This window comes from Heteronotia binoei, chromosome 4 (assembly GCF_032191835.1).
Source record: "Heteronotia binoei isolate CCM8104 ecotype False Entrance Well chromosome 4, APGP_CSIRO_Hbin_v1, whole genome shotgun sequence".
Lineage (NCBI taxonomy): Eukaryota > Metazoa > Chordata > Lepidosauria > Squamata > Gekkonidae > Heteronotia > Heteronotia binoei.
In genome coordinates, this window is record NC_083226.1 from 7,870,355 (window position 1) to 8,012,126 (window position 141,772).

Sequence of the window (141,772 nt, forward strand, 5' to 3'; positions counted from 1 at the left end):
CGTCTATTGACTGAGGCTCTCCCCTCCACCATTCCCTGGGGAAGGAAGGAAAGAGCCGGAGCTTCCTTTGCCCAGTTCCCTGGATCCCATGGGAGAAATACAAAGAAAGCACCTTTAAGACCAATGAGTGCTAACGTTTTAAGCATGTTTAAAAAAATTTAAAAATATGTATTTGTGTTCTTCATAAAATTTTATCTCTGCACCTAATCCTAAATAGGTAACACATGTGACCTGCCCCAACAAGGCCGGCCCCTCGAGGTCTCATTTATGTCAGATCTCTGGCCCTCATAACAAATGAGTTTGACCCCCCATGCACTAGAAAAAGTAATTATGCTTGGATTGGTAAGCAGCAAAAGGAAACCAGGCCGCCAAACAACACGATGGCTAGACACCATAACAGTCAACACCGGCCTGAGCATAGAACAACTCAAAGAAACAGGACAAGTTCTGAAAACGTGAAGAGCGTTGGCCCATAGAATCACCAAGAGTCGGAGATCTTGCTTTTACAGCTGACAGAGATCAGCTCCCCCAGAGAAAATGTGAAACCAGGGAGCTCACGGGTATGAGTAAGGTATATAACTTAGAGCACTCCGTGAGAGCTTTCATTGATGCATATATTGAAAACAAAATTTTAAACCACAGTATTTTTCATATATTAATTTGGAATTATTTTACAGTCCATTTTACAATATACAATGTTTTTCTTCATTTGTAGGACTTCCTGAAGTCCAATGCAGGTGTGATTGCAGTTCCCAAAACTGGTGTGGCTGCAACTGGACTTCGGCTTCCATCCACTTTCAGAGAATCCTTCTTCAGGCAGCTCACCAAGGAGTACAATTTCTGTTTGGCACTGCTCTGCTTATCTTCAAGGATCAAGCACAGCTCCACACTAATATTTGTCCTCAGCTTTTCTTAAAGCAGCGGCCCCATGGCGCGGAGCGGTAAAGTAGCACTACTGCAATATTGTGGTCTGAACTCTCTGCTCACGACCTGAGTTCGATTCCGGCGGAAGCTGGATTCAAGTAGCCGGCCCAAGGTTGACTCAGCCTTCCATCCTTCTGAGGTCGGTAAAATGAGTACCCAGCTTGCTGGGGGGAAAATGTAGATGACTGGGGAAGGCAATGGCAAACCACCCCGTCAAAAGTCTGCCGTGAAAACGTTGTGAAAGCAACGTCACCCCAGAGTCAGAAACAACCGGTGCTTGCACAGGGGACCTTTCCTTTGCAAGAGTCCCGTGGTGCAGAGTTGTAAAGCTGCAGTACTGCAGTCAGAGCCCTCTGCTCACGACCTGAGTTCGATCCCAGCAGAAGCTGGGTTCAGGTCGCTGGCTCAAGGTTGACTCAGCCTTCCATCCTTCTGAGGTCAGTAAAATGAGTCCCCAGCTTGCTGGGGGGAAAGCGTAGATGACTGGGGAAGGCAATGGCAAACCACCCCGTAAAAAGCCTGCCGTGAAAACATTGTGAAAGCAACGTCACCCCAGAGTCGGAAACGACTGGTGCTTGCACAGGGGACCTTTCCTTTCTTAAAGCTCTCACGGGGTGTTCTAAGTTATATACCTTACCCCCAGATAAAATGGCCGCTTTGAAGAGTGACTTTGGACCGTGCTGAGGCCCCTCCCCAAACCCCGCCTTCTCTGATTGACCCCCAAGTCTCCAGGTATTTTCCAACACAGACCTGGCAACGCTAAGTGTCACTTTTCATTCGACTGTGAGGCAGGTTTAAAATGTTTAGTATGATGAGGGGGTGGACACTGAAGGGGGGCCACACTGAGATTCTTCATAACTTCTGAACCTCGACTCTGCTCATGAGGTCAGCTCTGGTAATTTCACCCATGCCTGCCTGGCTAGTTCTCTCTTTCCTAGGGCTACCAGCTCAGGGCTGAGAGATTCCTGGAGATTTGGGGGGTGGATCTTGGGGAAGAGGGGACGATAGCTGGGTATAGCACCATAAAATCCAGTCTCCAAAGCAGCCATTTTCTCCAGGAGAAAATGTTGCCTAGAAATCCGTTGTAATAAATGTTCCCTCTAAGCTGCAGAGTCTTGTGAGCAAAAGTTCTGCTTCGTGAGCTCCTGGCATTAAAGTTGTGAGCTGCTGCATAAATTAGTGTGCTCTGGGGGGGGGGGTCATCCTTCTTGAGCTGAGACAAAAAGGTGTGTGAGCTGGAGGTGAAAAATCTGGGAGCTGGCTCACGCTAACTCACCTTAGAGGGAACACTGGTTGTAATCCCAAGAGATTTCCAGGCCCCACCTGGAGCTTGGCAACCACACTGATGCAGCATTCTGGGTCAAACAGAGTTCATAGCTTCAGAGGCGGGTCCTGGTGTGAAAGTAGGAGGAGCTTTGTGGTGTTGCTTTCCCTGCTGTAGCCAATCCTCCGAGAGCTTACAGTAGGCCCTGCAAGAAGAGTCCTGTAAGCTCTTGAAAGGAGCCCCGTGGCGCAGAGTGGGAAAGCTGCAGTACTGCAGTCTGAGCCCTCTGCTCACAACCTGAGGTCTGGGTTCAGGTAGCTGGCTCAAGGTTGACTCAGCCTTCCATCCTTCTGAGGTCAGTAAAAGGAGTACCCAGCTTGCTGGGGGGGGGAAAGGGCAGATGACTGGGGAAGGCAATGGCAAACCACCTCATTCAAAAGTCTGCCGTGAAAACACTGTGATGCGACATCACCCCAGAGTCAAAAACGACTGGTGCTTGCACAGGGGACTACCTTTACCTTTTAAGGAGAGCCATTTTGGTGCAGTGGTTAAGTGTACGGACTCTTATCTGGGAGAGCCAGGTTTAATTCCCCACTCCTCACTTGCACCTGCTAGCATGGCCTTGGGTCAGCCATAGCCCTGGCAGAGGTTGTCCTTGAAAGGGCAGCTGCTGCGAGAGCCCTCTCAGCCCCACCCACCTCACAGGGTGTCTGTTGTGGGGGGAGAAGATATAGGCGATTGTAAGCCGCTCTGAGTCTCTGATTCAGAGAGAAGGGCGGGGTATAAATCTGCAGTCTTCTTCTTCTCCACTCCTCCACTTGCAACTGCTGGAATGGCCTTGGGTCAGCCATCGCTCTGGCAGAGGTTGTCCTTGAAAGGGCAGCTGCTGTGAGAGCCCTCACAGCCCCACCCACCTCACAGGGTGTCTGTTGTGGGGGAGGAAGGGAAAGGAGATTGTAGGCCGCTCTGACTGTCCTTGAAAGGGCAGCTGCTGTGAGAGCCCTCTCCAGCCCCACCCACCTCACAGGGTGTCTGTTGTGGGGGAGGAAGGGAAAGGAGATTGTGAGCCACTCTGAGACTCTTCGGAGTGGAGGGCGAGATATAAATCCAATATCTTCTTTTTTAAATCTCTTGGAGGATTGGCTACATCGGGGGGGGGGGGAGGCGGTTTGGCTCAATATGCAAAGGAGTTCCTGCTACAAAAAAGCCCTGATTGGGTATAAGCTTTTGTGTGCATGGATGCTTCTTCAGATACCTGAACAAAGGCTGAGTCCAGCAGCACCCGAGTCCAGCAGCACACAGTTTAATTTGGGGTATAAGCTTTTGTGTGTGTGCGCACTTCTTCAGTTCCCCTAGTTCCTGCTCCTTCCTCATCAGAAAGAATTCAGTGATTTTCGCTCCCCTCCTCCTGGTAGGGCAGTGTTGTAGGAAGCCCCTTTAGGTGCAGAGCATTGAGAAAACCTGGCATCTATTTGCCCTGGATCGATGCAGTAAGGCTGCTGTGGTTCTTGTGGGCTGTAGAGCCAGTTTCTTGGATGCGGGGGAGAGAAGCTTCACTCTTTCCAGCCGTGCCATTGCCAGCTACTACTTAATTCAGCAGCTGGAGGGCTAAGATACGAGAAACTGCATCAGAGAGGTCTGGTGCCAGGCGTGTACCATAGAGGAACGTGCTGGTTTCTCCGTAGTAGAGAGGCTGTGCAAAAGGAGAAGGGAGGAGGGACAAACCCAGGCTTCTTCGTCAGTCAAGTAGCACTTATCTCCTGAAATGTTGAACCAGCTTCCAGGCGTGGCACCCGCTGACACAGGCGAAGAAAGCAGGCAGACCTCTGCAAAGTCAGTTGTCTTGCCTCTGGCCAGGCATCCCAGTGGCTGCAGTTGCAGGCAAGAGAGAGCTAGCAGGATTTTTAAACAGGAGAACAGCTGGGCTTGTTTTGCTTTTCCAGAATGGGAGACTTTGCCGAGCATGGCAGCATCTGCCAGGAAACCACCAACAGCTGAATGCGGGGGCTAATGTCGTAGAACAGCTGCTGTCTATGGTGGAGGGGCAGGTGGCACTTAAAGCCCAACCCGAAATCCCCGGGAAAGGAAAGCCCCCACCACACTCCTGTACGGCAGACTTTGCCCGTCAAGCATCGATATTTCGCAATAATCAAGCGTTTGTTCTTTAATCAAAGATTTGCTTTATTGTAAAACTCCATAGCTTGCTCCAAGGACGGGTTCCTTGGAAGTCATGGCATACATAGTATTGGATAGTATCTTATAGGCAAACTTCAAAAGGCAGGGTTACAGATAACTTCAAAAGAATAACATACAGATGTAAATTGAATCGAGAGTTCAAAGGCTACTCACTAGTATCTCTTTTATGGCTAAGGAATGTCAGCTAATGACAACATCTCCATTTCTCGCACATTCTCGGCGAGCTGATAAGGCATGGCCGTGTGAATCGAGGGAGAGGCATTCTACACCGTTAGCATAAGGTTACTCTAAAACATCCTGAATCCAGATGGATTTATTATACACTCCCTATATGGCCTGGGACCTGCCTACCTGAAGGACCGTCTCTCCCCACATGTTCCCCAGAGAGTACTGAGGTCGGGAACTCAAAGCCTTCTCACCATCCCCGGGCCTGAAGAAGTCCGTCTTAAGACAACCAGAGACAGGGCCTTTTCCATAATGGCCCCTACATGGTAGAACCAGCTGCCGGAGGAGGTGAGGGCCCTGCGGGACCTTACTCAGTTCCGCAGGGCCTACAAGTCAACCCTCTTCCGGCTAGCCTACACCTGACTGGGAAATAAATGTAGCTTATTAAACTCCTGTTAATTATATTGCATTTGATGTTAAGGTTTTAAGGTTTTTAGGTTTTAAATGTTCTGACTTTTTAAATGTCAATTTAAATTTTGTTTTATCGTCTGTTGTGAGCCGCCCTGAGCCATTTTTATGGGAAGGGCGGGATACAAATCATAGAATAAAATAAATGAAGGGGGGGAGAGAAAAGGGGAGGAGGGAAGAGGAAAGGAGAAAGGACAGAGGGAAAGGTGATGCTGTTTTGACTATGGCCTGTTCCCTAGGTACATATAAATCAGTACTTAGAAACAGCATGCTTGACTTTGCCTCACACTGAGCCATGGGAGTATCAGAAATAGGTTAGAACTCTTGTTCAAGTAAGGTATATTAAATGTTCATTAGTCACTTTTCTTCCTTAGAGCACAAGGCGGCATACAATACAGGAAAAAAACCCAATAACTTCCTTATAGAGCAGTAGACAAGTGCACCTTTAAGACCAACGAAGTTTTATTCAGAATGCAAGCTTTCGTATGCTCTTAAGCAGACTTCATCAGACAAAACGGGGATGGCAAGCAGCAGTTCTTAATATAAGTGGGCAGGGAGTTGGTACGTTGAATCATGGGAATGTTTTAGCAGATTAAAAGTATCACAAATAGGGATCTGTGTTTGTTAGCGTTAGAACAAGGCAGGGCTGAGACAACACTGGAGGGTGATAAAAAGCAGACTGCTGTTGTAGGTGCGAAGGGCCAACTCCCTGCCCACTTATATTAAGAACTGCTGCTCGCCATTCCCATTTTGTCTGATGAAGTCTGCTCAAGAGCATACGGAAGCTTGCATTCGGAATAAAAACTTTGTTGGTCTTAAAGGTGCAAACTTGTCTCCTGCGTTGCTCTATTGCTTCAGGCCAACACGGCTGCCTACCGGGATCTTCCCTATAGAGCAGAAGGCGGCTACAATACAGGGGGAAAAAACAATAAAATGCATGAAAACATAAAAACCATATTTTAAAAGTTACAGTTTAGGAATGCTAGTAATCTTAAACAAAGCGAGACTGTTTCCAGTTGCCTCTGAAAGATCAAAAGGAAGAGCCGCCCTGAGCTTGCTCCGGTGGGGAGGGCGGGATATAAATCAAATTAAAAAAAAAAGTGGGCCAGGCACATCACCCCGGGGAGATTGTTTAAGGAGTGCAGAGCTGCCACTGAAAAGGCCCCGTCTTATGTACCCACAAATGAGCTTTTTTTTCATTGATGTCAGGAGGGCCTCTCCCTGTAACCTCAGTTAATGGGCAAGAATATAAAGGAGATGACTGTTGCTCAGGTACCCTGGTCCCAAGCTGAGTAGAACTTTTAGTAAATCAAGGCCCTTGCTGTGTTGGCTTGTAACTCTACACAGTAATATCTTGCCAGACATTTTTAAGGCATTATTTCTGATTTTGTTATCTAGTCTCATTGCTTTGTTGATTGGATGTCTCATGCTATTTGTACTGTTTCACATTAGTGTAATGCACAACAAGGGGCTGGGGCTCAGTGGCTGAGCAAATAAATGAAATAAATAAATAAATAAATAAAATAAAATAAAATATACTTGGCCTGCAGAAGGTTCCAGTTTCAATCTCCAGTGACTGGAGACCAAGTCCTATGAGGAAAGGTTGAAGGAGCTGGGCATGTTTAGCCTGGAGAGGAGGCGGCTGAGAGGTGATATAATAACCATCTTCAAGTACTTGAAGGGCTGTCATATAGAGGATGGTGTGGAATTGTTTTCTGTGGCCCCAGAAGGTAGGACCAGAACCAAAGGGTTGAAATTAAATCAAGTTTCCGGCTCAACATTAGGAAGAACTTCCTGACAGTTAAGAGCAATTCTTCAGTGGAACAGGCTTCCTCAGGAGGTGGTGGGCTTTCCTTCTTTGGAGGTTTTTAAAAAGAGGCTAGATGGCCATCTGGCAGCAATGAGGATCCTATGAAATTGGGGCAGGGGGGGAGAGGTATTTGTGAATTTTCTGCCTTGTGCAGGGGGTTGGACTAGATGACCCTGGAGGGTCCCTCCCAACTCTATGATTCTATGAGCTACAGCTGAAAGGTGATGTGAAAGACATTTGTCTGAGACCCTGGAGAGCCGCTGCCAGTCTGAGTAGACAATTCTGACCTTGATGGAACAAGGGTCTGATTCAGTGTAAAAAAACATAGGGGTCAAGGTGCACCTTTAAGACCAACAAAGTTTTATTCAGATCGTAAGCTTCTGTGTACTCCAAGCACACTTTTATCAGACATTGGAGCACAAGAAAGCTTACGTTCTGAATAAACCTGTTGGTCTTAAAGGAACACTTGACTCCTACCTTGTTCTACTGCTTCAGACCAACACAGCTGACCACTTGATTCAGTGTCAGGCAGCTTCAGGTGAGAAAAGCTATTTAAAAAAATCATACTCAAATGGGCCATTTGGTTCTCACTTCACCCTATGAAGTCAATGGGGCTTCCTTCTGCCAGTGAGTCACATTTTTATTTTGTTATTTCTTTATCTCTCTCAGTGCGCATCCGGCCATCAACTTCCACCCTACAAAGGAGCCACTTTCTCCAGGAAAACTAACTTCTGTTATCTGCCATTCTGGGGGATCCCCGCCTGCGGTCCCCTTTTGGGAAGGCCCCGCTCCCCGCCCCCCGGTTTCCGTGCTTTGCGGCCTCCCCTCCTGCGCCCACGTGCTGCAGACCCCATAAGCCCTCCTCCCTCGCTTGGCTTTTCCCGCGGAAAGCAGAGAAGACATGGAACCCCCAAACACGCATGCGCGCATCCCGCGGGTCGCGAGTTCAGTCGCAGCTCTCCGGAAGTTGTGGGCGGTGTCTGGCGTAGATTGACAGCGCTCGTACCCTTCCCACTAGCCTTGTGATTGGCTAGTGGGAAGGAAGTAAGGCCTGGGGGTCGTTTTCCTCTTCCGGTTTAGCAGGAAGCGGCGGCGGCTGAGGCGACGTGCCTGGTGATGGCTGCCCCGGTGGAGCTGCGGGTCAACGCCGCTTTCGCGGAGCGCTACGGCCGGTATCGGCGGCGGGAGGAGCTACAGCGGCGTGAGTGGCGGCGGCTGGGCGGGTCGCGCTTCCTTCTCGGCGGCCGCCTCCTTCTCAGTTCTAGGGTTGCCAAGTCCAGTCAAGAAATGTCTGGGGACTTTGGGGGTGGAGCCGGGAGACATTGGGGTGGAGCCAGGAGCAAGGGTGTGATAAGCACAACTGAACTCCAAAGGGAGCTCTGGCCATCACATTTAAAGGGGCAGCACCTTTTCAATGCCTTCCTTCCATAGGAAATAATGAAGGATAGGGGCACCTTCTTTGGGGGCTCATAGAATTGGACCCCCTGGTCCAATCCTTTTGAAACTTGGAGGGTCTTTTGAGGAGAGGTGTCGTATGCTATGCTGCAAATTTGGTGCCTCTACCTAAAAAAACAGCCCCCCCCCCCAGAGCCCCAGATACTCGCAGATCAATTCTCCATTATTCCTATGGGAATCAGTCTCCATAGGAAATCATGGCGTTCCCAGCAGACATTTCCCTCCCCTTCTTCTGATGACCCTGAAGTGGTGGGGAGGGCCTCCAAACTGGGGGATCCCCTGCACCCACCTGGGGATTGGCAACCCTACTCAGTGCTGTCTCTGCCTTTTCCCCCCCTGCAGTGCAGGATCGCTACGGGGATGCAGGTGACAGCACAGAATCAAGCTCTGAATCGGAGGATGAAGAGGAGGCGAGGGTGAGTGGGGAACCCTGGGGGTGGTCGTGAAGCGGCTGCTCTGCAGGATCGGCTGCAGCTCCAGCGTTCTCCTCTTGTCCCAGCAGGATCCGGAGGTCGACGGCTACTTCTACCGCATGTTGGCCTTGCTGAAGACCAAGGACCCCCGCATCTACCAGCAGGAGGATGGTGCTTTGGACCCCCAAGAAGGTACGTGGTGGGGTGGGAAGCAGTGCTCCCTCTAAGCTGTGGAGGCTTGTGAGCAAAAATTCTGCTTCATGATCTCCTGGCATTAAAGTTGTGAGCTGCTGCATAAATTAGTTTGCTCTGGGGCCATTTTTCCTGAGCTAAGACAAAAATGTGTGATCCGGAGGCTAAAAAACTGAGCTAGCTCACTCTAATTCCGCTTAGAGGGAACTCTGGTGGGAGGCCTCCTGGTCGCCACTGCTCTACCTGCACCCTGAGCGTGCCCTGTTTGGGGTACGCTTCAGGTTGACACTTTTGCTATTTTTTGATTTGCCTATTTATTCTGTTTATGCATGAAAAAAGAGCTAGAGCGTAGTAGCACCTTAAAGATTAAGAACATTTGTGGCCGGGTAGGACCTTTTGGGAGTCACTGCTTATTTCTTTAGATATTGAAAGCTCATGAAAGCTGCTGCCTTGCCACAAATGGTGTTATTCTTTAAGGTGTTACTGGACTCTGGGTCTTTTCTACTGCTAGAGACAAGCGCAGCTATCCATGGTGATCTAACTGTGTTTACACACAAATGTTTTGAGCTGCGTTAGACTGAATCAGGCACTCACTTCATCAAAACCCATATTGCCTACTAGCTAGTAGATGCTCTCCAGGGTCTCGGGGTGGTTTTTCACATCACCTCCCACCCGGTCCTTTTAAACTGGAGATGCCAGGGGTTGAATCTGGGACCTTCTGTACGGAAAGCAGGTGCTGTATTGCTGAACGATAGCTCTTCTCCTGAAGCAGTGCTTTGTGAATGCACATGGAGCTCACTTATACTGAATCAGACCATCAGTCCATCAAAGTCAGTGTTGTCTTCTCAGGCAGCACCTCTGCAGGGTCTCTCAGGCTGAGTCCTTTCATGTTATCTAGTACTTGATCCTTCCTGGCAATGCCAGGGAAACTCAGACCTTCTGCATGCCAAGCAGGTGTCAAGCATCGATATTTCTCAATAATCAAGCTTTTATTCTTTAATCAAAAGTTGTTTTATTGTAGAACTCTATAGCTTGCTCCAAGGGCGGACTCCTTGGAAGTAATGACGTACATAGTATTGAATAGTAACTTATGGGCAAACTTCAAAAGGCTGGGTTACAGATAACTTCAAAAGAATAACATAAAGATGTAAATTGGGTTGCAGGTTCAAAGGCTACTCACTAGTATCTCTTTTATGGCTAAGGAATGTTAGCTAATAAAAACATTTTCCTTTCTCACACATTCTCTGAGAACCGATAAGACCTGGCTGTGTGAATCTGGTGGAGAGGCATTCTACACCATTAATACATGGTTACTCTAAACATCCTGGATCTAGATGGATTTATTATGCACCCATTGAAGAGGAGAGAGGGGGGAGGAAGAAAAGGGGGGGGGGAGACAAGGGTGATGCTCTGCTTTATTTCTGGCCTGTCTGTTAAACACATATAGAAGTAACATATAGAAATAGCATGCTTGACAGCAGGTGCTTACCTCTGAGCCATGGCCCCAAAATTTGTATCCTGGCTTTCTTTTTTGCCCTTTCAGTGGCCCCTAAGGCAGCTAACAATTTAAAATATACATGATAAAAATCACATTTTAAAAACTGTTAGAAATCAACACACAGAGATTTTAGTTTACTCGGGTCTGGTGGAGACTGTTGATAGTTAGAGAAGTGCCTCACCCATTGCTCCCCCCATGTGAAAAACTCCCTTCAGACAGAAAACTAGCCAAGGCAGGAGTGGAAGCTTTTCTCTCCTTGCCTCACTAGTTTTGCTCACTCGTGCTTTTCACACAAAGAAGCAATTGAGTCTTGAGTTCCTCCATGCTTCATCTGAAATGGCGCAGCTCATTCTTCTTTATGTGTGTCAAGGGGTCTCCTTGCCATAAACACTTCCATGTTGGTTCAGATTCAGTAATACTGGGCTGTTGTGCTTGTAGTAGCAGACGGCTGGCTAATCATACATATCTTGTCTATGAAACTTCCTTTCTCACCCTGAATTATATGGTACATTTGGGTATTCAAGGTCATACTCAGAAACTATCACTTCAGTATAACTGGACTGGAAAAGGGGAGAAGGCATGCTGCTTCATTGGTAGGAAAAAGGCACTTCTTACTGAAATGGAATAACGGTCTGAACCAACCTATATATCTGACTGCCTGTAATCTAACTCCTTAGTTCTATCAAAACGAAGTCTTGCCTGAAAACAGCATTGTTATAAGAATAAAGTTTCTGTGATTAAACAAACATTTTCATCATTAATGAAGAATATGCAGTGCTTGACAATGTGCCTTATATAAAGGCCTTACTTTCCTGGGAGTTGCTGTTTGGTCCACCATGCTTGGCTTTGTCCTCAGGGCCCTCATCAGGAAGTGAGGATGAGAAACCCTGCTCGAAGAAGAAAGCAAAGCCCATGTACCTGAAGGACTATGAGAGGAAGGTCATACTGGAGAAAGGAGGGTAAGGCATGCCCATGCTGGTCGGCTGCTGCTTGAAGTCCAGTGCGCTGTCCTTTTGTGGTCTTCCTGAACTTTGAAATGTTAGGATGAGGTCGTGTCTGTCACCTTTTGATAATTGTCTCTTTGAATATGTGAAACTGCAGCCTGGAATTGTTCCTTCTTGCAGTCACAACTACAGCCTTGAGGCTAATGTTGTCCTCTCTGCCATCATTAATGCATTTATGCTTTCCTTCTCCCCTGCTTTTCTATAATGTTCTAATAACTTTCTTGCTAGCAGTCCTGGTCCATGTGCTTCAGTTATGGATGTAGAGAAGGGCAAAGTAGTGTTTTGCCTGTGATTCTGATGTGTACTGTCTGTTCACTGTTTGTTAATGGCGGAAGAACAGACACGTAAAGAAATAGTATTGTCGCATTGCTTTTAACCTTGCATCAGTTTGCATGGTTCTGAGGATAGTTTTCAGAGCTTGAACGTGGGGATGTTTCATTCTGAAATGCACACGCAGGAGCAGGGATGATCATTGGCATGATTTACAAGACAGTGGATGAAGCATACGACAATTAAACCAACTTTAGGCTGATTCAGACCTATGGTCCAGCAAAGTCAGTATTGTCTACTCAGACTGGCAGCAGCTCTCCAGGGTCTCAGGTGGAGGTCTTTCATATCATCTGCTAACTCTTCCTTTCGTCTGGAGATGCCAGGGATTGAACCTTTGAACCTGGGATCTTCTGCATGCCAAGCAGATGCTCTACCATTGAGCCACACCCCCAGTGAATTCCTTTCTGTACAGGGATGTGGTTTCTGTTGCTTGTAAGTTTGAACTTAATCTTCACACTGTGTTTTGTCGCAAGGGCTTCTTGTGGGGTATTTGGAATTCTCGGGGATAGGAAAGATATTCAATATCATGGTAAAAGGAATCAGGTATTTTACTGAGGGCAGGCGAGCACTTTTTTGTAAGGATTTACAAAAAGATTTATAGAGGACTGTTAAGGGGTTCAGAGCACATCTCGCTAGATTTCGTATGCTCAGCAGGATGGTACAAAAACGGACTTTTACAGGGGAAAATGACATTTTCACAATTGTGGGAGGAAATATAATGGTATAGGGATAAAATGTCAAAGAGCAGCATACGTAGGAGACATTGAAAATGGCAACTCTCAGAAATTTGTGTATTCATTTCAGCCTTCCCAGATAGTTAGAGAGTTGACATAATTCACATACACACCTCACAGCAATCAAAGAGAAATTTCAACTTGAAGTTGCTAAGCTGGAGCTCATGCAGCTTTAAATGTTGTCTCAGTCGAAAGTGGGGATGGATTAAGAAAACAAACCTTGTGGCATCTGACAGATTAAAATATGGTGTTGTCAGTTACTGTGGGCTACTTGTGTCTTCTTTGAAATGAAGCGCTAAAGTCTCTTGTCTTTCTGAGGAGATTGACTAATACTGTGTCTCTTTGCAGCAAGTATGTGGATGAAGATGAAGACGGAGTAGCAGTCAAGAATCAGTTGGTGAGAAGAGGAGGGGTCTGTTGGGATTTAGGGCAAGTGGGGTGGGGAGGGTCTGCTAGTAGGGTACAGCTGTTGAACTGTATTGTTGCTGTTCCCTTCTAGAAGGGGGGGGGAGTTAATGGCTTTGATGGTGCACAGCGTTCATCTTCTTTTTTTCCTTCCCCTCTCATTTCTCAGAGTTACAATGAAGAGCAGAAACAACTTAAGCAAAGGTAAGCTTGAGGGAGGGAGATGCCTTGAAATTTCGGTCTGTCCGTGTGCTCCCGGTGCCTCCTCCACTCTCTGCAGGGAGCGCACATGAAGCTGCCTAATATTGAATCAGACCCTTGGTGCAGTATTGTCTACTCAGGCCAGCAGCCACTCTCCAGGGTCTCCGTCTGAGGTCTTTCACATCGCCTCTTACCTGATCCTTTAGACTGCAGATGCTATGGGTTGAATCTGGGACCTTCTGCTTGTCAATCACCACTCCCCCAAACACACATTAAAACAAACGAAAAGCAGAGTTAAAAAAATACATATAAAGACACAAAAATAGCAATTAAAACGTTCCTGAGGAAGGAGGGCATGCCAGACAGAACAAAAAGGTCTTCACCAACGGTTCCTCTAAGCTGAAGAGACTTGTGAGCAAAAATTCTACTTTGTGAGCTACTGTCATTAAAGTCGTGAGCTACTGCATAAATTAGTGTGCTCTGGGATTATCCGTCCTGGGCTAAGACAAAAATGTGTGAGCTGGAGGCTAAAAATCTGTGAGCTAGCGCACCCTAACTCACCTTAAAGGGAACACTGGTCTTCACCCACTGAGAACACCTCTCAGTTTGCCACCCATCTATTCTCAGAAGGCAGGAGCACCCAACACCAGCCTCCAAAGATGGCTGTAGCAGTTGGTGAAGGTCAGAAAAGGGTAGGCAGTCCTTCAGGTATGTTGGTCCCAAACCAGATACCATTGAATGATGCCCAAAGCAAATTGTCACCTCTCCCCTCCCCCTCTTGAAGCTGTGGCCAAGGAATTGTGGGTGACCATGAAATTTGATGGGACCAGCCTTTTCTTCCTGCCCTCACAGGCACTCCCCCCCTCACCTGTCTCATGATTTTAAGTATTGGAATGCTGCCTTTCCACTCCGCTTAGGGTCCCTAAGGTGATGAACCATCGTAGCATAAGTTTTAAAATACGATTGAAAATACACAATGCATTTGGAATGGTGAATGAAATGTGTAAGCACATAGACATGAAAAGGAAGGATGGCCATTGAAAGGTAGTAAAGGAATGCCGAACAAAGTGGCAAAGCCTTTATCTGCTGATGGAAGACAGTGGCAGAGCAGGGCAGATGAATTTCCATGGGGAAGGATTTCCACAACTGTCACAAGTGAGAAGGCTCTGCTTTGGGTGGCCACCTGTCCAGCCTCAGATGGCAGAGGTGCCGAGAGCAGGGCCTCTGACAATGACCGGCTTGAGTGGGTAGGATTCTATCTCCTTTAAGGAGTCCTGTCCCCAAGCCATAGTGATTTAAAGGTCACCAGCACCTTGAATTGGTCCCAGAAGCAAATAGGGAGCCAGTGCACTTGGGGCAAGACAAGGGATGTGTCTCCTGTAATCCACTGCAGTCAGCATTCCTCTCTGGGGTTCCTTCTCGGGTCCTTTTTTTTTTTAATTATTATTTTGACTTATTGAAACCAATCTCCTGTTAAATAGCTTGACGAGCCACATGTCTTTGGCTCTGCCTACAGTGGGATTGGCAAGCTTATGCAATCGCTTTGTATATGTTCTATCTGCAGAGCAAGTGGTATTATAACCGGGGGTGGAATTCTAGCAGGAGCTCCTTTGCATATTAGGCCGCACCCCCCTGATGTAGCCAGTCCTCCTGGCTCTTACAGCAGGCCCTGTACGAAGAGCCCTGTAAGGAATTCTAGCAGGACCTCCTTTGCCTGTTAGGCCACACACCCCTGATGCAGCCAATCCTCCTGGAGCTTAAAGCAGGCCTTGGAAGAAGAGCCCTGTAAAGAATTCTAGCAGGACCTCCTTTGCCTATTAGGCCACACACACACCCCTGATGTAGCCAATCCTCCTGGAGCTTACAAAAAAGAGCTTTGTAAGCTCTTGGATGATTGGCTACATCAGGAGTGTCTGGCCTAATAGACAAAGGAGCTCCTGCTAGAATTCCACCCCTGATTGTAACCCATGTTAGATACCGTTAAACCCAATGACGGGAAGAAACACTGATGGTAAGACTGGTGATTTGTTTCCCCCCAACCCTTCAGTTTCCAGAAGTTTCTGGCTGACAGCGATGCAGAAGAAGGTGAAGGGGGCAGTTCCCCAGGTCTCCTGCGCAAACGAGTCAAGAGCAAAGAGGAGAAGGTGGGTGAAGAATCGTTGGGAGTTTCCCCTGCCCTTCTGGCCTTTTCGCCGTCCAACGGGGTGGGCAAGATTTTGGGAGCTGCTTCGTTGGGTGGGGACTCCGACTTCTCTGGACGACTGAACTTTTAAATTGGGCATCCCCAGTGTGGTGCTTGTGGCACCTTGGTGCCCACCAAATGTTTTTAGAAAGTGGGCGGGGCTCTTGACCAGCAAGGTTTCCGATTGACCATTGGAGATTAGACCACCTGTGCAGGTCGTTAAAGAGGTTGCTTTGGCAGCAGCTGTCACCACAGCACGGAGAGCTTCAGTGTGTGACCGGAAGTCAACTGTGGAAGCCGTCTTGTAGGTGGCTCGGCCTCTTGAGGTCACGATCGTTTGGCTGCACCGTCCGCACTGTGTCAGAACTCTAAAAGCGCCACCAAACTCAAAAAAGTTGGGGACTCCTGGTTTAAATAAAAGTGACTATTGTCAGGTGGGGGTGGGGATGCAGGACAGATCCTGGCATGCTCTTTTCTTCCCATTCAGGAGCGTGAAAAGGCGGATTATATCAGCTGGCTGAAAGGTCAAGAGAAAGCACAAACAGAGGAGGCCCTTCAGGACCTGGTGAGTGATGAGCCAGCAGCTCTGCCAGTAAGGAGGGAGTGAATAAAGTGAAATAACACATAGAGGAAGCCGTGGAGTAGATACCCAACAGACAAAAAAGAGGAACATAAATTACTGGAAAATTGGTGCAGTAAAAATGCCTTTTGGAAAGTACAAAAAATACAAAAATTGAAACATTCACCAAGGGTAACAATACATGTGCATAATAATCTGGTATTTCAACAAGGCTCGTGCATAAACCGCAGACATGCGGTCTCAGGAATCTCTAATGTATATCTCAAACCCCACTGCAATTCCCACAAAGTTCATATCAGGATCCAGTCCATATAGGACGTCCAAGAGGAACCAGCATTCCAGGAGTCATGGCAAGAAACATCTATGAATTGATTGAAGCAGAGCTACCCCTATCTGAATATCCGACAAAACAGACCAGTGAAATGGCTGGCTCCAGCGTGCGGCCCCGTCATTGGAACGCATGGGGGTCTTTTGCTACTTCTTTACCCACTTACTATTTCTGAAATATGGACTGGATCCTGATATGAACTTTGTGGGAATTGCAGTGGGGTTTGAGATATATATTGGCGATTCCTGAGTCTTCTTGTTTGCGGTTTGTGACTGAGCCTTGTTGAAATACGAGATTATTATACACGTGTATTGTTATACTTTGTGAATGTTTCAATTTTTGTACACTTTCCAAAAGCATTTTTACTGCACCCATTTTCCAATAATTTATAGCCATGCACCTCTTTGTTGTCTGCTGAGTAAGAAGAAGAAGACTGCAGATTTATATCCCGCCCTTCTCTCTGAATCAGAGTCTCAGAGTGACTCACAATCTCCTTTCCCTTCCTCCCCCACAACAGACACCCTGTGAGGTGGATGGGGCTGAGAGAGTTCCCCTAGAAGCTGTCATTTTAAGGACAACTCGGGTGATAACTATGGCTGACCTCAGGCCATGCCAGCAGGTGCAAGTGGAGGAGTAGGGAATCAAACCCGGTTCTCCCAGATAAGAGAGCTCTGGCTAACCCAAGGCCATTCCAGCAGGTGCAAGTGGAGGAGTGGGGAATCAAACCCCGTTCTCCCAGATAAGAGAGCTATGGCTGACCCAAGGCCATTCCAGCAGCTGTAAGTGGAGTGGGGAATCAAACCCGGTTCTCCCAGATAAGAGTCCGCACACTTAACCGCTGCACCAGACTGGCTCTCCCACCAAACTGGCGGGGGTGGCAAGGAGCCATTAGCCTGCAAGCTCGCTCTGGCCAACTGCTGTTGACCTCCAGGCACATGCTAAGCTCAAGGCCACTCTGGCTTCAAGAAGGATGAGCAACAACCCAAACAGCCTGTGCCTTCATCTCATGCAGCGGTCCAGGGCCGTCAGGGACTTGACTTTCTAAATTTATTGTATTAGGTTTATTTACTAGATTGTTTTAGTCGCTTCTCACCCGAAGGGTCTCATGGCAACTTAAAATATTAAGATTAATAAGGTAAAAATAACATAGAAACAAGTAACGAATATAAGATATTAACATGAAAATGTTAAAATATGTGGCTATCGCAGTACCACTATTGAAACAGTACAAGCATGTGGTTTCCCGGATAAAACGGTTAAAACGGATAAAAGGAAGTACTTCTTCACCCAAAGGGTGATTAACATGTGGAATTCACTGCCACAGGAGGTGGTGGCGGCCACAAGTATAGCCACCTTCAAGAGGGGTTTAGATAAAAATATGGAGCACAGGTCCATCAGTGGCTATTAGCCACAGTGTGTGTGTATATATAAAATTTTTTGCCACTGTGTGACACAGAGTGTTGGACTGGATGGGCCATTGGCCTGATCCAACAGGGGTTCTCTTATATTCTTATGTGACACAGAGTGTTGGACTGGGTGGGCCACTGGCCTGATCCAACAGGGCTTCTCTAATATTCTTATGTGATTCAGAGTGTTGGACTGGATGGGCCATTGGCCTGATCCAACATGGCTTCTCTTATGTTCTTATGTGACACAGAGTGTTGGACTGGATGGGCCACTGGCCTGATCCAACATGGCTTCTCTTATGTTCTTATGTGACTCAGAGTGTTGGACTGGATGGGCCATTGACCTGATCCAACATGGCTTCTCTTATGTTCTTCTGTGACACAGAGTGGTGGACTGGATGGGCCGTTGGCCTGATCCAACATGGCGTCTCTTATGTTCCCTCCAAAGGCCAGCCAGCTCTGCAGAAACAACACAAGTCAGGCAGCACACGGGTATCATCTGAGGGTGCATTCCACAGGGTAGGGGCCACAGTTGAGTAGGCCCTTTCCCTGGTGACAGCTAACTGAGCCATCCTGGGGCCAGGCAGCTGCAAAAGGCCCCTCGATGATGGGGGTTGCAATGGGAGACGCGGTCCCGTAGGCATGAGGATCCCAGACGGTTAAGGGCTTTAAAGGTTAACATCAACGCTTTGAATTGGATCCAGAGGCTAGTTTTGGGACCACAGATAAGTAAAGGGAAGTCATTTGCCTTACTTCACCCCTGCCGTTCCTAAGTTTGCTGTCTGGCAATTCTTAGATCCCTGTGTCCCCAAAGTAATGGAATGAAAACATGAAGCAGGAAGTGTGGAGTACCCCTGACCTTCCAGGACTGCTGGATCCATGGGGACGGAGGGAGGGCTGGCCTGTATTCCTCACAAGCATTTAGGAGAACACGGCCGCTTGTTCCCTGCAGCCCACCAAAACGTCTAGCCTTGTGTGGGGATAAAAGCATCACTGGTCTGTTGGACTGTTCTGGTGTCGTCCCACATCCCAGTTAGATATTTGGTTGCTTGATGGAAGATGGTGGGGCATGGCCCCACAGAATCATTGGGGGCCTTTGGATGGGAGGCCTCCCTTCATGCTTCAGTCGGTGTCTGTCTCCTTTCAGGCACCCCTTAGAGAATACTGGAACGACCCCAAACTGGATGAGAAGGAGTGCTTCTTGCGAGATTACATCCTGAACGAACGCTACAAGGAAGCAGGAGAGGAGGAAAGGTGAGGGGGTGGTCTTGGGAGTCCGATAGTGAGGGGGGTGGGGGATGCTGGAAAGCAAAAAATGAGCTTTGTCTGCTGAAGTAAGCAAGCTGCTTTCAAGTATATATGCTCTCTCTCTCGGCTTGACTTCGCGAACGAAGATTTAAGAAGGGTGCAGTAGTCCACGTCTGCTGCAGGCTCGCTGGTGGCTGACAAGACCAATGCGGGACAGGCAGGTCCGGCCACAGTGGCTGCAGGGAAAAGTCTGATTTGGGGTTGGTGCTATAGCAGTGCGATTCTTCCTCAATCTCCTTTTGTCCTCAAGACCAGCTATGCGTGCGTTCTCAAAGGAAGAGACAGCCTGGTGGATGGTGTGCCTCCATGCTTTGCGATCTGAGGCTAGGTCAGATCACTGGTGATGGTTGATGCGACAGGTGCCAAGGGATTTCTTCGAGGAGTATATATGCACAAGATCAAGTAATGGCATTTAATAATCTCCGAACAGGCCTTTACACTTTTTGTGTATACAGATGAGGTCATAGCTGATGGGATGGCAGTTTGGAATCACTCTTGTCAAAGGTGTGAGGTTCACGGGGCAGTTCTGTGTGATGGATTCCATGCATGGCATTTTCCAGTTCTTGACGCACTCAAGAGCCTTGGGGGGAAAAGTTGTATTGTCATGGCTGAAGTCACTGAAACCATAAGACGACTGTAGATTTATTGCATTGGATATTGGATTTATATCCCACTCAGAGCGGTCACAATCTCCTTTACCTCCCCCTCAACAACAGACACCCTGTGAGGTAGGTGGGGCTGAGAAAGCTGTCACTGCAGCTGCCCTTTTAAGGACAACTCCTGCGAGAGCTACGGCTGACCCAAGGCCATTCCAGCAGCTGCAAGTGGAGGGGTGGGGAATCAAACCCGGTTCTCCCAGATAAGAGTCCACGCACTTAACCACTACATCAGAATGGGAAACTGCGAGCCTTGGTGCAACTATGTCAGTGTTTGTTTGTCTGTGTGAGAAAGAGCTGGGCCTTAGTACAAAATCCAGAGGTTGTGAACTCCAAATAGGCCAGCGGAGAATTTAAAAAGCGGTGGACGCATATTACCTGGTTGGCTTTAATATTCCAATTTGGAATTGCCATTGAATAGCAGATTTCAACCAGTCTGTCTTTCTTTTATGCAGGGGGTTGGGGCTTTTGCGAAGTCAGACCACTGGTCCCTCTTTTCAATTGTTGTACATCTAAGAGGCAGATACTGCCCTTCCACATGGATCCACATTTCCACAAAGGGGGTCAGATATTCAAAAAACCTTGCAATTAAAAGTGTGTGTGTGTGTGTGGGGGGGGTGTTAAACGAAACACAAGCAGTTAATAAGTGCCAGTGCCTAGGAGGCTACCTCATGAGAACATGGCTGCTTAGGCCACCCAAAATGGCGGATGATATGGTACAAGCCTCACGAGATCACAGTACGTTTCAGTAACATTGAAATTCCTTTGTAGAGGTGAGGTGCAGGAAGGCTGCGGTGCCCTGGGAGAGGGCTGGAAGGAGGAAAGCCAGGCAACTTGTGATGAAGGGGGAAGCGGAGGAGAGGGGGAATGGGAACAGACAGGAAGGGAGATGCAGGAGAAAGGTTGGGGAAAGAGCCAGTGTAGTGTGGCCACTAGAGCAGGGGCATCGAACTCATGAGTGCCGGATTTGACATAAATGAGACCTTGTTGGGCCAGGCCATATGTGTCAAAATGTAATGCCAAATAGCGGAGATATAAACGTTATAAAGGACACAGACAAACACAATTAAAGATTTTGTATATCTCCTGTGTGATTGAGAGAACTGAGCAAAGGAAGTTCTGGCTCTTTCCCTCCCTCCCCAGGGAATGAGGCGGGAATGGAGCCTCAGCCAATAAAAGGAAGAGAGGCTTGTCTCAGTAGCTCTGCTGTGTAATTGAGAGAGCCTGGCAAAGCAAGCTATCCCTCCCTCCCCTTTCCGCCCCAAGTGAGGAGCCTCAGCCAATGGAGAAAATAGAGGCTTTGTTCTGCAGCGCCTGTACAGTTGAGCAAGCCTGGCAAAGCAAGCTGTGACACAGAAGGAAACAGAGGGGGAGAAGGAAGCAAACTTGCTTGCAGGCCTGATAGGGACCCTCCGGGTGCCTGATCTGGCCCCCAGGCCGCACATTTGACACCTCTGAACTAGAGTGTTGGACTAGGGTCTGGGAGACACAGGTTCCGTTCCCTGCCCTGGAAATTCGCTCTGTGATCTTTGGCCAGTCACGCTCACCTTAGCCTACCTCACAGGGTTGTTGTAAAAGGGGGAAATGGAGGAGATGAGAGAGTGCTGTGTGCCACTTCAGTTCCCAGTGGGGAGAAAGGCGGGGTGGGGTGGGGTATAAGGGATGGAAATTTTTAAAAGCAGGAGTTGAGGAAGTGATGAAACGAGGACTGAGTGATCAGGTGTTGGTATAGCAGGATGGGGTTGCTCTGGGTTGACTGGCATTGGCCCTCGTGGGTCTCAGGCAGAACCAGGTCTTTCCCCATGCCTGCTGCCGGACACCAGTTATCTGGGAATGCCAGAAGCTCCCCTCCTTTTGCTGCCTTCCCCCCCCCCCCCAGGTCCTTAGAGCAACAACTAGATGCAACAACAGAGTAACTATAGTCCCATCATTTGTATCGATGTGCAGGCCTCCCAGAGATCTGCCTCTCACTCCCATTGGCTGCCTTGGAGGAGGTTTTGTTGTCCTGCCCAATTATAGCAGCGGCCTTGAGGGATGACCTGGCTTATTACCAGGAGACACAGAGAAGAGCAGAGCTGAGCCAGGTGGAATCCTACAGGCCGTGACCTCTGGGGACCCGCATTCTCTGCTCCAGCTGGCAGAGGAATAAAACTGGGTTTGGAAAGACATCTCCCCATCACTACTGACCCACCAATCAGCTGAGAGCCAGTGTGGAGAAGCAGTTAGAACAGAGGTGTCAAACTCATGAGGGCTGAGACCTTGTTGGGCCGTGTCGGGCCGGGCCACGTGCGTACCTATTTGAGATTGGGTAGCGGAGATATACACTTTATGATGGACACAGGCAAACAGAATTAAAGATTTAAATAAAAATAAAATAAAAGCATGCTTAAAACATTAGCACTCGTTGGTCTTCAAGGTGCTTTCGTTGTATTTCTCCCATGGGATCCAGGGAACTGGGCAAAGGAAGCTCTGGCTCTTTCCCTCCCTCCCCAGGGGACCAGGAGGGGGAGGAGCCTCGACCAACGGAGAAAATAGAGGCTTTGCTCTCTAGTTCCTGCACGATGGAGCGAGCCTTCCAAAGCAAGCAGCGATGCAGGACAAAGCAAGAGAGAGGGAGAAGGAAGTAGACGAGCCGTTTGCTCAGGGGCCTGATAGCAGCTGTCCAGGGGCCTGATTCGGCCCTCTGGGCCGCATGTTTGACATCTCTGAGCTATAGTATTGGACTCAGAACATCAGAAGAGCCCTGCTGGATCAAACCAGTGGTCCACCTAGTCCAGCCTCCTGTCTCACACTGTGGCCAACGAGTTCCTCTGAACAGCCAACAGCAGGGCGTTGAGGCTGAGGCCTTTCCCTGATGTGGCCTCCTGGCTCTGGCACTCAGATGATCAGTGCCTCTGAATGGGGAGGTTCCCCTCAGTCACCAGGGCTCCAGGAATCTGTCCGGTCCCCTTTGAAAGCTGTTTATTCCCGTGGCTACATTCTCTGGCAGTGAATCCCCTGCTTTAATCTCTCCCTGTAAAGTAGTGTTTCCTTTTGTGTCTCCTGAACTTACTGCCCGTCAGCGTCACTGGATGCCCTCAAACTCTCGTATTTGGAGAGGGAGAAAAAGTTCTGTCCGCTGTCTCCACCCCACGCGTGATTCTATAAACTTCTATCATGTCCCCCATCGGTCATCTCTTTTCTAAACTGGAAGACTGAGGGCTGGATGAGAGGTTCCTTTGCCAGCAGCCGATTTCTCCCAGGGATTAGTTGCTGGATTCTAGTAAAGAGTCCCGTAGCACCTTTACGATTAACCTTTTATTGTAGCATAAGCTTTGGATTAACACAGATGCATCTGATGAAGAGAGCTGTGCTTCTCGAAAGCGTATGCTACAATAAAATTTGTTAGTTTTAAAGGTGCCACTGGACTCCTTACTATTTTGCAGCAACAGACTGACCCGGCTGACTTCTCTGGAACTGGGATCTTGCTTATTCTGTAAGCCTCCCCACCATCTGGTTGTCTGTTTCACGAACGTCATGGATTCTGTGGCTCATCGGTGAGAGCATCTGCGAGGCCTGCAGAAGGTCTCAGGTTCAATCCTCAGCATCTCCACTTTAAAAGGCCAGACAGTAGGTGATATGAAAGACCTTGGAGAGCAGCTGCAGTAGAAAATACCGACTGAGAAGGATTGAGGGTCTGATTCACTGTAAGGTAGCTTTACGTTCATCTTTATTGCATAAGAACATAAGAGAAGCCATGTTAGATCAGGCCAATGGCCCATCCAGTCCAACACTCTGTCACACAGTGGCAAAATTTTTTTGTGGCTAATAGCCACTGATGGACCTCTGCTCCATATTTTTATCTAAACCCCTCTTGAAGGTGGCCATGCTTGTGGCCGCCACCACCTCCTGTGGCAGTGAATTCCACATGTTAATCACCCTTTGGGTGAAGAAGTACTTCCTTTTATCCGTTTTAACCTGTCTGCTCAGCAATTTCATCGAATGCCTACGAGTTCTTGTGTTGTGAGAAAGGGAGAAAAGGACTTCTTTCTCTACTTTCTCCATCCCATGCATTATCTTGTAAACCTCTATCATGTCACCCCGCAGTCGACGTTTCTCCAAGCTAAAGAGTCCCAAGCGTTTCATCCTTTCTTCATAGGGAAAGTGCTCCAGCCCTTTAATCATTCTAGTTGCCCTTTTCTGGACTTTCTCCAATGCTATAATATCCTTTTTGAGGTGCGGTGACCAGAACTGCACACAGTACTCCAAATGAGTCCGCACCATCGATTTATACAGGGGCATTATGATACTGGCTGATTTGTTTTCCATTCCCTTCCTAATAATTCCCAGCATGGCGTTGGCCTTTTTTATTGCAATCGCACACTGACTTGCATTATGACTTACATGAGGTGGATCGAGTTGGGCAGCCATATTGGTCTGAAGCAGTAGAGCAGAGTTTGAGGCCAGGGGCGCTTTGAAGACTCACGCAGTTTAATTCTGGGTATGAGCTTCCATGGGCATGCCCACCTCTTCGGATACGCTGAAGCAGGTTTCCTCAAGCCTTACATATAGCTGGGAGAGCGGTTGGTTGCCAGGAGGGGCTAGTCATCTTGACTTAACTAGCCCTTCCTGGCAGCTAACATGTCAGGCTTGAGGGAAGTCTGTTTCAGTGCCGTGCCTGCACACAAAACCTTCCCAGAAGAACTTTGTCGGTCTTCAGGGTGCCCCCAGACACTCAGGCTTCCCCTTCTGCCGGAGATTGAGATGCTGGGGAGTTTGGCCCTCTGCTCTTGGCCTGATGTTTCCCTTCCTTCTCCTGCCACAGGCAGCCAGCCATGTCCGACTCCTCCGATGAGGGCGAGCTCTTTCTCAGGAAGCAAGAGGACTTCGAACACAAGTACAACTTCCGCTTTGAGGAGCCTCAGGCCCAGCTGGTGAGAACAGCTTCCTTAGCTCACATGGGGCTCTTTGAGGGCCTTCTGATTGGGCAGAGGGGAAGTCGGTCAGAGTGGCCTTGGTCCGGAGACTGGGACTTTGGGCTTCTCATTGGAAGGGATGCAAGAACGAACGCCCTGCTAACTCCTCTTCCTCTGTCCACCCTCCCTCCCCTCCAGGTGCAGTCACATCCTCGCACTATCGCAACTTCTGTGCGACAGAAAGACGAGCGCCGGAAAGAAAAGCGCTTGGAGATCTGTGAGCGCAAGAGAAAAGTGAGTTCTATCTCTGGGGGTCTGCATAATGAGTTCTATCTCTGGGGGTCTGCATAATGAGTTCTATCTCTGGGGGTCCGGCTCTGTTGGGCTTTAGCCTCATGTGGGCCTAGGTGCTAGGATGACCCAGTCTGCGACCTGTCCACTTAATGCTGTGTGTTGTTCCTCTCGAAGGCCAGGGAACGCAAGCAGGAGGAGCTGAAGCAGCTGAAGAATCTGAAGCGTCAGGAGATCCTGCAGCGACTGGAGAAGCTACGTGAGATCACGGGCAGCGAAAGCAATCCCTTCGAGGAGGGGCACCTGGAAACAGACTTTGACCCTGCCCAGCATGACCAGCTCATGGAGGTGAGGGCACAGTCCCTGCTGCTTGAGGTGGAAACGGAGTATGTTCACACAGTATAAGAACATAAGAGAAGCCATGTTGGATCAGGCCAGTGGCCACCCAGGCCAACACTCTGTCACACAGTGCAAAAAACCCCCAGGACACTAGATGCCAAGAATACAGAACATCACTGCCCCGGACAGAGAGTTCCAACAATACGCTGTGGCTAATGGCCACTGATGGACCTCTGCTCCATATGTTGATTCAATCCCCTCTTGAAGCTGGCTAAGCTTGTAGCTGCCACCACCTCCTGTGGTAGTGAATTCCAGGTATTAATCGGCTCTAAAGACCTATACCGCTGTGTATAAACTGGCAGAACTAGCGTCAAACACCATCAGCACTGTCAGACCAAGTTATTTAACTGTATTGACTGGTTTTTAATGTTGTTAAATTTAATGGTGTTATATTGTTAAATTTAAAGGTTTTATCTATTATTGTATGTTTTTATGAAATGTTGTTAGCCGCCCTGAGCCTGCCGAGGTGGAGAGGGCGGGATACAAATAAAATTTATTATTATTATTATTAATCACCCTTTGGGTGAAGAAGCGACTTCCTTTTATCCGTTCTAGCCTGACTGCTCAGCGATTTCATCGAATGCCCACGAGTTCTTGCATTGTGAGAAAGGGAGAAAAGGACTTCTTTCTCTACCTTCTCCATCCCATGCATAATCTTGTCAACCTCTATCATGTCACCCCGCAGTCGACGTTTCTCCAAGCCAAAGAGCCCCAAGCGCTTTAACCTTCCTTCATGCTCCAGAACACTCAGGGCTTCACAAAGGCAAGGCAGCCTGGTCTCTGCATAAAGTCAAGGAGCTGATTGGCTGCCTAGGCCAGGGGTCATGGTGCCCCCCAGCACTTCCTCTGACACTCACCGAGTGTTTTTAGGAAGTGTGTGGGGTTAGGTGGGGCTTTTGCCCACCAAGACTTCTAATTGGTCACTGGTGATTTAATTGGCTGTGCTTTGGTAGCAGCAGCAGCCGTTTTTTGGTTGGCTTTGCCTCCTGTGGCTGCACCCACCACCCTGGGTCACAATTCCACAGATGCCCACAGATGCCCTGTGGCAGTGAATTCCATGGTTTAATTACCCTATGTTTGTCCAACAAGCATATGGAGCAGAGGTCCATCAGTGGCTATTAGCCAGAGCATATTGTTGGAATTCTCTGTCTGGGGCAAGTGATGCTCTGTAGTCTTGGTGTTTTGGGCGGGGCACAGTGGGAGGTCTTCTAGTGTCCTGACCCCACTGATGGCATCTGGGTTTTTTTTTACCACTGTGTGACACAGAGTGTTGGACTGGATGGGCCACTGGCCTGATCCAACATGGCTTCTCTTATGTTCTTATGTGACACAGAGTGTTGGACTGGATGGGCCACTGGCCTGATCCAACATGGCTTATGTTCTTCTGTGACACAGAGTGTTGGACTGGATGGGCCATTGGCCTGATCCAACATGGCTTCTCTTATGTTCTTAAAGCAGCGTTTTAACACAAGCAGCTTCTGGGAAAAGACCTCAGACATGTTTCCTCCCCCGCGAAGGGTCGTGTGAATCAGGGCCTCCTTCCTGGAGGAGAGCCAGTTCTTGAAGGCTTCTGTTTTTCTTCTGTAGGAGCTCTTTGGCGACGACTATTACGGCATCAACGAGGAAGAGAAGCCCCAGTTTGAGACGGAGGATGGAAGTGATGGTGTGTAGGAAGTTTTGGGCTGAGGGGATGAGTGGGCAGTGACTGGATGAAACCTTGATGGCAGCCTTACAGTCCTCATGTTGGAGCCATTGGCTTTTTCAAAAGGAGGAACTGGACAAATTCGCAAAGGGAAGTTCAACAGGCACGTCCTGTGATGGGTAAATGGGACTGCCACATTTGGTTGACGGGGAAACCAAACAGCCATGGCTGCTGGACTCCTAAATTCCTCTGCCTGCTGCTATGGAATGTGGGAGGATGCTGGGCTGCCCTTGGCCATCTTGGTCTGCGCATAGACTTTCTAACTGGTTTGTATCAGTTTGTGAGAGGGGGAGTGCTTTCACACACCTACTGCAGGTACTGGAGGTGTCTCTGGTCAGTTGAAGCAATATTGCTCCGTTGAAGCAATATGACTATGGACTATTGTAGAGTATTAGGAAGCTCTGTGTTGCTCAGATTAAGCTTGAAAACCTCTTAGAGAAGCTGCCTGTACAGAGAATCATAGAGTTGAAAGGAATATCCAGGGTCATCTAGTACAACCCCTTGCACACGGCAGGAAATTTACAACTGCCTCCCCCCACACACACCCCTAGGGACCACTGCTCCATGCTGAAAAGATGGCAAAAAAACCCTCCAGGATCCCTAGCCAAACTGGCCTGAATTGCTTCTTGACCCCAAAGTGGCAAATGGCATTTCTCTGAGTGTGTCAGAAAGGGCAACTATAACTAAGCACTGATGCAGCCCTTGCTGCCTTCTGGTCTCTGTTTAAAAACCTCCAAAGAGGGGGAGCCCACCACCTCATGAGGAAACTTCCACTGAGGAACCGCTCTGTCGGAAAGTTCTTCCTAAAGTTTAGCCAAAAGCTCTTTTGATTTGATTTCAACTGACTGGTTCTTGTTTGCCCTTCTGGGGCCACAGAAAACAAGTCCACACCACCCTCTAGAATGATGTGACAGCCCTTTGAGTACTCTCAATACCACCATATCACCTCTCAGTCATCTCCTCTCCAGGCCTTCGCCCTTTCCTCTTAGAACTTGGTCTCCAGACCCCTCACCATCTTCATTGCTCTCCTCTGGACATGTTCCAACTTCTCTGTATCCTTCTTAAACTGTGCTGCCCAAAACTGAACGCAACTAGAGCCATTGCTTTGCAAACAAAAACACACAGATCTTTTAATCTCTCCCCATCAAGATGAGTGGAATTGGGATAAGTGGACCGGAGAGGGTGGCCCTGAGTCCAAAGCGGAGGCTTCCCTGCTGCTGATGGAGGAACACCAGCCGCACTGCGAGGATCCGGACTTTGTGGTATGTCTGTTTGTATTTTTACTTGGGGGGGGGGGAGAGACTAGTGGGAGGTGCTGCTCCTTGATCCTGTCACTCCAGTGCTGTAGAGGCTGGCAGAAGTGCCCATGGGAGACCAGGCAGGCAAATGCTGGGGGAAAGAATCTTTGGCCAGAACGAGGTGCGTTGGGCTGTCTGCAGTTGAAGATCGGGGCCAGCAGTTATGGCATCTGACAGCAAATGGAAGCAGCCATGGAAGTGGCTGGAACAGTGACCCCCCCCCCTTACTCCTCGCAAGCTCCCCTGCCAAGCCTCTATGCTGTGTAGATCTGCTCTACCACCTGCTCAGCGTTCCAGAGATCAACGAGAGCTGTGTTTTGCAGGAGTCTTTCTCAAGCGAAGTGAGCCTCCCTGCGATGTGATTGCTGAGTTCTTTCCACTGGCAGTGGCTTGCTTGAAGGCCAGAGAGAGACCAGCCGTGGAGTTGCAGAGAACTGGGTTTCTGGCTCCTGGGTGTAGGCCCAGAACTGTATAGTCGTCCATCTCTCTTGCCTGCCTGGAGGGCCAAAAGAGACGACCCAGGGGTGCTTGCTATGCTCCCCCCACTCAGCATCTGTGGTCATTCCTCTGCCTCTTCTGCTTGTTCCCCCCCCCCCCCCCCCCCAGATGGATGCTGACTATGACCCCACTCAGCAGCCTGTTTCTTCTAAAAAGAAGCGGAGGCTGGAGGCCCCCCTGCTAGGCAAGAAGAAGTGCCGGTCGCAGTTTGCAGAAGCCCTCCAGAAAGAGAAAAAACCCTTTGACCCGGGTAAGACCCTTTGTTGTACTGAGTTGATGGCAAATGGCGATGAAAAAGGCCAGTGCTACGCCGGGGATGATTAAGAACGGGACTGAAAACAAATCAGCCAGTATCATAACGCCCCTGGATCACTCTGTGGTGCAGCCTCATTGGGAATACTGTGCACAGTTCTGGTCAATGAATCCAAAAAAGTTATTGCAACATCAGAAAAGGGCAACTAGCATGATGAAGGGGGTGGGACACCTTCCCTGTGAGGAAAGAGCAAAGTGCTTACGGCTCTTTAGCTTGGAGAAGCTAATTGAAGGGTGACAGGGTAGAGGTTTGCAAAATTATGCATGAGATGAAGGTAGAAAGAGAAGTACTTTTCTCCCTTTCTCACAAGACAAGAACTCCTGGGCACTCCATAAAATGGCTGAGCAGTCGGCTGAGAGCAGAGAGAAGGAAGTCCTTCTTCACCCAAAGGGTGATTAACGTGTGGAATTCACTGCCGCAGGAGGAGGTGGTGGCTACAAGCATAGCCAGCTTTGGATAAAAATATGGAGCAGAGGTCTATCAGTGGCTATTAGCCACAGTGTGTGTGTATTTTGGCCACTGTGTGACACAGAGTGTTGGACTGGATGGGCCATTGGCCTGATGCAGCATGGCTTCTCTTATGTTCTTGTGTGACACAGAGTGTTGGACTGGATGGGCCATTGGCCTGATCCAACATGGCTTCTCTTATGTTCTTATGTGACACAGAGTGTTGGACTGGATGGGCCATTGGCCTGATCCAACATGGCTTCTCTTATGTTCTTATGTGACACAGAGTGTTGGACTTGATGGGCCACTGGCCTGATCCAACATGGCTTCCCTTATGTTCTTGTGTGACACAGAGTGTTGGACTGGATGGGCCATTGGCCTGATGCAGCATGGCTTCTCTTATGTTCTTGTGTGACACAGAGTGTTGGACTGGATGGGCCATTGGCCTGATCCAACATGGCTTCTCTTATGTTCTTATGTGACACAGAGTGTTGGACTGGATGGGCCATTGGCCTGATCCAACATGGCTTCTCTTATGTTCTTATGTGACTCAGAGTGTTGGACTGGAGGGGCTACTGGCCTGATCCAACATGGCTTCTCTTATGTTCTTATGGAGGCTAAAAATCAGTAAGCTAGCTCCCGCTAACTCAGCTGAGAGGGAACACTGCATGGGAGTCATTGTAAGACTGCTGTGGCTGGACACTGGACACACATTCCTTCTTCTGAGATGCAAAATCCAGCCTTCACAGCTGCCTGCTCTCTGGTGTCATGAAGGCTGGCCCTTTCACATTTGGGTGAAATGGCCGTGGCCTCTCGACCCTCTTCTAGCTCTCCAGCTTCAAGAAACAGGAGGTGAGCAGACTGTGCGGTGCCTCCAGCCGTGTAGACCCGCTAGAGGAGCCATGATCATCTTCTGAGTTGAAAGGACTAAGCTCAGCCATGGGTGTGTGGCTGGCAGGGCAGAGCTTCAGCGTTTGGGTCGCTTGAAGGGGCTGAGGGGCCGCTGGAGGGAACAGCACAGCCTCCGCGCTCTGATGAAAGCCACTCCTTGGACTGTTTTTGTTCCTGCAGCCAGCGAGACGTTTGAGCAATACCTGGACGAGTTCTACCGCCTCGACTACGAGGATCTGATCGGGGACCTGCCGTGTCGCTTCAAGTACCGCAGCGTGGTTCCCTGCGGCTACGGCCTCTCCACAGAAGAGGTAGCCGTTTCGGAGGGGGCGGGGGGAGTGTCCGACGCCCTCCGTACTTGAGCAGTGTCTGGAGCACAAAGTCTCACACAACTTTCTCCCCCCCCCCCCCCAAGATCTTGGCCGCTGACGACAAGGAGCTGAACCGCTGGTGTTCTCTGCGGAAGACTTGCATGTTCAGGTGAGGGAAGGAGGGGGAAGCGGTGCTGCGGACAGTGGCTGCAATGGCCACTGGTGGCTGGAGCTCCTAGAAGACTGGGGGCACTCCTGGGCATGAGTGGAGGGTGGCGTGAGGGTGAGGACTCCAGGGCACCACAAGCATCAGAGCTCCCACCTGGTTTTGCAAAGCATTCAAGGTGTCTCTTGGGCTAGAATTAGTGACCATGAGTGGGTTATGAAGGAAAGCGTAAGAAGCAGTGTGTGTCCGGATCAGGCTCGTAGCTGCAGGGGGGCCTGGGAGGGGCCAGGCCCACCCTTTCCACTCCCCCTCCCAACAATATGGCCCCTGCATTGGAGGGCCCCCAATCCGTCCCCTTTGCTCACTGCCGCTCTGAACAAGGAGTAGCGTTGCTGCTGGTCTTCTCGCTTTTTTCTCTCCCCTTCCCTAACACACCTTGCAGAGCAAAGTTTGGGTGGGGGGGGGTGGAGAGTCAAGAGGTCTCTGTCTCTGAGAGAGGGGCACAGAAGAAAGGGGTGGGGGGAGCAGAGCTGCTGTGCCTGCCCAGGCGTGAGGGTGGTGGGTTAGCTTGTGGGACTCAAGGCAGCTTGCCGTGCTGAGAGCCCAGGGCTGCCAAAACGGGTGGGCCCCCAGCCCCCTCCCCCCCAAACAACAACTCCTGCTGTGGGCCCCACCAAACCTGAAGTCCTGGCTACGGCCCTAGTCCGGATGGGCAGAGGACTGGCCCTATGGTCACCTAATAGGCAGGCCGACTTTTGGTTTAGGTGTGATCTTAAGTCGTGTGCTAAGGACTGGTGGAGACCATCTGGAGACCTGTCTGTAGCAGCAGAAAAGAGCAGGAGTCTGGCAACACCTTCAAGTCTGACGAAATGTGGGGCAGGGGAGGAGCTTTTGTGCCCTCTGACTTTGGGAGCGGTGACGCATGGAAGCTTGTACCACAGTCGCCACAAATGTTGTTCTTGGGTGCTACTAGATTCTTGCTCTTCAACTAGTTTAGGTTGGCGTTTTGGTGTCTGTGCATGTTTCAGTTTAAAAACCCAATCAAACTGGGTGATGGGTCTTCCTCGTGGGGGGTGGAATTAATAAACCCAGCCATTTGTGGTAGGTGATCAATAGCGTATGAAATTCTCACAAGGTGGGTGGGGGGTGGCTCCAGGAGGTAGGGGGTCAGCCAAAGAGCCCCTTTTTTGGGTAGGTGGCAGGCTGCCTGACTCCCCTCATGCCATTTCGCCCTGTGCCGGTTAGCCCTTGGACAGCAGAAACCACTGCAGAGGCCTGCACCCCAGGGAGGCACACAGCGCTGCACCGCACCCCAGGGAGGCTGACATCTTACCTGTTTTCCAAATCCTCCAGTGGTTGTTTCAAGGTTGTTTCAGTGGCCTAGGACCTGCCTGCCTTAGGGACCGTCTCTCCCCACACGTTCCCCAGTTGGGTATTTAGATCTGGATTTCAAAATCTATTCGCAATCCCTGGGCCGAGGGAGGCCAAACTAAAGCCCACTAGAGAGAGAGCCTTCTCAGTTGCACTGCCGGAGGAAGGGAGGGCCTTGCGGGACCTTGCGCAGTTCCGCAGGGCCTGCGAGACCGCTCTCTTCCAGTTGGCGTTTAACTGACGCTGAGCCTGTACTGTAGGGAAATGGAAGAAATCCTGTCGCCATTGAAATGATACAACATCAAAAAGGCTGGCACCAAATCATTTTTGACTGTTTTAATGATTGAGTGTGAAATTGTATAATACTGTATGGATTTGAATTGTTTGTTGTGGTTTTATGCTGTGAGCCGCCCTGAGCCTGCCTCGGCGGGGAGGCTGGGGTAGAAATCCGATGAAGTGTCAAGGTAGGAACCCTCGCTGGGCCGTGGCCTTCTCCATTTCCTGACATGAGAGGCAGATGCTCAGGAGAGACAGGGCGGCCCCCGAGCCTCTTGAGAGGAGCCGTGACTCAGTGGGAGGGTTCTGCTTGGCACGCCGGAAGGGGCCAGGTTCCGTCTCCAGCGGCATGGGTCAGGCCATAGGTGAGGCGATCTGGAGAGCTGTTGCTATCTGAGGAGATGATGCCGGCCCAGGTGGGCCAAGGCTCTGATGGACTAGAAAGCCGTGTCACGTGCTCATGCAGGTGTGCTAAGCACTAACAACGGATTGGAAGAATATGACATTTTAAAAACTCGGGAGTAAAACTTACAAAATGTGCTTTGAGCGCTCTCACCCCGCCCCACCCCACCCGGACTACTTTAGGTAAATAATTGAAAATTTTAAAGGATAACTTGATCGAGGGAATTATTCAGTGTCCGTTGGTAGTGCCTTTTTTTGATTCAGGCAAAATAGATTACTGAGAAGACCAACATGAACCACTAATCTTTTTAATCCAGTGTAAGCGTAATGAATTTGAAGCAGGTGCACGCTGAAAGACAAATGGCGTGTCTCGCAGTAAGTAGAAAAGAGCCCAGTTGCCTCTTAAAGGCTGACAAATTTTGTGGCCAGGCATGAGCTTTTGTGAGTCACTGCTGCCTTTTTCTGATACCTCGCTTTTTCTGAGTAGCCATTTTTTTTTAGACCGTGTTAGACTAGCGCAGGGGTGGGGAACCTTTTTTCTGCCACGGGCCGTATGGATATTTATAACATCATTTGTAGGCCATAAAAAATGATCAACTTAAAAAAACAGTGCTCCGCCGAGGGAGAATGATTCAGGCCAGCAAAATTAATGCAAATAATTGTTTTTCTATTTGAAGTCATGCGGGGAGAGCCTAATCTGGCGTGCGCGCACACACACGGCCCGCCACCCTATGCAAATGCATAGGTCCAGGGCTTTTTTGTTGAAAAAGCCCAGCAAGAACTCAGTAGCATATTAGATCACATCCCCTAATATTAGCATATTAGGCCACACCCTCTGGGATAATCAAGTGCAAACTGAAATGTGACAGTAACTTTTCCAGGCCCTGCAGCAATTCTGACCGGCCAGCCAGGCCCCAGGGAGGCTGCCGCACAGTACATCTGGGCCCTGTGATCCCTGCCTGGCCGTGGGGAGGCTGCTGCACAGCGCGGCTGGGCCCCCCGATCCTTGCTGGCCAGCCAGGCCCCAGGGAGGTTGCCGCTCAGTACATCTGGGCCCCGTGATCCCTGCCTGGCCCTGGGGAGGCTGCTGCACAGCGTGGCTGGGCCCCATGATCCTCGCTGGCCAGCCAGGCCCCAGGGAGGCTACCACATGGCTCAGTTCGGCCCAGCAATCCCGAAGAGCCACGCCAAGTGACCTCGGCCCTCGGGATGGAGGTTCCCCACCCCTGGACTAACATGAGTAGCCATGTTAGTCTAACACGGCTGGTTAGTCTAACATGGCTAGTGAGTAACACTATCTTGATCCATCTTCATGGTGTGTCTCACAATTACTACATGATGTAGCTTGATGTAGTATATCGACAACATAGTCCAAGAGAGAATCTGGATTATTTAATTGTAGCTCAACAAAGACGACATTGTGATTTTGCTCACTTGCTGTCAAATTGGGAGAAGACTTTCTCGGGGTCTCTGAGCTTGGCCTCCTCGAGCCCCTTGCGTCAGTCCTCTCCCTATCCCTCCCCAAAAGCTGTGGGGTCTGTGTTGGGGTCTTCAGCCACGCTCAGGAGTTCCTGACCAGGGTGTCTGGTTTCCACGCAGGTCTGAGAAGGAGGAGCTGCATGACCAGAGGGCCTACGAGCAGAAAGGCCAGAACACCTGGAAGAAGCAGCAGATTCTGAAATCCCTTTGGGCCGAGTATGTATCCTGGAGGACTGCGCAGTGTGAGCGCTCAGGGCCCCAGAAAAGGAAGGGGGGGGGGTTCCAAAGGAATCTAGTTATTTACCCTTTGCCCCAAGTCCTGCTCCTACCCTGTCAGCATAACGCATCCCAGATGGATTGCAAAGGCAGACCGCAAAGCCAGCGGTGTCTTTTGTAGTGTGGCTGTTTAATGCGGTCCATAATGGGTGAGTGAGTCAAGCCACAGAGGGAGAGGGGAGGGGAAACAAGGGTTGGAAACTCATCAGACAGCCCCCTGCCCTCCAGAGGAGGTGCTGAAGCCTCCTTCCTTGGCACCAGTTTCAGAAAAGACCCTTCCCCTCGCTAGCTGCTTCCCCTCCAGTGCCGTTTGCACTGCCCCATGTTGCTAGCTCCTTAATGCTTGCCTGCCCAAGGGGAGGTCCTTGGTGCAGAAGGCGGCAGACAAATTCAACTGCTGCCTTCCCTTGCGGTTGTATCCCATTCCGTTTGTGGCTCTTAAAAGATCTGTCTGCTTCGTCTCTGCAGCACGGGAGAAGCGGAGAGCATCGAGGCACCTCCAGGCAAGAAAGGGAGGAAGAAGCAGAAGACGGAGCATCGGGAGCCGCCTTCTGAAGACTTGTCCCCCATCAAGAAGGAGGCTCTCCAGCAAGCGAGTGGAGCTGCCGGGACGGCTCTGGCTGCAGGTGCGGGCAAGGCAGCCCCAGCGGCTTCCTCGACGGCCCCCCGTCCCAGGCGAAGAGGAGGCAGGAAGAAGAAGGGGCTGCTGCTGGGCGCAAAGGTGTGGGTTGGGGGCTCCCAGTTCAGCGGCCACCGGCTCCAGGCCTATGGTCTCAATCCCAAGCGCCTGCGCTACCGCCAGCTGCTCCGGGAGAGGCAGAGGAAAAAGCAGAAGCAGCCCGGAAAGGCCAGTGGGGCTAAGTAACCCCCGGAGAACTGTTCTGCCAGCCCTGGAACCCAAGCGGGAGGCAGCTGGTGCTCCCCAGAGATGCTCTCTCCTGCTTCCTGTGCTCCGCGGTCAGTGGAGGCCTTGCTGCTCAGAGAACTCCCTCTGGTCTCCTGCCACGTCTGCATTGGGGTTTGGCCATTTGCATCTGGTTTCAAGAGAAAGGGAGCATCTGCCCTGCTGTGGCCCAGAGAGCACTTAGGGCACAAGAATGGCTTTGAGAGAGGGGGGGGAGCCAATCCACACCAAGAGCCTCCCTACTGTCTCCTGTTTTTTCCGGCCCTTATCGATGGAAGTGCGGCTGTTGCAGAATTGGGTTTCTTGAACTGGCCACCAACCATTCTGGCACCCTCCAGTGGACTGCTTGCCCACACACTCACACCTGCCAAAAGTGCACCTTCTGCCCAAGAAAACCATGTCCCATTCCAGACTTGGCTTCAGTGTGCGGCTCAAAAAACCTGCACCGTGGGGCCAGTTGTGAACATGTGCAAACGTTTCTGCAAATGCAGGGGGGGTCCCGAAAAGGGGGCGGAAGCTGAAAATCTGTTTCTGCACACAGAGGACATTTGAGCAGCATTGGAGGCTGTTAGTGCATCTTGTTCTGTTTTAAATCTGTTTTTTAGATTGTATGTTTTAATGTCTGTGCTATTTTCCTATATGGTTGTAACTGCCCCGAGCCCATTTGTGGGAGAGGGCAGGCGATAAGTCTAATGAAGTCAATAAAAAATAAATGAAACGGTGCCTCCCCAGCAGCCTCTTGCAGGGTGGGTTGCAGGACAAAGCCCCGGGGATGCCTTGCTGGAGGACAGAAGCCTTGAGCCCCCCCACCTCCCTCCTGCTTCTGGCCAGGCCTGCTGCTGAGCTGAGCAACCCCAGCCCCTGATTCCTGACTGCCCTTTCCACTCCAGCCTCCCCCCAGATCAGCTGGTCCATGAGGGTAGGAAAGTAGGGGAGGGACGGTGGCTCAGTGGTAGAGCATCTGCCTGGTAGCAGAAGGTCCCCGGTTCAATCCCCGGCATCTCCAACTAAAAAGGGTCCAGGCAAATAGGTGTGGAAAACCTCAACTTGAGACCCTGGAGAGCCGCTGCCAGTCTGAGAAGACAAGACTGACTTTGATGGACCGAGGGTCTGATTCAGTATAAGGCAGCTTCATATGTTCATATGTTCGGGGAGGGACAGTGGCTCAGTGGTAGAGCATCTGCTTGGGAAGCAGAAGGTCCCAGGTTCAGTCCCTGGCATCTCCAAAAAAGGGTCCAGGCAAATAGGTGTGAGAAACCTCAGCTTGAGACCCTGGAGAGCCGCTGCCAGTCTGAGGAGACAATGCTGGCTTGGATGGACTGAGGGGGGTCTGATTCAGTAGAAGGCAGTTTCATGTGTTCATATTCTTTAGGGGAGGGATGGTGGCAAGACTGACTTCGATGGGCCGAGGGTCTGATTCAGTAGAAGGCATGTTCATATATACTATTCATAATTCTAAAGGAAGGGACGGTGGCTCAGTGCTGGAGCATCTGCTTGGGAAGCAGAAGGTCCCAGGTTCAATCCCCGGCATCTCCAAAAAAGGGTCCAGGCAAATAGGTGTGAAAAACCTCCGCTTGAGACCCTGGAGAGCCGCTGCCAGTCGGAGTAGACAAGACTGCCTTTGCTGGACATAAGTATAAGGCAGCAGCTTCATATGTCTGTGGGGGGGGGGGAGGGTTGGGAAGCAGCTGCTGGGGGGGGATCAAGAAGGTCCATGGGGAGGTTGGAGGAGGGGGGCCAGCAAGGGGGCAGTCGGAAAGGGACCAGCTGGATGGACCAAAATCTCTGGCTTCTCCCCCCGCCCCCCACCTTGTACAAACGGTTCCGTTTTAGTAACCCATTTCTAGTGACAGCCAGACAGGAAGCAGCGTTCCTCGCCTACGTGTGACACGAGTGGAGAGACTGGTGCCCCCCCCACACCAGTGTTCCCTCTAGGCTGAAGTTAGCATGAGGCAGCTCACAGGTTTTTAGCCTCCAGCTCACACCTTTTTGTCTCAGGAAGGATGACTCCCCCCCCCCAGAGCGCACTAGCATATGCAGCAGCTCACAACTTTTAATGGCAGCAGCTCACAAAGTAGAATTTTTGCTCCCAAGACTCTGCAGCTTCGAGGGAGCATTACCCTCCCCCCCTCTGGCCTCCTGGAGGATGTGGGGCAGCGGCTCCCACCCTTCCATCTGCCCCCTGGCTGGCCGGCAGAGGTCCTGAGCGGCTTTAGAGAGGTGAAATAAGGCTGAGAGGCTTAAGGCACCGAAGCAGCAGCCGCCTTTGGCTTCGGCCGTCAGACCGGAGGACACCTTTGGCTCTCCGGGAGCCTGTGCCCCAGAAGTCCCCCCATTTCCCACAGGGAACCGCTTGGAGACATGAAATCTTTCGGGCTGCCCTTTGCCGCCTGGAGGCACCGCTCCTGGCTCGTGGCCGCCCTCTTGCTCCTGCTGCTGCTGCTGCTCAGGCACCTGACCAGACAGTGAGTACTTGGGAGTCTGGGAGTGCTTGGTGGGCTCCGCGCAGGCCGCCATTGCGAGGAAGGCCTCGTCTCCACAGGCCTCCAGCTCCATTCGGAGGCAGTTCCCGAACGCCGCCTCTGGAAGTCGAGGCTGGGCAGAACTGCCACTCGTGAGGCTGCAGCCGCTCCAGAACGGGACGAGGAGGTGGGGAAGAGGGCTTGCTGGGTTCAAGCCTGCTGGTGGGAAGTACCGTCAAGTGGCAGTCGGCCTGCGGTTTTCAGGGCAAGAGGTGTTCCGAGGGGGCTGCCTCTGCACAGCAGCCGGGGGCTTCCTTGGCAGGCCTGACCATGGCTGAGCCTGCTCGCCTTCTAGATCCAGCGAAATCAGGGCACCCTGGGCCATCCAGGGCTGGGCTCTGCTCCTTGCAGGGGTTGGGCAAGGTCTGCTGCAAAGGGCTTGATACCTATACGGGGGAAAGTGGGCAAGCACCAACCGTTTCCAACTCGGCGGTGACGTCGCATCATGACGTTCCCTTGGCACACTTTTGAAGGGTGGTCTGCCATTGCCTTCCCCACTCATCTACACTTTCCCCCCAGCAAGCTGGGGACTCATTTTACCGACCTCGGAAGAAGATGATATTGGATTTATATCCCACCCTCCACTCCAAAGAGTCTCAGTGCGGCTCACAATCTCCTTTCCCTTCCTCCCCCACACCCTGTGAGGTAGATGAAGATATTGGATTTATATCCCGCCCTCCACTCCAAAGAGTCTCAGAGCGGCTCACAATCTCCTTTCCCTTCCTCCCCCACAACAGACACCCTGTGAGGTGGGTGGGGCTGAGAGGGCTCTCACAGCAGCTGCCCTTTCAAGGACAGAGTCTCAGAGCGGCTCACAATCTCCTTTCCCTTCCTCCCCCACAACAGACACCCTGTGAGGTGGGTGGGGCTGAGAGGGCTCTCACAGCAGCTGCCCTTTCAAGGACAGAGTCTCAGAGCAGCTCACAGTCTCCTTTCCCTTCTTCCCCCACAAGAGACACCCTGTGAGGTGGGTGGGGCTGAGAGGGCTCTCACAGCAGCTGCGCTTTCAAGGACAGAGTCTCAGATCGGCTCACAATCTCCTTTCCCTTCCTCCCTCCACAACAGACACCCTGTGAGGTGGGTGGGGCTGAGAGGGCTCTCACAGCAGCTGCCCTTTCAAGGACAACTCCTGCCAGAGCTATGGCTGACCCAAGGCCATGCTAGCAGGTGCAAGTGGAGGAGTGGGGAATCAACCCAGTTCTCCCAGATAAGAGTCCGCACACTTCACCACTACACCAAACTGGCTGAGTCAACCTTGAGCTGCCTACCTGAACCCAGCTTCCACGGGGATCGAATTCAGGTCGTGTCGTGAGCAGAGAGTTTGCTTGCAGCACTGCAGCTTACCACTCTGTGCCATGGGGCTCTTGCCACACCTATAGGAACGCCCCACGATTGCTAGCACAAAAGTCCCCTTTCTGCAAGTGAGGTGTCCTTGCAACCCATGCAGGTGTGGGTGGGCGTGGCAGCACTGATGTCCCCACTGGCTTGTCTTTGGGGCTCATAATAGTGGTGTCTGCCATCTGCTGGCCACACTGCAGCATATCTGTGCCGTCTCTTCCTTGCCTCTTTCCGTCCTTGCAATGCTGCTGCTGGGAAACCGCAACAGAACTGCTGGACCTCCAGCGCTTCCATTCCTGCATTGCTACCTCTGTGTTCCTCAGAGAATCACAACCCTTTTCTGTCTCAAATACTTGGCACGGGGCTCTTTGCAGCGCTAGATGCTACGAAGGCCACAAATATGTGGAGCTCTTCTTGACACCTGCAAATTAAGTCATATGTAAGATGAAGGATTTTGCCTATTTGGAGAGCCAGTTTGGTGTAGTGGCTAAGTGTGTGGACTCTTAGCTGGGAGAACCGGGTTTGATTCCCCACTCCTCCACTTGCACCTGCTGGAATGGCCTTGGGTAAGCCAGAGCTCTAATAGAGAGCCAGTTTGGTGTAGTGATTAAGTGTGTGGACTCTTATCTGGGAGAACCGGGTTTGTTTCCGCACTCCTCCACTTGCACCTGCTAGCATGGCCTTGGGTCAGCCATAGCTCTGGCAGAGGTTGTCCTTGAAAGGGCAGCTGCTGTGAGAGTCCTCTCCAGCCCCACCCACCTCACAGGGTGTCTGTTGTGGGGGAGGAAGGTAAAGGAGATTGTGAGCCGCTCTGAGACTCTGTCCTTGAAAGGGCAGCTCCTGTGAGAGCTCTCTCAGCCCCACCCACCTCACAGGGTGTCTGTTGTGGGGGAGGAAGGGAAAGGAGATTGTGAGCCACTCTGAGCCTCTGTCCTTGAAAGGGCAGCTGCTGTGAGAACCCTCTCAGCCCCACCCACCTCACAAGGTGTCTGTTGTGGGGGAGGAAGGGAAAGGAGATTGTGAGCCGCTCTTTCGGAGTAGAGGGCGGGATATAAATCCAATATCTTCTTCTTCTTTCTTCTTCTTCTTTCTTCTTCTTCTTTCTTCTTCTTCTTCCCTGTTTTGTTCAGGGGAATCTTCTGGGAAAGCAGAAATCCAGATATCTCTTGATGCAAGCGGACTTTAGACCTGCACACAAGCTGGGAACGTAAGAGAGAAGGGGCTTGGCTGGAAAGCCACGTTGGGTGTCCAGCTAGAAGGTCTCTAAGAAATCCCAGAGAAGTGGTATTTGGTGCCCAGCCAGGGGTGGAATTCTAGCAGGAGCTCCTTTGCATATTAAGCCACACACCCCTGATGTAGCCAATCCTCCAAGAGCTGACAAGGCTCTTTTTTGTAAGCTCCAGGAGGATTGGCTACATCAAGGGTATGTGGCCTAACATGCAAAGGAGCTCCTGCTAGAATTCCACCCCTGGGAACAGATGCGCGTCGGGGGAGGGGCTGAGTGCACCTGCTTTGCACGCAGAAGGTGTCAGGCTCTGTTTCTGGCATCTCCAGTTAAAAACTATGAGCAGGAGACATGGAAGCATCTTGGGGGGCCTTGAAGCGCTGCTGTCGGTGGAGTAGACAAGACTGAACTGTAAAGGTGTTCAATAACAAGCTCTGAATGGTTTCACTCAAGACTCCTGGCTATGTCTGTCGCTAGCTACCAAATTTGTCTGCCATCTGAACTGTTTTTTAACTAAAAATTTACTGTATTTTAATATTATTTAATGTAACTTGTTTTTAGGCTGTTTTCTCGTGATGTAAGCCACCCTGGGCCCTGCGCGCAGGGAAGGGCCGCCTAGAAATCGAAATAATAGTGAAACAAACAGTCCCGGTTATCCATGTGGCACAATCCATTTCATGCCCCAATGCCCCTCTTCCTAAGTCTTCCCCATCTCCCACCCTGGGTCCCACTTGGCTGAAGTCCTGTCTTCCCAGTGCCCACTTCGAGATCTGATTACTTGATGGGGACTCTTGCAGGCTCTGAGGTTTGGGAGTCCAAGAGCTCCCTTCGCCAGATATGAGTTGGAACGGAGCTCCCGGAGTTCTCATGTCCCAGCCGGAAGGTGGGAGGGGTGTCGCAAAGAGAGGGGTCAGGCATCATGCAGAGGTGCAACACCAAAGGCAACTGGCTTGGCTGGGGCAGCGGGACAATGCTGAGGGGGCAAAAACAAATCACCATCCGTAGTGAGACAAGAATCCTATTCGGCCAGGGGCAGCAGGGAGGCTCTCAAAAGCTTAGACTCCAAAAGGTCTTGTTGGTCTCTGAGGTGCTCTTGGATTAGAATCGACCTCTTCTACTGCCAGGGCTGGCCCAGCCACTAGGCAAACGAGGCCACAGCCTAGGGCACTGGCCTTCCGGGGGCGCCGAATTGGGCACCTCCATGTGACATCAGTGCAGGCGGGAGGCACCAGAAGTTAGCTTTGCCTAGGGTGCAAGACAGTCTAGGGCTGACCCTGTCTACTGCAGGCCAACACGGCTGCCCTCTGAAACTAACCTAATACCAGTTTCTGCAGTCTTGAATACGTAGGACTCAAAGCTGTACCGTCCCAGAGCGACCGAAGCCGTCGGTGCCTGCAGCCCCCGGCCGCAGCTGCCTTAAGCCGTTGCAAGCAGCCTTCCAGGGCATTAACCTACTTCTCTGAATTACCTTCCATTCCGAGCTGTGCCCATTAATTCACCTTTCTGTGGCCCTCTCTTCCAGCGAAAGCCTGCAAACCCACAAGAGGAAAAAACTGCTCGCTCTCCACCAGAAGACAGCTTTAAGCCACTCTTTAGCCAAGCCGTGGGGGTCGGGAAATGCCGGCTCGGGGAAGCAGGGGAGCCCCAACGTTGTCTTCCTGAAGACCCACAAGACAGGAAGCAGCACGGTGCAGAACATACTCTTCCGCGCTGGCGAGCGGCGCAACTTGACTGTGGCCTTTCCCCGCTACTCCTATCAGTTTGCGTACCCTGAACGCTTCTCAAGGGACTTTGTGGAAGACCTCCCGCCGAGGACTTCCCATTTCAACTTGCTTTGCAGCCACATGAGGCTGGACGCCAGGGAAGCGCAGGCTGTCGTGCCCCCTCCGACCGTCTTCCTTACCATCCTCCGCGACCCAGTGCAGACTTTTGAATCTGTCTTCCACTACTACCGAAACATCGTGCCTGCCTTCCAGCCGCTGTCCAATCGCTCCAGGCCGCTGCTCGCGTTTCTCGAGGCATCCGACCGGTACTATGACGCTCAAGATGTCAGCAACGGGCTAGCCAGGAACCCCATGACTTTTGACTTGGGCTTGAATGCGAGTCAGGAAGCAGCGCCGGGAAGCTGGTGGGCAAGCGAGCTAGAAAGGCTCAACCAGACCTTTCAGCTGGTGATGATCGCCGAACATTTCGACGAGTCCTTGCTCCTCGCACGAGAACTGTTAGGGCTGGACATGGAGGAACTGGTGTACGCCAGGCTGAACGTTCGCCATAAGGAGGAGGAGCCGTTGGCCAAGGAGCTGGTACCGAAGATCCAGGCCTGGAACTGGTTTGACGTGCAGCTCTACAGGTTTTTCCAGAGAATCTTCTGGCGCAAGGTGGAGCGCTATGGCTACGTGCGCATGAAACGGGAGCTAGCCGCCTTCCGGGCCCTGCTACAAGAGACTGCGGGGAAGTGTCTGTCGGGAGAGCCTGTTGGCCCAGAGGTCATGGCAGACGAGCTTCGGCCTTGGCAGCCCGGAAGCGTCACCATTCTGGGCTACAATCTGAGGAAGAACCTCACCTCTGACCACTATAGAGCCTGTTTCAGGATGGTCTTACCCGAGCTCCAGTATCACGCTTACCTCTATTACAGGCAATATGGAAGGGAGATGCGCCCCCTTCCCAAGGCATAAAAGAAACAGCTGCTTGAGGGATCTGAAGTCGGATCTCGGTGCTGCTTTCCCAGGGGTTCCCAGCCTGGTGCCCATGCCCTCCAGGGCTCCTGCCAACCTTTCCTGGTGAGTGGGCCCGGCAAGGCTTCTGAGAACACTGCTTGGGCAGCAGCTTGGCTTGCCGCCTTGGCTTGCCAGGCCTCCCTTTGGCACTGGCAGGGGATGAGAGGGGTAGGGTTGACAGAGCCAGGCTGGGAAAATCCTGGAGATTTGGGTATGAAGCCTGGGGCAGACAGGCACCTCCAGACAGCGGCCTCAGCGAGGTATAATGCTGCAGAGTCTACCTTCCAAAACATCCATGTAATCCAGTGGAAAGTCTGGAGATAAGCTGTAATTGGCTGGCATTCCTAGGCAGCTGAGAGATCTTGTCTGCCCCTCCAACAATATCATGACAGTGGATGGGAATCTGGGGCTGTTTGCCCACCTCGCTTCTTTCTCTGCTTGTCACTGCACACCAGAGGGCAGGGTGGGTTGGAAGAAGGATCAGGCCAGGAAAAGCCAAGCTGCAGAGGCATAAGAGATCTCTGGCCCTTGACGACAACCCCGTCTGCCTTACAAAATCAGATCCTTTTACACAGGTGTAAAAGAACCCTGGACATTCTGGTTCCTTCAAGAAGCCCTGAACTGTTCCCCCACAGAGCTACAGCTCTCCAAAGTTCCCCAGGCAGAGAGAAGAAAATGACGACATTGGATTTATATTCCGCCCTCCACTCAGAGTCTTAGTGCAGCTTACCATCTCCTTTATCTTCCTCCCCCACAACAAACACTCTGTGAGGTGGGTGGGGCTTAGAGAACTCTGACAGCATCTGCCCTTTCAAGGACAATTCCTATGAGAGTTATGGCTGACCCAAGGCCATTCCAGCAGGTGCAAGTGGAGGAGTGGGGAATCAAACCCGGTTCTCCCAGATAAGAGAGCTATGGCTGACCCAAGGCCATTCCAGCAGCTGCAAGGGGAGGAGTGGGGAATCAAACCCGGTTCTCCCAGATAAGAGAGCTCTGGCTGACCCAAGGCCATTCCAGCAGCTGCAAGTGGAGGAGTGGGGAATCAAACCCGGTTCTCCCAGATCAGAGAGCTATGGCTGACCCAAGGCCATTCCAGCAGCTGCAAGTGGAGGAGGGGGAATCAAACCCGGTTCTCCCAGATAAGAGAGCTATGGCTGACCCAAGACCATGCCAGCAGGTGCAAATGGAGGAATGGGGAATCAAACCCGGTTCTCCCAGATAAGAGAGCTCTGGCTGACCCAAGGCCATTCCAGCAGCTGCAAGTGGAGGAGTGGGGAATCAAACCCGGTTCTCCCAGATCAGAGAGCTATGGCTAACCCAAGGCCATTCCAGCAGCTGCAAGTGGAGGAGTGGGAAATCAAACCCGGTTCTCCCGGATAAGAGTCCGTGCACTTCACCACTACACCAAACTGGCTGATGTCTGTGTTTTGTCCATGTTTCCCTGCGTTTCTTTAGGGTTCTTGTCAATTCTACCAGGTCAATTGCTGCAGAGTTCTTCCAGTCAACAATTGCAAAGGCAGAGGGAAGTCCTCCTAAAAGAGAGACCACTGGCCAGTGTCTGACTCCTGCCTTTACATCTGGATATCCTAAACCTCAGTCCGTAGACGGAGATGAATGTGATATAAAAATGTGGTGATGGAATGCTCTTTCAGATTGACTTGCCGTGACCCTGTAGAGGGTTTTCAAGACACTCAGAGGTGGGTGGCCATTGCCTGCCTTTGCATAGCGACCCTGGATTTCCTTAGCGGTCTCCCATCCATGTGCTAAATGGCACTGACCCTGCTTAACTTTTGAGATCTGGCAAGATCAGACTAGCTTGGGCCCTCCATGTCACAGCATCAGGAAAGCACATGTTTAAGAACTCCATATCTGATTATAGCCAATTTCAGGCAGACAGAAGCAGTTAGCCAAAACTTCTCAGCCAGAAACAGTGTGCAACTGCAATTAAAAAAAAGGCCAATGCTATGCTGGGGATTATTAGGAAGGGAACTGAAAACAAATCAGTATCATAATGTCCCTGTATAAATCGATGGTGCGGTCTCATTTGGAGTACTGTGTGCAGTTCTGGTCACTGCACCTCAAAAGAGATATTATAGCATTGGAAAAAGTGCAGAAAAGGGCAACTAGAATGAAGAAAGGTTAAAAAGCTTGGGGCTCTTTAGCTTGGAGAAACATTGACTGAGGGGTGACATGATAGAGGTCTCAAGATTAGGCATGGGGGAGAGAAGGTAGAGAAAGAAGTACTTTTCTCCCAATGCCAGAACTCATGGACATTCAACGAAATTGTTGAGCAGTCAGGTTAGAACGGAGAAAAGTCCTTCTTCACCCAAAGGGTAATTAACACATGGAACTCACAGCCACAGGAGGTGGTGGCAGCTACATGCATAGAAGGCTTCAAGAGGGGATTGGATAAACATCTGGAGCAGAGGTCCATCAGTGGCTATTAACCACAGGATATTGATGGAACTCTCTGTCTGGGGAAGTGATGCTCTGTATTCTTGGTGCTGGTGGGGCAACAGTAGGAGGGCTTATAGTATCCTGGCCCCACTAGTGGACCTCCTGATGGCACCTGATATTTTTTGGCCACAGAATGTTGGACTGGATGGGCCACTAGCCTGATCCAAAATGGCTTCACTTATGTTCTTATGTGACACAGAGTGTTGGACTGAAAGGGCCACTGGCCTGATCCAACAGGGCTTCTCTTCTGTTCTTATGTGATACAGAATGTTGGACTGGATGGGCCACTGGCCTGATCCAAAATGGCTTCACTTACGTTCTTATGTGACACAGAGTGTTGCACTGGAGGGGCCACTGGCCTGATCCAACAGGGCTTCTCTTATGTTCTTCTGTGACTCAGAGTGTTGCACTGGATGGGCCATTGGCCTGATCCAACAGGGCTTCTCTTATGTTCTTAGGTGACACAGAGTGTTGGGCTGGATGGGCCACTGGCCTGATCCAACATGGCTTCGCTTATGTTCTTCTGTGACACAGAGTGTTGGACTGGATGGGCCACTGGCCTGATCCAACATGGCTTCGCTTATGTTCTTATGACACTATTATTGGTTTGCTGGTATGATTAGCTTTGTTCATTAACTCATTATTTTGCAGATGTGCTAACCCCATATTATATATAGGTATTTACAACTACTAACATCCAATGTGTTTCTTAAACATTCAGTGCTTTGTGTGTAGTGGGATGTTCCCAGTTTGCAGATGAAAAGGGAGTGTGGGGAGAAAGCTCTAATTTGGTCTCTCTGGGCAACACTGATAAGGACCAACTGAACTGATTCTATGGAATGTGACCTTGAAGAAAGTAACACTGAGGCCTGAGAAAAGACTTCACAATATCTAATTCACACAGTCTTGCAAATAGCATGCTGATCACGGTTGCTATCTGGTCTATCAATTAAGCTTCTTTTGCAAATACTCAAGGAATCGGATGATAGTTCCTGAGCAAAACCTTGCAAGAAGGGTTTTTAAAAAGTGGATAATAAATTGTGTCTAAAAACAGGAACCAGATGTCCCATACAGTAGAAATAAGCAAATGTTTTGTAGCATACTACCAGCATCTTTATTCATCAACAGCCCTTAAACAAGAATCTACAAAGAATGATCTAGTTAACAAACTTTCTACTGAACACCAGTTTTATGGACAAACAAACAACATTGACAGCGTCAGGTGAAATCTGATACGGCACCAGGCAGTGATGGGTTCCCCTCGGAATTTTTAGAAGTGTTTAAATTAGGTTTAGTTGCCCCTTTAACAAAGGTTTGTAATTTTGTATTAGATTCCCAGGCGATGCCTTCAACATGGAACGATGCATATATTGTCATCATTCCAAAAGAGAATAAAGATTTAGATCGTTCATCTTCTTCTAAGCCAAACTGAATTGTGTTGCAAATTTCCTCCCCGCCAAAGTTTTAGCCAATCATTTGCAAAAAATCATAACAAATTATATTAAGCCTGACTAGGCTGGCATCTTGCCTAAATGCTCATTAAGGGATAATATCTGGAGGATTTTAAATGTCATCTCCTGCTGCAAGAAAAAAAAAAGGTGGAATCTTTATTGTTGTCAATAGACTTGAAAAAAGGCTTTGACAGCACAGAAATCTCATATTTGACTTACCACTTGAAGAAATGAATTTTGGAATAAAATTCCAAGATGCTATTAAAAACATATATTCTAATCCTACTGCCAGGATTCAAATTAACACAGTGGCCAACCAGTTCCTCTGGACAGCCAACAACAGGGCACAGAGGCCAAGGCCTTCCCTCTTGTTGCCTCCTGGCTCTGGGGTTGAGGATTAGTGCCTTTGAATGCAGAGGTTCTCCTCAGTTGCCATAGCTCAGGGTTGGGGGAACGTCCATCCCGAGGACCATTTACGGCCCTCAAGACCACTTGGTGTGGCCCTTGGAGATTGCTGGGCCAAGCCTTTATTACCCTTTTTCCCCATTTATTTCCATTTCTTCCCCATCTTTATTTCCCTTTGTTCCCATTTTATTTCCATTTCTTTATTTCCTTTTATTTCCTTTTCTTCCTCACATTTCTTTATTTCCCTTTCTTTTCCCCTTTCTTTCACTTTCTTTCCCTTTATTCTCCTTTCTTACCCAGCTACCACCAGTTCGATTTGCACTTGATTATCCCAGATGGTGTGGCCTAGTATGCTAATATTATGGGATGTGGTCTAATATGCTAATAAATTCCTGCTGGGATTTTTCTACCAAAAAATGCCCTGGACCTAGGCATTTGCCCAGGGCGGTGGGTCATGTGTGTGTGTGTGCCAAATTAGGCTCTCCCCACATGACTTCAAATAGAAAAGCAATTATTTGCATTAATTTTGCCAGCCTTAATCATTCACCCTCAAAGGAGCACTGTTTTTTAAGCTGATAATTTTGTATGGCCCACGAATGATGTTATAAATATCCAAATGATCCTTGGCAGAAAAAAGGTTCCCCAACCCTGCCATAGCTAGTAGCCATTGATAGATTTATCCTCCAGGAATCTATTTAATCCCCATTGAAAGCTGTTGATTCTTGTGGCCATCCCTACATCTTCTGGCACTGAATCCCACAATTGAATCACTCTTAAAGTAGTAGTTAAGGAAATGGTTATAAGAACATCGGATGAGCCCTGCTGAAATCAGGCTAGTGTTCCATCTAGTACGGCACTGACTCATGCAGTGGTCAGCCAGCTATTCTGGAGGTCCAACAAGACACAGAGGCTGAGGCCTCCCTGATATCGCCTCAGTCCTTGGACAGCAGATCTGGACTACCCATCCCGGGGCAAAATTTTTTACTCTGAAATGCCAAGAGGAATTTGCAAGAAATATAAAGAGGGCAGGAGGTTTGCATACTCCTCTCTAGCTGTGGCCTACAAATGTCCCCTTATTTGTCATAACTACTTGGCAGACTGCCAAGCATGTGGAGTGGATGAGATGAGCTGCAGACCCCTCTCGGACAAACAACTATTTATTTATGTAAATAAACTGTATGACTAGCTCAGGTAAACACACAACTGCACAATGATGCACCCAAATGATCATTTATTGACCAAAACACATCCAGAAAGAGGTGCTGTCTCCGAAGGAAATGGTAGAGAAGTTTCTGAATTGTCAACAGAGTAAATCCACACATCGAGCCCACGGGCGATTGGAACGAATGAGTTATGCAAAGTATGAGCTGACATGGCAGATGACGGCACTCAAGTTACGTCTGCTTCTTCAAGTTCCAAGATGTCACTAGCCCTTTGGACATGAATCCTCCCTCCACACATTGACTGAACATACGAAAAGGACAAATGGGGCATGAGCATATGCCCCGACCACCAGCTTGTGAATCCGCCGTTTCCACTTGGAGGGAGTGACCTCATGTACAGTTCCTCCCCATACTCGGCAGGATTCAGAAAGCGACATATCCAACATGGGGACAGAGCAGACGCAGGTGTCCACATTGCCCGGGTGGAGACAGGGGGCGGAGACAATGTGCTCATGCCCTCTCTTTCTCTCTCTGTGTCAGCACGTTGAGGGGTTGTGTATACAGGGATTACCATAGTGTGCCCAAGATTGTGAGAGGATTTGAATAAAAGGAAGGTGGGGCAAGGGGAGAGGTCTACCTTAATCCCGGGGAGGCCACCCAAAGCATTCCCCACAGCGATCTCTTCTTCCTTCAGTGACGTGGCTACGGATTCACCCCTGCTGTGTGAAGAGGACAAATGCTTCCTCTCCCCTCGTGAGGCAGCCTAGGAAAGCAAATCCAGGACTGATGAGGAGAAGTGACAGAATGAGAAGGAGGGCGAAGAAATTTTAACGTGGAGAGAAGAGCCGCAAACCAAAGGGTTGGCTTGATCCCAAGTTCAGGACCAGAATGTCAGCAAAGTTGACAAACTTCTTTTTTTTTTAAATAAACCCAACTTATAACCATCTCACCTTCACTTTACTCCTCAGTAGTCTTCAGCTTCCCAGTTCTAACGTGTCTGCGCTCTTGATGCAGACAGCCAATTTCAGTGCTATGGACGGACTCCAGTGTGACTGACCTTTTCTTCCCTAGCAGTGGCCCATCTTTGGTCACGAAGACCCTCTCGCTTGCAGCATGAGGAGGTTAAAGCAGCAGAGTCCCCTATGGGGATGACTCGGGAGTCCCCTTCTCAGCTGCAAAGGGACGGAGCCGGCCCAAACGCGCTATATAAATAATAATAAATAAGTCCGCGATGTAAGGACTGCCTGTCTGGCAATCATAAGATGACAAATTCCTCCACGGTGGGCTTTTTCACCCTGTCCCGCTTGGCGCATCGTTGGGTTTGCAACGTCTGCTGGGAGGAATGTTCATCCAGGCCGTACGCCTGGGAACAGCCCTCCACCACTGAGAACATGGGGTACTTCTCTTTAATGGCCGCAGAGTTCAGGACCTGTAGCGGGCAAATGAAAGGATCGATTGGCACAAGAAGATATTGGGTTTAGATACTGGATTTATATCCCACCCTATATTCTGAACCTCAGAGTCTCAGAGCAGCTCACAAACTCCTTTACCTTCCTCTCCCCCCAATAACAGAAACCCTGTGAGGTGGGTGCGGCTGAGAGAGCTCTCCCAGAAGCTGTTCCTTTCAAGGACAACTCCTGCGAGAGCTATGGCTGACCCAAGGCCATTCCAGCAGCTGCAAGTGGAGGAGTGGGGAATCAAACCCGGTTCTCCCAGATAAGAGTCCGCACACTTAACCACTACACCAAACTGGCCCGTTATTTGCATTGGGAAACAGAGGCAGGGAGGGTCTCTTTGAGAGGGTCAACCAGCGTGCAGGCAGGAGTATCTGGTAAATGTGTACTTGAAACTTCTAAAAGGTATTGACAAAATGCCTCACTAAAGACTTTGGAGTAATGGTAACAGCTATGGGATACGATGACATGTCCTTTAATGCAGTGGCCCCCAACCTTTTTGGCCCCAGGGACCAGTCCCAGGGCTTGCTGGCCCACCCTGGCCCCAGGGCCAGCAGGGTGGGGGCACCGAATTTGGCCTCACCGCCCTGCCCCCCCCCACACCTCCTCCTCCTCCCTCCGTTTTAGAATATTAACACTGGGAAAGAGGCTGTGAAGCGCCTTCCGGGCTCTGTAAAGGCCAGCTCCCCTGCCGATCAGCTGATCGACAGGGAAACCGTGCAAAACCGCCACACTGCCCTTGCCTCCTTCCCACTTCCTTCCTGAGCAGGCTTTGTGGCTTTTTCAGCGGCCGCTGGTCACTGCTGCTGCGGTTTCCCGCTGATCAGGTGCTCACTAGGGGAGGGGTCGGCCTTTACAGAGCCCGGAAGGCGCTTCACAGCCCCTTCCCCAGCCTTCATATTGTAAAAACAGAGGGAGGAGGAGGAGTCGGCACTGCGGGGGGGGGGGGGAGCCTATGCAGGGGGGCGGTTAAGGACAGACTGGTACCGGTCTGTGGCCTGGGGTTGAGGACCCGGTCTTATCTTACTGTAACAAAGTAAGCTCAGTACAAACTTTACACTGATCTATGATTTACATCAGTGGTCCCCAACCTTTTTTGGCCCTGGGGACCAGCCCCAGGGCCGGCCTGCCAACCGCGGCCCCAGGGCCAGCAGGGTGAGGGCACCCAATTCGGCCTCCCCCTGCGGCGTTTCCTCCTCCCTCCTTCGCCCCCCGTGCAGCCTCACCTCCTCCTCCTCCCATTTTCCTCCTCCCACCTTCGCCCCCCCGTGCAGCCTCACCTCCTCCTCCTCCCATTTTCCTCCTCCCTCCTTCGCCCCCCGTGCAGCCTCACCTCCTCCTCCTCCCATTTTCCTCCTCCCTCCTTCGCCCCCCGTGCAGCCTCACCTCCTCCTCCCATTTTCCTCCTCCCACCTTCGCCCCCCCGTGCAGCCTCACCTCCTCCTCCTCCCATTTTCCTCCTCCCTCCTTCGCCCCCCCGTGCAGCCTCACCTCCTCCTCCTCCCATTTTCCTCCTCCCTCCTTCGCCCCCCCGTGCAGCCTCACCTCCTCCTCCTCCCATTTTCCTCCTCCCACCTTCGCCCCCCCGTGCAGCCTCACCTCCTCCTCCTCCCATTTTCCTCCTCCCTCCTTCGCCCCCCGTGCAGCCTCACCTCCTCCCATTTTCCTCCTCCCACCTTCGCCCCCCCGTGCAGCCTCACCTCCTCCTCCTCCCATTTTCCTCCTCCCTCCTTCGCCCCCCGTGCAGCCTCACCTCCTCCTCCCATTTTCCTCCTCCCACCTTCGCCCCCCCGTGCAGCCTCACCTCCTCCTCCTCCCATTTTCCTCCTCCCTCCTTCGCCCCCCGTGCAGCCTCACCTCCTCCTCCTCCCATTTTCCTCCTCCCACCTTCGCCCCCCCATGCAGCCTCACCTCCTCCTCCTCCCATTTTCCTCCTCCCTCCTTCGCCCCCCGTGCAGCCTCACCTCCTCCTCCTCCCATTTTCCTCCTCCCACCTTCGCCCCCCGTGCAGCCTCACCTCCTCCTCCTCCCATTTTCCTCCTCCCTCCTTCGCCCCCCGTGCAGCCTCACCTCCTCCTCCTCCCATTTTCCTCCTCCCACCTTCGCCCCCCCGTGCAGCCTCACCTCCTCCTCCTCCCATTTTCCTCCTCCCTCCTTCGCCCCCCGTGCAGCCTCACCTCCTCCTCCTCCCATTTTCCTCCTCCCACCTTCGCCCCCCCGTGCAGCCTCACCTCCTCCTCCTCCCATTTTCCTCCTCCCTCCTTCGCCCCCCGTGCAGCCTCACCTCCTCCTCCTCCCATTTTCCTCCTCCCTCCTTCGCCCCCCGTGCAGCCTCACCTCCTCCTCCTCCCATTTTCCTCCTCCCACCTTCGCCCCCCCGTGCAGCCTCACCTCCTCCTCCTCCCATTTTCCTCCTCCCTCCTTCGCCCCCCGTGCAGCCTCACCTCCTCCTCCTCCCATTTTCCTCCTCCCACCTTCGCCCCCCCATGCAGCCTCGCCACCGCCTCCTCCCATTTTCCTCCTCCCACCTTCGCCCCCCGCGCAGCCTCGCCACCGCCTCCTCTCCCGTTTTCCTCCCCCATTTCCTACTCCCTCCTTCATCGCCCCCCCCTCGTCCAGCCTCGCAGCCACCTCCTCCCCCGTTTTCTCCATTTTAAGGCCGGGGAAAAGGCCATGAAGCACCTCCCTGACTGACCCCCAACCCTGCTGACAGGCGGGGAAACTGCAGCAACAGCAGCAAGCAATGCTGCCCTTGCCTCCTTCCCTTCCCAGGCCTTAAAATGGTAAAAACGGGGGGAAGAGGAGCCGCCACGGGGGGGGGGGGGAGCAGTGAGGCTCTGCCGTCCATTTCAAACAGGCCGCGGCCCGGCACTGGTCCCCGGCCCAGGGGTTGGGGACCCCTGCTTTAACGGACTGATTTAAAAAATGAAGCAGAGCAGGGATCCCTGGCACAGTGCCTGTAGGCACCACGGTGCCCACCAACACCTTTCCTGGTAGCCACCAAGTGTTTTTAGAAAGTGAGCAGAACCAGGTGAGTTTTTTGACCAGCAAGATTTCTGATTGGCCGTACAGATTTTTAAACACACTGCTTTGGCAGCATCCGGATTATCAGTGTGCGCTTGAAGGGAAGCCATGGCAGCTATTTTGTGCCTGTCTCTGCCATGTCATGTCAGAATGCCAAAGGTGCTCAAAGGCTGAAAGAGGACAGGCACCCCTGAAGCAGAGGGCAGGAAGAAAAAGACAGTTTTTGCAATGGGGAGAGGCTAGCAGCTGAGTCCCCAACGGTCTTTGTTGTGAACCGGGAGTGAACAGCACGGAATCAGAGACGTAAAATTTCCAGAAATTTTGAAGCAGTTGAAAAACGGAAGTATCTGTAGTGCTTACTTTCCTACCAAACCTAAAACTTATTTTACTGATCTAACAGCACAAAATCAATAATTTCTAATTTAGCATATAAAACTGTAGTACTGGGCATATTAACAGAATTTCAAAGGAAAAATGTCTCCTGTAGGAGAAATTTCCAAGAATCCAGTTCTTTGGGAAGAAACTGTTGCACCCTACACTACTGTAGCACAGGTATCCTAATTTTCTGCCATCTGAGAGGCGGGAGGGGGGAATTTGAAGGGAGAAAACAAATCCTAATTTTAACAAAAGAAAGCATATTATTAGGACAACAATCATACAGTCCCAACCGGTAGGACTATCATCACATTGGCAGCTAAGTTAGTAATAAAAATGAAAACACTGATCTCTTTAATAATGTACTTGAAGCATATTAATGGCTGCCATCATTATTTAAACAAAAAAAATCTTCAAAATGTTGCATATGTCTACAGCATTTGTAAGATTTACTCTGATCTAATGCTGCAGATCACCTTATATAACATTTTTCATAGTAAACGTTCTGAATGTCATTTGTATTTAATTTCACTCTTTCTAAAAGGGGGGAAAATCATGCAAGTTTTCCTCTAAATTCTCCCAAATTTCTGTTTTCTCACGCTAAAAATTAATAAAGTCCTCTAACTTCTTTACACTATATATTTAGAATGAATAAATAATTAGAAGGAATAATTAGAAGGAAAAACAATAATAATGAATTTAGAATAACAATAATTCAGATGAGGGTCCCCCTCCCTCCCCAGAGCTCTTCAAAAATTTTCCTGAATTTTCGCAGCCCCCCCCCCCCAAGATCTTCACATCCATAACAATTGACTCCTATTTTGTTCTATCAGACCAACACGGCTTCCTATTTGCACCCAAGGATTCTGAAGGAACTCAACTGCTGATCAGGCAGTCAATACATGCAAGTTGTCCTTAATTTGCCACATCCCTCTCCTTCCCCATCTTTTAAAATTTCCTGAATTGTTTGAACAAGGAGTCCCCACCCTGGTGCTCATGCATGTCAGGGCACCCTCCAACCTTCTCCTGGGTGCCCTATGAAGGGTTCTGAGCAGGGCTTTTTTTGTAACATGAACTCCTTTGCAACATTAGGCCCCACCCCCCTGATGTAGCCAATCCTCCTGGAGCTTACAGGGCTCTTCTTGCAGGGTCTACTGTAAGCTCTTGGACGATTGGGGGTGGGGGGGGGGGAATGTGGCCTAATATGCAAAGGAGTTCCTTCTACAAAAAAAGCCCTGGTTCTGAGGAAGGTGGGGCTTTTGCCCAGCAAGGCTTCTGACTGGCTGTGCAGATTTTTTTTAAAAAAAACACTGCTTCCAGAGCAGCTGCTGCCACAGCCCAAGGAGCTCCACTTTGTAAGTGAAGGTAAGCTTAGGCTGTTATCTTGAGGCAGTCATTTTACGGCTTGGCCCACCATGCTATGTCCAACGCCGGCCCGAGGGCGCGTGGCGCTCCATCACCACCCACTGCTGCTGCCGCCCTCCCTCCCTTCACCCACCCCCCTCCCCGAGGCTGGTCCTTACCGGCTTCTATGCGGCTGGTGCGGCATCTTACCCTTTGAAGAGCCCGCGGGAGGAGACTTCACTCCCCCACCTTCCCGGAACCGGAAGTGAGGAGGAGTGAAGTCTCCTCTTGCGGGCTCTTCAAAGGATTAGAAGCCGCGCCAGCTGCATAGAAGCCGGTAAGGACCAGCCTTGGCGCACTCCTCCAATTGCACTGGCGGGGGGGAGCAAAGCACAAGTGAGGGCGTGGGTGGCGGCACAGGTGGGGGGGGGGGAGAGGCAGGCAAACTAGGCGTTTGCCATGGGCACCAGGAGAGGGAGGAGCCCAATTCGTTGCCCCGCCTCCTGGCACCCTAGGGAACTGCTTAGTTTGCCAAATGAGCGAGCCGGCGGCTATCTCAGAATTCCAAAGGTACCTGCAGGCTCAAAAAGTCTGGGGACCCTTGGTTTACACAAAGCCTAATCCTCTTTTCCCAAACCCTCAACTCCAATTTTCAAAAATGAAAACTGGAATTCTGCTAACACAGCCTTTCACCTAAGCCCCTCAAGGGTGCAGCTGAGTCAAACCCGCGCATTCACTTGAAGGAGAACGCAGACGGTTGGTGCAAGTCCGCCCGCCCGCCCCCCCCCTACAGAATGCCTCTGGGAAAACACAGGATGCCTCACCTGAGTCAGCTTCAAGCAGAGTTGCTCAAACTCTCCACTGTGGCGGACATAGAAGCCAATCGTGCAGCTGGGATCCATCTTGCTGAATGCTGTTTTCCGAGGGAAGCTGCAGTGGAAGGACTAGGGGAGAGGTGAAGTAAGAAAGGGTGATGCCCCCGCCACAAAAGCTACTCAAGATTTGAGAAGGGCATTAAGAACACCAGAAGAGCCCTGTTGGATGAGACCAGTGGTCCATTCAGCCCGGCATCCTGTGTCACACAGGGGCCAGCCAGTCCCTCTGGAGGTTCAACAACAGGGCAGAGGGGATGAGGCCTTTGTAAGAACAATCCAAAAGCTTAAAGAAATGTTGAGAGATCCTCACCTCCACAGGGAAGTTCTCCTGGGTGGTGTCCACAAAGGGCTGGCAATAGTGAGGGTCCAAGTACAGGAGAAAGTCATCTGGAAGACAAGGGATGGGGAAGTAAAGGACACAGCTGTGCACGTGCTGGAAGGCACCAAAGCCACACCCAACTCAATCCTCAGTAGGATTTTTTTTTCGCTTTATGATTTCGCTGATACAAAATGGCCTTTTGCGCCAAGTTTTAGAATAACTTTTTAATGTGGATTTCAGAAAACCGATTAAGGCTATAACCCTAAATAGCTACTACCAGGTGGCCACCGTTCTGTTCTCAGGCAAGGTGCTCAAACCAGTGTTCATAGAATCAAAGAGCTGGAAGGGATCCCCCAGGGTCATCTAGTCCAACCCCCTGCACAATGCAGGAAACTCACAAACACCTCCCCCTAAATTCACAGGATCAGCACTGCTGTCATGGACATCTAGCCTCTGTTTCAAAACCGCCAAGGAAGGAGAGCCCACCACCTCCCGAGGAAGCCTGTTCCACTGAGGAACCGCTCTAACGGTCAGAAAGTTCTTCCTAATGTTGAGCCGGAAACTCTTTTGATTTAATTTCAACCCACTGGTTCTGGTCCTACCTTCCGGGGCCACAGAAAACAATTCCACACCATCTTCTATATGACAGTCCTTCAAGTACTTGAAGATGGTGATCCTATCACCTCTTAGTCACCTCCTCTCCAGGCTAAACATGCCCATCTCCTTCAATCTTTCTTCACAGGACTCGGTCTCCAGACCCCTCACCATCTTTGTCGCCCTCTTCTGGACCCGTTCCAGCTTGTGTATATCCTCCTTAAAATGTGGTGCCCAAAGCTGAACACAATACTCCAGGTGAGATCTTACCCGAGCAGAGTAAAGCGATACCATCACTTCACGTGATCTGGAAACTATACTTCTGTTGGTGTAGCCCAAAACTGCATTTGCCTTTTTAGCCACCGCATCACACTGTTGACTCATGTTCAGCGTATGATCCACTAAGACCCCTGGGCCATGTGGTCTTAGAAGAGACGGATTATCAGGTCCCTGGTCACAGTGAGGCTGTCTACTCTGACTGGCAGCAGTGCTCCACGATCCCAGGTAGAGGTTATCCACATCACCCACCACTTGGCCTTTTCAGCTGGAGAGCTGAGGGTTGAACCTGGGACCATCGGCATTCCAAACAGATGTTCTACCACTGAGCCATGGCCCTCCCTGAGCCAGTTTGGTGAAGTGGTGAAGTGTGCGGACTCTTATCTGGGAGAACCGGGTTTGATTCCCCACTCCTCCGCTTGCACCTGCTGGAATGGCCTTGGGTCAGCCAGAGCTCTCGCAGAGTTGTCCTTGAAAGGGCAGCTTCTGGGAGAGCTCTCTCAGCCCCACCCACCTCACAGGGTGTCCGTTGTGGGGGTGGGGAGGTAAAGGAGATTGTGACCACTCTGAGATTCAAAGAGAAGGGCAGGGTATAAATCTGCAGTCTTCAGTCTTCTTTTTGGGGAGGGACGGTGGCTCAGTGGTACGGCATCTGCTTGGTAAGCAGAAGGTCCCAGGTTCAATCCCCGGCATCTCCAACTAAAAAGGGTCCAGGCAAATAGGTGTGAAAAACCTCAGCTTGATACCCTGGAGAGCCGCCGCCAGTCTAAGTAGACAATACTGACTTTGCTGGACCTAGGGTCTGATTCAGTATAAGTCAGCTTCATATGTTCATATGTCCCCTAGCAGCTCCCAGGGACTCAGGCTGAATTCTCTCACACCACCTACCACCTGATCCTTTTAGCGGAAGATGCCAGGGACTGAACCTGGGATCTTCTGCACACCACGCAGGCTTTGCCACTGCGCCCTGTTTAGCAATGTGCACGATGTACGCCTGTATAAAACATATGCACACCAAAGTGTATGTGCACAGAGTATGGCATATTTAGGACGACAGATTAAACACGTTTTTGGTTGTGCAACTAAGACCAGCATCGCTTTACAGGATTTTTTGTGTGTGTGCACATCAGCTGGGTGCCTGCCATGACTCAGATCCACCCACCTCTTGAAAGAGGCAAGGATGCAAGCAGCTACCCAACACTACAGGGAGGGGTGAAGTTGGGGAGATCAGAGATTGCTGGGTCAGCAGTGAGGCCTGCTGCTCTGGGGATCAGTACCTTGATATCCTACGAAATAGAGAGAATGCCTCGGCTTTCCACCGATGATCCCAATGCAGAAAGTCAGCCTCAGAAGCTCCTGTGTGGCAAGGAGATACAGGTGGGCCTTTCAGGAATTAAACACAGACCCGACACATTTCTTCTGCTTTGCTTGGACCCCCAAATGGTGTCTTGGAGGCTGCCATTGGGTGCCCAGCCTCCGAACATATTGTGCGGGACAAGAACCATGTTATGGGAAAGGAAACTCCGGTGCGGTGGGAAAAGCTGGCAACTCACAGCTACAGGGTTTTCAAGACAAGATGGTCAGCGGTGGTTCCCGATTGCCGCCCTCTGGTGTGGCGACCTTGGACTTCCTCGGCGGTCACCCATCCAACCGGGGCTGACTCTGCTTAGCTTGAGCTCTGAGGAGATCAAGCTAGTGTGCATTCTCCAGGGGGCCGCAAAACTGGTGGCTAACCACGTTTCATTCACTGCTGTTCCCAAACCGCTGTGTTTCAGGTTGCTGTGTTTCAACTGGGCACTTGTTACAGAGCAAAGAGGATCCCGAGAAACTCTCTCTCCCACACAGAGAACACTCCTGATTCTCCACCCTCTCTTCCGTCATGCAAAGGTAAAAAGGCACCACCCACTCTCTCTAAAAAGGCACCACCTACTCTCTATGCCAGTTTGGTGTAGTGGTTAAGTCTGCGAACTCTTATCTGGGAGAACCGGGTTTGATTCCCCATTCCTCCACTTGCAGCTGCTGGAATGGCCTTGGGTCAGCCATAGCTCTCTTATCTGGGAGAACCGGGTTTGATTCCCCATTCCTCCACTTGCAGCTGCTGGAATGGCCTTGGGTCAGCCATAGCTCTCTTATCTGGGAGAACCGGGTTTGATTCCCCACTCCTCCACTTGCAGCTGCTGGAATGGCTTTGGGTCAGCCAGAGCTCTTGCAGAGCTGTCCTTGAAAGGGCAGCTGCTGTAAAAAAGCTCTCTCTGCTCACAGGGTATCTGTTGTGGGGTGGGGAGGTAAAGGAGATTGAGATTCAGGGTATAGAGCGGGATATAAATCCAATGTCATCTTCTTCTCTCCTATTCTCTGGGCCAGGGATCCCCAAACTTTTTGAACCTGTGGGCACCTTTAGAATTCTGAGACAAGGTGGTGGGCTCAATTACAATACGGCTGCCACAGAAGGACTGAAAAATGTCAGGGAGTGAAATTATACATAGCTCTAATAGTAACAGTTGATATTTCAGGTGGAGGCCCTTTTTAAAAGGATGCCTTTTAATCTGCAGACGCCCCACCCGGCCGTTCCTCCTTTCAGAAAACACACGGCAAGCACCAGGAAGGGTGTCAGAGGGCACCATGGTGCCCACAAGCACTGCACTGGGGACCCCTGACGAGGGCCTATCTCAAGACCAGGAGAAAGCACTGGTCTCAGTCCCCAGGGAGAGGTGCCCACGTGTGCCACAGAGCCCCACAACATGCCCCGTCCATTACCTTAACACAGTCCACATAGGCAGGGTTGAGGCTTTCTCCGCCCAGCCGCATGGGCACCAGGATGATGACCGCCTTCCACTCTGCGCAGGGGTCCCACGTGGCCCTCCCTTCGCTCCTGCTGGCCAGCTTGGCCACATCCCCCTTGTACACTGCAGGATGGGCGCCAGAAAAGAGGACACGATTGTGGGCCTCCGGGAATGCGGTCCGTTGCCACCCACATGACCTCCCCGGCTGATCCGTGAGCCACAGGACCTGGCCAGCCCACCTGTCCCTGTTACCTGTGCAGTCCTGAGACACGTACACAACCACGTTTCCTGCTTCTGAACAGCAATCCACTGCTTTCCTGCAGGGGGGGAGAGAAGACGGATTTCACTGGGACACACTCTCACCTGCTTTGCTGCTTCCCCCACCCCCCAGCCAGGCCCACTCTCCAGGCAAGGAACGCAAATCCATGTGAAAGAGAAGAGACCAGTTCATAGAATCATAGAGTTGGAAGGGACCTCTAGCCTAGCTGTCCCCCAACTTTATGGCACCAGGGACCGGTTTTGTGGAAGACCATTTTTCCAAGGACTGGGGGGAGGGGGGATGGTTTCAGGATGATACAATTGTGCACTTTATTTTGGTGTGGTGGTTAAATGTGTGGACTCTTATCTGGGAGAACCGGATTTGATTCCCCACTCCTCCACTTGCAGCAGCCAAAGCTCTCATATGAACATTCAGCTGCCTTCTGCTGAATCAGACCCTCAGTCCATCAAAGTCAGTCTTGTCTTCTCAGACTGGCAGCGGCTCTCCAGGGTCTCAAGCTGAGGTTTTTCACACCTATTTGCCTGGACTCTTTTCTGGAGATGCCGGGGATTGAACCTGGGACCTTCTGCTTCCCAAGCAGATGCTCTACCACTGAGCCACCGTCCCTCCCCAAACATATGAACATATGAAGCTGCCTTCTACTGAATCAGACCCTTGGTCCATCAAAGTCAGTCTTGTCTTCTCAGACTGGCAGCGGCTCTCCAGGGTCTCAAGCTGAGGTTTTTCACACCTATTTGCCTGGACCCTTTTTTGGAGATGCCGGGGATTGAACTTGGGACCTTCTGCTTACCAAGCAGATGCTCTACCACTGAGCCACCGTCCCTCCCTAAGCCACCGTCCCTCTCTCACACAGCTGTCCTTGAAAGGGCAGCTTCTCTCTCCGCCCCACCCACCTCACAGGGTGTCTGTTGTGGGGGGAGAAGATAAAGGAGATTGTGAGCCGCTCTGAGACTCTGATTCAGAGAGAAAGGCAGGGTATAAATCTGCAGTCGTCTTCTTACTGTTATTATTATTACAATATTGTAATATATAATGAAATAATTATATAACTTACGGCCCGGTTGCTAACAGGCCATGGAATGGTCCTGGTCCACAGGCTGGGGACCCCTGATCTATTCCAACCCCCTGCACCATGCAGGAAACTCACAAGTACCTCCCCCTAAATTCACAGGAAAAGAAAAGTCGGTTGCCTGTTTTGTGGTGCAAGAAGGGTGGGGACTGAACTCCTGTAGCAGCTGGAGAGGAGAGGGACCCTATTTTATTTAGGGAATTTTAATTGCAATGTTCTCCTGCAAGGGAATGAAGGTGCGCAGTTCAGCACACGCCATTTGGACGGAATACTTTAAGCAAGGCCACAATGATGCAACTGTGATTGTGTTAGCTGCAATGTATCACATCGCACTGCTCAGAAAAAGGTACAGTTCCGAGAATGTATTTATCTCCACAACCATCAAACACAGGCAAGTCCTGGAAGCGACATGAGCTCTGAAAGGGGAACAGTTGGCTATTCTGATGCTAAGAACTCAAAAGCTAGAGAAGGCACAGTGTTGGGCGTGCCTCTGGTGCCGAGAGTGGGACTAATCCGTTAGCTAAATCCGGCTGCCCCTACCAGGTAAGAACAAAAAGATGCCAGGCACACCTTCCCTCCCAACCCCCTCATCTTCCACACCTCACAACATTAAAGAGAAGAGAGTCCATCTGTTTGCAAAGAGATACATTTCAATATTGAACACACGAAGCTGCCCTGAGAGCCAGTTTGGTGTAGTGGTTAAGTGCGCAGGCTATTATCCAGGAGAACTGGGTTTGATTCCCCACTCCTCCACTTGCTCCTGCTGGAATGGTCTCATAGCAGCTTACAATCTCTTTTATTTTCCTCCCCCACAACAGACTCCCTGTGAGGTAGGTGGGGCTGAGAGTGCTCTGACAGAAGCTGCCTTTTCAAGGACAAAGTCTCAGAGCAGCTTACAATCTCTTTTATTTTCCTCCCCCACAACAGACTCCATGTGAGGTAGGTGGGGCTGAGAGAGCTCTGACAGAAGCTGCCTTTCAAGGACAAAGTCTCAGAGTGGCCTACAATCTCCTTTCCCTTCCTCCCCCACAACAGACTCCCTGTGAGGTAGGTGGGGCTGAGAGAGCTCTGACAGAAGCTGCCCTTTCAAGGACAAAGTCTCAGAGTGGCCTACAATCTCCTTTCCCTTCCACCCCCACAACAGACTCCCTGTGAGGTAGGTGGGGCTGAGAGAGCTCTGACAGAAGCTGCCTTTCAAGGACAAAGTCTCAGAATGGCCTACAATCTCCTTTCCCTTCCTCCCCCACAACAGACTCCCTGTGAGGTAGGTGGGGCTGAGAGAGCTCTCCTAGGAGCTGCCCTTTCAAGGACAACTCCTGCCAGAGCTCTGGCTGACCCAAGGCCATTCCAGCAGGTGCAAGTGGAGGAGTGGGGAATCAAACCCTGTTCTTCCAGATAAGAGTCTGCACACTTAACCCCTACACCAAACTGAGGAGAAAGGTGGTCTGCTCAGCCATGCCTCCTGTGGAAGCCATTTTGGGTTTCTCTCCAGGACCCATGGCAGCCATTCTGGCATGGTACTCACCACCCTTAAAAGTTCCAAAGGAGTCCACAGGCTCAAAAAGGTTGCTTTGTGCCAACACGTATTTGGGACAATTTTAACGGTGTGTTCAGATTGCAGTGCATTCCTAAAACACTGGGAGTCCGCCAACTAGGAAATCCTCCTTTGTTGGTCCAGATACCTGTGGTTATGATTATTCAGCAATGAGCAACTGCAATTCTTTGTGCTACTTCAAACATCCCAGGGTTGGTCTCACTCTGTACAGAACAGGTTCTTGCGCAAAGGCAGGCCTCAAAGTACCAGGGCCCAGCCCAAACTGATGCTAAGGAGTTGTTGCTGCATCATATAGGGAAAGGGAAACAGCTCAGAAGTGAAGCATCTGCTTAACACCCAGAAGGTCCCAGGTTCAATCCCCGGCATCTCCAGTTCAAGAAAGATACAGACAAGCTGGAATGGGTCCAGAGGAGGGCGACGAAGATGGTGAGGGGTCTGGAGACCAAGTCCTATGAGGAAAGGTTGAAGGAGCTGGGGATGTTTATCCTGGAGAGGAGGCGGCTGAGAGGTGATATGATCACCATCTTCAAGTACTTGAAGGGCTGTCATCTAGAGGATGGGGTGGAATTGTTTTCTGTGGCCCTGGAAGGTAGGACCAGAACCAGTGGGTTGAAATTAAATCAAAAGAGTTTCCGGCTCAACATTAGGAAGAGCTTCCTGACCGTTAGAGCGGTTCCTCAGTAGAACAGACTCCCTCAGGAGGTGGTGGGCTCTCCTTCCTTGGAGGTTTTTAAACAGAGGCCAGATGGCCATCTGACAGCAGTGAAGATGCTGTGAATTTAGGGGGAAGTGTTTGTGAATTTCATGCATTGAGCAGGAGGCTGGACTAGATGACCCTGGAGGTCCCTTCCAACTCTAGGATTCCTGACAGAGCAGTTCCTCAGTGGAACAGGCTTCCTCAGGAGGTGGTGGGCTCTCCTTCCTTGGAGGTTTTTCAACAGAGGCTGGATGGCCGTCTGACAGCAATGAGGATCCTGTGAATTTAGGGGGAGGGGTTTGTGAGTTTCCTGCATTGTGCAGGGGGTTGGACTAGATGACCCTGGAGGTCCCTTCCAACTCTGTAACTCCTGACCGTTAGAGCGGTTCCTCAGTGGAACAGGCTTCCTCCTCGGGAGGTGGTGGGCTCTCCTTCCTTGGAGGTTTTTAAACAGAGGCTAGATGGCCATCTGACAGTAATGAAGATCCTGTGAATTTAGGGGGAAGTGTTTGTGAATTTCATGCATTGAGCAGGAGGCTGGACTAGATGACCCTGGAGGTCCCTTCCAACTCTATGATTCTTTGATTCTATTATTCTAAAAGGATCAGACAGTAGATTATGTGAAAGGTCACTGTGTGAGTCCCTGGAGAGCTGCTGCCAGTCTGAGTAAACAATAACGAACCTGATAGACCAAAAGGTCTGATTTTGTAAAAAGCAGCTTCATATGTAGTGGCTTTTCTTGGCCTCACTATCAAGGCACTCCCCATGCTGAACATCCTTGGCACCTTGGCCTAACCTGTGCTCGAAAGCAACCAGGCAGTACTCTGCAAAGACACACCGAGATGGTAAAAGACTTCAAAAGAAGTCCCTGAAGCGGAGTTGCAGATGCATCCCTGTCCTCATTCGCCTAGAGGATGTGTTCTGCAACTCCAAATGAACTATCTCCTCCTTTCCGGGGACACAAACGGCTTCCTCCCATGCCATGCACCCGCTCACCTCACAATGTGGGCTGTGATGGAAGGTCCGTACCAGTCCCCCGCTTTCTTTCCTGAGCTGCGCCCGAGATCGACAAGACGATGGATCCCAAAAGGTGCTTCTGGCCTATCTGCGAACCATGAGAGAATCTTGCGGTGACAGCGCTCCTTCTCCAATCCGTCAGGGCTGCGGTGGCGTGGAAGGGCCCAGACCTCCAAGGGGGCCCTGCTCTCACTGGCTGGGAGGGGGGGCATCTGAGGCAAGTGGGCAGTGCTGGGGTGCGGCAAGGAGGAGCTTTTCCCGGGCTCCATCTCTGCCAAGCAACTGGTGAGCAAGACATCCGGCCAGGTCCAGTCTGAAGAGTGAGACAAGAGCAAGATGCGGTCTCTCAGCCGGTGTTCCCTCTAAGCTGAGTTAGCGTGAGCCAGTTCACAGATTTTTAGTCTCCAGCTCGCACATTTTTGCCTTAGCTCAGGAAGGATGACCCCAGAGCACACTAATTTATGCCGTAGCTCACAACTTTCATGCCAGTAGCACACAACTTTCATGCCAGTAGCTCACAACTTTCATGCCAGTAGCGCACAACTTTAATGCCAGTAGCTCACAACTTTCATGCCAGTAGCTCACAACTTTCATGCCAGTAGCGCACAACTTTCATGCCAGCAGCGCACAACTTTCATGCCAGCAGCGCACAACTTTCATGCCAGTAGCTCACAACTTTCATGCCACTAGCGCACAACTTTCATGCCACTAGCGCACAACTTTCATGCCAGCAGCGCACAACTTTCATGCCAGTAGCTCACAACTTTCATGCCAGTAGCTCACAACTTTCATGCCAGCAGCGCACAACTTTCATGCCAGCAGCGCACAACTTTCATGCCAGCAGCGCACAACTTTCATGCCAGCAGCGCACAACTTTCATGCCAGCAGTGCACAACTTTCATGCCAGCAGCGCACAACTTTCATGCCAGCAGCGCACAACTTTCATGCCAGCAGCGCACAACTTTCATGCCAGCAGCGCACAACTTTCATGCCAGTAGCGCACAACTTTCATGCCAGTAGCGCACAACTTTCATGCCAGTAGCGCACAACTTTCATGCCAGCAGCGCACAACTTTCATGCCAGTAGCGCACAACTTTCATGCCAGTAGCGCACAACTTTCATGCCAGCAGCGCACAACTTTCATGCCAGCAGCGCACAACTTTCATGCCAGCAGCGCACAACTTTCATGCCAGCAGCGCACAACTTTCATGCCAGCAGCGCACAACTTTCATGCCAGCAGCGCACAACTTTCATGCCAGCAGCGCACAACTTTCATGCCACTAGCGCACAACTTTCATGCCAGCAGCTCACAACTTTCATGCCAGCAGCGCACAACTTTCATGCCACTAGCGCACAACTTTCATGCCACTAGCGCACAACTTTCATGCCAGTAGCTCACAAAGTAGAATTTTTGCTCACAACGCTTAGAGGGAACACCGCTCTCAGCCTCAGAAGAAAGAAGAGCAGGCCGTTCAGCCCTGCAGCACGTGCTTCAGAGACACTCACAAGCACAAAAGACGCCAAGAGACAACTTGAAGGTCTCCTCATTGGCCCAAACTAGCTAATAGCAGCAGCCCCTGATGACAAAATCCTGTAAGTGGAATCAACCTTGCACTACTCAATACTCCGTAGAAATGGTTTCCAGATGGCTCCAGCAGAAATGTGAATGCCACACAAGGCCGGCGTCAGGATACCATGTGGTGGGGCAGCTGCCAGTGCAGCCCACCACTGATGTTCCTCCTCCTCCCGTACCCGCATGCACCCCCTTGTGCTGCTTGCAAGTGCTTTGTTACCCATATTCCCTGCTGCATGTGCTGCCCAGGGCTGCTGGAGAAGGGCCTCGGGGTGGTATGCCAAGTGTTGGTGTTGGTGTTCCAGCTGCTGAAACTCCCTCCGGCAATCCTAGCTGCTCTCGCCACCTGGCATCATTGAGCAAAATGCACACAGCCAGAATGGGCCGCTGAGACTGCAGGTAGTGGAAGAATGATGCACAAGGAAATACAGGCACGTGGGTGGGCAAGGCCTGGTAGTGGGCACTCTGTGCCAATGGCCCCCCAAAAGTCAGACTCAGCCCTGATGCCACCTCAGCAAGTGTAATGGGGAAGAGAGGCAGTTGACCCAGATCTCTGCGGCTGCCCACGTACAATCCCAAGGGAGGCCTCAGATACCTACATTGATAAACTGAGTTTAGTTACTCTGAGAGGGAGCAGAGAAGCACAACTCTGCTTCTCTGGGGTCAGAGCCGGATTAACAATTAGGCCCTGTGAGGCCCCTGGGCAGTCATAAGAACATAAGAGAAGCCATGTTAGATCAGGCCAATGGCCCCTCTAGTCCAACACTCTGTGTCACATAAGAACATAAGAAAAGCCATGTTGGATCAGGCCAGTGGCCCATCCAGTCCAACACTCTGTGTCACATAAGAACATAAGAGAAGCCCTGTTGGATCAGGCCAGTGGCCCATCTAGTCCAACACTCTGTGTCACACAGTGGCCAAAAAAAATTATATACACACACACTGTGGCTAATAGCCACTGATGGACCTCTGCTCCATATATTTATCTAACCCCCTCTTGAAGCTGGCTATGCTTGTAGCCGCCACCACCTCCTGTGGCAGTGAATTCCACATGTTAATCACCCTTTGGGTGAAGAAGGACATCCTTTTATCCGTTTTAACCTGACTGCTCAGCAATTTCATTGAGTGCCCACGAGTTCTTGTATTGTGAGAAAGGGAGAAAAGGACTTCTTTCTCTACCTTCTCCATCCCATGCATTATCTTGTAAACCTCTATCATGTCACCCCTCAGTCGACGTTTCTCCAAGCTAAAGAGCCCCAAGCGTTTCAACCTTTCTTCATAGCGAAAGTGTTCCAGCCCTTTAATCATTCTAGTTGCTCTTTTCTGCACTTTCTCCAATGCTATAATATCTTTTTTGAGGTGCGGTGACCAGAATTGCACACAGTACTCCAAATGAGACCGCACCATCGATTTATACAGAGGCATTATGATACTGGCTGATTTGTTTTCCATTCCCTTCCTAATAATTCCCAGCATGGCATGGGCCTTTTTAATTGCAATCGCGCAGTCAAAATCTTGGGGGGGGGGCCCTTGCGAATTATCTCAGAGTCTGCGCGTCTGCCCCACCACCCGTGGCCCTGGTGGCACTGGCCTATGAGCCCCCATGCCTTTAGAGGCCCTGGGCCAGCTTTCCCCCCAGTTTTCCCCTTGCTTGCAGCCCTCCCAGCCAGCAACGGAGCCACTCTTTGCCCAATTTGCCTGGTGTGCCTGCTGCTGGCGTCGCTGCCAAGTTTGCCTCTCTCTGCCTCTCCCCCGCAGCTTAGTCAAAGGGGCTTTGGAGAAGGTGCCTGCAGGCTGCAGTGGGGGCCACGGGCGGTGGGGCAGACGCGCAGGCTCTGAGATAATTCGCAAGGGACCCCCCAAGACTGCCCAGGGGCCTCACAGGGTTTGACCCGGCACTGTCTGCGGTGCTCTCTCACCTCTACCAAGGAAATGGACAAGGAGGCCCCGGGCCAGAAGCATCTGCCCGCTGCGCAGCATGCAGCCCCAGCCGCAGTCCGTGGTCCACGTTGTGCCCTCCAGCTGCTGAAACTCCCTCCGGTAAGTCAGCCAGATGCAGGAAGCAAAGTCCCTCTGGAAACGCTCCACATCCTCTGCGAGGGGAAATCCAGCCACGTCAGGCATTTCCTTTATTCAGAACATCTGGCAGCAACTTTCTACCCTTGCAGAACTTAAGGTAGCTTATAATGTAAATACAACAATGTTAATAAAAAGACACCTAAAAGACCGCCATTTAAAATCTCAATAAGAACTGCCAGTAAATAAAACAAAAAAATTAGTCAACTGCCATCCTACAGAAAACTATCTTCAATTACCTCCTGAAGGTCAAAAGCGAGGAGGCCAAGCACATCTCCCTTGGGAGGTTGTTCCATAATTGTGGGGCTGCCACCGAAAAGGCCCTCTCTTGTGCACCCACCAGACAGGCTACTTTGGTTGGCCCAAAAAGCAAGTGAGATGTCCACTCACACCTGTAACTTCAGGTAGCCAAACATGCTCCATAAATCCCCAGATATTAGCAGGGAAGACACCCCCTTGTAGTTTGGCCAAGAAAACTCACATTCAGTAAACGGTAAAACAAACTAATGAGAAATGAAAAAGAATCCGAAGACTCAGATCAGAAAAAAAGCGTCTGGCACAGCCCATGTGGAAATACCTCCTTGGCTCCTGTTATGCAAACAGCAGACTACAGGCAAGGAAGAAAAGAGAAGAGCAAAGCCCAGTACAAAGGGACCCCTCTTGCCCTTGGTCTTCAGAATCGATAGGAAGCTTCTTGGGAAACTGTGCTGCCCTGGATTGAGGGTCTGCAGCCCCCCAAATGGGTAGGGGGACAGATGGTGCAAGCCCTGAAACAAAACCTACCAGGAGAAACTACTTTGCAAATCTAAGCTACTCACCCTCTCGGTCAAAGTGGTAGATGTAGCCAAAAAGGTAGACTGGGGAGAGCTTGCTGAAATTGGTTTTGCTCTTGACTGTCCAACCTGGAGGAAGAAAGGAATCAAAAGGGTCCGGTTTTGCTTAGAAACCAGAAAGTGGAATTTCATCAGGCTTAAAGGAGTGGGCCTCCACTCCCCTTCTGGGGTCAGGGTGCAAATCTAAGTAGTTCCCAGTGTCCAAAGCGGTGTCTTCCCTCAACCACCAATCCCCACTTCATACTATACAGAAATATGCCAAACAGCACATAACCTGCTCCACTAATCACGCAACAGAAGACACACTTGGGGAGGGACGGTGGCTCAGTGGTAGAGCATCTGCTTGGGAAGCAGAAGGTCTCAGGTTCAATCCCCGGCATCTCCCAAAAAGGGTCCAGGCAAATAGGTGTGAAAAACCTCCGCTTGAGACCCTGGAGAGCCGCTGCCAGTCTGAGAAGACAAGACTGACTTTGATGGACCCAGGGTCTGATTCGGTATAAGGCAGCTTCGTATGTTCATATGTTCACTCCTCAGACATTGTTCACTGGACTCCACATTAACACCAGCCACCAGACAACACCCTCTTCAGCAGGAGTCTATGCACTAGTGCTTTTATGAAGTGCATTCTTTATTAACTTCCTGCCTCAGGTGAAGTGGAGTGAATGGGTAAGTAGTGATCCTTCTGGCTAAGTCAAAAAAGGAGATTTAATCTTGTTCCCGCCCATCCTCCTGAAACTCCTTTAGATGGAACAGGAGATGAACATACGAAGCTGCCTTCTACTGAATCAGACCCTGGGTCCATCAAAGTCAGTATTGTCTTCTCAGACTGGCAATGGCTCTCCAGGGTCTCAGCTGAGGTTTTTCACGCCTCTTTGCCTGGACCCTTTTTTGGAGATGCCGGGGATTCAACCTGGGACCTTCTGCTTGCCAAGCAGATGCTCTACCACTGAGCCACCGTCCCTCCCCTGCTCTCCAGGGTCTCAAGCTGAGGTTTTTCACACCTCTTTGCCTGGACCCTTTTTTGGAGATGCCGGGGATTGAACCTGGGACCTTCTGCTTCCCAAGCAGATGCTCTACCACTGAGCCACTGTCCCTCCCCCAAGATTATGAACATATGAAGCTGCCTTCTACTGAATCAGACCCTTGGTCCATCAAAGTCAGTATTGTCTCCTCAGACTGGCAGCGGCTCTCCAGGGTCTCAAGCTGAGGTTTTTCACGCCTCTTTGCCTGGACCCTTTTTTGGAGATGCCAGGGATTGAACCTGGGACCTCCTGCTTCCCAAGCAGATGCTCTACCACTGAGCCACCATCCCTCCCCTGTGATGAAATAACACAAAGGCAGCACTTTGGGGGAACACATTCTTCCAGCGTGAATAAAAATAAATTGGGGGGGGGGGGGCGGGGCGGATAATCAGTTTAACACAAACCTGTTATAACCAAATTTACAAGCAATTTAAAGTAAGCATTACAAGCACTGAAACAAATGTTCCCTCTAAGCTGTGGAGTCTTGTGAGCAAAAATTCTACTTTGTGAGCTACTGGCATGAAAGTTGTGAGTTACTGGTATGAAAGTTTGTGAGCTACTGCATAAATCCGTTTGCTCTGGGGCCATTTTTCCTGAGCCGAGACAAAAAGGGATGGATGGTGGCTCAGTGGTAGAGCATCTGCTTGGGAAGCAGAAGGTCCCAGGTTCAATCCCCGGCATCTCCCCCCCCCAAAAAAGGGTCCAGGCAAATAGGTGTGAAAAGCCTCCGCTTGAGACCCTGGAGAGCCGCTGCCAGTCTGAGAAGACAATACTGACTTTGATGGAACAAGGGTCTGATTCAGTAGAAGGCAGCTTCATATGTAGGAGGGATGGTGGCTCAGTGGTAGAGCATCTGCTTGGGAAGCAGAAGGTCCCAGGTTCAATCCCCGGCATCTCCAACTAAAAAGGGTCCAGGCAAGTAGGTGTGAAAAACCTCAGCTTGAGACCCTGGAGAGCCATGAATGGGGCTGTGGCTCAGTGGTAGAGCATCTGCTTGGTAAGCAGAAGGTCCCAGGTTCAATCCCCGGCATCTCCAACTAAAAAGGGTCCAGGCAAATAGGTGTGAAAAACCTCAGCTTGAGACCCTGGAGAGCCGCTGCCAGTTTGCAAAGACAATACTGACTTTGATGGACCCAGGGTCTGATTCAGTAGAAGGCAGCTTCATACGTTCAAAAATGTGTGAGCCGGAGGCTAAAAAACTCACACTAACTCAGCGTAGAGGGAACACTGCACTTAACTTAAGCGTCATCTGCTACCCAGAAGAAAACCCACGGGGAAGTTCTCTTGAGGCCATGCAATATATTATTATGTCAGACAATCAATATTTATAAGACCCATCCCTGTTTCCCACCACACAAATAAGCTGCAATCACAGCTCCGGCTTCCACAAAATCCTGGGCGTGTAGAGCTCTGTCCTTAAGCACTCAGGCAGATTTCAGGCATCACGACTAGGCTAGATTTCTCCCAGACGCATGGAGAGCCTCTCAGATCTTAGTGCCAGCAAGGTGAATATGGACACACAGAAAGTGATGGAGGGAAGCACACTAACCATCCTGGGTACTTAAGGATGGGACGTTACTCAGTCTGAACACTCTCTTTGTGATTCTTCCGTAGGAAACACCACTGATTAAACGATGGGCTGAGATTACAGTGATGCACTCTATGTGGGGCTGCCTTTGAAGACAACCTGGAGACTACAACTGGTCCAGAATGTGGCAGCCTCCTGAAGATCAAGAGTTAGGCTAGCCACGTCTTGCCCACGTTGGGGCAGCTATGTTGGCTGCTGCCAGCCTGTTTCCTAGTTCAACTGAAGGTGCTGGTTATGGCCTAAAAGGACCCACAGAAAGTGTGTCCTTTAAGACCATATTTCCTGATCCTCAGATGCGAAGGACCATCGCCTTCTGTATGTCCCTGTGCACCAACTAAAGTTGTCAGGCAGCCATCCCACCCCAAATCAGGGCAACCTGTCTGTCATCCATTTTGGTCTTTCATACTGTAATCCTTAAATATTTCTTGTCATGCACTGGAGTCTGGCCCTTTCCCATCACGGCTTATGCTCTGTGGAATGGGCTCCCTGAAGAGGAGAGGGGAAATCTTGAGGAAGTGCTACAAGGCTTACTAGGCGCTTTTTTTTGGGGGGGGGGGGGAATGAAATGGCAGCCATCTTTTATGGGGAGAGGTAGGGAGAGAGCTGAGATTTGTTATTCCGGTTTTAACTGGAAATGTTTTGAACTATTACTGTCAGCTGCCTTGAACAAGGGAAAGTAAGATATAAATGTTTTAATAAAAATAAATTTTAAAAAATATGCACCGAGAAGGGGGACCAGTAGCTTCTCCGTCAGTCCCTGCAAGGCTCCCACTCACCATATTTCACTTTGTTCCAGACAGAAAGGACTTTGCATTTGATCTTGTCCACCTCATCCGGCTCGTTGTGCGGGCCATGCGCAGAGCCCGCTGCAGAAATGGGCCTCCTGTAGCTGCTTTCCCCACGGATGCTGGCCCTGGACTCAAATCGCTGCTGCCCATCGGAGTGGGGCAGCTCATCATGACTCAAGTACTGCACTGAGGCGGGCGACACAGAATTCATTTAACATCTGGGACCGGTACAGGCTGCGTCCTCTCTGGCGGACAGGGTGAGACCTCCGGGTGCATTGCCAAGGAAGCAAAACTGCAGAACCATCAAAGACAAGAATTAGAGTCTCTCTCTCTGGCAAAAGCAGCCGAGGAAACACAGCAAGCCTGAGACCTCAGATGCATCCAAGGCCCACACGAGTGCTCTCAACCCTATGAAGGACCCGCACAGATAACTGCCGCTCCATGCTCACATCCAGGAGATACCCCGATGATACTAAGCTCAAAAAGCAGATTTGATAAGCAGGGACCATTCTGCCTTTGGCCTACAGCAGGGGTGGCCTAACTTGCTTCACATAAGAGCCACATAGTATAAACATCAGATGTCTGAGAGCCACAAGACATGAACATCAGACGAGGGAGGGGGGAGGGGAGGAGGGAGGCAAACAGATGGGGGGAGGGAAAGAAAGCAACTTTAAATGCATTCTCCAAGCTGCCAGCTGGCTTGGAAAAGTGATATAGAGAGATAAATGCCTTCATCAAGCCAGACAATGGGGCAGTGGGGGCTTTGAAAGCCACACAATATTTATGAATGAGCCACATGTGGCTCCCGAGCCACAGTTTGGCCACTCCAGGCCTAGAGTTTGCTGCATTTGTAAGATGTCCTGATCGTCTGGACAAAGGTGGGGAATATTTTGAAAATAAATACATTTAATTTTCATCAGTATTGCAATAAGTGCCTTGAAGATAAATATTGGATTTATACAGTCCTATACTCTGAATCTCAAAGCAGCTCACAATCTCCTTTACCTTCCCCCCCCACACAACATACACCCTATAAGGTGGGTGGGGCTGAGAGAGCTCTCCCAGAAGCTGCCCTTTCAAGGACAACTCCTGCGATAGCTATGGCACAAATGGAGGAGCGGGGGAATCAAACCCAGTTCTCCCAGATAAGAGTCTGCACATTTAACCGCTACACCATACTGGCTCTCCCGGATCGCTAAGGCTAGCCCAGTCTGGTCAGATCTTATAAGTTAGTTACTTGGATGGGACACCACTAAGGAAGTCTAGAGCTGCCACGTAGAGGACCTCTGGGAATCTCTTGCCTTGGAAATCAAGCCAAAGGGTGAACAGTCACTGGTCAAGTTTGCTTTTTGAGCTTAGTATCCTTTCATCTTTTGTTCACTGGGGCATCTCTGGGATGTGAGTGTGCAGCTGCAGTTGCCTATAAACCTTGCAATACTGGGTTTAAATTAAAGGCAGGAAGATACTGGCTATTAGGAAAAACTTTTTTATATAGTAAGAGCTGTTCAACAGTGGAATCAGCTACCTCGGGAGGCAGTGAGCCTCACCGGCAGTCTTTAAGAAGCAGCTGGACAAACACTTGTCAGGGATGCTCAGCCTACGCTGATCCCGCACTGAACACTGGACTAGGTGGCCTGTATGGCCCCTTCCAACTCTATGATACTCTGATTCATCTGACAAAGCAGGAGCAAAAAAACCTACGCCACAGTAAATCTTTTAGTCTTTCAAGGCATCGCAAACTCCCGATGCTTCAGCTGCATCAGACTAATGCAACTACCCCTCTAAGGTTTAGCTCTCGCCAGCCCTGGATAAAAAGAACGTGAAGCTGTTCTTCTTACAGAGAACAGCTGCCATGCTAGTCAGGCAAGGACAAGTAGCAGCAAACAGCAAGGCGACGGTTAAGAGTTGCTAGTTCCCATTTTGGAAATTTCTGGCAGCTGGAGAAGGTATAATGTTTTACAGTGGGGGTGCCAGAGGTCCTCATTTTACAGGACATGTCCTCTTTGTTGGGTGTCTGCCCTTTGGGGGTCTTTCTAAAAACCAGATGAAAACGTCCTCATTTTGATTTGGAAGATCAAGGAATATTCCTAGTACAATAGCAATCATGACAGCGTCGACAGGAGGGGAGATTTGTCATCGCAATCAGTTGTTTGAATAAGTCAGTTGGGAAATATGTCCTAGGGTTGCCAATCCCCAGGTAGGGGCAGGGGATCTCCGGTTTGGAGGCCCTCCCCCCCCCCCCGCTTCAGGGTCATCAGAAAGCAGGGGGGGAGGGAAATGTCTGTTGGGCACTCCATTATTCCTTATGGAGATTGATCTGTGGGTATCTGGGGCTCGGGAGGGGGCTGTTTGTTGAGATAGAGGCACCAAACTTTCAGCATAGCATCCACTGCCCCTCCCCCAAAATACCCTACAAGTTTCCAAAGGATTGGACCCAGGGGGTCCAATTTTATGAGTAAAAAAAGGTGCCCCTATCCTGAGAGCCAGTTTGGTGCAGTGGTTAAGTGCGTGGACTCTTATCTGAGAGAACCAAGTTTGATTCCCCACTTGCAGCTGCTGGAATGGGTCAGCCATAGCTCTGGCAGAGGTTGTCCTTGAAAGGGCAGACTCTTATCTGGGAGAACCGGGTTTGGTTCCCCACTCCTCCACTTGCAGCTGCTGGAATGGCCTTGGGTCAGCCATAGCTATCTTCTCTGGGAGAACTGGGTTTGGTTCCCCACTCCTCCACTTGCACCTGCTGGAATGGCCTTGGGTCAGCCAGAGCTCTCTTATCTGGGAGAACTGGGTTTGATTCCCCCCTCTTCCACTTGCACCTGCTGGAATGACCTTGGGTCAGCCATAGCTCTCACAGGGTTGTCCTTGAAAGGGCAGACTCTTATCTGGGAGAACCGGGTTTGATTCCCCACTCCTCCACTTGCACCTGCTGGAATGGCCTTGGGTCAGCCAGAGCTCTGGCAGAGGTTGTCCTTGAAAGGGCAGCTGCTGTGAGAGCCCTCTCTGCCCCACCCACCTCACAGGGTGTCTGTTGTGGAGGAGGAAGGTAAAGGAGATTGTAGGCCGCTCTGAGACTCTGTCCTTGAAAGGGCAGCTGCTGTGAGAGCCCTCTCAGCCCCACCCACCTCACAGGGTGCCTGTTTTGGGGGGAGAAGATAAAGGAGATTGCAAACCGCTCTGAAGGGCGGGGTATAAATCTGCAATTCTTCTTCTTCCTTATTGCCAATGGAGGGAAGGGATCTAAAAGGAGCCAGAGCTCCCTCGGGAGTTCAATCCTGCTTGTCCCACCCTTGCTCCTGGCTCCACCCCCAAAGCCCCCAGATCCTTCTCGCAGGGGACCAGGCCGCCCTCCAAAGCAGCCATTTTCTCCAGGGGCATCCGGGTGTGATGTCGGGAGCTCTCCAGGGCCGCCCTGGAGGTTGGCAGCGCCGCCTGCGAGGGGAAGAGGAGCCCGGGGGACGCGCAGGGCCTTCCGCGGCGGGATGGCCGGCTCCTCGGGGGGCGGCGCAGGGTGGTGCGCAGGCGGGGTGGGACCCGGGTGGGTCTCCCCGCAAGCGCCCCCTCCCCTCCCTTTCCCCCCCCCCCGCCTGGGCCCCCGGAAGCGAGGGGAACTACCTCTGGCCGGAAGTGCGCCGCGCCAAGCGAAGACGAGAGGGACCGGCGGGCGGTGACGTCACCGCCGGCCACTCTTCGCTCCGCCCCCTGCGCGGGAGATTCTGGCGGGGGTGGGGGGAGGCCGCGGAACAGCCTGGTTGCCTGGCGACCGGTAGAGGCCCCCTGGAAGGCCCGGCAGACTCCCGTTCTGGGTGCAAACTCGCGCTTCAGGCACGCGGCCCAGAGTTCAGCTCTGTCGGTAGCCAAGAGGACTCGGGCCTTGCCGGGCCGGGCCATGTTTGTACCTGTTTAAGATTAGGAAGCAGAGGAAGGCCGAGTGCAAAAGAATAGACGCTTTCGAGCTGTGGTGCTGGAGATGACGCTGGAGAGTCCCTTGGGCTGCAAGAAGATCCAGTCAGTCAGTCCTAAGGGGAATTATAAGAACACAAGAGAAGCCGTGTTGGATCAGTTCAACACTCTGTGTCACGCAGCGGCCAATATTTATATATATATATTTATATACACACACACATATATATATATATACACACACTGTGGCTAATAGCCACTAATGGACCTCTGCTCCATATTTTTATCCAATCCCCTCTTGAAGCTGGCTATGCTTATAGCTGCCGCCACCTCCTGTGGCAGTGAATTCCACATGTTAATCACCCTTTGGGTGAAGAAGGACTTCCTTTTATCCGTTCCAACCTGACTGCTCAGCAATTTCATCAAATGCCCACGAGTTCTTGTATTGGGAGTTCTTGTTTGGTGTAGTGGTTAAGCGTGCGGACTCTTAGCTGGGAGAACCAGGTTTGATTCCCCACTCCTCCACTTGCACCTGCTAGCATGGCCTTGGGTCAGCCATAGCTCTGGCAGAGGTTGTCCTTGAAAGGGCAGCTGCTGTGAGAGCCCTCTCCAGCCCCACCCACCTCACAGGGTGTCTGTTGTGGGGGAGGAAGGTAAAGAAGATTGTGAGCCGCTCAGACTCTTCGGAGTGGAGGGTGGGATATAAATCCAATATCATCTTCTTCTCTCTCTACCCTCTCCATCCCATGCATAATCTTGTAAACTTCTATCATGTCATCCCCACAGTCGACATTTCTCCAAGCTAAAGAGCCCCAAGCGTTTTAACCTTTCTTCATGGGGAAAGTGTTCCAGCCCTTTAATCATTCTAGTTGCCCTTTTCTGGACTTTTTCCAATGCTATAACATCCTTTTTGAGGTGCGGCGACCAGAACTGTACTCAGTATTCCAAATGAGACCGCACCATCGATTTATACAGGGGCATTATGATACTGGCTGATTTGTTTTCAATTCCCTTCCTAATAATTCTCAGCATGGCATTGACCGGACTGTGCCCTGGAAGGTCAGATGCTGAAGCTCAGGGGTCATTTTGTAGAAAAATAGGTGGTGGAGCTCATCCAGGGATTGTTATGCAGCTGCATGTACTATTCAATGGACAAGGAGGTGGAACTCTCAGAAAGGTTCAGCTGCGCTCCTGTGAGCTCCCACTGAATCTGAGGCCTGCTGAAGCTCAAATACTTTGGCCACCCAGTGAGAAGGGAGCGCTCACTGGAGAAGATCCTGATGCTGGGAAAGACAGAAGGCACAAGAAGAAGGGGACGGCAAAAGAGGAGATGGCTGGATAGCGTTACTGATGTAACTAACATGAATTTGAGCGGAGGATGGTGGAAGACAAGAGGGCCTGGCGTGATTTGGTCCATGGGGTCGCAAAGAGTCGGACTCAACTGTGCGACTGAACAACAGCAGAGATATAAATTTTATCAAGGATACAAACACAAATATATATTTTTTAAAAACTAAAACATGCTTAAAACATTAAAAGGTTCTTTCTTTGTATTTCTCCCATGGGATCCAGGGAGCTGGGCAAAGGAAGCTCTGACTCTTTCCTTCCTTCCCCAGGGGACCAGGAGGGGGAGAAGCCTCAACCAATAGATAGAAGAAAGGTTTGGCTCATTAGTTTTGCTGTGCGATTGAGAGAGCCTGGAAAAACAAGCTCTTCCTTCCCCCCTTCCTCCCCAAGGGAGGAGCCTCAGCCAATGGAAAAAACAGAGGTTTTGCTCTTTAGCTCCTGTGCAGTTGAGCAAGCCTTGCAAAGCAAACTGTTATGCAGAAGGAAGCAAGAGAGGGAGAAGGAAGCAAATGACAGCCAGTTGCTCAGGGCCTGATTTGGCCTCTGGACCCTGAGCTAGAATCTTTCGGGGGATTTGAAACTATACCTTTAGTTGCAGGATGCTCTGTGTGCTGAGAAACATGGAAATATGTAGGCCTCTGTGTAAAAACCTGCTATAGCAGAGTGGCATTGTTTCACTTTTATTGTATTAGCTTTGTAGCCTGCCATTCCAACAAAGATCCAAAGTGGATTGCAAAAATGGGATGTGACATCCAGTGACCAATGTAATAGGATTAGGTTGTGGAAATTAACACCATATTCCCAGCTCTGCGTTGGGCAATTGCTGGAGATTTGAGGGTGGCTCTTCTGGAGGAGAGGAACATCAGAAGAATATGATGCCACACAACCCAGCCTCCAACGCAGCCAGTTTTCTCCAGGGGAATTGGTCTCTGCCATCTGGAGATCAGTTGGAATTCAGAGTTAGTGACTGAATCTGGAACAAAGCTTAGGCATTAAAGCGGCCTTTTGTTGCTGTGCTTTGAAACAATCATCTTCTCCACCAAAAAGTACAAATATGACCGTTTTTTCCTGGCAGCATTTGTACCTTTGTCATTCTGGCAGGAATCCTGAATTTATAAATGCCTGTCAGGAGATTCTAGGTCAGCACAAATGTAATAGATGGGAATACATTGATAATGCTAATGATGCCCTTACAGTGTTTTGAAAGCCTCTCTTCCATGAAAAAGTAACAACAATTCACATCAGGTTGATCAAATATTTCCTGGGGCCTTTCATAACAAGTGTGCCCCCCCACCCAAGCTCTGGAGACTTGCCTACTCAGACTTTACAGTGTGGTATCTAAAAAGCCCTGTGGCGCAGACTGGTAAAGCTGCAGTACTGCAGTCCAAGCTCTGCTCATGACCTGAGTTCGATCCAGGTGGAAGCTGGGTTCAGGTAGCCAGCTCAAGGTTGGCTCAGCCTTCCATCCTTCTGAGGTCGGTAAAATGAGTACCCAACTTGCTGGGGGGAAAGTGTAGATGACTGAGGAAGGCAATGGCAAACCACCCCATAAAAAGTCTGCCAAGAAAACATGAAAGCAACGTCACTCCAGAGTTGGAAACGACTGGTGCTTGCACAGGGGATTACCTTTACCTTTCTTACACCAAAGCTCATCGTCCAGTGTTTTCTTTGTATGAAACCCCTCAGTTGGATATCAGACATACACCTTGCTGTGTTAGAGATTCTGTTCCCCAGTCTCCCTTTCTGTTTCTAGTCAAATGCCGACTTCTTGAAGGGAGTTTCCGGGGGTAGCCGTGTTGGTCTGCAGGAGAAGAGCTAGACTGGAGTTCAGCAGCAGCACCTCAACTTTCGAGGAGTTTACACCCCAAAAATCTTGTGGGTCTCTAAGGTGCTGCTGCTGAACTCCAACCTCACTTTTCTTCTTTTTGCTCTTCAATTTACTTCAAACGTCCCCATTCCATTTCTGTTTTGTCTCTAATGCTAATCTGACAGAGGAGTGAAAATGTTGCTTTAAATTCTGTTACGGACAATTACTTGGATTGGGAAGAGTCAGGAGTAATACTGAGTTTAAGATCTTTGGGTCTTTGTAATTGTGGGTAGAAAATTAAACATTGATTAAAGTTTCATCAGGGAGGGATGGTGGCTCAGTGGTAGAGCATCTGCTTGGGAAGCAGAAGGTCCCAGGTTCAATCCCCGGCATCTCCAAAAAAGGGTCCAGGCAAAGAGGTATGAAAAACCTCAGCTTGAGACCTTGGAGAGCCGTTGCCAGTCTGAGAAGACAATACTGACTTTGATGGACCAAAGGTCTGATTCAGTATAAGGCAGCTTCATATGTTCAAGACTGATGCTTCACTAGCAGTTGCTCCCCCCTCCCCCCTGACTTCTGCTTTAGGGGAGGGATGGTGGCTCAGTGGTAGAGCATCTGCTTGGGAAGCAGAAGGCCCCAGGTTCAATCCCCGGCATCTCAAAAAAAAAGGGTCCAGGCAAATAGGTGTGAAAAACCTCAGCTTGAGACCCTGGAGAGCTGCTGCCAGTCTGAGAAGACAATACTGACTTTGATGGGCCAAGGGTCTGATTCAGTGTAAGGCAGCTTCATATGTTCATATGTATATGTTCATTCATAGGCTGACTACTCCTTCCTTCCTTCCTTCCTTCCTTCCTTCCTTCCCTGAACCATTTTTCTCCTTTTAAAAAATGCAGTATGATGAACAGCCAATGAGAAGTACAGTAAAAATTCTCGGGAGAAAATAGGGCAAGTGGAGGACATGAAAACATCTTGGCAGAATAATGAAGACAGCAACGGTGTGCAACATGATTAAAGAGTAGATGAAGGTTTATTGAGGAATTGACATATTTGATAGGAAAGAGACAGAAATATATTTGAAACATATTTGACAAGAAATAGGTTCCTAACTACATGTCTTGCTGAAAGAGAGAGTAAGACTGAGTGTAGAACGTCTGAGAAGAAGGGGGAAACTGCCCGGAGACAGGCTCGTAGCTAGAAAATTATAAGTGAAGGGCACTGGGAGAATTGATGGGGGCAGAGGGGCTCAAATGACATCACAAAAACTATGTCACAAAACACCACAAATTAAATAAACAATAATGAGGAGGAATCTGTGGTCAGGCTGCCACTGCTTGCCTCCTCCAGTGCTGCCTGGCCCGTGGCAGAGGTGAAGGGAGAGCCATGCACGCCAGGCTGGCCCCCATCTCACGAATGTACCCCCTACCACCTGGCAACCCATCCCAGCTGCTGCTGCTGCTGCTGCTGCTGCGTCGCGTCACTTCCAGGCCTCTCCCCATGGCATCGGTGTCCTCTGCCAGGCGGTCAAGGCACAGCCTGTGTGGTCACAGGGATGGTGGCTCAGTGGCAGAGCATCTGCTTGGTAAGCGGAAGGTCCCAGGTTCGATCCCCGGCATCTCCAACTGAAAAGGGTCCAGGCAAGTAGGCATGAAAAACCTCAGCTTCAAACTGTCAGAACTTGGATGAACTTCAGACGAGTCCGATACTTGTTACAAGTTAGGATCTTTATTGAAGAACTACAGTACTAGAGCAACGAAATAACAGCAATGCCAATTCCTGGAAGTTGGTTACATTTTATGCCAGCAGCAAAGCACAATAAAACAATCATTCACACGGTCTCAGACAAGATTTGCTTCTTCCCAGCCTTCGTTATCAGAAGGGAGGATGCTCCCCTGTTGTGAAGGCCAAACGGCCTGTCTTCAAAGGGCACCTGGGGATGTTAAGCAGAGACTATCTGCCGCCTGCCCTACTGCCCTAAATATTTGGCATAGCTCAGGGGCCAGGGTTAATGGCTGTGGTCAAGCACTCTATGTTAGTATTAAGTTACAGCATGGAGTCAGTTTGGTCAAGCCAAGGAAAGCAAAAGTTACAAGTTCTGACACAAACCCTGGAGAGCCACTGCTAGTCTGAGTAGACAATACTGACTTTGATGGACCCAGGAGGGTCTGATTCAGTAGAAGGCAGCTTCATATGTTCATATGTCCACGCTCCAACAATTCCTCCTTGGGGCGGTAGGTGGAGGGGCCAGGTCCCTTGCCTCAGACTAAAAGCAGTGGGGCCAGGACCTTGGGGGCCCCACTGTAGCTACAGGCCTGCCCTGAGAGTAGCAATTTGGAGACAGACGAGTGGCACTTAAAAGAGAAGGTGCGGACCTCGCTGTCCTATCGAATTGTTTTCTTGCTGTCCCTCACGGGGTCTTCTTTTCTTCTTTGTATTCCAGACGTTGCCTTTTCCAACAAAAGGAACCTCTAACCTTACCCTGTTTTATTTAAATATCCCCACTGTTTCCTATGTACTGCGACAACAGCAATCAGGAACCAGAATGGATGTCTGGACTGTGCAGACTCTATGGAACTGGACACTTTTCTTGGCTCCGGATGTAATTTTGCTTACTAAGCCCGTACTGCAATTTACAGTGCAATTCTGAGCCCTAAAACGAAATCGGGACAGGTGGGAAAGTGTGGCTCAGTGGTAGAGCGTCTGCTTGGCATGCAGAAGGTCCCAGGTTCAATTGGAGAAACCCCCAATATCTAAATTGTCATTTAGGACCAAGTTTTTCAGCTCCCTCATCTTGGCTCACAAAGCCTCCTGGCACTAGCAAACAGATGCTTTCCCCTCACCAACTACGCTCACCAATCAGCTCCTTTGTTCTTTAATTAAATTAATTACGCTTAAACTTTCTTGGACTTAAAGGTGTTGCTAGACACAAATTTTGTTCCGCTGTTTCAACATAGCTACCTGCCTGAATCTATCTTCAGAATAACCCAGGAAGGGCCTATAGCAGGGGTGGCAAACATGCAGTCCGGGGGCCGAATGAGGCCCCCCGGAGGGCTCCTATCTGGCCCCTGAGCAACTGGCTCTTGTCTGCTTCCTTCTCCCCTCTCTCTTGCTTCCTTTTGCATCTCGGCTTGTTTTGCAAGGTGTGGCGGAACCGATCTGATTCAGCTTTCAGGCCGGGTCCCGTCAACTCCCTTTTGAGTTGCCAACTCCTGAAGGGAGCTTATCGTCTTCCCACCACTAGGGCACGCTGCCACCCCCTGTTCAATTTAGGAATTCCTGATCGAAAGGAACAGGACTCTCAATCCCCCTTCCTGCCAGTTCTGTGGACTCAATAGGGTTGCCAAGTCCAATTTCAGAAATATCTGGGGACTTTGGGGGTGGAGCCAGGAGACACTGGGGTGGAGCTAGGGGGAGGGGGGAAACGGCGCCAAGGAGCATGGCGAGCCACCCCATCTTGGAGCGGGCGGCCGCTGCGCTGCTGCCGCCTCTTCTCCGCTCACCGTAGCTGCTCCTCCGAGATGGGCTCAGGCTGAGCCCATCTCGGAGGAGCAGCTAAAATGAAGCCGAGAAGAGGCGGCGGCAGCGCAGCGCCATTGCCCGCTCCGCCTCTGAGGTAAAATCAGAAAGGGGAGAGTGGAGGCAGGCCAGGAGCGTGGCGAGCCACGAGTCCGGATCCTAGAAGGACCCAGATTCGCGGCTCACCACGCTCCTGGCCTGCCTCCACTGTGCTCTCATTGTTCCCGCAGACAAGCTTCTAGCAGCAGCTGCAGTTGCCAGCCAGCCAGCCACCATGGACGACCCCGACCAATCCCCCCAGGTCTCTTCCTCCACCCCCGCTGCAGCCGAGCAGGACCGGTGGCAGCCGCCTCAGAAGTCCCTTTTCCAGTATCAGTTAGTGAGGGACCCTGAAGAGGAGGCGGAGGAGGGCGACGAGGAGGAAGAGGAAGAAGAAGTGGACGACGAGCGGCTGGAAGTGAAGGAGAGGAAGCCGGCGGCAGCCCCGACGGCTGTAGCCGCAGTGCCCGTGGCCAGCCCCGCCCCGCCCCTGCTGGACCTGGGCGCCTTCGGGAAGCGGCCCCCGCCTGTGCCCCCGCCGGCTTGGACCAGCCACTCCTTCGGCGGCGCCTCGTTGTCGTCCTCCTCGCCTCTCGCCTCGGCCACTGAAGCTCCCCAGCCTGAGGAGAAGCCCAAGGAGCCTCCCCGCAGCGCCAACCTGCCGCCTCCGCCCGCCCCCCGCACCGAGACGAGCTGCCCGCCATCCCTTTGCACAGCGCCCCTCTGCCGCCCAAGAGAGAGGAGCCCCCCGCCCCGCCCAGGAAGGCTGCCTCAGCCTCTCCCGTTGTTGATCTCCTTTACTGGCGAGACATTAAGAAGACTGGTGTGGTGTTCGGTGCCAGCTTGTTCCTGCTGCTTTCTTTAACGGCCTGCCTCCACCCTCCCCTTCTCTGATTTTACCTCAGAGGCGGAGTGGGCGATGGCGCTGCTGCCGCCTCTTCTCGGCTTCATCTTAGCTGCTCCTCCGAGATGGGCTCAGCCTGAGCCCATCTCGGAGGAGCAGCTACGGCGAGCAGAGAAGAGGCGGCAGCCGCGCAGCGGCATCGCCCACTCCGAGATGGGGCGACTCGCCGCGCTCCTTGGCGCCGTTTCCCCCCTCCCCCCACTTCTGTTTTTTTGGGGAGTGGGGGAAGAGGCTGGAAAACCTGGGGTCCCCCGCCAGAGCGGGAGGGTTGGGAAGCTTAGGCCTCATGGTCCTCTGCCAACCCAGCACCTGGTTATCACAGAGACCACAGTCCTTCTTTGGGAGACCCCTGGAGGATTGGCACCCTTGCCAACTGTATGCCTTCCCTGGACTCCCCTCTAACAGTAGCATGGTCTAAGGCGGTTGGGGAACCTTGGTGGTACAGAGGGACTACCTTTTTAAACAGACAAAATATTTATTTAAAAGTTATAACTATATACAGGCTTAAAAAAAAAAGTGAACAGAAGACATAAATTAAAGTAGGGGAAAACGCTCCTTTTCTCCCTAATATACAACTGGCCCTGACCATACCATCCAGAACCAGCCTCCAAGACTCAAACGGCTTTTCCCTCCCAAAATCTATAATATGAAACCCAGTTCCCGCCCAGGCACTGGTTTTCCCTCCTGCAGCATTCTGGGAGACCAGCCTGAAAGACTTCTTGTCACTCTAGGAGGCCTCCTCAGAATTGCTGTTCCCAGACAGGAGGGGAAGGGGAAGGAGGAATAGACTAGGCCAAAGCCTTGCCTAGAGTTTAAGACTCCTCTAGCCAACTCCCAGACAAGCACAGGCCTAAAATGGGGTTTCTCCACACAAGGCTTGCTCAATCGCACAGGAGCTACAGAACAAAACCTCAGTTTTCTCCACTGGCTGAGGCTCCTCCCCCTCCTGGTCCCCCTGGGGAAGGAGGGAAAGAGCCAGAGCTTCTTTTGCCCAGTTCCCTGGATGTCATGGGAGAAATACAAAGAAAGCAGCTTTAAGACCAACGAGTGCTAATGTTTTTAAGCATGTTTGAAGTTAAACAAAGTTCAAGTTAAGCAAAACTTTAGTCATGTTTGTCTGTGTCCTTTAAAAAGTTTATATCTCTGCTACCTAATCTTAAATAGGTTCACACATGGTCCAGCCCAACACGGCCCAGCCCGACATGGTCTCATTTTTGTCAGATGTGACCCTCATAGCAACTGAGTTTGAGGGAAAGAAGATTTCAGAACAAAGAGCACTCTGCAAGTGCTAACTTGAAGTGAAGTCTCGATTTGAATTTAAATTTAACTAGATTTGTGAACTACCCCAGGGCTTGTTCTCTCCTTTAATTCCTATCACATTGAGGAAAGATATAGCTGAATGAAAGGAATATACCTACTTCAGTACTTGATGCGGTTCATTTACTTTTAGTAACTAATTCCTTAGCAAGCATTAATTAATGTTTTGGTTCCCACAGTCTCACTATGTGTTAAGACAGATAATTCTGAATACTAGGCTACCAAGCAAGTAGCTCTACCGCTTCTCAAAGCTGACATCTCTCGATAGTTGCATTAATGCTTGAACTTCCTCACGGGACTATTTCAGGATGGGAAAACAGTACTGGGCAGGTGGCCCCAACACAGTGCCAGTGGGCAACATGGCAGCCGCCAACACTTTGCTTGGTGTCAACCCAGTGTTAGAATGCAGGCGGGGCAGGGTGGGGTGTGTGCCCAGCAGAGCTTCTGGCTGGCTGTGCAGATTAAAAGGCATTCTGTTAAACAGCTTCTGACTGAAATGTTGAAGAAAATTGTGAGGAGCTTCTGCCTGAAATGTGAAGAGATACTTGGAGAGTTGTGCATAGCCTCACTGCCTGCTGACATGAAGACAGATGTTGCCTTTGCTCCATGGGAGAAGTGGAATCAATGATCCAGATGTTCTTTCAATTTCCACTCCATCAAGTATATAGAGATAAACAAGTGCACCTTTAAGACCAATTTAGTTTTATTCAGAACGTAAGCTTTCGTGTGCCCTCTAAGCACACTTCGTCAGACAAGGAATCCGGTACAGTACCGGATTCCTCGTCTGATGAAGTGTGCTTAGAGAGTGCACGAAAGCTTACGTTCTGAATAAAACTAAGTTGGTCTTTTTTTTTTTTTTTTTTTAATTTTTTAAGATTTTATTTAGAACACGAAATACTTTATCTAAATACATTACACAAATTGAAGTTGCTTGTGGCGTATACAGACATAGATAATTCCAACATACATTATCTTAGTAACCATTTCAACATTTCAATCTTCTTATTACACTCTTTCCTCATTCATTTTAATAAATCAAGCCAATCATGAAATTTTTTCCATTTGTCAATTGCCTCTTTTTTTGATAAACCTCTGATCATGTTAGAGAGAATATCCATCTCCGCAATATTCACAATTTTTTGTATTAGTTCATCCCTTTGGGGAATAATTTTTTGTCTCCAAACCTTGGCATAGAGGATTCTGGCGGCCGTTAGAATGTAAACTGTGATGTATTCGTCTTCTTTTGGTAAATTATCCCGGACTAAAGATAAAAGCATTATCTCAGCTTTTAGTTGTATGTTTTCCTTTAAGATCTCTTTTAATAAATTATAAACCATAACCCAATATTTTTTTGCTAGTTCACATGTCCACCAACAGTGGAAAAAAGTGCCTATTTTAGATTCACATTTCCAACATTTTGGTGACATTTCCGTCTTCATTTTACTCAACCGGGACGGAGTGAAGTACCACCTATGAAACATTTTAAAGAAATTCTCTCTATAGCTAACCGGTTTGATTATTTTATAATTGTTTTTCCATAGAATGTCCCATTGGTCTAACATGATGTTTTTCTCCAGATTCTGCGCCCACTTTATCATTGTGGTCTTAACTGCTTCCTCTTCTAACTCCATATGTGAAACATAACTGTATACCCTTTTAATTAATTTATATGAGCCTGATAATAGCAGTTTATCGAAATCATAGTTCGGTCTAGTAAATCCTGAGATTTTATCTCTGTTAAATTTCGCGGTAATCTGCATCATTAACCACCAGTCAATTTTCACTCCCTGGTTGGCCAACTCCTCATTATTTTTTAATTTATCCATATCATCCAAAAGATCAGTATATCTAATTGGTTTTGTGACTTTCCATAAGCTAGGCTGAACTACTGCTTCCTCCGGCGATAACCATCTAGGGGTCTTCCCCCTATAAATCTTATTTTTGATTTTAATCCAGCCTTCCAAAAGGGACTTTCTAATCAAGTGGTTTTTAAAATAAGTCTGTGGCTTCCCCACATACCAAAGGTTAGCGTGCCAACCGGCCTGGAGATCGAAGCCTTCTATTGCTAATATCCGCCTGTTCTCTAAGAGAACCCAATCTTTAAGCCATAAAATCGTGCAGGCTAGGTGATATATTTCCAGGTCCGGGAGGGCTAAACCTCCATTTTGCTTGTTATCCAACAGAATTTTCCACTTAATTCTAGGTTTCTTACCCTGCCATATGAAAGATCTGAACTGTTTATTCATTTTAGCAAAAAACGGCTTCTTAACAGCGAAACACACCGTTTGTAACAGAAATAGAATCTTTGGTAAAATACACATCTTAATCAGTGCTGCCCTCCCCATAAATGATAGTCCTAAATTATTCCACTTTTTGAGCAGTATTTCCGTTTCTTTTAACAACGGTATAAAATTATTGTCATAGATGGTACTACATCTATTTGTGAGGCGTACACCTAAGTATTTTATTTTATGTTCTAATTTGCAGCCCATCTTCCTTTCTAATTCCAAAGATGCTGAACCAGGCATGTTTTTTGTTAAAATTTTTGACTTCTGTTTATTAACTTTTAAGCCTGCCACCTCACCATATTTAATTAATTCTGTTAAAGCTTCCTCAGCTGAATCAAGAGGGTCCTGCAAAATCAGAACCATATCATCTGCATACGTCAACATCTTGTACGCCTCTCCTTTTACTTTAATGCCTTTGATTTTATCATTCATCCGAATCGAATTGCTCAGGACTTCCAAAGAGAAAATGAATAGCAGAGGGGATAGCGGGCAACCCTGTCTTGTACCCTTCTCGAGTGTTATTTCATCTGTTAGCTCTCCGTTCACCACAATCCTAGCCAATTGTTTGTCATAGATCGCTTGAATATTTCTAAAAAAATCTCCTCCACAATTAAGTTTCTTAAAGATTTCAAATAAAAAATTCCAGTCAAGATTGTCGAACGCTTTTTCAGCATCGATGAAAATAAAAGCAGCCTGCTTATCCCTACATAAATCCAAATATTCCATAATGTTAGCAAGAATACGAATATTATTACGTAAGTATCTGGATGGCAAAAATCCCGTTTGGTCTGGGTGGATTGTGGTGTGTAAGATCTTTTTAAGCCTGTTAGCCAAAATTAAAGAATAAAGTTTATAATCTACATTCAACAAAGATATTGGACGGTAGTATTTAATGTCATCCAATTGTCCTTTCTCTTTTGGTATAAGTGTCACATTACTGTATCTCCAGGAGTCCGGTATTTTTGCCGAACACCAGACCTCCTGTATTAAACTTTTAAATTGATTAATTATCAGGTCTTTAAAAGTAATATAATATTCTGCCGGAATACCATCCGGACCAGCCGCTTTATTCTTCTTTAACTTAGACCAGGCTTCCTCTAATTCAAACATAGTAATTGGCTCATCTAAAGTTTTTATTTTATCTTCCGGTATTTCCATCAATGGCTTTTTATTCAAGTACGCTTCTTGTTCTTCCCTACAAATATCCGCCTTTTTGTATAACGCTGAATAAAAATCTTTTATTATCATCTTTATGTCTTCCAAACCGACTTTAGGTCTTCCTTCTTTATCCTTTAACACTTTAATTATTCTTTTTTCCCTTTCTATCCTTATTCTATGGGCTAACCATTTCCCTGGCTTGTTAGCGTTGTCAAAATACTGTTGCTTGGAATATGCTATTTTTTTTTCCATTTCCTCCAGCAACAATAAATGTAGTTTATGTTTTAAATTCTTAATTTCCTCTTTAATTCCCCTTTGTAGGGGATTTTGCTTTAATTGAGTTTCTTTGTTTTTAATTAAATCAGTCAGCTCGGTTCTTAATCTTGCATCTTCCCTTCTCTTATTTGCCAGAAAATTAATAACCAATCCTCTAAAGTAAGCCTTACTTGTTTCCCACAACGTCGTTTGAGACACCTCAGCCTGTGCATTTACTTGAAAGAAGAACGTCATTTCTTTCTGTATGAATTCCACAAACCTCTTATTATTAGTTAAGTTATGGTACATTCGCCAACCAGATCTCCTCTCCTTACTTCTCATTTCACACATTAAGGGACAGTGATCTGCAATCGTTGAGGGAAGGATTTCTACCTCTTGTAATGTTTTGAGCATACCCGCTGAAAGCCACATCATGTCAATCCTTGACCAGGAATTGTGCCTATTTGAAAAATATGTGTAATCCCGCCTGTTTGGGTTTAATATACGCCAAATATCAGTCAAGCCATAGTCTTCGGCCAAATTAATAAAATTTTGAGGGAGGACACTACTTCCTTTCCTTTTAGTTTTCCCCCTATCCTTGTTCAAAGCACTTCTATCCAGATATGGATCTTTCACAGCGTTAAAATCTCCAATAATAGCTATCTTTTCATATTCACAATTTCTCACCTTATGACATAAATCTCTATAAAAGGTACCTTGTGACTCATTGGGTGCGTAAACATTTATTAGGAGAAATTTATCATCATGACTAACAATCTCAATGCCCTGAAAACGGGCATCCTTCCCTTCAAAAATTAATTCCGCTTGTATGTCACCTGAAATATAGGTTACCAATCCTCTCTTTTTTTTACCCTCCTCAGATGTACAAATAGCCTTCCCTAAGCCCTTATTCAATAATAAATGCTCATCCTTCTTTTTTATATGCGTTTCCTGTAGGCAGATAATATCTGCCTTAAATTTTTTGAGTTGATGAAAGACACGTTTCCTTTTTTGGGGCAGATTTAAGCCATTTATATTAACTGAGATTATCTTCATTATGTTCAATTAGTTCTAGCCTTTAATTTGTTTTTATTTTATTTTTAAACTTTTGATCTTCACTCCCTCCACTGAGATTTTTTCTTTTTCTGCAGCCTAGTTTCTCTATAGAAGCCTTCTTCTTCTTGGCCCACTTCTCCCTCTTCCCGCTCTTTTGAGTACTGATCAAATTCAGTCTGTGGGGTTCCCTCTTGTGGTTCTCTATGATTTTTTGACCAGCCCTTTCCCTGGATATTCTTTGCATATTTATTAATGAATTCTTCCATCTCCGAAAGTGAGTCTATTCTAAATCTGGAGTTGGTGTATGTGAAGGATAGTCCTTCAGGGATTAACCATCTGTAAATTATACCTTTCTCCTGCAAAAATTCAGCTAATTTTGAATATTCTTTTCTTCGAGTCCTTATTGCCCAGGGCACTTCTTTCATAATTTTAATTTTAACTCCCTTTATCATTAGTTGACGATCCCTAAGTTCCTTCCAAACCTTTTCTTTGATCACTTTTCGGACAAATCGCACATGTATTTCACGCGGGAGATCATTCTTTTTGGCATATAATGTGTTAACCCTATAAATACTGTCAATCTCCTTTCCCACTTCTTCCTTCTCTGTACCTATACTACTTGTTAACGCATCCGCCATCATTTCTAGTAGACACTCACTTTTTTCTTCAGGCACATTTAAAAATCTGAGCACATATTCAGCCTGTCTCATCTCCATCTGGGCTATTTTATTATTTAATTCATTCTGTTTCTGTTCCAGATCTCCCATTTTAGTTTCAGTCTGTTTCATTTTATGTTCTATTGATTTAGTTATCTTAACCACTTCTGCTACATCTTTTTTGGTATCCGTAACTTTATGGTCTAAGCCATCAAATTTATCTCCCAGCGCTTGTATCTGTTGAGACAGTGAAACTTGTACTTGATTAAGTGCCTCGGCAAAACTCTGCTGTAGCTCTTTAATTGAGTCTTGTGCAATTGCAGCACCAACCGTTTTAGGTTGCCCTGGAGAGGCTTTAAATTTCCCTTGTTGAGACATCCTGTCAATCTATAATCACACTTTATCAGCACTAGTCAAAATAAATTCTTTTAACACTTATATATATATATATATTTTTTTTTTCAATTAATACCTCCCACAATACTACACGCACTAATCGCACTCAATAGTGCAATAGTGCATTTAAGAATTCCCGGTCTTGACTTATAAACTTATAACACAACCAACGTTCAGTACAACAAGCAGGGTGGACTAAACCCCACTACCACAGCTCACTAGAGATTTCTTATATCTTGTACTTCCCACTAATTTTATCAACAGAGTAATGACCAACCAACAGCGTAATGTCCAACCAACCAAAATAGCTTCACATAGCGTCACACAGCCTGCTTATAAAAACTTATTTTTGGTAAAGTCCTTTTTCTTATTCTATGAGCCGATAGTCCACTTGGCAGATTTATTCCTTAAAGTTCCTTAAAGTTCCTTCACCGGCTCAACAAATCACTGTCCTATTCTCTCTGCTCTTCTCGCTTCAAAGTGGGCTCTCCGAGCCACCGTCGCCTCTTCTCTGTTACTTCCGCGTTCCAGCCAACGCCCCAGATAATCAGCTAAACAAATAAACCAGCATAAGTCTAAACCGCTCCTTCACCGTTGACTTTAAATAAATATAAAAGTCAAAGGCAAGAAATGAAGGGAAAGAAAGGAAAGAAAAAAAAAAACCCGACGAGTTCTCCTGCACGTTGCCTTGTCGCGTTGCTCCACGGCAGCTCTCCCACGCCGCCTCCGCCCAGCTCTCACTCCGTTCTGAAGTCTTTCCCAACACAGTCAGACGAGAAGCACCAGCCAAATAGCGTGGCCTCCGCTTTCAATCAGGTCCAAAAAAAAAAAAAAGCCTTTATAGAGGAGAAGAAGAAAAAGAAAAATTCATGCCTCTTCCATCCGACCTCCACGCACAACCTCCGTGACCAGCGGCTGGAGCTAAGACGTCTACCGACACTTGCTGCCTTCGGGAAATAAGGTATGGGGAACACACGGAGAGCCAACCTGGTTCTTCCTTCCCCTCGCCCCTTCTTTGTACTACCACCCCCCGACGGGGTGAGTACGGACCTTCGGAGAGGCCCCCCTGAAGGCTAAAAGTCGGCAGGTTTCAGAGCTAGCCCGAAATCCTGCCGCTCCGCTCCGCCATTTTGGTCGATCTCCCAAAACTAAGTTGGTCTTAAAGGTGCAACTTGACTCCTATTTTGTTCTACTACTTCAGACCAACGTGGCTGTTGAACATAATTCAGGCCAAGTCTTGCTCACTCAGAAGAGCTCCAAATGCAAAATCAAACTTAACCAATTAGTAGAAATGAGGTAATGCTGCAGTACGTGTCTATGCTTTCACATAGAGAAGAAAAGGGGAGGGGGGCTGTTGCTTTTGCGCTCGGGAGTAGCTCTAGATTGTGAATCTTGCGTCGTGGGCCGGTTTGGCCACAGGAGCAGAGAAGAAGGGGGGGGGGGGGGCTTGCGTCGGAAATGCTTTTAAAAACAGCAGTTTACGCTAAGGAGAGGGAGAGAGGGTCACAGCTTAGCCTGAGATCTTTCTCTCCCATTTGCAAATGAGCTTTTACAAATAAAACTTTGGATTTTGAGCAAAAGAAGTCTCTGCCTGGAAATTTGTTGGGGTTCAAGGGCTGCTGACCCCAAAACCGGTTACCACGGCTGACTACTTGGATCTATCTATATAGGGATAAGTTTATTTCCCCATTTTTAGACAGAACAATAGCAGATGCAGACAAGACCTACGTGGAGAAACTTTTAACTGATGAAAATCCACTTATCTCCAGGCAAATAGCTAAATTCTGTTACCATTTAGTAAAATTCCACAATAAGCAATACGATTCTGTGTTGTTTGTATGACCTGCCTGAATTGTAGTATTTATATGATTTTATAGACATTCGATATTTGACATTTTACACTTATTTTAGACTTACTTTAGACTTTTTGGATTCTTATAAGGTTTGAAGATTTTTATGATCAAATACAGGCCTTTTTTGTAGCAGGAACTCCTTTGCATATTAGGCCACACACCCCTGATGTAGCCAATCCTCTAGAGCTTTGAGGGCTCTTATTACAGGGCCTACTGAAAGCTCCAGGAGGATTGGCTACATCAGGTGGATGTGGCCTAATAAACAAAGCTACAACTTTTTGGAATATTTTTTTGTGGTTTTAATAAGGATGTGTTATGGTTAATCACCTGTGGCTTGTAAATACTAGTCTTTGACTGTAAATAAATATTCATTCATTCATTCACTCCCTGACATTGTGTGGTCAGTTCCGTCTTCTGTGACACCCGTTTTGGGGACAGGTTCAAAAAGGTAGAGGACTGAAAACAAATCAGCCAGTATCATAACGCCCCTGTATAAATCTTCGGTTCAACCTCATTTGGAATATTGTGTACAGTTCTAGTCACTGCATCTCCAAAAAGATATTATAGCTTTGGGAAAAGTGCAGAAAAGGGCAACTAAAATGATTTAGAGGATGGGAAACCTTCCCTTTGAAGAAAAGTTAAAGAGGTTAGGACTCTTTAGCCTGAAGAAATGACAACTGAGCAATGGCATAAAAAGGTAAAGGTAAAGATAAAGGGACTCCCTGTGCAAGCACCAGTCATTTTCGACTCTGAGGTGACGTTGTGTCGGACTTGGAACTTCAAAGTAAATGGACCATCATTTGTAGCAAAGTAAATCCATTTATTTGAGAACTAGTGGTCTGGGGTAGAAGCAAGTTGGAATTGATACAGTTGACAGTAGAGCATATCGTTTTAACCTCTAACATCAAAGACAAACAATAAACTCATTCTCACACATTTGGGCAGCAATTGCCGGTTCCCATACCTCCTTCTCTCTTTCCCAAGGAAGGAACCCTTTTGGTCACCTTGGGGCTCAATCTTCAAAGGCTCGCTACATTTGTTAGTACTATGTAAGGAATTCCCTAGGGAGTTAGTGGCTGTTACAAAAGCGTTTGAAATGCAATCTTTTATTCTCATGGCCTTTGCCTCCTTCAAGATGGAGTCAGTTCGGGCAAGAGGCCTGGGTGATTAAAATACATTTTAAACAGTCAAGTTACAATGTCTGACACGTTGCTTTCACAACGTTTTCACGGCAGACTTTTTACAGGGTGGTTTGCCATTGCCTTCCCCAGTGCAATGACATACAGCAGGGGTGACCAACGGTAGCTCTCCAGATTTTTTTTTTTGCCTACAACTCCCATCAGCCCCAGCCATCAGCCATGCTGGCTGGGGCTGATGGGAATTGTAGGCAAAAAAAAACATCTGGAGAGCTACCGTTGGCCACCCCTGACATAGAGGTTTACAAAATCATGCATGGGATAGAGAAGGTAGAGAAAGAAGTACTTTCCCCCCCCTTCTCACAATACAAGAACTTGTGGGCACTTGATTAAATTAATCGGCAGTAGGCTTAGAACCTAAAGAGCCCTGTGGTGCAGAGTGGTAAAGCTGCAGTACTGCAGTCGGAGCCCTCTGCTCACGACCTGAGTTCGATCCCAGCGGAAGCTGGTTCAGGTAGCCAGCTCCAGGTTGACTCAGCCTTCCATCCTTCCGAGGTCGGTAAAACGAGTACTCAGCTTGCTGAGGGGTAAGTGTAGATGACCGGGGAAGGCAATGGCAAACCACCCCGTAAAAAGTCTGCCGTGAAAACGTGAAAGCAACGTCACCCCAGAGTCGAAAACGACTGGTGCTTGCCTTTACCTTTTTAGGCTTAGGCTTTCACTCAAAGAGTCATTAACACATGGAATTCACTGCCACAGGAAGTGGTGGCAGCTACTAGCATAGCCAGCTTCAGGAGGGTTCTGGGATAAACATATGGAGCGTAGGTCCACCAATAGCTTTTAGCCACAAGGCATAGATTTCCATCTGGGGCAGATTTCCACTGGGACAGAACAAAGTCTGAGACCAGCAGCAAGTTTTATTCACTGCATAAGCTTTTGTGTGCACACACACTTCCTCAGATACAATGAAACTGAATTTACCAATCCATACGTATAGGCAGAGGTTGAGTAGTAAATGAGTAGCAAATAATTTATTAACATAATTAAGATGTTTATCTCATTCAGGTATAGGGTTGCCAAGTCCAATTTAAGAAATATCTGGGGCCTTTGGGGGTGGAGCCAGGAGTCTTTGGGGGTGGAGCCAGGAGACATTGGGGCGGAGCCGAGAGCAAGGGTGTGACAAGCATAATTGAACTTCAAGGGAGTTCTGGCCATCACATTTAAAGGGACTGCACAAATTTTTAAATGCCTTCCTTCCATAGGAAATAATGAAGAATAGGGGCACCTTCTTTTGGGGCTCATAGAATTGGACCCCCTGGTCCAATCTTTTTGAAACTTGGGAGGTATTTTGGGGAGAGGCACTAGATGCTATACTGAAAATATGGTGCCTCTATCTCAAAAAACAGCCCCCCCCCAGAGCCCCCCGATACCCACGGATCAATTCCCCATCATTCCCTATGGGAATCATTCATAGAGGTGCATGATGGCTCTGGGGGCGCGGCTTCCCCCGCCGGCCAGCTGGCTGGGGGAGGGGGGAAGCCTGTAAAACCGGGAGATCTCCCTCTGGGACCTGGGGATTGGGAAGCCTAGGAACAACAAGCTTGGTTTATATGGTTATCACCCCAGAGAGTGGTCTTGGGGGCTGTGGAAAGGAGAAGTTTGTCCTTGAAGAGAGGCAGGCAGCTATTCTTCAGGGAGGGACGACGGATGGAGCTGCTGGGTGCAAAGGGCCGGGGTTGGGGAGAGGAGGTGGAAGGAAACCCTCCTGCTTGCACCACACAAGTGCAGTCCTTTCTTGACTCCAGAGTTTGAGTTGGCAGCCTTCACCGGCTGCTTTCAGAGCCTCCAGCTTTTGCCCAACCCCAGAAAGCTTCCGAGAAGCAGCAAGCCCTGCAGTGGGCAGCAGTGACTTTTAAAATCCTGACTACGGCCCTCTTGCAGCTCTCAAACATCCGATGTTTATTCTGTGTGGTTCTAGCGTTCAGCAAATTTGGCCACCCCAATAGACCGTCAGGCTGCAATGCTCATAATGACCTGCTGGTGTCAGCAGAGAGGAATTCCAATTTGTGAAGGGGAACAAGTGGGACAAAACTGGGCCAGCCTTTCATTACGTAGTAAAAACTGGGGCCTGCAGGGACATTTTACTGCACCGTCTGGTTTGACGTGCGGAAGACGCCATTTGCTCTGGTGTAGGGTTGCCAACCCCCAGGTGGGGGCAGGGGATCCCCCGGTTTGGAGACCCTCCCCCCGCTTCAGGGTCGTCAGAAAGTGGGGGGAGGGGACGGAAATGTCTGCTGGGAACTCTATTATTCCCTATGGAGATTTATTCCCATAGGAAATCATGGAGAATTGATCTGCGGATATCTGGGGCTCTGGGGGGGCTGTTTTTTGGGGTAGAGGCACCGATTTTTCAGTATAGCATCTAGTGCCTCTCCCCAAAATACCCCCCAAGTTTCAAAAAGATTGGACCAGGGGGTCCAATTCTATGAGCCCCAAAAGAAGGTGCCCCTATCCTTCATTATTTCCTATGGAAGGAAGGAATTGAATTCCCTTTGGAGTTCAATTATGCTTGTCACAGCCTTGATCTTGGCTCCACCCCTAATGTCTCCTGGCTCCACCCCCAAAGTCCCCAGATATTTCTTGAATTGGACTTGGCAACCCTTGTTCCTGGCTCCACCCCAATGTCTCCTGGCTCCACCCCCAAAGTCTCCTGGCTCCACCCCCAAAGTCCCCAGATATTTCTTGAATTGGACTTGGCAACCCTTGTTCCTGGCTCCATCCCAATGTCTCCTGGCTCCGCCCCCAAAGTCTCCTGGCTCCACCCCAAAGTCTCCTGGCTCCACCCCCAAAGTCCCCAGATATTTCTTGAATTGGACTTGGCAACCCTTGTTCCTGGCTCCATCCCAATGTCTCCTGGCTCCACCCCCAAAGTCTCCTGGCTCCACCCCCAAAGTCCCCAGATATTTCTTGAATTGGACTTGGCAACCCTACTCCGGTGGCTGGAAATTCCCACAAAGCACCTTTGAGAGCTGCCCGAGTTTGTGTGGGCGTTGCAAAGAGGGAGAGACCAAGACAAGAACCCCCCTCCCTCCCTCAGTGCAGGCCCTGTGGCCCCGAAAGCCAGGCTGCATTGCCAGGCTAAGCTGGCATGAGAAGCAGGTGAGAGCACACCTGGGGAAAGCGCCCCAGGAAGAGTACAGGCAGCTCATGCAAGTGGAACCAGTTCAGCATGGAGCAAAACCCTGGCGATACTTGCTAGATAAGGCTGGGAAGAGAAAGAGGGAGAAGCAGCCGCTCCTGTGCAGGATCTGCTGAGAAGATATAAAAATGAATAGCGCCATTCCCTGTACGAATTGCCCACAGACAAATTAAATGTCAAAGCAAATAAAGCTGCACAGAAGCAGTTGCTGTAACCCAGGAGCTGTGTAAATAAAAAAACCCGCTAAGAGCCACCATACATTTTAAACAACCACACAGTGTAATGTAGAGGTCAGTGGTGTTCTGACCGGGCTTGCACATAGAACTTCAAATAAGCAAGAACAGGTAGCAAAAAGATATTCACAGAAGACAGTTCAAAAACAGGCTTTCCAATCACAGAGGAGTAATAATATACCAGTATTTAGTTCATAGAGCTAACGGAAGCCCTTCCAAAGACGTCTGTTCTAGATAGCAAGACGTTTCATCCATCTTTCTTCAGTTTGGAGGCTTATTTATCACTGGAACCCAATCTTTACAATACATTCATAGAAGACCAACAAGGTTCAAAACAGAGCAGTAGACACAGGACCGGATCTACATGTTTTTTGAGGGGGGGCAACTTTCACTCCTGATGGCTCTGCCCCGTTATACAAAGCTTTGGGAGGCTAATTTACCAAGAAGTACATGCCCTCACCACACACTCCCCACCTTTCACGCCGGAGTACGCTCTCCTGAACCTTGTAGGCACCTCACGCATTCCTGAGCACGCGGAGGAACTAATTTCACATATGTTTGTGGCAGCTGTATTTGCAATTGCCCTGGTTTGGAAGCAACAAACTCCTCCCTCGAGACAGGCATGGTGGCTGAAACTATGGGATTATTTTGTCTTAGATAAGCTCACCTATGACTTAGATCCTCGTTGCTCCTCCCAGACCGCTTCCTCGGACTTTGTGTGTAAATGGCGTCCCTTTATTGATAAAGTCTCAAAAGACGGCAGAAACCCTAATGACTCACACCATGCTATATGAATGTCACGCCAACTGCTGTTGTAATTAGTTTTTTAATGGTTAGCATCGTTATGTATCCACTTCCTCACTATATATTGGTATATGCTATGCATCTGCTGATGTGCTACCACCTTTGTACCTTGAACTTTATACCAATAAAGCTTTTCTATTCAAAAAAAAAGGGGGGGCAAAGTTAAAAAATGGCACCCCGTTATGGGCCATTCTATCTTATAGTCCCATAGAATACAATGGACTCTATACCCAATTTGGCGCCCCACCCCCCCACCCCCCCCGTCGGTGCTCGGGGCAAGCACCCCCCTCTACCCCCCCTAGATCCGACCCTGAATAGACAAGTGCACCTTTAAGACCAACTTAGTTCTATTGCTTCAGACCAACACGGCCGTCTACTGGGAAGGTTCAAAACATTTCTGTTAGATTTCCAGGTTCTCTCGTACCTCTCATATCTAACAGATATGTTTTGAACCTTGTTGGTCTTCTATGAATGTATTGGAAGGGCTTCCTTTAGTTCTATGAACTAAATACCGGAATATTGCTAAATACTAGAATCATAGAATCATAAGAGTTGGAAGGGACCTCCAGGGTCATCTAGTCCAACCCCCCTGCACAATGCAGGGAACTCACAAACACCTCCCCCTAAATTCACAGGATCCTCCTTGCTGTCAGATGGCCATCCAGTCTCTGTTTAAAAACCTCCAAGGAAGGAGAGCCCGCCACCTCCCGAGGAAGCCTGTTCCACTGAGGAACCACTCTAAAGGTCAGGAAGTTCTTCCTAATGTTGAGCTGGAAACTCTTTTGATTTAATTTCAACCCATTGATTCTGGTCCGACCTTTTGGGGCCACAGCGTTCTGCACCAGCTGCAGCTTCTGGACAGTCTTCAAGGGCAACCCCATGTAGAATGCATTGCAGTAATCTTGCTTAGATGTTATCAGTGGCAAGACCCTCCCTTAGTCATGGCAAATGGATTGTTTTATAGGGTTCCGATAAAAACCACTTAGGATTTTGTACACTGCTTAACCATGCAGAGAAGCTGGCCGTTCCTCGGCCAAATGTGTCTCAAATAATTTCCCTGTGCAGTAATGAGAAAGCAGCTGCCCTGATCAAGGAGATCCCTTCTGTCCCTTTTGCACCCTGTTCCACCAGGCAATCCCCTGCCCAAGTAATTTAGTTATTGCCTTCATTTATTGCCTGCCCTTCTTCCCAAAGGGAATCCAAGGCATCTTATGTTGTTCGCCTCTCCTCCAGTTTATCCTCTCAACAACCCCCTGAATAGAATGTATAGAATGATGTTGAGAAGTGAATTAGGTGGACAGAAACAAGGAAATACATGTCCTTTTGTAATTTACCTAGACTTGCAGTAAAACCAATTAGCAGGCAACTTTTATTGCCTTTTATGGCTATCCAGTCCTTCTGATTTGTCACACTGTTCCACCATGTGATCCCAGCTCTGTATGAGCTTGCCCTCTTAACCCACCAACCACATCTATTTCAGCCCACTGTACTGTCAGCTTGTATACATTGAAGTCTACTTTATGACCTGAACTGTTTATTTACTGCGAACTAACCCCATGCCTTTTGCCACACTAACCATAGTATTGTAGAGAAATAGCCAGGAGGAGGGAAGCCAGAATGCCAGCAGGCCTTTGAAGTGTAAAACATCTAGCCGTTCCCAGGCGCCTAGAGGAGACAAGCAAGGCCATTGCAGAGGAGGAGAGACTGCTATGTAGGTGGGAGATAACAGATAGGCGCCCTGGCTCTTCTCAACAGAGAAGCCCCAGTTTTATTGTGGGAAATCATTTAAAACCCCTATCCTTTGATGTGTATCCTTATATGCCCATGCTTGCACCCCTTTCGTTATTAGTATCAATGAACCTGCGTTGTGGAATGCATTGCTGTAATCAATAAACGGAAACTTTGTTTTCAACAAAGCTAAGCCTGTTCCTTGTTGAAACTTCAATGTCCCTGCGCTTATTACCTCATCTGAAGAAGTGTGCTTTTAGCACACAAAAGTTTACGTTCTGAATAAAATTTTGTTGGGTCTTTCAGGTGCAACTTGGCTCCTGCTTTGTTCAACTGCTTTAGACCAACACGACTGCCCATTTGGATCTACCCTCTGAAGTAGGTTAGGCAGAGAGTATGTGACTGGCCCAAGATCACCCAGCAAGCTTCCACGGCAGGGTGGGGATTTGAACCTGGGTCTCTCAGATTCTAGCGGTGATGATAGAAAGTGCTGTCAAGTCGCAGCCATAGGGTTTTCAAGGCAGGATACTGGTGGTTTGCCATTGCCTGCCTCTATGTTATGACCCTGGAGTCCCGAGGTCTGTCTCCCATCCAAACATTAACCAGGGCTGACCCAGCTTCTGAGACTTGAGGAGACAGGCCTAGTGCTAGCCTGAGCCCCTGTTGTTCTGACCATTATGTAAGATGTATTCAGTGCTGCGAGTGCCAGCGCACATCTTGGGCTCAGGCTCAGCTGGGATACACACCCTCATGTGTCAACAATGCTCTTCTGTTCTCTGCAGAGAACAAAGAGATCCATCCCTGCACAAAAGAATGCACAAACACAACAGGAACACAAATCTGACTAAAAATGTCAGTAATAAAGAAACCCACTGAGAGCCAATGTGGTGGCGGGGCGGTAGGGTTGCCAAGTCCAATTTAAGAAATATCGGGGGACTTTGGGGGTGGAGCCAGGAGACTTTGGGGGCGGAGCCAAGAGCAAGGGTGTGACAAGCATAATTGAACTCCAAGGGAGTTCTGGCCATCACATTTAAGGGGACTGCACAAATTTTTAAATGCCTTCCTTTCATAGGAAATAATGAAGGATAGGGGCACCTTCTTTTGGGGCTCATAGAATTGGACCCCCTGGTCCAATCTTTTTGAAACTTGGGAGGTATTTTGGGGAGAGGCACTAGATGCTATACTGAAAATTTAGTGCCTCTATCTCAAAAAACAGCCCCCCAGAGCCCCCGATACCCGTGGATCAATTCCCCATCATTCCCTATGGGAATTGTTCATAGAGGTGCATAATGGCTCTGGGGGGGGGGCTTCCCCCGCGGCCAGCTGGCTGGGGGAGGGGGAGCCTGTAAAACCGGGGGATCCCCCTCTGGGACCTGGGGATTGGGAAGCCTACGCGGCAGTGATTAGAGTGTGGGTCTAGGATCTGAGAGACCCAGGTTCACATCTCCACTTTGCCATGTGGGGTTGCTAGGTGACCTTGGGCCAGGGACACATGCTCAGCCTCACCTGTCATGGTTCAGTAGGGGTATGGGCCTATAAGGTTCAACTTTACAGGGGTCTTTATCTCTCTTTGGGAGAACAATGATTTTTGTCTTCAGGATTCAGGTAATTTACCTTCAAATAATAAATAATTACAGGTTTTAGTAAAAAAATTGATTTTTGAATTTTTTATACCGTTTGGATGGTAAACCATCACAGTCTTGTTATTTTTAAGTTATTGGATTGCTGCAGAAACTTCAGTCATAGTAATAGGTTGCTCTAAGGCCATGCAGTGTTCCATAGACAGATGATCATTGAACTTGCGTTGTAATTTAAATATGTTGTAATAGGAATATCATTAGGTTCATATAATTTTTGTATAGTAACAGGTAAAGGCCTCTAAAATGTCTTTGGAGTTGGAGATCATTGTATTTTTTGGTCTGATAATGTAGAAAAAGCAAATTTCTAAAAGCATTCACATATTTAGAAGAAAATTTTTTTTAGGCTCTCCAGGAGAGCCAGACAGTAGATTTAAGGGTTTTTTTAAAAAGTTTGGTTTTTTTTAAACAGTAAATATTTCTGGATTTTCATGGTTTCAAATACTTCTAATTTTTTCCCTTCCAGATTTAATGTATGTAGAGTCCTTTTGCCACCAAATTTCATTCGTTTCTTTTCAAGGAGTGTAATTTGATTCTTCAAGTCTAATATGATTTTTTTCTCTTTCTTTGTAGGCTAAAGCGATCAAAACCAGCTTGCCCCAAAGGACAACTCTGAATGCATTCCAAATTATGATTTGTGTTAAATCATTTGTTGTGTTGAAGTCAGAGTCTCCTGTGATTTCTTTCAAGATCTCTGTGCAAATTGTGTCATCTAATAGAAGAGTTCTGTTCAATGTCCGGTGAAGACCCTTTCTGTCTGAATTTAAAAAAAAAAAAGGAACAGGTCACCCAAGAGTGGCTTGACCGGACTTTCGGGCCTATATCAGCCATTTAATTAGTGAAAGATTTAGAGCACAGTAAGAAATCGGTGTGAGTGTATACTTTATAAACAGCCAAGAAGTCGGGTGTATTGTAGAGGTCTTCCTTATGTTCATCCCAATTAAACACAGGAGGATTTTCAATGCAGTGATGAAAGAATGCGAAAGAAGAAGAATTGCAGATTTATACCCCGCCCTTCTCTCCGAATCAGAGTGGCTTACAATCTCCTATATCTTCTCCCCCCACAACAGACACCATGTGAGGTGGGTGGGGCTGAGAGGGCTTTCACAGCAGCTGCCCTTTCAAGGACAACCCTGCAAGAGCTCTGGCTAACCCAAGGCCATTCCAGCAGGTGTAAGTGGAGGACTGGGAAAGAAGACTGCAGATTTATACCCCGCCATTCTCTCCTGAATCAGAGTCTCAGAGTGGCTTACAATCTCCTATATCTTCTCCCCCCACAACAGACACCCTGTGAGGTGGGTGAGGCTGAGAAAGCTCTCACAGCAGCTGCCCTTTCAAGGACGACTCCTGCGATAGCTATGGCTAACCCAAGGCCATTCCAGCAGGTGCAAGTGGAGGAGTGGGGAATCAGACCTGATTCTCCCAGATAAGAGTCCGCACACTTAACCACTACACCAAACTGGCTCTCTACCCCACCCCCCAAGAAACACATCTGAAATAATCTGTTCCCCAAATTTTGAAATCTAATTGGTTCATGTATCATCTCCAAAAGCGCTAGGTATGGGGATTGCACATCTGGAAATTTAGATTGTGACCTAAATTATATAGTCAACCCAAATATAGATAAAACTCATAAAAAGTCTGGAGTTTTTATGAGTCTTATCTGTCTGTGGGTTGACTATATAATTTAGGTCACAACCTAAATTTCCAAACGCACGATCGCCATACCTCGTGCTTTTGGAAATGATGTATAAATCAATTAGTTTTTAAAATCTGCAGAACAGATGACTTAAGATGCATTTCTTGGGGGTAGGGGGAATGGAAGGGAATTCTTTTATCACTGCATTGGAAATCTTCCTGTGTTTAATTGGATTGTGACGACTTCTACAATTTAACATCAAAGCTTTATATTAAGAAGTCACAGTTCAAGTTTAGAGACAGAGATATTGGTAAAGGAGGACATTCATGGGTCAGTTGATAATAGAGTTCCTGGTCTAATAATGTAGAAAAAGCAAATGCAATTGTGAAAATTTAAAGTTAGTAGTGCAGGTATTTCAATATTAGAGAAACTGGAATTAGTGAAGATTTCATTATAGAAGAAAAGGCACAATATAGTTAATCCATAAATTATAATTTTATTTCCAAATAAACAATTCATTGATAATAATAAAGTTTAATCAAAGGTTTGAATTCAAAGTCATATAAATCAGAATAACATGCCAAACAATTTTGAAAATTGGTGTTGTGTGCTTTAATCCATAAGAAGTAAGAAATGGAAGTATAAAAGTTAGGTGCCTACATTAGGAACCTCTGGATAGGGGAAAAAAATGTAAGTATTTACAGAGCTTTCTTTGTTCAAAAAGTCCAGCAGGAACTCATTTGCATATTAGGCCACTCCCCCCTGACATCAAGCCAGCCGGAACTGCGTTCTTGTGCGTTCCTGCTCAAAAAAAGCTTTGAGTATTTAGAAAATTCAACGTTTGTATTGGGGAGAGAACTGATGATGTCATATAGCATAGGTGTTGGATTTGTAAATCTTTTATCAGTATTTCATAAGTTAAAAAAAATCCTGAGAACTTGGAACACATAAAACAAGAAAAAACAACATCACGCTCTACTTGGAGGTCAGCATCTCAGAAGCCTGGATCTGTTAAACGGTATCCAGAGAGGCAGAGCTATAGACCGGATAAGCTCTGCGTCTGAGAGGAGAGGCACTGCCGTGGCCGGTGCGTGGGAGTAGGCCAAGACCCCTGTAATTTAAGAAGAAGAAGAAGATATTGGATTTATATCCCGCCCTCCACTCCGAAGAGTCTCAGAGAGGCTGGAGAGGGCTCTCACAGCAGCTGCCCTTTCAAGGACAGAGTCTTAGAATGGCCTACAATCTCCTTTCCCTTCCTCCCCCACAACAGACACCCTGTGAGGTGGGTGGGGCTGAGAGAGCTCTCACAGCTGCTGCCCTTTCAAGGACAGAGTCTTAGAATGGCCTACAATCTCCTTTCCCTTCCTCCCCTACAACAGGCACCCTGTGAGGTGGGTGGGGCTGAGAGAGCTCTCACAGCTGCTGCCCTTTCAAGGACAGAGTCTCAGAATGGCCTACATTCTCCTTTCCCTTCCTCCCCCACAACAGACCCCCTGTGAGGTGGGTGGGGCTGAGAGGGCTCTCACAGCAGCTGCCCTTTCAAGGACAACTTCTGCCAGGGCTATGGCTGACCCAAGGCCATTCCAGCAGGTGCAAGTGGAGGAGTGGGGAATCAAACCCAGTTCTTCCAGATAAGAGTCCGCACACTTAACCACTACACCAAATTGGCTGTAAATAGTTTTGAGTTTCTTAATTTCTCATACAATTCTCTTTTTTAATTTTTTTTTTTTAGGGGGCTAGGGGGCAGCTTGCCTAGGCACCAAAAACCCCAGCACCCGCCCTGGCTGTAACAGGGATGCAACAAAAACAGAAATCTCAACCTCTCCCCTCTCACCACCAATTTGATAAACAGACTATAGTGCAATACTTCGGAACAGTTCATAACAGTTTTCGCACACAGCTTACCTCGCAGTCACAATCCTGTTCCCTCCGCAGCATCTATCGGATTTCCCACCATCTGCACCGGAGTTACAGGAAGTGCCGCGGCTTTTGCGTAGCAAACATAAACTGGGTTTTAGCGGTTTACGTTTGCTACGCAAAAGCTGCGGCACTTCCTGTAACTTCGGCGCAGATGGTGGGAAATCTGACCAGACGCTGTGGAGGGAACAGGATTGTGACTGCGAGGTGAGCTGTGTGCGAAAACGGTTCATGTTTAAGTGGAGAAAACACTAAGAAGGGTTATACGTAAAATGTGTATAGATACCCAGTGAATAGAGAGGTAAAAATTTTTTGGGTTTGGCTTGACAAAGTCAGGAGGTGATTTAGGTACTTTACATCAGGCTTCACTTCATCTCTTGCCGGGAGCAAATTTAAGGCGATCAGAGATTGACCTGTGACAAGGTCTGTAGCATGGTGTACAGTTCCATCTTTATAAACAAAGATGTCTGATAGAGGGCTCCAATGATATTTGATGTTTGAAGCTAAGCGTTGGGAGGTGATAGGCTTCCGTTCTTTCCTTTTCTGCAGAGCGTCTGGAGAAAGATCAAGCAAGACGTTAATTTTGTTGTCTTTAAAGGGAAGGAAGCCTGTAGAGGCGTGCAGCCTTCAAGACAGCATCTTTTGAGCAAGGATACATCAATCAGGCTATGATATCTCTAGGGAAACGGGGTCTAGATGCAGAGGGGGGGGCCCAATCGGAATGCCATAGTTATGAATGGAGCAACTCCACCCTCTAGGTCCAGTACCATGGCAGCCACGAGGCAAGGAAAAAAGACGACGTGGAGTTCCCCTCTACTCATTCTGCCAACCTGCGAAATTCCAGGTTGCAAAAACACTATCTGTTTTCAGCAGCCATAAGTCTGTCTAAAATAGCGGCGTCGTTTTTGTTGCAGGGTTTTAATGGTTGTTCGCAGCAATGACCCTACCTCTAGGACGGTCTTGGCAGTTTGTGCAGTGTCTTGTAAGGTAGCGGCAAGTTTGTCGAATTGAGATCTTAAAGGCTGAAGAAGTTGTTTGATTTTTTTTTTCCAGCAAATAACTGCTTCAAGTTGTCTTTAAGGTCTTCTTTGAGATTTACTAGGTGTTGCTTGCAAACAAGCGTTGTATTTTTCTCCTTGGTGTGAGGAACAGGCGCCATTTTAAGGTCTGTCTCGGCCTCTGGGCTCTTTGTGGATTTGGTGGCGTTCAGCAAAAGGAAAAGCTTGAATGAAGCAGAGCTCTTCTTGTCGGATTTGTATTTCCCTCCCTTCTGATTTGCCCATAGTTTGGAAAGTCAATTTAGTTCCAGAGTTGAAGATATGTGGTGTAAAGGGGTGATTCGATCGGGAGCTTCTGCTTTATGTGTCTGCTGTGGATCCATCATGCACCACCACTTCACCCACTCATCCCTTTTAACCAAGCTGTACCCCTCAGTCCTAAAATTCCAATTGTGAGCATCATCCTACCAAGTTTCAGTAAAGCCTATAAAATCTCTTTCCTGTATAAGGACTTCAAGTACCTCCTCGTTTCCCATACTCTGTGCCTTAGTGTAGAGATCTTGGTTTATTTGCCCTGAGTGTCAGGCCATGCTTCATTGAAGTTAATGATGCTCTATGACTATGCTTATTTTATGTCTACTAATATTATTACTGAATAAAATATCATGCTACTAATACTGCGCCCTGCAAGAGAAGGAGGAGGGGTGGGAATGAAGGTGCCAAAACTCCAAAGGCCAATAGAGGCCTTTGAAGTGCAGAGCGCCAAGCTCGCCTCCACGGCGCCTTCCTAGCAGAGCAAGGACACCACCAGAGGAGGGAGAGTGCATCCATCACCAGTACAAGATAAGCAGGCGTGTGAAAGTATTGCTTCTAGGGACAACTGTAGTTTTATTATGAGAAGTAGTTTAAAGCCCTAGTCTTTGATGTGTATTCATAAATACCAATGGCTCAAGCTATTTGTTATCAGTTTCAATGAATCCATGTAGAGAGTAACATTGTTGTAATCAATAAATGAAACTTAGTTTTGAACAAAGACAAGTTTGATCATTTTGAAACTTCAACGAACCCTTTGCTGACACTGAGGTTTTCATTTCTGTACTTACCTGCAAGTTAATGTTTTCCAGCATGTGTACCACTCCCCACAAGTCTTTAGCGTCCTTATCACCAGTTATTGGCATAATTCTAGGCTTTGAATTTTTGTCTCCCTCCTTCATAGGCTTTAGTCCTTATTAGGTTTGCAAGGCTCTTACCAAACACATTTTTCCTACTCTCATGAGGTGCAAACCATCTCTTGATATAAAAACTGCATCTTGAAAGTGGTCCAAAAAAACCAAACCTTTCCTGATGACACTATCTACGTAGCCATTTATTTACAGTACTCTTCTTTCCCTTCCTAGGCCATGGTGTCAAGTCGGCAGATTCAATAACGAGTCTTCGTTGAAACAAAGTAACTAGTTTATTGATATCATGGTTCTTGACTACAGTAAGATTGAAAGACTAAAGACCATACAGTAGAACACAATCATATAAGGTACACTTCAAAGGGATTCTTGAGGGAGGGTTACTATGCATGGCACATTCACACATTGATGTTATAACTTCGTTCTAAGGCCCGGTTTGGCCTTGAGCGTCTCTGGCTCCAACCTCCCCCGGTGCCAAGCTTAAGAAGGTGCAGATAAACTGTTCACATATTCCCATTTCAAAGCAGGGCTACATAACAAAGAAAAGGAGGCGGGGTAAGGCGACTTTAAGCTAGCAGCAATGTAATACAGTTTGGCTTTACCCAGGATGCTCTTCTCCTGAGCCAATGTTAGGTGCAGGCCTGACCAGAGTTATAAGCAGACTTGACACATGGCCTTTGACAGAAAGAACTGACAAAAACGCAACCTGCGCTCCCAGTTCTTTCACCTTTCCCCTAGAGCCACATAATCTCTTTTAATAAGTTCTGGGCTGTGCCAGGCCGAATCATTTGTTCCCACATGGATCAGCAAGGAAAGATAATAATCTCTGGGCTAGACAAGTCTTCCTACCCTTTCTGTCACATCCTGGATGTATGCACCTGGTAGACATGTATAGCTTGCGGAGTGGGTTTGCGGACTCCTCCATGTCCACTTGCGGAGTGGGTGACATATAAATCCAAAGTAAATAAATCCAAAATTATAAATTCATCACATGCAACAATACTACAGTGTATATTATTAAATGGAAGGCTTACAAACACTACGTTCACTTGTGATTTTCTTTTTGTTTTAATTTATATTCTGTGTCTAAAGTGCAAATTATATCAGACGATACACTGTTTCCCACACTTTAAGGAAAAACCAACAAATAACCAGTGCTTAAATCCAGTCCACTCCTTTGCAGGGAGATACCCTCAGGCAAAAAGTCTTTAGTAGGAATCCTAGTGTTCATGTTGAACAATGATCGCTCTAAACGCCCTTTGTAGCAAAGCCAAGTTAAGTTTAATTGGAAAGTAATCCACAATGCTAGATTGATCTCGATGTTGAAGCAGAGCAACTCAGGGTTGAAGCAACAAAAAAAAAATGGTTGACAGCATTTGAACAAACAGCTGGCAACCAAGCCGCTGGATTTCAGCTGGTTTCGAGATGCCTTCTTCAAAGCCAACAAGCTAACATGATTTTCCCATTCAATTGGAACTAGCATAAGACATCACAATCAGACAGTACAGTCAAATCTGACAACAATAACAAAATAATAATCAAAAACTTACTCATTAGGGTTGCCAAGTCCGACTCAAGAAGTATCCGGGGACTTTGGGGGTGGAGCCAGGAGCAAGGGTGTGACAAGCATAATTGAACTCCAAAGGGAGTTCTGGCCATCACATTTAAAGGGACCGCACTCCTTTAAAATGCCTTCCCTCCACTGGAAATAATGAAAGATAGGGGCACCTTCTTTGGGGGCTCATAGAATTGGACCCCCTGGTCCAATCTTTTTAAGACTTGGGTTTGTTTGTTTTTTTAGGAGAGGCTATGCAGATGCTATGCAGAACATTTGGTGCCTCTACCTCAAAAAACTGCCCCCCAGAGCCCCGGATACTCAGGTATCAATTTTCCATTATACTTTATGGGAATCAGTCTCCATAGGTAATACTGGAGTGCCCAGAAGACATTTCCCTCCCCTCCAAACACTTTCTGATGACCCGAAGTGGGGGCAGGGCCTCCAAACCAGGAGATCTCTTGCCCCCACCTGAGGATCATAGCGGCGACACAGTAGAAAGCAACAGACAATACAACTGCGCCCAAGACAATTTACACTTTCATTAAAGTAGAAATATATAGAAATATTTATAAGTGCACAAGCATCAATAAATCATTGCAACACTAGCGAAATATTTAAAAAGCACAGATTCTCATAAAAAACAAGTCAATTTCACTGCGTGACCTTGGAAGAATTCTCAGTCCTCAATGGGTTGTAAAAAAAGTAAAAATTAGTCCCACGTGCGAGCACCAGTCGTTTCCGACTCTGGGGTGACGTCGCATCACGACGTTTTCACGGCAGACTTTTTAGCAGGGTGGTTTGCCATTGCCTTCCCCGGTCATCTACACTTTCCCCCCAGCAAGCTGGGGACTCATTTTACCGACCTTGGAAGAATGGAAGGCTGAGTCAACCTTGAGCTGGCTACCTGAACCCAGCTTCCACTGGGATCGAACTCAGGTCATGAGCAGAGAACTCAGACGGCAGTGCTACAGCTATACCACTCTGTGCCACGGGGTTCTTCAATGGATTGTAATAACTCCCAAATAAATTTCTAACACAAAGTCTATCCACAGAACTCAGCTCCAAAGGAAAATTCACCTTCACGCGACTGCCAGCTTGAAATACCACGTTTTGCTGCATACAGCTTTTTCATAAGCCGAATAATTATACTTCAAATGAAGAAACTTGCCTGCTTGTCCTTGACATCAACTGAAACAAACTGCCTCTCTCCAATGTCCTTCCGGAAGTGCTTTCGTCATTATCATCAAGCTTTCATGATGATGGAGATGCCAGAATCTTCAGGAAGGGGACAACCTCTGATGTAGGAAACAATGCCGTTCATTGGACTTGATGAATCGCCCCGTCCCAGCTTTCGCCAGGCTGTGGGCAATGTACAAACAGGTATTGTAAAAAGCAACATACAGGGTAAAACAACATCAAATTCAATTTTAAAAGTAATTAAAAACCCAGATGACGCCCTATAGGTTATTTATCTACATTTTCTGGACTTCCAGGGCATTATTTTTGCAGGGGGAGAAGAGCTTGCAGAACACTTGGGGAGTGGAGAGGTGGTAGGTGCCAGCCAGAAGGAAAACTGACACTGTTAGCCAAAAGCCTGATGGAACATCTCCACCTTACAGGCTTTGTGGAATTCCATAAGATCATGCAGGGCCCTGATAAGAACATATGAGAACATATGAAGCTGCCTTCTACTGAATCAGACTCTCCTGGGTCCATCAAAGTCAGTATTTTCTTCTCAGACTGGCAGCGGCTCCCCAGGGTCTCAAGCTGAGGTTTTTCACACCTATTTGCCTGGACCCTTTTTTTTTTTTTGGAGATGCCAGGGATTGAACCTGGGACCTTCTGCTTCCCAAGCAGATGCTCTACCACTGAGCCACCATCCCTCCCCAAACATATTGACATATGAAGCTGCCTTCTACTGAATCAGACCCTGGGTCCATCAAAGTCAGTATTGTCTTCTCAGACTGGCAGCGGCTCTCCAGGGTCTCAAGCTGAGGTTTTTCACACCTCTTTGCCTGGACCCTTTCTTTGGAGATGCCGGGGATTGAACCTGGGACCTTCTGCTTCCCAAGCAGCTGCTCTACCACTGAGCCACCGTCCCTCCCCAAACATATGAACATATGAAGCTGCCTTATACTGAATCAGACCCTTGGTCCATCAAAGTCAGTATTGTCTTCTCAGACTGGCAGCGGCTCTCCAGGGTCTCAAGCTGAGGTTTTTCACACCTATTTGCCTGGACCCTTTTGTGGAGATGCCAGGGATTGAACCTGGGACCTTCTGCTTCCCAAGCAGATGCTCTACCACTGAGCCACCGTTCCTCCCCAAACATATTAACATATGAAGCTGCCTTATACTGAATCAGACCCTGGGTCCATCAAAGTCAGTCTTGTCTACTCAGACTGGCAGCGGCTCTCCAGGGTCTCAAGCTGAGGTTTTTCACGCCTACTTGCCTGAACCCTTTTTAGTTGGAGATGCTAGGGATTGAACCTGGGACCTTCTGCTTCCCAAGCAGATGCTCTACCACTGATATTACCCACCAGAGAGTTCCACCAGGTCGGGGCCAGAACCAAGAAGGCTCTGACCTCCTTGGGGCTAGAGATCACTACAAAGTTGTTGCTTTTTTTTCCCTGAGGGAATGTGGTAGAATGGAGTTCCAGAACTTCTTCATGGAAACAAAAAAAAATAAAAAATATATTTAAAAGTTCATGAGGTGCACCCATGTGTTTATTTCCCTCTTAAGAGTTCCAGCAGCTCTTTTTCCAGATAAAAAAAACCCTGACTAGAACACAACGCTGTTCCAGGGACATAGCAGAGGAGGGGGTTCAAGGCCTTCAAGGTTAAAACCAAAACCTAAAGGAGAAAAGCCTCAACAATAAAAAAAAAGCATTTAGTTAACATAAGAACATAAGAGAAGCCATGTTGGATCAGGCCAACGGCCCATCAAGTCCAACACTCTGTGTCACACAGTGGCAAAAAATGTTATATACACACATACACTGTGGCTAATAGCCACTGATGGACCTGTGCTCCATATTTTTATCTAAACCCCTCTTGAAGGTGGCTATACTTGTGGCCGCCACCACCTCCTGTGGCAGTGAATTCCACATGTTAATCACCCTTTGGGTGAAGAAGTACTTCCTTTTATCCGTTTTAACCTGTCTGCTCAGCAATTTCATCGAATGCCCACGAGTTCTTGTATTGTGAGAAAGGGAGAAAAGTACTTCTTTCTCTACTTTCTCCATTCCATGCATTATCTTGTAAACCTCTATCATGTCACCCCGCAGTCGACGTTTCTCCAAGCTAAAGAGTCCCAAGCGTTTCAACCTTTCTTCATAGGGAAAGTGCTCCAGCCCTTTAATCATTCTAGTTGCCCTTCTCTGCACCTTCTCTAAAGCTATAATATCCTTTTTGAGGTGCGGCGACCAGAACTGCACACAGTACTCCAAATGAGACCGCACCATCGATTTATACAGGGGCATTATGATACTGGCTGATTTGTTTTCAATTCCCTTCCTAATAATTCCCAGCATGGCATTGGCCTTTTTAAAGAGTAAATTCTTAAAGAGTAAATTAAAGAGTAAATTCTCATAGCATACGTAAAGTAAAGGTAGTCCCCCGTGCAAGCACCAGTCATTTCTGACTCTGGGGTGACGTCGCATCACGACGTTTTCGCAGCAGACTTTTTACGAGGTGGTTTGCCCTTGCCTCCCCCAGTCATCTACATAGGGTTGCCAAGTCCAATTCCAGAAATATCTGGGGACTTTGGGGATGGAGCCAGGAGACTTTGGGGGTGGAGCCAGGAGACTTTGGGGGTGGAGCCAGGAGACTTTGGGGGTGGAGCCAGGAGCAAGGGTGTGACAAGCATGATTGAACTCCAAGGGAGTTCTGGCCCTCACATTGAAAGGGACGGCACACCTTTTTAGATGCCTTCCTTCCATAGGAAATAATGAAGGATAGGGGCACCTTCTTTGGGGGCTCATAGAATTGGACCCCCTGGTCCAATCGTTTTGAAACTTGGGGGGTATTTTGAGGAGAGGCACTAGATGCTATACTGAAAATTTGGTGGCTCTACCTCAAAACATAGCCTCCCTAGAGCCCCTGATATCTGCAGATCAATTCCCCATTATTCCCTAAAACTGCCAGAGATCTAGAGCTGTGGGGGCTGTGGGGGGTGGGGCTTCCCCTGCCGGCTAGCTGGCTGGGGGGGCGGGGGGAAACTTGTAAAGCCAGGAGATCCCCCGCTGGGACCTGGGGATTGGGAAGCCTACATCTACACTTTCCCACCAGCAAGCTGGGTACTCATTTGACTGGCCTCGGAAGGACGGAAGGCTGGGTCAACCTGGAGCCGGTGTCAAGCGTCGGTATTTTGAATAATCGAGTTATTGTTTCAATCAAAGACTCATTTTATTGATAATCCAATACTTGCTCCAAGGAATGATACCTTGGAAGTGATACAGAATGTTATACAGCATAGCATCTTAAAGGCGACCTCAAAGACAAAGTTCAGATAACTTCAAAAGCATAACATACAGATGTGAGTTCAAAGCGTACTATCAACTGTTCATTTGGGTACTACAACATCTCCTGTTTCCCACACATTCCTAGCTTGCTGATATGTATGGGAACTCGGGGGGAGAGGCATTTCTGCTTTACAATAGGAAGATTACTTGCATATCCTGCATCCTTGAGAATCAGCAGGTGGGGGGAACCTTGAAGAGAAGTCTTTATTCAGAAAAGAGGGAAAGTGGGAAGGGAGAGGGGAGGTATGAGCACAGAATACATACTAATTTAATAATCAGAAATATCATGCTTGACAGCCAGCTACCTGAACCCAGCTTCTGCTGGGATCGAACTTAGGTCGTGAGCAGAGAACTCAGATGGCAGTACTGCAGCTTTACCACTCTGGCAAGAGCGGGGAGGCGAAGGCTCCTTCCACTCCTGGGCGCTTTAGACCACCTGAGAACCAGGTTAGGTGGGAGGGCAGGAGGGCCCAAATGGCACCCTGGCTGTGGCTCCACCCTAGGCAAATGCTTGATTTGCCTAATGGGCGGGCCAGCCCTGAATACACCGAATAAATATGATGATAGGTCTAAGGTCTGATTTAATCCCTGGGATTCACATGTTTGTAAAGTATCGATTCAATATATCTCCCGTTGCAACAATATTTTCATAGCATCTGATTTATTAGATGATGATGATGGTGGTGGTGATGATGATGATATTAGATTTATACCCCGCCCTATTCTTGTCAAGCATGCATATTTCTGTGTGCCATGATAGTCTATAAGACAAAGAGCAGAACGTCAACCTATCCTGCTCCTTCCTCCCCCTTCTTCTTTTACAACCTAGGGCACGTGATAAATCCATCTGGCCCAAGGATGTTTAGGTTAGCCTTGCTGTGAACGGTGCGATGTGCCTGTCCCCCAGATTCACACAGCCAGGTCTTATCTGGTCTCAGAGAAAGTGTGAGAAAGGGAGATGTTTGTAACAGCCTGCATTCCTAAGTAGTAGAAGAGATACTATGTAGTAACCTTTGAACCCGTGACTCAAATTGCATCTTTATGTTACTCTTTGAAGCTATCCTATAAAGTATCTATGTGTGCCTGTATACGTCATTGCTTCCAAGGATTCTGCCCTTGGCAAAGCTATGGAATTTCTACAATAAAGCAACTTTTGATTGAATAACAAAACACTGATTATTGAGAAATATTGATGCTTGACAATACTCTGAATCTCAGAGTCTCAGAGCAGCTCACAATCTCCTCTCCCCACCCCCATAAACACCCTGTGAGGTAGGTGGGGCTGAGAAAACTCTTACAGCAGCTGCCCTTTCAATGACAAGTCCTACGAAAGCTATGGCTGACCCAAAGCCATTCCAGCAGGTGCAAGTGGAGGAGTGGGGAATCAAACCTGATTCTCCCAAATAAGAGTCCACACACTTAACCACTATACCAAACTGGCTCTCTTAGAATGCTGTGGTTTCCACCTATAAATTACACAAAAAGATATGTGCTTTTTTAACATAATAGGAAGCTTGATTTTGAACTCTAGAATGCTTTGGCATAATTCTAGTTTTTATAGGTCTGGCACAGGAGACCACATTTACATAAGAACATAAGAGAAGCCCATCCAGTCCAACACGCTGTGTCACACAGTGGCCAAAAAAACCAAGTACCATCAGGAAGTCCACCAGTGGGGCCAGGACACTAGAAGCCCTCCCATTGTGCCTCCCCGCCAAGCACCAAGAATACAGAGCATCATCAGACAGAGAGTTCCAACGATAAGCTATGGCTAATAGCCACTGATAGACCTCTGCTCCATATGCTTATCGAATTCCCTCTTGAAGCTGGCTATGCTTCTAGCCACCACCTCCTCCTCTGGCAGTGAATTCCATGTGTTAATCACCCTTTGGGTGAAGAAGGACTTCCTTTTCTCCATTCTAACCTGACTGCTCTGCAATTTAGTTGAGTGCCCACAAATCATTGTATTGTGAGAAAGGGAGAAAAGGACTTCTTTCTCTATCTTCTCCATTCCATGCATAATCTTGTAAATCTCTATCATGTTACCCCTCAATCGACGTTTCCCCAGGCTAAAGAGCCCCAAGCATTTTAACCTTTCTTGATAGAGAATGTGTTCCAACCCTTTAATCATTCTTGTTGCTCTTTTCTGCACTTTTTCCAATGCTATAATATATTTTTTTAGATGCAGTGACCAGAATTGTACACAGTATTCCAAATGAGGCTGCACCATCAATTTATACAGGGGCAGATTTGTTTTCAATTCCATTCCTAATAATTCCCAGCATGGCGTTGGCCTTTTTTATTGCAATCGCACACTGTCTTGACATTTTCAGTGAGTTATCTACCATGACCCCAAGATCTCTCTCTGGGTCAGTTTCCGCCAGTTCACACCCCATCAACTTGTATTTGTAGCTGGGATTTTTGGCCCCAGGGTGCACTACTTTGCACTTGGCCATGTTGAACCTCATTTGCCACATTGTCACCCACTCACCCAGCCTCGACAGATCCCTTTGGAGTGCCTCACAATCCTCTATGGTTCTCACCACCCTGAACAATTCAGTGTCGTCCGCAAACTTAGCCACTTAACTGTTTACTCCCAACTTCAAATCATGAATGGACAAGTTAAAAAGCATCAGACCCAGTACTGAGCCCTGCGGCACCCCACTGCTTACCATCCTCCACTGAGAAAATTGCCCTCTCTGTTTCCTATTAATTAGCCAGTTTTTGATCCACAAGAGAACTTGTCCTTTTACCCACGACTCTCAAGCTTACTAAGGAGCCTTTAATGAGGAACTTTATCAAAAGCTTTCTGGAAGTCCACATAAACAACATCTATTGGGTCCCCTTTGTCCACATGTTTGTTCACCCCCTCAAAGAACTCTAACAGGTTAGTGAGACAAGATCTTCCCTTACAGAACCTATGCTGAGTCTTCCTCAATAACTTTTGTTCACCAACGTGCCTACTCATTCTCTCTTGATAATGGTTTCCACCAACTTTCCTGGTATTGAAGTCAGACTGACTGGTCTGTAATTTCCTGGATCTCCTCTGGAACCCTTTTTAAAGATGGGGGTGACATTTGCTACCTTCCAGTCCTCAGGAACGGAGGCAGATTTTAATGAAAGATTAAATATTTTTGTCAGGAGGTCCACAATTTCACCTTTGAGTTCTTTCAGAACTTTTGGTTGTACGCCATCCAGGCCTGGTGACATTAATTTGTTTATCAGTTGTAGGACCACCTCCTCTCTCATCACCTCAATCTGACTCAGGTCTTTCAACACCTCTTCCAAAATTAGCAGTTCTGGAGTGGGCAAACAGTTCTCATCTTCCACAGTGGAGACGGAGGCAAAAAAAATGCATTCAGCTTTTCAGCCATTTCCCTATCCTCCTTCAGTAATCCTTTTACCCCATGGTCATCCAAGGGCCCCACTGCCTCCCTGGCTGGTTTCCTGTTTCTAATGTATTTGAAGAAATTTTTATTGTTGGTCTTTATGTTTTTTTTGCAATATGCTCCTCATAGTCCCTTTTTGCCTACCTGATCACAGACTTCTGTTTGATTTGCCACAGCCTGTGTTCCCTTTTATTAACCTCACTTGGACTAGCTTTCCACCACTTAAAGGAATCCTTCTTACCTTTTACAGCTTCCATTACTTTGTTTGTTAACAAATGCAGGCTTTTTAAAATACCTATTTGTGCCTTTCCTGACTTGTGGTATATATTTTATCTGAGCTTCTAGGATTGTAGTTTTTAATTAGCCTCCAAGCTTCCCCAAGGGTTTTGACCGTATTTACCTTTCCTTTCAGTTTCCTCTTCACACGCCTCCTCATCTCAGAGAAATTACCCCTTTTAAAGTTAAAAGTGGTTGTGCTGGTCTTTTGGGGCAACTCCCTATTTATACAAATGGTGAAATCAACAACATTATGATCACTGCTCCCAAGTGGTGTGATCACTTTTACATCTCTCGCCAGATTTTGGGTATTACTTAGGACCAAATCCAGGATCGCCTCTCCCCTGGTAGGTTCTGTGACCATCTGCTCCAGTCCATAGCACAGTCATTCAGAGTGTCTGCATTTGATTACAAAGAGAGTATTTCTTGACTTGCAATCAGAATACTGTAATAACTGGATATTGCAAATACCCCTCAGATGTACAAACACGTTGCCTATCTTTGCACAATGGCAAATGCCACAATTGCCACTCTGATGATGTCTCTTAATTACTGGCGGATCCATACAGAGTTTGAGACTATCTGACCTGATAAGCCAGGGGTGGTCAAGGGTAGCTCTCCAGATGTTTTTTTGCCTACAACTCTCATCAGCCCCAGTCATTGGCCATGCTGGCTGGGGCTGATGGGAGTTGTAAGCAAAATACTTCTGGAGAGCTTACCGTTGGCCACCCCTGTGATAAGCCAATGCATGGAGGATCTTCACACCCTGGTATGTCTGAAACCAGGTGCCTTTCTATAATCTCCTCCATTATATCCCTGGGAGGGCTTTATGCGGACAATAATCTGCTTGTGGTCCTTGGTCCTAAAGACATCCAGCTGTCCTCAGTGAGGGCTAGGGCCTTTTTGGTCCTGGCCCCAACCTATGGGACTTTATGCTTAGTCGAGGACAGCAACGGTTTTCCGCCTCGGCAGGCAACCTTCTCTGTTCTTCCTGCTTGCTTTGCTCCCCTGTTCCCAAAGCCGGCACGTCGGAGTCGGTGAAGTAGGTGGCCGCCTGGGGTGCCACTTCGCTGCAGAGGTGGGGCAACCCCTCCCACACCGACCCAAACCTGGCTCAGCTATTCCATGCTGGGCAGCGGCAGGCTCTCTCTTGGGGGGGAGGGGAGGGAGGCAGCCTCCAGGGCCTCAGCCTCCACCCCTCCCAAACGTGGCTTGGCCCATCCCTCTCCCTCTTCAGAGGGAGCTGGGAAGAGGCTGCCATCTTTCCTCCATTTGAAGAGGGAGAAAGCCAGGCTGAGTGTTCACGTGAAGTGCGTCCTGATGATGTCATGCTGACATCATTGAGCCCTGCTAGGGTTGTCAAGTCCTCTTCATCCCCCAGCGGGGGACATTCACGCACGCACTCGCAATGAAATGATGTCACCCAGAAGTGATGTCATCAAAATGGTGGTGCCCATGCGGGCCACTTTAGGCGTTCCTGGGAAAACTCTATGGTTTTCCCAGACGCTCTAGCCACTTGGGAGGTTAAAACTCTATGGTACAAATTGTACCGTAGAGTTTTACCTCCCATATGGCTAGAGCGTTCAGGGAAACTATAGAGTTTCCCTGGAAATGCCTAGAGCGGCCCCACATGGTCGCCGCCGTTTTGATGACATCACTTCCGGGTGATGTCATCGTGCCAGCGATGCAGAGGGAGGTTCCCCCCACCAGCCCTCATTGGATTCCCCACCTGCAAAATGTGTGCTAGAAAAAAATAGAAGGGGGTGCCAGCGCAGGGTGTGGTGTGAGGCGCCAGAAATAGGGTTGCCAATCCCCAGGTGGGGGCAGGGGATCCCCCGGTTTGGAGGCCCTCCCCCCGCTTCAGGGTCGTCAGAAAGCGGGGGCATGGGAGGGAAATGTTTGCTGGGAATTCTGTTATTCCCTATGGAGATTTATTCCCATAGAAAATCATGGAGAATTGATCCGTGGGTATCTGGGGCTCTGGGGGCCCTGTTTTTTGAAATAGATGCATGAAATTTTCAGTATAGCATCTAGTGCCTCCCCAAAAAATACCCCCCAAATTTCAAAAAGATTGGAGCAGGGGGTCCAATTCTATGAGCCCCAAAAGAAGGTGCCCCTATCCTTCATGATTTCCTATGGAAGGAAGGAATTGAAAAGGTGTGCCGTCCCTTTCAATGTGGCCAGAACTCCCTTTGGAGTTCAATGATGCTTGTCATAGCCTTGACTTGGCTCCACCCCTAATGTCTCCTGGCTCCACCCCCAAAGTCTCCTGGCTCCACCCCCAAAGTCCCCAGATATTTCTTGAATTGGATTTGGCAACCCTAGCCAGAAACCCTAGCGCCGGGCCTGCCTGCCCCCTGTCTGCAGAGTGGCTGGCAGTCTGCAAATCTGGATGATTCATGTATTATTATCCACCATCTCTAACCTTAGCTTGTTATCGTTGTGTTTAAAATGACAGTGGCACCGCCTTTGTCTGCCTCCTTAATGGCTTCTGAATTGTCACGGGAAATATCCTGCAAAACTTTGCACTCTTGATAACTTGAATTGTACCCTCCACGTTTCCTGGCTCGTTCCATTAATTCCAAACTGGAGAGCCAGTTTGGTGTAGTGGTTAAGTGTGCGGACTCTTATCTGGGAGAACCGGGTTTGATTCCCCACTCCTCCACTTGCACCTGCTGAGATGGCCTTGGGTCAGTCATAGCTCTGGCAGAGGTTGTCCTTGAAAGGGCAGCTGCTGTGAGAGCCCTCTCCAGCCCCACCCACCTCACAGGGTGTCTGTTGTGGGGGAGGAAGGGAAAGGAGATTGTGAGCCACTCTGAGACTCTGTCCTTGAAATGGCAGCTGCTGTGAGAGCCCTCTCCAGCCCCACCCATCTCACAGGGTGTCTGTTGTGGGGGAGGAAGGTAAAGGAGATTGTGAGCTGCTCTGAGACTCTGTCCTTGAAAGGGCAGCTGCTGTGAGAGCCCTCTCCAGCCCCACCCACCTCACAGGGTGTCTGTTGTGAGGGAGGAAGGGAAAGGAGATTGTAGGCCGCTCTGAGACTCTGTCCTTGAAAGGGCAGCTGCTGTGAGAGCCCTCTCAGCCCCACCCACCTCACAGGGTGTCTGTTGTGAGGGAGGAAGGGAAAGGAGATTGTAGGCCGCTCTGAGACTCTGTCCTTGAAAGGGCAGCTGCTGTGAGAGCCCTCTCCAGCCCCACCCACCTCACAGGGTGTCTGTTGTGGGGGAGGACGGTAAAGGAGATTGTGAGCTGCTCTGAGACTCTGTCCTTGAAAGGGCAGCTGCTGTGAGAGTCCTCTCCAGCCCCACCCACCTCACAGGGTGTCTGTTGTGGGGGAGGAAGGGAAAGGAGATTGTAGGCCGCTCTGAGGCGCTGTCCTTGAAAGGGCAGCTGCTGTGAGAGCCCTCTCCAGCCCCACCCACCTCACAGGGTGTCTGTTGTGGGGGAGGAAGGGAAAGGAGATTGTAGGCCGCTCTGAGACTCTGTCCTTGAAAGGGCAGCTGCCGTGAGAGTCCTCTCCAGCCCCACCTACCTCACAGGGTGTCTGTTGTGGGGGAGGACGGTAAAGGAGATTGTGAGCTGCTCTGAGACTCTGTCCTTGAAAGGGCAGCTGCTGTGAGAGTCCTCTCCAGCCCCACCCACCTCACAGGGTGTCTGTTGTGGGGGAGGAAGGGAAAGGAGATTGTAGGCCGCTTTGAGGCTCTGTCCTTGAAAGAGCAGCTGCTGTGAGAGCCCTCTCAGCCCCACCCACCTCACAGGGTGTCTGTTGTGGGGGAGGAAGGGAAAGGAGATTGTAGGCCGCTTTGAGGCTCTGTCCTTGAAGGGGCAGCTGCTGGGAGAGCCCTCTCAGCCCCACCCACCTCACAGGGTGTCTGTTGTGGGGGAGGAAGGGAAAGGAGATTGTAAGCCGCTCTGAGACTCTTCGGAGTGGAGGGCGGGATATAAATCCAATATCTTCTTCTTCTTCTTCCATGTCTCTAGGTACTACCTTCTCAAAGGCAGGCGATGCTGGATCAGTAACTCCTGGTACAAAGCTTGATCTTGCTCTACTGGACATTTCAGATTGTGATTTCCCCGAAGAACAGCCGTAATTTTAATTGCCTAATCAGTTTATACAGATCAATCCTGGTTTGGAAACAACGGCACTTCGGTGTAAATACATATCCCAAGCCTACGTTCACAAGTCTAGATTCTATAGGAATGAGGACCCTGAAGGAGAGATTGACAATTACATTTTCCATCTGCCCTGTTGGGGGCAATAGAAACATTATCACAAGCCCTCCTCTTGCTGTGTCTATAAAGGAAGGGTCTGGCAGCAGCATACCTCTCGAGAGGAAAAAGTAGGGAATCCCCAGTTACAAGCACACCACCTTCTCCTATATCAGGGAGCAGAAGCTCGAGTCCTCTCATCCACGGGGGCCTGAGAAATGTCCTTCAAGCGTTGTGATGGCTGGGGAACTAGCCCTTGTTCCAGTGATCCAGAATTAGGCTTCCCAATCCCCAGGTCCCAGAGGGGGATCCCCCGGTTTTACAGGCTTCCCCCCTCCCCCAGCCAGCTGGCTGGCGGGGGAAGCCCCGCCCCCACAGCTATCATGCACCTCCATGAATGATCCCCATAGGGAATGATGGGGAATTGATCCGCGGGTATCAGGGGCTCTGGGGGGGCTGTTTTTTGAGATAGAGGCACCAAATTTTCAATATAGCATCTAGTGCCTCTCTGTAAAATACCCCCCAAGTTTCAAAAAGATTGGGCCAAGGGGTCCAATTCTATGAGCCCCAAAAGAAGGTGCCCCTAGCCTTCATTATTTCCTATGGAAGGAAGGCATTTAAAAAGGTGTGCAGTCCCTTTAAATGTGATGGCCAGAACTCCCTTTGGAGTTCAATGATGCTTGTCACACCCTTGTTCCTGGCTCCACCCCCAAAGTCTCCTGGCTCCACCCCCAAAGTCTCCTGGCTCCACCCCCAAAGTCCCCAGATGTTTCTTGAATTGGACTTGGCAACCCTATCCAGAATCAATATCTTTGTGGAGATCCTGGAACGAACGGCTTAGCAACAGAGGCTCAGAATGTCTCCTGGTTTTCTTGCTCCTGTGGGTTATATTCTTCCATGTGCTCTCTTCCTGTGTTGAGTGCTCCTCCATTCACTGAGATACTTTGCCCTCCTCCTCCTGTTGCCCTCTCAGGAGTGTGTTCTGTCACCTTTCCTTATAAACTGGAGTATGGACAAGTGTGCCTGAAGTTCCTGCATCGTCTCCTCCAGTAGGGCTACCTACTTGCTGCAAGTGTAATTGCTGTTACCCTCAGGTAAGAATATGAACATACCCCAGACTTAGCATGACACTGCCTCAGCTCCCTCATCAGCCATACTGCTTCAATCCATAGTGGAAGTGGTTCAATTTATCTTGCACTCTCCTGCCAAACTACCTCACAAGATTACTTGTGGAAGGCTTGCAGAAGCAAAAAAAAAGTTTAACACATCAAGGATGAAAGAGCTACTCAGCTTCCTACAGGGCCCCCAGGTCTGGCCCCTCCCTAGGGTTGCTAATCCCCAGGTGTGGGCAGGAAATCCCCCGGGTTGGAGGCCCTCCCCCCGCTTCAGGGTCATCAGAAAGCAGGGCGGGGAGGGAAATGTCTGCTGGGAACTCTGTTATTCCCTATGGAGATTTATTCCCATAGAAAATCATGGAGAATTGATCCGCGGGTATCTGGGGCTCTGGGGGGGGCTGTTTTTTGAGGTAGAGGCACCAAAATTTCAGTACAGCATCTAGTGCCTCTCCCCAAAATACCCTCCAAGTTTCAAAAAGATTGGACCAGGGGGTCCAATTCTATGAGCCCCAAAAGAATGTGCCCCTATCCTTCATGATTTGCTATGGAAGGAAGGCATTGAAAAGGTGTGCCGTCCCTTTAAATGTGACGGCCAGAACTCCCTTTGGAGTTCAATTATGCTTGTCACAGCCTTGATCTTGGCTCCACTCCTAATGTCTCCTGGCTCCACCCCCAAAGTCTCCTGGCTCCACCCCCAAAGTCCCCAGATATTTCTTGAATTGGACTTGGCAACCCTACCCCTCCCCCCCCCCCGGCCAAGAGCTCTTGAGCTCCCTCCTTTAGGCTCATGCCTAAGATGAGCAGGCACCTTACACAGCTGAAGGCTCACCCAGCAGAGAGGAGGGCCAGCCGCCCCAGGCAAAACAGTTAAAAGCTACAATCAGCTACAATCAGGGTAGAGACAAGAGATGTTTCTATCATTGGTCCCATTGCCTGGGACAGTGCTGAGAAGTTCTGGGGTTCAAGCTCTTATAAGGAAGCTGCTCATGAAAGGTGCCATTAGCACAACTCTCCATGATAAGCCCCCACAACTCAAATGGGGGCTTAGGCACCACAGGACGCTGCCTTATACTGATCAGACCCTTGATTCATCAAGATCAATAATGGCAAGGGTTGTTTTGTAGAAAAAAAGGTGGTGGAGCTCATCCAGGGATTGTTATGCAGCTGCACCAACTATTCCATGGACAAGGTGGGAAGGAGGAGGTGGAATTGTCACAAAGGTTCAGGAGCTGAGCTCCTGTGAGCTCCTGCTGAATCCGAGGCCTGAATAATGGTCTACTCAAACTGGCAGCAGGTCTCAAGAAGTTTTTCACATCACTTATTGCCTGATCCTGGAGATTCCAGGGATTGAACATGGGACCTTCTGTCAAGCATGCGGGTTCAATGACGAGTCGAAGTTGATACAAAGACTACGTTTATTGATAGACTGATACTTTGGCCAAAGCCATTTCTTGAAAAGAATGGAACTGATACATTGATACAATACTTTTAAGGCCTACTTCAAAAGGATTCCAAAGGTGGGGGGATGCGGGAGAGCGTTCACACATAAAATATCAAAACTGTCTACATTCCCAGGGCGTTATCAGACATTAGTCCTTGCTATGCCCAGATGTCTCATCCTCCCGCAGGAGGACACATGGGAAGGTGCTAATTACTTTGTTCCCTTCTCACTACTTCTAAATTACCAGCCGTAAAGCGGGGTGGAATCCAGGAAAGAATAACAAACTAACAACATTTGGTCCTCCAGGACATTTTCCAGACCAGACTCTGGCAGGACCCTAAAACAATTAATTATTGATCAGAATTAGCCATGCTTGACACCTTCTGCATGCCAAGCAGAGGCTCTACCACTGAGCCATCCCCCGGTTTGGGCTCTAGCGACAGATGTGTCTTAGTTTTCTTAGTGAGCATGTTCTGCTGCAGTGTTTTTCAAGACTGCCTGGTTTCTGGATCTGGGCAATCCAGTTCTTGTTTTTCTTTTCTTGCAAATTATCTGGGCATTTTTTAAACTCCTGAGCCCCTCCCAGCAGGTTTCTGCAGCTTGCCGACGGACAGGGCATGTTCTTCTGCCGTTTGGTAGGCAGTCTAACCAGGAAGAAAATGAGTCTCAGGATCAGATGGTCCTTTAGACAATGAAACTTGTGTGGGGAGGGGGGGTGTAGGTGTGTGTGTGTGTGGTAGGTTGTGAGAAGCCATGTTAGGGCCTGCCTGGAAGGTCCGGTTGCCAAATTGGAGAGAGAGCAGCTGCCTGAACCACGGAGAAAGCGAAGGTGTCTGTGCAGGAGGGTGCCGCGATCTGTTGAGCAGTGAAACAGGTGAGCGTGACTGTCGAGCATGGGGTGGGAGAGGGGGAGAAACAAGTGGAGGAAGAGGAATTCACGATGAGTACTTGCAGGCCTGGAGAGTAAAGAAACATAAGAAGTCGCAATCCCTGAGCAAGGCAGAAGCGCAATGGTGGGTGGAAGAGTCTCAGCCCTCCTTTTCAGCAGTCTGAAATCTTCCCATCGATGGTCGTGCAGCTTTTTCCTTTGAGGACCTGCAGCAAGCCATGTGGAATGCGCTGTCAGAGGGTGTAGTGATGGCCACAGGCATAGACAGCTTTGAAAGGGGACTGGACAGATTCATAGAGGAGAGGTCTATCAGTGGCTACTAGCTAAAGGGGAACCTCAACGTTCAGAGGCAGTGAACCTCTGAATCCCAGAGTCAGGAGGCAATATCAGGACAAGGCCTCGGCCTCTATACACTGCTGTTGGTCATCAGAGGAACTGGTTAGCCACTATGTGAGACGGGATGCTAGACTAGATGGACCTCTGGTCTGATCCAACAGGGCTCATCTGATGTTCCTATGAAGGCCTTGGCTTCTCTGCCCTGTTGATGGCCTTCCAGATTGGCCACTACGTGAGACCGGCCACTACGTGAGACCGGATGCTGGACTAGAAGGACCACTGGTCTGATCTGGCAGGGCTCTTCTTGTGTTCTTAATGCTGTACATGCAGTTGTTTGGGTGTCAACTGCCAGCCTCCTGCCAACAGGCAACCACCATCCACTTCCACTGAATTTCCAACATGACTTCCAAACTTGATATTGTGGTCTTTGACAGTCTTGTGTTTTCTATGTGACCTCTTCGTTCAGCATAATTTCCCTGCCCCTTGCAGACTTGTGGGCATGATGGGACCGGTATGGTGGTGTTCTGGAACAGTTCCAAACAGTGTTGTCAGGTTGGTATAACGTTGTTCCCATGTGTGCTCTGTGGAGGCTGTTTGGCAGTTGGAGGTGTTGTGCATTCCTGGCTATGTTTATTATGTTGTGCTAACTGTTACTGCTGTTAGAACCCTGCACCTAATTTGCATGTAAAATTACTGTTTGCGCATTCTCTTGTGTGAATTTACAGGTTGATGGTTGCCCAACGGCACACTTTGCTCTTGCAGTTATCCTGAGAAACAGGCCCTTCCCTGTTGTTACCGTGTATAATCAGAGAGATACAACGCACACTTGACTTGAATCGAGGTGAGTCCGGCCCAGTTTTAAATCGAAGCCCAGATCTGTGTTAACGCAGCCAGAGCCTCTTACCCCTAAGAGCTGGACTAGACCGGATGCTGGACTAGAAGGACCACTGGTCTGATCTGGCAGGGTCTTAAGGCTCTATCTCAGGGTTCCCTATCCTTTTTGAACCCCTTTGGAATTCTAAAAAAGGGTGGTCTGTACAGTCACAACATGGTTGCTGCCAGAGGTGCAGCCAGCCACAAAATGGCTGTCATGACTTCCCTTGAACCACACAGTGAAGATTCTTGTGCTATGGGGGCAGCTTCTGCCAAAGCGACATTTAAAAAAAAAAATCTGTACAACGGCCAATCAGAAGCATTGCTGAGCAAAAGCTTCACCTGGCCCCACCCACTTTCTAAAAGCACTTGGCAGGCACCCGGAATGGTGTTAGTGGGCAGGGCAGGTGCCACAGACAACGCTGTGGACGCCTCTTCTACACCCAGTTTCAGGAATACCCTTAATCTGGCCAGTCACATTGGGCAGCTGTAGGGCTGCCAATACCCAGGTGGGGGCAGGGGATCCCCCGGTTTGGAGGCCCTCCCCCCGCTTCAGGGTCGTCAGAAAGTGGAGGGAGGGGAGGGAAATGTCTGCTGGGAACTCTATTATTCTCTAGGGAGATTTATTCCCATAGAAAATAATGGAGAATTGATCCACGGGTATCTGGGGCTCTGGGGGGGCTGATTTTTGAGGTGGAGGCACCACCTTTGATTCAAACAAAAGCTTGATTATTCGAAATACCGATGCTTGACAGAAGCCTGCCTCCAGTTTGATGGCCTCTTCCTGCCAATTCCCAGATAACCAAAGCGTAAAATGGTGTTTCTCCACAGGGGGCTTATAGAATTGGACCCCCGGGAACAATCTTTTTGAAACTTGGGAGGTGTTTTGAGGAGAGGCACCGGATATTATGCTGAAAATGTTGTGCCTTCTAATAACTCCTCCCAATCCAGTTAATGGGCTTGGAAGCCTGTAACTCTGGTTAGGATGGCAGTGCAAAAGACTTAAAAGATATTTAAAGATCTTAACGATGAAAATATGTTCTTTGGGGCCAGTTTTCATGAATTGTTGACAGCGGTATAAGCAGTCAGAGCTTGGCTCAGAGAGTTCCTTCCACTTGGTGCTGTTCAGATTCTTCCCCCTTCTACTGTTCTCAACTTTACCTGGCTTTGCTGTTATCAACGTAACAAGGGTTTCTGGTTGGATTTCTAGGTTTCTTCTTGATCGCGAGGCCTGCAATGGCTTCTCCAGGACCACGATGGGGGGGATGAGAATATTAGCAACGCAGCAGCATTTCCCCCACGGGCACAGCATGACTTGCGGGGAGGGCTAAATGTGTAATTACGCGCAAACCTGCGCATCCTAAAAGAGAGTGAAATTGAGGGACCAGTTGGATGGAATCCACCAGCATGGAATCTCCGCCCCGCTGGGTCCAGATCTATCAGGAGTATCGCAACAATGACATCATTTCCCTGCACTATAACTACACAGGAAAGCTCTACAACAGCAAATACAGGGGAAGACTTCAGATCCATGCCATCTTCTTCCTGGTGGTGTGTGCCTTCATAGTAGCCGAAAACCTAGTGGTTCTGCTGGCCATATGGAGGAACAAGAAATTCCATTCCCCCATGTACTACCTGCTTGGGAATCTCACCCTGTCGGACTTACTAGCCGGAGTTGCCTACGCTGCCAATATCATCCTCTCGGGGCCCAGCACTCTCCGGTTGACTCCTGTCCAATGGTTTCTACGTGAGGCAGGGGTCTTTGTCACACTTGCCGCTTCTGTCCTCAGCCTCTTTGCAATCGCCATTGAGCGACACATCACCATGGTCCACGTGCGGCTCTACCACGGGAACAAGAAAAGACGCATGCTCCTGCTGATGGGGGCCACCTGGGTAGCTCCCGTCCTGCTCGGGGCCCTGCCCCTCCTGGGCTGGAACTGCATCAGTCACCTTCCGGAGTGTTCCACGGTGCTGCCTCTCTATTCCAAGCACTACATCCTCTTCTGTATCACCATTTTCCTGGTCATCCTCCTCTCCATCGTGGTGCTGTACGTCCGGGTCTACTGTATGGTCAAGTTCAACGGGCAGCGCTTGGGCGGCCTTTACGAGGGCATGCTCAAGAAATCCAAGAAGAACATGTCCTTGTTGAGAACTGTGACCACCGTGGTGGGCACCTTCATTGCCTGCTGGCTGCCCCTGTTTCTCCTCTTACTGTCGGATGTTGCGTGCCAGAACCAAGCCTGCGGTATACTCTACAAGGCGGATTATTTCCTGGGCTTGGCGATGATTAACTCTCTGCTTAATCCCGTCATTTACACCCTGACCAGTAAGGACCTGAGGCGGGCTATCTTCAGGTTACTGTGCTGCCTCCTGGCCATTGCGCCCGGTACGGAGGAGAACCGAGCCAAGCGCTTCGGGCTCCCCATATTGGAGTGCAGCACCAGCAAGTCAGACCACTCCTCGCACCAGAAGGAGGGGCCAAATGCCAATCCGTTGGTCAGGAATGGCACCCCTCTGGCAAGCAAGGGGTTAGTGTCAAAAGCTGACGCCTGAATTCTTCTCTTTTGCTCCACTCTGCGCTGGGATGTGAGTGCAGGCTGCTAGAGGTGTAAGTCCTGGTGGAATGACTAAGAGATCAGAATTACGGTTGCCACGGCTTGCCTGGCAACCAGTGGGGAATGGGGGACCGACTGGGAGCAGCAGGAGGGCCATCCAACATCCAGTGACAGGTCTACCTCATTGCCTACAGGAGCCACAAGTGACGTCATCGGGGCTTTTTTTGGAGCAGGAATCATAGAATCATAGAGTTGGAAGGGGCCTCCAGGGTCGTCTAGTCCAACCCCCTGCACAATGCAGGAAACTCACAAACACCTCCCCCTAAATTCACAGGATCTTCATTGCTGTCAGATGGCCATCCAGCCTCTGTGGAAAAACCTCCAAGGAAGGAGAGCCCAACACCTCCCGAGGAAGCCTCTTCCACTGAGAAACCACTCTAACACTCAGGAAGTTCTTCCTAATGTTGTGACGGAAACTATTTTGGTTTAATTTCAGCCCATTAGTTCTGTTCCTACTTTCTGGGGCCACAGAAAACAATTCCACACCCTCCTCTATATGACAGCCCTTCAAGTACTTGAAGATGGTGATCAGATCACCTCTCAGCCGTCTCCTCTCCAGGCTAAACATCCCCAGCTCCTTCAACCTTTCTTCATAGGACTTGGTCTCCAAACCCCTCACCATCTTCGTTGCCCTCCTCTGGGCTCTTATTACAGGGCCTACTGTAAGCTCTTGGAGGATTGGACAAAGAATCTTGGGGTGCATGGCCTAATAGGCAAAGGAGTTCCTGCTACAAAAAAAATGCCTGAAGATGTCATCACATCCAGGATGTCAGGGCGACACTCTGGCATTTGGGCAAAATTTGGCTTCTACCATAGAGTTTTTGCCCAAATACCAGAGCGCCGTCCCAATGTCCCAGATGTGATGGTGTTTCTTCCAGGTCACGTGGACAGTGACGGAGACATGTCACTGCACATTGGATGGATCTTCCTCTTGGCCACAAAAAGACAGTGGCAGACCTGGGTCCAAGAGCATCCCATCCTCCTTCAAGGGGAGTGCAACCCCATCTAGAATGGGTGACACCTTGAATCCCACGTCAGACCTTCTGCTCGCTAGTAGCGCTTCTATCTTGTCCGGATTAAAGTCCTGTTTCTTAGCCCTCGTGCACTCCAAAACTACCTCTGGGTACCAGTTCAGGCTTTCTACACCATCCCTAGGTGCTCCATGGTGCAGAGTGTTAAAGCTGCAGTACTGCAGTCCAAGCTCTGCTCTGGTGCTTGCACACGGGACTACCTTTACCCTTTTTTTTACACCATCCCGGGAATCACTCAGAAGCATGAGATGGAGCAGAGCATTATTTGCATGTTGGTGACAACCCAAGCAGAATCTCTGGATGACTCCCCAGCAGTTTCATGTAGATGTTAGAGAGCATAGGGGACAAGATGAGACCCTGCAGGACTCCAAAGGCCAAGAGGCTGAGCAGCAGTTCCTCAACACCACCTTTGGAAACCTATCCTCTTGGGAGTTCTGGAACCACCTCAAAATGGTGCCTCCCAGTCCCTGCCCCCAGATACATAGTCCAGAAGGATATCATGACCAATGGTACCAAAGCCACTGAGAGGTCCGGGAGAATCACTGGAGCTGCACTCCTCCTGTCCATCTTCTGGTGCAAGTCATCTACCAGAGTGACTAAGGCTATTTCAATCCCATAATGAGGCCTAAAACCAGATTAAAAAGATAAAGGTAGTCATCTGCGCAAGCACCAGTCATTTTCAACTCTAGGGTGACGTCGCATCATAACGTTTTCATGGCAGACTTTTTACGGGGTCGTTTGCCATTGCCGTCCCATTAGATCTAGGCAATTTGCCTCATCCAGGAAAGTTTGAAGTTGCCTAGCTACCACCTGTCCACTCACCTTGCTCGAGAATGGAACATTTGAGATGATACGATAGTTACTGAGATCTGGGTCAAGGCTGAAGCAGCCATTCCCACCCCCAAAGGAGGCATTAACCTTGTCTCCTAGGCCCCCCACCCAGGTAGATTTAAGTAACCAGTAAGGGCAAAGGTCATACAAGCAGGTGGTTGGCCTCATGCTTCCAATAATCTTGTTGACATCCTGAGACTAAATGAACCAAAAAGTTTTCCCAACCAGTGGGAATACCCATAAATACAAATATACTTGGTATGGTGACCAATACTCCCTCTAAGCTGTGGAGTATTGTGAGCAAAAATTCTACTTTGTGAGCTACTGCATAAATTAGTTTGCTCTGGGGCCATTGTTCCTAAGACAAAAATGTGTGAGCCGGAGGCAAAAAAACCCCCTATGAACTGGCTCACACTAACTCAGGTTAGAGGGAATACTGATGGTGACCAACCCAGGGCAAGCCCAAGGTTTTTTGGCACCCAAGGTGAACTGTGACCTTATCTACATTTACAGTTGCCAACCAGACATTGTTGAGAAGTCCACAACACTGTAGGGAGTGTGCGGTTGTAGCCAAACAAGTGGCATTCCGTTTTCCCCTCCTTCCAGCTGCTATGGCCGAGGACCTGCCTACTTGAGGGACCGTCTCTCCCCATAGGAACCCCAGAGAGCGCTGAGGTCAGCTGGAAAGAACCAGCTGAATATCCCTGGGCCAAGGGAGGCCAGATTGAAGACCACCCGGGATCGGGCCTTCTCCATAGCAGCTCCCTTACTGTGGAACCAACTCCCGGAGGAGGTGCGGGCCCTGCGATGTCTAGACCAATTCCGCAGGGCCTGCAAGACCTACCTCTTTAAAATAGCCTTCACTTAACACCGAGCCAAGAAAGTCTCGCTGGATATGTTTTATATTCTAGTCACCGAATTCTTTAGAAGACCCTAGCCATAGCACCATAATGTTAATTTTAATGCAAGTTGTTTTATTGTTTTAAGGATGATTTTATAATTGTAATTGTAACTATCACATATGCTTTTACTGTACATTGTATTTACGTGTTGTGAGCCGCCCTGAGCCTGCTTCGGCGGGGAGGGCGGGATATAAATAAAAAGTATTATTATTATTATTATTATCATTATTATTATTATTACCATAAAATTACTAGTTGCCAGACAACTTGCCCCTCCCCACCACCCAGCTGTCACAAGGAGAGGCAGAAGGTGAGATTGTGAGATGTCGACAAGGATGAGGAGAGAGAAGATGATGGGGAAAGGGCTGCCCCAGGTCCCTTGGGGCAGCAAAGGCTGCCAGGAGCAAAGGTTGCCAGGTCCCTTGGGGCAGCCAGTGGGGGGGTGCGGAGTGTGCTTACCAGGAGCAGGGGGTCTCACTGTTTCAGCAGTGTCCCCAAACATGACTTCCAACATGACCTGGAAGTGATATAGGCACATTGGGGATGTCCGGATGATGCTCGCCTCCTGACTGCATCACCTATACAGGTGAGAATGTGGCCGGTGCTCCGTGGCCTGCACTGGCTGCCTATAGAGTACCGGATCCATTTCAAGGTATTAGTCTGGACTTTTAAAGCCTTACGCGGCCTGGGACCAACATACCTGCGGGACCGTCTCTTCCCGTATATGTCCCGGAGGTCTCTTCGTTCGGCCTCGCAAGATAGGCTGACAGTCCCCAGCCCAAGAGATGCCCGTCTTGCCTCTACCAGGGCCAGGTCCTTTTCGGTCCTGGCCCCAACCTGGTGGAATCAGCTTTCTATGGAGATCCGGGCCCTACCCGGCTTGTTAGCCTTTCGTAGGCCCTGTAAAATGGAGCTGTTCCACCAGGTCTTCGGGTGAGGTGTGGAATTCTAGCAGGAGCTCCTTTGCATATTAGATCGACTGGCCTCCTCTACTGTACTATCCTATTGCGCTTATTTACTGCACTGTCCTGCTACACCATCTGACCGTATTGTTCTGCAGGACTCTTCTGTTGTACTGAATATTGTAATTGGCTTTTTTTATTATTATGCTACTGTGCTTTTATTATTTATGTTGTGCTTCGCCCTGAGCCCGTACAGAGGAATGGGCGGAATATAAATAAACAGTAATAATTATGACGATGACAATGATGATGATGATGATGCTCTGGTTTTGGGGCAAAAAACAGAGCATCGCCCTGATGTGTCACTAACAGGTCATGTTTGTTTGTTTTTTTAAATAAATATTTTTATGTTTTATTGACTTTAGTACAATTGGCCATTACAGCATATGGATGTTGAAATTACAAATAACCCTCGCCCCCCCCAACCCTCCCCATCTTCTTTTAGTCTTTTCCCCTCAGCCAAGGGCACAGAGTCCTGATCTTCCACTGAATGTCCTTCCTTGCTTCTCCTGAGATCCACTCTAAATAAGGGTTCCATTTGGTCTCGATTTCCTTGACTTTATCTTCCCACGTGGAATCCTTGTTGATTGTTGCCACGATGTCAGACTGTATGTAATCAAACAAATAGTTGTGCCAGATTTCTATTGACCATTTACTTTTATCTTTCCACCCCAAAGCGATGACCGCCTTCCCTGCTAATATCATCACCTTGGCAAGGTTTTGAGTGGGTCTACTTAGTGCCGGACTTCCTATTGTACTTAACAACATCATGTTAAAGCCAATGGTTAATGGTACATTGCAGACTTTTCTAATAAATTGAATAATTTCCCCCCAAAAGGGTTTTACCTCTTCACACTCCCACCACATATGTGCAAACCAACCCTTAAATTGTTTGCAATGCCAGCACTTGGAGCTCACTCCTGGGAATATATTGGCTATTTGTGCGGGAGTTTTGTACCATTTTGTGAAAAATTTATATTCCAGTTCTTTAAATTTGGTTACTTTAATCCTTTCTAGACCATCCAAGATTTTCCCAGCCAACCCCTCTGTTAACTGACCTTCATGACTCCAAATCTTTTGTAAATGTACTATTATTTTATCTTTATTTGAAATCATTTTTCTGTATAATAACCCCACTAGACCCTTCCTTTGTTTGGCCATTACCTTATATATCTCTTCCATTGGAGTGTCTAACCAAAGCTCTCCCTTTTCACTGATCATCTTAACTCTCTTATGCAAGCCTGCTATGTTTAACCAGTATTGATTACCTAAATCTTCTATAATTTCCTGTAAGGGTTTTAGCTTACCACCCCTAAACATATCGTCCACTCTAAAATAGCCTTTGTTTTTAAGCCTTTCCCACCATTTTATAGCATGCACCTCCTTAACAATAGCTTCTAGGGGGCTCCACCTTGAAACCTTCCCACTAACAGGTCATGTTGAAGTCATGTCAAGGATATCACAAAAATGTCAGGTGAGACTCCTTTTCCCCCCCAGCCCCCCACCAGGTAGCTGATCAGCAAGACAAAGATGGGGCCTGGGAGTGGGGGATCTGACACCCCGAGCAAGAGAGACCATGAGGGACGGCTGCCCCGCAACCCACTTCCAGAGGCTTCACAGCCCACTTTTGGGTCCTGTTCTAAGCAACTGGACAGTTTGGAGCCCTGGTGTCAACCGTACTCCCTGTTCACTCAGTAAACAGTCTATTGGTCATCATTGATTCCATTTATTTAAGGCTTCAAGTAGTTCAGACAGGTCGGACCAAGTGCATCAGAGCATTAGAAGTATGATACTTTTGCAAAAATGTGATAGCATGCACCCTCCCCACTACTTCCCACAGACACTTTTGCTTTGGGAACAACAGCAATTCACACTACATAAGAACATAAGAGAAGCCATGCTGGATCAGGCCAATGGCCCATCCAGTCCAACACTCTGTGTCACATAAGAACATAAGAGAAACCATGTTGGATCAGGCCAATGGCCCACCCAGTCCAACACTCTGTGTCACAGAAGAACATAAGAAAAGCCATGTTGGATCAGGCCAATGGCCCATCCAGCCCAACACTCTGTGTCACATAAGAACATAAGAGAAGCCATGTTGGATCAGGCCAGTGGCCCATCCAGTCCAATACTCTGTGTCACATAAGAACATAAGAGAAGCCTTGTTGGATCAGGCCAATGGCCCATCCAGCCCAACACTCTGTGTCACACAGTGGACAATATGTGTGTGTGTGTGTGTGTATACACACACACACACACACACATATACATACATACATATGCACACACACACACACACTGTGGCTAATAGCCACTGATGGACCTCTGCTCCATATTTTTATCCAATCCCCTTTTGAAGCTGGCTATGCTTGTAGCCGCCACCACCTCCTGTGGCAGTGAATTCCACACGTTAATCACCCTTTGGGTGAAGAAGGACTTCCTTCTATCTGACTTCCTTTTAACCTGACTGCTCAGCAATTTCATCGAATGCCCACGAGTTCTTGTATTGTGAGAAAGGGAGAAAAGGACTTCTATCTCTGCTTTCTCCATCCCATGCATCATCTTGTAGTGAGGGATCATTCCCAAGGTTACATTCTTGACAGATATTGTTGCAACGGTACTAGTCTACTCTTAGTCTAAACAGCAGGTGCAAGATTTGGGAATGTCAAGAAGCAAGAGCAGCAAGATAAGGCAACAGTAGACATTTCTCAAGTTTAACTCTACAATGGCAAGGCACTTGACACCTGGCACCATCTCCCCCCACCCCTGCTGATGCAGGCAGTGTCTAAAGAGCAGGGGCTGGCCTTGCTCGACCCATCTTTTGTCTCAAAAAGCTAAGGAGGAGGGGCCATCAGCTGCCTCCCAGGCGCTCTTCCAACTGCATTTGCAGAATGCAAGCAATACTGCGCTGATCCCCAAACTTATAGCCAGAAGTAACAGCAACAGGGGTGGAATTCTAGCAGGAGCTCCTTTGCATATTTGGCCACACACCCCTGATGTAGCCAATCCTCCAAGAGCTTACAAAAAAGAGCCTTGTAAGCTCTTGGAGGTTTGGTTACATCAGGGGGTGTGGCCTAATGTGCAAAGGAGCTCCTGCTAGAATTCCACCCCTGAAAGCAGTATTATAAAATGTCACACAAGAGGTAAGCAAACATTTAATTTCCCTGGAGCTCTTTCAGGCGAGGAATAAATGCAGCAACAACAGAAGAGAAGGTGAACAGAAGAGTTTTTTGGGCGTGATGGAAGCACCTTTGTTTTTGGGCAGAGTACACTGGCAACCTGCTCTGAGGGGGGAAAGATATGAATAGGGTTGCCAAGTCCCCTGCATTCTCCAGCGGGGGACTCTCATACATGTGCAAAGTGTGTGCACGATGCAATGATGTCACCCGGAAATGACATCATTGCACTGGCGATGTTGTGCGGGGCCGCTGTAGGCGTTTCCGGGACAACTCTATGGTTTTCCCGGATGCTCTAGCCATTTGGGAGGGGAATACTCTATGGTACCTATTGTACCATAGTGTTTCCCCTCCCAAATGGCTTGATCGTACAGGAAAACCATCGACTTCCCTGGAAACGCCTAGAGCGGCCACACGTGACATCGCTGGCGCAATGACATCGCTTCTGGGTGACAACATTGCGCCGGTGACGTCGGGGGAGGTTCCCCCCGCTGACCCAATGTTGGGCGGTGGGTTGGGAACCCCCTGTTGTAGAGAGTGGCTGGTGTGCCGCTGCCAACGAGGACGAAGCACTCCAAGCTCTGCTCACAGCATGTTCCACCCATCTGCTTTGCTAAGGTCTGCAATGTGGAATCCCTTCTAATAACTTCCCCCACGGAGATGAAACCCAAACTGCTGGGAATATGATCCCCTGAGGATGCTCTGGCAAAACTGAAACTAGTTCTCCTTCATAACTAGGGTTGCCAATCCTCAGATGATTAGAAACAAGAAATCAAACGCTGTCTACGATATACTTATACTTATGCACATTCATTTACATAGATTCATACACTCATCATATATGTTTCACATTACTTTTGCAGACAATTCCGGTAACAATTTCTTCAGATTAATAGCCCAGATTATAATAATAGTTCATGAAACAACTCAAAGAAATCCAATCCTGGATGCTTGAAACAAACGGTGCCGGTTCTTGCAAAGTCTTTGATTTCCAGATGCAAGCGATATCGTGTAGAGCAGGGGTGGCAAACAGAAGCTCTCTAGATGTTTTTTTGCCTACAACTCCCATCAGCTCCAGCCAGCATGGCCAATGGCTGGCGCTGATGAGAGTTGTAGGCAAAAAAACATCTGGAGAGCTACTATTGGCCACCCCTGGTGTAGAGTGCTGTGTGACATTGCTCTTCAGGCAGCAATCCACAATCCAACCGGTGCGGCGGCGACACGATTCCAGCTATTGTTGTGTTTCTTGTAAACTTCTACTTAGGCCACAGTTATCACTGGGAAACAGTGCTAAGGCACCTAGTCTCACTCGCTAATGCTTCATTCACAATTTCATGTAATGGGTTCTCCAACTGCAGCCTAAGTAGAAGTTATGGTGCTAGAAAGACTTCAGGAAGAGCTTCCTCGGGACTTCAGTAAAAGCATCTTTAATCGGACCTCACCTGGTCAGTGGGAGGAGAAAGGGAGATGATAAAATTCCTGGACATGAGAAGGAGGAGCTCTGTTGTGCTCTTTTGTGCAGAATTCTTACCGGAAGTTTGTGGGAGGTGGCCATGGCCATGTGCAGTACTGGTACCATAGATTCCCGCCCCCCTCCAAAATTGCTAGAGCTTCCAGGAAAACCATAGTTTTCCTGGAAGCTCCTAGAGCGGCCGGCACACGACGTCACTGGCATAATGACATCACGAGTGACGTCATTATGCTGGTGATGTCGGGAGGAGATCCCCACGGTGGGCTGGAAGGTTGGGGACCCCCAAAGTGGAAGAATCCCCGCTCGCCAAGGAGCTTGGCAGTCCTGTTCAGAAGACGTACAGTCCATCTAGAATTAGACCTTCTCTCACTTCCACAGTATACCAGCCAAACATTTACAGTATACCAACCAAACATCTAGATTAAATAAAGGCTTGAGTCCAGTGGCACCCTGAAGCCCAACAACGTTTAATTCTGGATATAAGCTTTCACATATACACACACTTCATCAGATGCTGTGACGGAACCAGCCCGATTCTGCCTTCAGACCCGGTCCCGTCAGCTCCCTATTGAGTCGCCAACTCCTGGAGGGAGCTATTTCTCCTCCTGCCCCTTGGGCTCGCTGCCACCACCTGCTCAGTCTAGGGGTTCAGATTGAGAGGAACAGGACTCCCAATCCCTTCGCACAAAGCTTATATCCAGAATTAAACATTGTTGGTCTTAAATGTGCCAATGGATTCAAACCTTATTCTGTTAGAATCATAGAGTTGGAACGGACCTCCAGGGTCATCTAGTCCTACCCCCTGCACAATGCAAGAAACTCACAAATACCGCCTCCACCTAAATTCACAGGATCTTCATTGCTGTCAGATGGCCATCTAGCCTCTGTTTAAAAACCTCCAAGGAAGGAGAGCCCACCACCTTCCAAGGAAGCCTGTTCCACTGAGAAATCGCTCTGTCAGGAAATTCTTCCTAATGTTGAGCTGGAAACTCTTTTGATTTAATTTTAACCCACTGGTTCTGGTCCTACCTTCTGGGGCAACAGAAAACAATTCCACACCATCTGCTATATGACAGCCCTTCAAGTAAGAACATAAGAACATAAGAGAAGCCATGTTAGATCAGGCCAATGGCCCATCCAGTCCAACATTCTGTGTCACACAGCGGCCAAATATATATATATACACACACACACACACACACACTGTGGCTAATAGCCACTGATGGACCTCTGCTCCATATTTTTATCTAACCTCCTCTTGAAGGTGGCTATGCTTGTGGCCGCCACCACCTCCTGTGGCAGTGAATTCCACATGTTAATCACCCTTTGGGTGAAGAAGTACTTCCTTTTATCCGTTTTAACCTTTCTGCTCAGCAATTTCACGGAATGCCCACGAGTTCTTGTATTGTGAGAAAGGGAGAAAAGTATTTCTTTCTCTACTTTCCCCATCCCATGCATTATCTTGTAAACCTCTATCATGTCACCCCGCAATCGATGTTTCTCCAAGCTAAAGAGTCCCAAGCGTTTCAACCTTTCTTCATAGGGAAAGTGTTCCAGCCCTTTAATCATTCTAGTTGCCCTTTTCTGGACTTTCTCCAATGCTATAATATCCTTTTTGAGGTGCGGCGACCAGAACTGCACACAGTACTCCAAATGAGACTGCACCATCGATTTATACAGGGGCATTATGATACTGGCTGATTTGTTTTCAATTCCCTTCCTAATAATTCCCAGCATGGCGTTGGCCTTTTTTATTGCAAACGCACACTGTCTTGACATTTTCAGTGAGTTATCTACCACGACCCCAAGATCTCTCTCTTGGTCAGTCTCTGCCAGTTCACACCCCATCAACTTGTATTTGTAGCTGGGATTCTTGGCCCCAATGTGCATTACTTTGCACTTGGCCATATTGAACCGCATCTGCCACGTTGACGCCCACTCACCCAGCCTCAACAGATCCCTTTGGAGTTCCTTGAAGAAGTACTTGAAGATGGTGATCCTATCACCTCTCAGCCACCTCCTCTCCAGGCTAAATATCCCCAGCTCCTTCAACCTTTCCTCACAGGACTTGTTTCAGACCAACATGGCCGCCCACCTGAATCTATTATCTGGATTGAGTTGCAGTCTGCTGGCGTCATCCATCACTTCAGAGTACCAACAGCATCACTTGGACTCCAAAAAAAGATAGAGCTGAACATTATTTTTGTATTGATGGTGTTTAACTCCACATCTCTGGTGACCTCTCCCCACAGTTTCATAAAATAGCATGGGGGAGAGATTTGAACTGAACACTGTGACCTAACTGCTAAGGCATCAAACAGCACTCCCGTGAGACAAAGAACCCTCTGGCCTCCCCTCAAGGGTTATTGTGAACAGTGGCGGGCCTGGTCAGTCTTGCAAGTCCTTTTTTTGTAGCAGTAGCTCCTTTGCATAGGAGTGTCAAGCAAGCAGATTTCAAAGAAACCAGTCCTTGAGTTGAAACAAAGTATGGTTTATTGATAATCTATGTGCTTCTATTGAGCCAAGTATTGGAACTGATACCGAGTAGCAGTGGAATGCATACTTAAACATGGCACATCAAAGGTTCTATAAAGAAAGCTACAATTACTAAACAATCCTGTATTCACGTGTGAAAATTCACACAGCCCTTTCTTTATCTCCCTGCGGTTATTCTTCCTGGGCCCAGGCTTGGCCTGGGAACATGTCCCTGGAGGCATTATCTTCAAAGAATAAATTCCTGCATTTGTTAGTACAGCCGAAAGGGGCGCGAAGAGGCGCCAGCTAGTGTTCTGCTTTGATGTGCCTTAGCTTAGTTCAGGTTAGTAACACTTTAAAGCATAGCAGTTACATTCACATAAACATGGACAGTTATAGAAAGATAAAACATTGCTTGACAATGAGAACACACCCCTCTTATGTAGCCAATCCTCCAAGAGCTTACAGGGCTCTAAGTACAGGGCCTTGCTGCAAGCTCCAGGAGGATTGGCTACATCAGAAGGGTGTGGCCTAATATGCAAAGGAGCTCCTGCTACAAAAAAAGCCGTTGGCAGGGGTCTTTTAGTAGAAAAAGAAGTGCCGGAGCTCATTAGCACAACTAATCTGCGATAATTTATTTGCATATGTCACATTGTTTCTATTCCGTAATCAGGCTTGAAGGTGGATTAAAATGAGACTCCTTTGCGAGACCACTTGAACACCTTGCCCCAAAATGATAATGTTGGAAAATGGAAATTATGTGGGAATACCTTTATAGAGGTAACAGGGCTCTAATTTTAATTGCCTTTGAAAATGTTAGGAGGTTTTCTTTTCCTGGTCCTTTGCGCCACGTTTTAATTGCAATTCTTATACTGTCTTTCCTGATTTGTTCTCTAGTTGTGAAATCTAGTTTATGGGATGTCTTGTACTGTTTTTATTGCATTCTTCTTTAATTGTGTAATCCAGTTTATTGCATTGTTAACAGCATGTACTACTTCAGTCTACAGCCAGTTTGGTGTAGTGGTTAAGTGTGTGGACTCTTATGTGGGAGAACCGGGTTTGATTCCCCACTCCTCCACTTGCACCTGCTGGAATGGCCTTGGGTCACCCATAGCTCTGGCAGAGGTTGTCCTTGAAAGGGCAGCTGGTGTGAGAGCCCTCTCCAGCCCCACCCACCTCACAGGGTGTCTGTTGTGGGGGAGGAAGGGAGAGGAGATTGTAGGCTGTTCTGAGACTCTGTCCTTGAAAGGGCAGCTGCTGTGAGAGCCCTCTCCAGCCCCACCCACCTCACAGGATGCCTATTTTGCGGGAGGAAGGGAAAGGAGATTGTAGGCCGCTCTGAGACTCTGTCCTTGAAAGGGCAGCTGCTGTGAGAGCCCTCTCCAGCCCCACCCACCTCACAGGGTGTCTGTTGTGGGCGAGGAAGGTAAAGGAGATTGTGAGCCGCTCTGAGACTCTTTGGAGTGGAGGGCGGGATATAAATCCAATGTCTTCTTTCTTTCTTTTATGTAACTCCAGGGCTTTTTTGTAGCAGGAACTCATTTGCATATTAAGACACCCCCTCCCCCCGATGTAGTCAGTCCTCCAAGAGCTTACAGTAGGCCCTGTAAGGAGAGCCCTGTAAGCTCTTGGAGGATTGGCTACATAAGAGCGGTGTGGCCTAATATGCAAAGGAGTTCCTGCTACAAAAAAAGCCCTGTATAACTCTGTCATTTGCCTTGAGTCTCAGTGACGAAGGAAGAGGATAAATGAATGTAAGCGAACACATAAATACATCGATTAAGAATATCCCCAGATGGCCCATAATTATTAAGGTCTTCCAGATTTAAAAAAAAAAAAAAGCTTTTTCCAGAAAGGCCACACTGCTACTTCTTTTAAATGTGTGGCACTGCTCCTTCCTTAACCACTTAGGGCTGCCATTAAAGGTCGTTTTGTAGAAAAATATGTGGCGGAGCTGATTAGCATAACTCATTAGCATATGCTGCCCACCCACCCCTCCCAGCCAAAAGCAGCCCAATGCAAGAAAGGAAATCCCTGGGCGAGCAATAGGCTTCCCAGTCCCCAGGTCCCAGAGGGGGATCCCCCGGTTTTACAGGCTTCCCCCCTCCCCCAGCCAGCTGGCCGGCGGGGGAAGCCCCGCCCCCAGAGCCATCATGCACCTCTATGAACGATTCCCATAGGGAATTATGGGGAATTGATCCGCGGGTATCGGGGGCTTTGGGGGGGCTGTTTTTTGAGATAGAGGCACCAAACTTTCAGTATAGCATCTAGTGCCTCTCCCCAAAATACCTCCCAAGTTTCAAAAAGATTGGACCAGGGGGTCCAATTCTATGAGCCCCAAAAGAAGGTGCCCCTATCCTTCATTATTCCCTATGGAAAGAAGGCATTTAAAAATTTGTGCAGTCCCTTTAAATGTGATGGCCAGAACTCCCTTGAAGTTCAATTATGCTTGTCACACCCTTGCTCTCGGCTCCGCCCCCAATG

At 48.8% G+C, this 141,772-nt stretch overlaps 4 protein-coding genes across 5 annotated transcripts; 3 read left to right on the forward strand and 1 right to left on the reverse strand.

Moving 5' to 3' along the window:
- The first annotated feature begins 7,843 nt into the window (after positions 1-7,843).
- KRI1 (KRI1 homolog) lies at positions 7,844-36,156 on the forward strand. The gene is made up of 19 exons (XM_060236742.1): positions 7,844-8,028; positions 8,625-8,698; positions 8,785-8,887; positions 11,242-11,344; positions 12,802-12,850; positions 13,028-13,062; positions 15,107-15,203; positions 15,729-15,806; positions 18,703-18,809; positions 24,324-24,432; positions 24,613-24,708; positions 24,883-25,053; positions 26,692-26,767; positions 27,956-28,068; positions 28,711-28,852; positions 30,434-30,564; positions 30,669-30,733; positions 34,379-34,474; positions 35,003-36,156. The coding sequence occupies exons 1-19, from the start codon at positions 7,944-7,946 to the stop codon at positions 35,397-35,399; spliced, it is 2,127 nt and encodes a 708-aa protein (XP_060092725.1). The 5' UTR covers positions 7,844-7,943; the 3' UTR covers positions 35,400-36,156.
- Positions 36,157-40,467: 4,311 nt separating this feature from the next.
- On the forward strand, positions 40,468-43,198 carry LOC132569856 (galactosylceramide sulfotransferase-like). The gene is made up of 2 exons (XM_060236288.1): positions 40,468-40,505; positions 42,046-43,198. Exons 1-2 carry the CDS (start codon positions 40,468-40,470, stop codon positions 43,196-43,198), a joined length of 1,191 nt encoding a protein of 396 aa, XP_060092271.1.
- Positions 43,199-48,767: 5,569 nt separating this feature from the next.
- On the reverse strand, positions 48,768-75,920 carry ATG4D (autophagy related 4D cysteine peptidase). Of its 2 annotated transcripts, none has more exons than XM_060236744.1 (11): positions 75,868-75,920; positions 72,247-72,550; positions 68,846-68,929; positions 67,871-68,044; positions 64,358-64,574; positions 60,013-60,077; positions 59,735-59,883; positions 58,255-58,333; positions 56,099-56,175; positions 55,738-55,857; positions 48,768-50,145 (listed from the first exon to the last, which is right to left on the reverse strand). In XM_060236744.1, the coding sequence occupies exons 2-11, from the start codon at positions 72,467-72,469 to the stop codon at positions 49,972-49,974; spliced, it is 1,362 nt and encodes a 453-aa protein (XP_060092727.1). In that variant the 5' UTR covers positions 72,470-72,550; positions 75,868-75,920; the 3' UTR covers positions 48,768-49,971. The 2 variants fall into 2 exon arrangements, with proteins under 2 accessions (XP_060092727.1, XP_060092726.1); XM_060236743.1 differs by having other exon boundaries at positions 64,358-64,691.
- Positions 75,921-127,208: 51,288 nt separating this feature from the next.
- S1PR5 (sphingosine-1-phosphate receptor 5) lies at positions 127,209-128,387 on the forward strand. Its single transcript, XM_060236328.1, has one exon. It carries the CDS (start codon positions 127,215-127,217, stop codon positions 128,373-128,375), a length of 1,161 nt encoding a protein of 386 aa, XP_060092311.1. The 5' UTR covers positions 127,209-127,214; the 3' UTR covers positions 128,376-128,387.
- Positions 128,388-141,772: the final 13,385 nt, after the last annotated feature.

Excerpts from the sequence above, each read along its gene's own strand:
- KRI1 (XM_060236742.1), top strand. The coding sequence starts at position 7,944 with ATGGCTGCCCCGGTGGAGCTGCGGGTCAACGCCGCTTTCGCGGAGCGC. Across the intron at positions 13,063-15,106 it reads CAGAAACAACTTAAGCAAAG|TTTCCAGAAGTTTCTGGCTG; the intron begins GTAAGCTTGAGG and ends CCAACCCTTCAG. Across the intron at positions 30,565-30,668 it reads ACGGCCTCTCCACAGAAGAG|ATCTTGGCCGCTGACGACAA; the intron begins GTAGCCGTTTCG and ends CCCCCCCCCAAG.
- LOC132569856 (XM_060236288.1), top strand. The coding sequence starts at position 40,468 with ATGCAAGCGGACTTTAGACCTGCACACAAGCTGGGAAC. Across the intron at positions 40,506-42,045 it reads CCTGCACACAAGCTGGGAAC|CGAAAGCCTGCAAACCCACA; the intron begins GTAAGAGAGAAG and ends CCTCTCTTCCAG.
- ATG4D (XM_060236743.1), bottom strand. The coding sequence starts at position 72,469 with ATGAATTCTGTGTCGCCCGCCTCAGTGCAGTACTTGAGTCATGATGAG. Across the intron at positions 55,858-56,098 it reads AGGAGAACTTCCCTGTGGAG|TCCTTCCACTGCAGCTTCCC; the intron begins GTGAGGATCTCT and ends CCTCTCCCCTAG. Across the intron at positions 50,146-55,737 it reads TCTGCTTGAAGCTGACTCAG|GTCCTGAACTCTGCGGCCAT; the intron begins GTGAGGCATCCT and ends TGCCCGCTACAG.
- S1PR5 (XM_060236328.1), top strand. The coding sequence starts at position 127,215 with ATGGAATCCACCAGCATGGAATCTCCGCCCCGCTGGGTCCAGATCTAT.